We start from the raw sequence: 103,888 nt of genomic DNA, 5'->3' as shown, positions 1-103,888 counted from the left end.
TCACCCTATCAACTTCAGAGTGTCATGACCAGTAGCTTTGATAGGTTATCCACTGAGGGGACTCGCACATCACCGATAAGCCCGGAGAGCCTCAGTGACGATAGAGATATAGCAGCCTTCAAAACTCTTGGCTAGTAAAATTAATTGACATCTAAACTTCAAAAATCACCCATGTTAATGATATTTGGTTATGCAACGAATCATTATCATACACAAAAATAATAATTTTAGACAGATGCACACAGTTTAAAAGGAGCATTTGTCCCATATTCTCTCCTGTTGCATTACAAATACATTTTGTCTCAACTATTACTTGGTCTTTACTTGGTTTACTTTGTTACTTTGCTAATTTGGCTATTTAGAAGTATCATAAAATATATAAATGCTATTTCTTTGTTTACACTTAGTTAGATTTATTAATGTCTTCAGTGTTACTCTACAATGTAGAAAGTAACAAAAGTAACCGAAATAATTTGTGCAACTTTTAAAGTCAGTTGTTCTTTCAACTTTTTCACCTTCTTTTTTACACAGATGCTGAAAAATCTGAAGCTTTCCCGAAGGCAGCTTCAATCCGATCATCTTAAAATAATGAAATTTGCACTCACTTAGACTAAGGTATGACTGTTGCTACACCTTGCGATACCCTGCCGACGCACATGGAGCAGAGAGGAAGGGAGTGGAGGAATCATGGGAGGAAATGGTTTCATGGCTGAGCTGACTGTTTGAATTAGTGTATCTGAAATGGGCATCGTCTGCTAGCACTCTGACATGGTGTTGCTCTCGCCTTTGGCATGCATCCATCCCTTCAGACTGACACACATGCACACATGCACGTAGTCACACATACAGCCATACACAGACACGCACACACACACACACACAGATACACACACACACACACACACACAGATACACAGATACACACATAGTGCATTTAGCTTGCCTTCCTCTAACCTCCCCGCTGTGTCTGACACAGCACCCATGATCCTTTGCCTCGCGGGCTCTGAGCTGTCAGAGTGACAGGGCATGAGGAGGTTGACATGTGACACTGTGAGACAGGATCAAATGTGTCATCATCTCCTCAAATAAAGAAACAAAGAGATCAGGAACTCGAAGGAACTCTAATTTTTCTCAGTAATATCACAGCCGGGTTTAAGTTTTTTATCTAATTTAATTCTGTCAGTTTCAACTATGATTTAACTCTTTTAATCTTTCGATGGATGTAACGGAGGGTATGTTATTTTATTTTTCATTTATTTTTTACTGCTTGGATTTCAAAAAGATATGGCTGAGCCAAAGGAATGAACAGAGTATCATTCGATAAATATTAAAGACTGGAGACATTCACAATAAATATTTTCAATTTGTCCATCTTTGCAAATGTTACATCATATGCCCTTTTCTAGGTCACAGTTTTCAAAAGACCTGAATATAAGCAAATGGTTTTGTCGGTGAAACCAAAGAAAAACTATTCAATAGGTCAAAACGAGAACTTAAGCTCAACTTTTATCCGATCTGAGCATGGTGAGGTGTTAAATAAATTTAGACTGGGCTAAAACCATATAAGATTACTGCAGTAATCCTCTACTATACTCTCTTGTGTCTGACAAGCTGTCGTCAGGTAGAGCACATACAGTGTGAACAAACACACATACTCCTACACACAAAGCTGTCCAGGTCTCACTAGCTTAGTCAATCTGTCCTGGGCTGTCCAGGCCTCTGCTGTGCTTGTAGACCACACATCCACACATCAGCCCTTTATTGTTCCTTCCACTGTGGTAATGGAAACAGAGTCAATGTGGCACGGAGGGGGAGGAAGTGGTGGCCAAGGGCTGTGGGGGCCTGGGCCCTGCATGGCCCCTCCATGGTTGGCATCTTTTTACTCAGACACACACACACTCATTTACACATACACATTACTGCACACAACCTGTGTTTCTCTCGCTCTCTGGATTTGACACACACATATACACCATTATGAGGGAGCTCGGCAAGCCGCACCGTAGTGAAAACACACACCGCCCCTGCATCCCTTCAAATGGTAGGAAATCCTGGACATGGCGAGCACATTTAGAAAAATACTTGAGGTTTTGGAGAAATTGGGATCACCTCATCTCGGAGTAACGTGATGCTGGTTATATTAAAAAATGAAGGGGTGCCCATATGGAAGCCATCGTAGACTTCGTGCATGCACGTACAAATCAAAGGAACTCCATCCCAGCTGCTAATGAGGGTGACCGTGACGTTTTTATGTTGTTATCCTACTGTGTGGCTTAGGTAATGGCTGTATAGGATGGGAGGTTTCATCCACATACGCACAGGGGGGTCCGGGCGGTATTGTTACAGCCTAAACACATTTTTATGGTCTTTTTAGCCTTTGAATTATCGTATCAGCTCTACACATGGCAGGTAGGGTTTAGTGGTTGGTTAGCATGCTGGATTTATTTACTTTAAATGTCTCACAGCAGCCAAACTGACACAGAAGGACTGGTGCTCTGTTAACAGTGAAACAGCAAGCTGGTGCTTGTTTGGGTTCATCTGACCAAAGCAGAACAGAATAGAATAGAAGAGAGGCTTTAATTTGCATGCTGCACAGGCCTTGTTAAATAAAAACAGAACTTTTGTATCCCTCTAATGCTCCAGTGTGGCTTTCACATTTTCTAATTGATCTGTGTGAACAAAGAGATGTTAGATGCTGTGGTATTAATCATCTGAGTGCTGCCCCTTGTTGCTGTTAGTACGCGCGTGTGTGTGTGTGTGTGTGTGAAAGATATCGTGCATGCACGCTTGAGTCTGTATATTTGTGCATCTGTGTGTGTACTTGCATGCTCATGTGCTATCAGTCTTGGTCAGGTCCCCGCCTGGGTGTGTTAAGGTTTGTCTCCCTGTGTTGTTGCAGCCTGTGTAATCATGGTATTAATTATTAGCTGTTTGCTCTCCATCATTCCCCTCCCCTGGGGCGGGCACCGTGCCTGGGCTGCCAAGGGCTGGCTCTGGGTGTCTCATCCACTATAAATCTGCACAGTTAAACATCACAATCATTGGAGCAGCAGCGCGAAGCACCGAGTTTTTGTACATGTCTTATTGCAGAGGGTAAAAAATGTGAATAGGTTAGGTTAGTTGCATTTTTTATTTGCATTTACACAAACGTTTTTCTTTGTTATTGTTGTGATAAGTTTTTTTTTGCAGCTACATAAAAAAAGATGTTTCTTTCTGCGCATCAAAGCCACGCTCATAGCCTGAAATCATGTAGTTCAGCCAAGAAATAAACAATGTGTCCCCATGGGCTTAGCCTAAATGGTGTGAGAAAAGATGTCTCACTTTATCCTGCTTAATGTCCTCAGGCCAGGCTGTGAATTAGTCTCAACTCTATCTGATCTCATATGTGTCCTTTTCACGCACTGCCGCCGGCATATCCCCATCACTCACTAACACACACACGCACACACACACTTATGTACATTTGTCTCCCTCAAATGCCACCATCGGCATCGCTCCTTCAGAGGTACTTGTGAACTGAATTGTCTGAGAGAAAGTCACAGCATCTGGCAGTGATTGTGGTGCCACAGGCAGTGTGTGTGAAACCCAGAGCGTGTGTGTGTGTGTCACCAGGAGGACAGGGGCTTTTACCCCTGCTAGTCTTTAGTTTAAGGGACAGCTCACCCCATTACTGGCCACCAGGACCTTATTTACCGTATGTTTACATGTTGACTGGTGACTCCAGAAAATAATTTAGTCTTCAGTTTGAGGTCATGATTTACTTTGACAATATTTCACGATTCTTCATATAATTTTTACCATTATCAAAAATATGAAAATGTGTACATGCACAAGCCATCCAAAACATTTAAAGTAATTTACTGGATTGAAAGCAATTTAGAAAATCTTAAGATTAAACCTTATTATCCACCATTTATCTTGGCCAATTTTTCTTTAGTTGCCTTTCAGCGGTCACCGCAGCCTCTGTCATGTTTCCCATTTATTTCAAATTCAATGATAGTCATAAAGACCAGAAAAGATCATTTTAGCAAAACACATTTTACGTCAATTTACTGAATGGAAACATAAATGATCGGTATGGACAAAAATCCAATAAACCTAACCCAGAGAGAAAGATATTTCTTCTGGAACCACAGCAGAGTTAATAAAAATCACTTATGGTTTTCAGAGAAACAACAGCATTTCATTGTCCAGGATAACGTTTTGAAGATGAGGTAACAGATTTGGACGTGCCTGTTGCTAAATTCAAAGCATGATATATATTTTTTTTTCATCTCAGGAATCAGGAAAATAAAGCATTTGTACAGAGTTTGTTGCATTAATTAACAACTACCAATGTTCCCCTGTGGTTTCCAACCACTTTGAAGATTCCTTCACAATAGACTGAGAGACTTAACCATTTACGAACTGAAGGAGAAAAAAATCTCTCTGATTGGATCACAATGCCACATGTTGGCTGATTGCAAGCGCAGGAATTGTATCGTAAAAAGCAAAAACCGCCTCTTGGGAATCATGTCAGGAAAAATCCCGGAGAGGAAATGCTGCCAACTGGTCTTCACCAATGACTGGTAAAAGGAGATTTTTTTTTAAATCCATTTTTACTTTTTTTGCTTCAAGACAGAGAGATGTACTAATCCTCTGTTCATTGTTAGGGTTGTGTGGGACTGGCCGAGGGAAATAGCTTTTTGATGGCAATGGAGGGGAAAGGGAGCTTTGCCAAAGAGGGCTTCAGAAGTTAATGGGCCGGTTTCTATGCTGACAGTAAAATCTTGGCTGGAGCCATCAGGAGCTTCCGAGGCGTTATCTTCTTCAGCGGTTTTGAAGATTATCTTTAAAGGAAAAACAGAAAATGACAATGTCAAGAACAAGAGAGATGTCTAAAAGCAAAGGTTTAATCAAGACTTACACCAGATGGAATTATCTCCGAGCTAAAGCTGATTTATGTTGAAGAAGCATAATAGTTGAGAGAAATTCTTCCCAGATAACAGTTGTAGCCTTGAGATCGTCTTGCAAGCAAACAGCATCAGTGGTGGATTCAAATTGTGATACACTAAGGGTTGCAATTGAGTTTCTATTGCCGGTGGGTAATGTTTGATCCAATGGATGAAATATTGCCTGTGGTAACTGTTGCCCCTGCAAAACAAAGACTGCAAAACAAAAATGAGACCCATTTTCTCAGCGAGTGCTCTTACAGACAGGTGCTTACAAATGCTGATCTTTATTTCAGCAAGGGAAGAAGAAAAACAGGAGCTTCTTAAGTATTTTAAGAACAACACTGCATGCCTGAGCGCTGCCAAACCTTTACGAAGCAGAGCACTGTGAGTTTCATAGCACTTTGGAGTGGGGAAGATCCAAATGGGCAGTCCTTTGGCACAAATATTGGTAAGGTACCCTGAAGCCTTGAGGACAGATGGGGTGATCCTGGCCTTCATGTTTCCCTTTTGCAGAACAATGAGCCAAAAAGAAAACAACTCCCATTCGCTCACACTTGCACACAGGTGCTTGCAGCTACGCTAAAGAAGGGAGGCTGAACACGGAGTTATGAGACTGCTGTGGTAAGACTTTTGTCTCTTGTAAACTGACACCTCTCCCAAACACATAATTAATCACAAAAAGTTGCAGCAAACTATTAGTTAGACGATGACAGGCAGGGGTTGAGGAGTGGCAAGGAGAAGGAGGTTGCTTCCGAAACGGGGGCTTAGAATAGTGGGCGTCTGCGGTTGTGTGTTTCACGTGTGCATGTGTGCATACATTGTTGTGCATCTGCGCTTATCCTCCCCTCCATGTATCTCTTTGGCAGAATCTGCTTCTGAGCAGAAACCCAGCCAATAAGCCACAAGCCATCAGCAGCCAGGTCAGATTAGGTGTCTGTCGTTGGCCTTTGTGCTGATAACACTACAATGAGTGGCACTTCCCTACCGCCACTTCACCTCGGCCGTCCCACACTTGTCAGTCCTCCACCGGTCAGATAGAGTCTGTCAGTTAAATAAGAGATAAAGGGAAAGCCAGGGGGAGCGAAGAGGGGTCTTGTATGTTAGTTTATCACCCCAGTTGAAGGGTTTTTGTTACTGATGAGGGTCACAGAAGGAAGGAACAGCCTTAAGACAAAGGGGAAGGGGAAGGGAAAGTTGACTGGCACATTAGCCTGGTGTCTCCCTATCACTCTGCTTAATCTGAAGAGACAAGGGATCTCTTGAGTTGTGGGGATGACCATGGGAACGGGGATATGGCAAAGCGAGAGAAGGGGGGGACACAACTGTCGAGACCAATTTGCTTTCACATTCTCTGAGCACAGATGTCCTCTCCTTCTCAATTTAAGTCTCACTCTATGGCTGTGCTATCTGTCTCATGCACACCAATGTAAAATTATATACATGAGTGTTCAAAGATTAATGTAAAGTTTTCCCTCTTTTCTTCTTGTGTAACTTAAATTAAGTCTCTTTTTTTTTCAATCTCTCAATCTTGCTCATTTGGGCTTTCACGGTCTTCTCCTTGCAACCCAATTAGTATTTCATAAGAGGCTCATCACCTTTTCACACATATCACTGATGATTAGCCTTCTGGGATAACCTCAACAGAATAGTCTCCTGGATAGATTTAGTCAGTCTGTCAACAGGCATCAGTTCAGGCAGGATGAGACCCATGTCAAACATTACCTCTCTATTTCAGAACAGGGGCGCGTCTGCCAACACACTGTTATTGAACTGGCATTACAAGAGCGTAACCTAGCCCCCCCCCTTCCCCCCCATAAATATTAAAGGTGTATGGTTAAGAAATATTAATGTCATATTCAATCAATCATTATTATTACCCTAGGGGAAAATCCTGTTTGAGGTGTAGCAGCATTAGCAATTTTTAGCTTTGGAAATGTCTAGATATCCCACTTCTAAAACGTGTGCAATAATGAGCCTCTTCTCTGCTTGTCAAAATATTTTTGCCTTTTGTCCTGAGGAATCTGTTCATTTCAGTGAGACTTCTCTCAATAAGGTTGTCACTGACAAATTGGAAAAGGCAATGTCTCCACCTATGGGTGCAAATAAAGGACTACAAGTCACAACTTTTTTTTTTTCCTTCAGCAATGCATAAGAGAAATACAGTATGTTATTGAAATCAAGTTTACTCATAAAAAAAAGTTCTGCTGAAGATCTAATGATTTATTCTCATCAAATAATTAATGTTTTCTTAAATGAGACAAATGTGTAATCACTTGTCCATGATTACTTCACTGTTAGTTATAAGTTTTGTGTGTCTGTGACAATGTCATCTCTGTGTTATGAATGTATTTATGTATTATATGTATTTATATGTACTTTTCATTTGCATTATTTAAAAGTAGCCAATATCTTATTTATCATTTATTTTGTACAACCTAAGAATCCCTACAAAATCTCTGAGAAAGGCTGTGCTTCCCTTAAAATGAAGAAAACTAATTTTTCTTTTAGCGTTATTATAAATTTAAAACACACCCATGAACATGACAACACATTAGCAATGCAATAATGTGGAAACTGTGAAGAATAACACAGGAGACAAACATTTTCAAGCAGTTTGAGTTTGTAGATGCTATATATTTGTCAGTTTGGAGTAAATACAAAGAACATACATACCACCAAACAAGCATACAACATACAAACGTACAAGCCAAGTATAGAAAAAGAGAAGATCTTTGACTTTTTTTTATACATTCTTATATACACTGTAGAGTATTAAGATATTACAGAAGATTAAAATTGGAAAGATGTTTTTTTTCATGTGATCTCTGTGTTGACATAAGACTTTAAATTCTCAAAATTAAGATGAGACATAATCACAAAATGTATGGAAGGACATCACCATGTGAACAAGACATGGCCCATCCTAAAGAGATGATAGAGAAATACATGTGTCAATACAGTGCCTTTTTTCCTCTGCTTGTTTCTCTTTTTGTTATGCTGCTGTTCTGGTTTGGATAATTAAAATGTGCTGTGAGACTCAGTCAGTAACAAATACAGTGCTACTAAATAATTCAGGAAATACAGGAAGGTGATTATAAGATGATGTCTGATACATACATACATATCTTGATTATATATATACCAGTCAAGAGCAGTAAATTCTTTTTTTTCTTTTTTTTTAGCAATGTAACACACAAAGCAAACGGTGAGCAGAATGGAATGCTTGTTATATGTGTGGATCAAAAAGACGACTATACACTATAAAAAAAAAATCTGTTTGTGTTTCGTACAAGAAAAGCAGGTTTGTGATCATTTGTCACAGTTGATCTGATCCCTTCCACCAACATTCCTGCTGTATCTCATAGGGAAATAAGTTATTTTGGTCCAGAAAAAAAAAGGTCTCTGCTATTTTATCCAAGAAGACGAGGCTGGGTAATTTCTGCATACATGTAAGAATATTTAGTTTTTCACGCTTTTCTTTATGCTTTCTACAAAATAGAGAGTACAAAGTTTCAGTGGGAGGATTAAGGTAAAAACATGAACAAACGTGAGGGGAGATGGTGTCCCTGAGTGTGTGTGTGTACTGTATGTGTGTATCTGTGTATGTGTGGTAGTGCGTCTCTGCCTTCCTATATGGTCTCCACATAATTGGCAGGGAACAAGCCTTGACGGCCGTCTTTGCTCCACCCCCTCCACCAGGCTTTGTCCACCGTTTCCACGTCCTTGATGATGTCACCGGGTTCAAAGGAGATCTCAGATTCATCCTCTGTGGGAACCGCAAGATAACATGGTGAAGACCCACTAATCACAGTGTAATTACTGTAAAGTGGAGGCACTTTATGTGCACATGCGTGGCGATTATCCTCTAAATGGCAGCTTACCTGCTTGGTAGTCATACAGAGCTCGGACGCACATTTGTCGTTCGGCTAAAACCTGAAGTGGAAGGAAAAATGGAGTCAAAGAAAGGCAGCAATCATGAAGCGCACAATGTGTACGATTAAGATTCACAAAAGAGAAAACTGAAATACTCTCACGGAAATCTTCATATGCAATTTATTTTTAAAAGACTAAAACCATCAACGAACTGATCTTATTAACCAAAGCCTAATATATCTTATTCCTTTGTGCCATAAACCTCAGTTGTTGTCCAAATAACAAATCACTGAGCAATGCCTTTACCCCGAGGTACATGCTCTTCCATTAAGATAAACAAGGGTATTGTTGTAAATAGTCAGTAGTAAACCAAATGTCTATTAATCCACAGGAGAAAATAGTCCCTAGCAAATGCATGACAAACATCTATTTGATTAACATTTTTTGAAAACTACAGTACCCAGAAAATTAGATTATGATAAATTCAGAGAATTAATGAGCCTTTTTTAAAATAAAACATGTGTTTCTGACCCATTTTTAAAGATCTACATCTTTATTATGAACCAGTGGACTGAGTGCAGACAGACAGGGCAGGGGAGTATTGAAAGACACACTGCTGGTTTTGGTAAATATTTTAATTTAGAACAGATTTTAATTTAGAACAGATTTCCAGTTTTGGACTAACATGCTTTGTAGAAGACACTGCACAAGTGCAATATGTGTTTGTCTGATACAGTACCTCTTGTCCATTTTCTGAGATCTCCTGTTCCTCATCCTCAATGTCTTCATCCTCTTCTGCCTTGCCATGAAGATCGTAGCACCCAGTCATCTCCAGCGAGCTGACGTCTGTGTCAGATGGACTCAAAGATCGCTCTGACGAAGAAAAACATTCATCATCACAGTCCAACCGGCATAAAAAATGAATGCATTGATGTAAAATCACTGAGTAATCCTACATTGTATATAATATAATAACTGTTACTGATCTGTTGCCAAACCTATGCCGTTCTGTTCCTGTGTGTCCTCTCCATTTGTGATGCCATTGGTTGACGGGATGACACTCTCATGTTTGATTTCTTGACAAATTGGTTCGGTATCTGAAACAATGATTTGGTTATAATCTTTTGTCGTTGTGTGCCATATTATTTTTATTATCTTGTATTATTATAATGTCATTTTGAGAAGTATGTTAATTAAAATTAATTAATTAAAATGGTGATACAGTGTATAAAAAGAACAAGAGAGCTACCTATGACTGCCACTTCAACAGGCTCAGCAGGGGCCAGACTGTCTTCTGATTGGTCATTCTCCTCTTCATCTTCCTTTTCCTCTTCTTCCTCCTCCACCACCTCCACTGGCTCCTCTAGTGATGCTGGCTCATTGTCCTGTTTTAATTCCTCCTCCTTCTCCTCCTCCTCCTCTTCCTCCTCCTTCTCTTCCTCCTTGTCCATCTCTTGCCCTTCATTCTCCCCTTTCTTGTCCTCCTCTTCCTCTTCCTCTTCCTCCTTGTCCATCACCTGCACCTCAATCTCCTCCTTTTTGCCCTCCTCCTCTTCCTCTTTTCCCTTCTCCTGCTCCACCTTCGCCTTCTTCTCGTCCCTCTCCTCTTCCTCCTCCTCTTCCACCTTGTCCTGCTCCTTCTCCTCCTTCACTTCCTCCACCTCCTCCTCATCTCGTCCCTGCTCCTCTTCCTCAGTCTGAACTAGTTCTGCAGCAACAGCACAAAGCTGTGGTTGCGTCTCTGCCACATCTTCCTCGTGCTCCTCCACTTCTTCCTCTTCATCCTCCTCCACCAGTACAGCCTGTACTTTGTGGCCAATGTCTGAGACCAGCTCAGTGTGCACATGAGTGGCTGTGTTGAGGTCTGTTGATTGAGAAAACGATATAATTAAAAACACAACTGCGTAATTGATGAGCTTAAATGTTGTTAAAGTGCAGATGAAGGCCGTGTGTGTGTCTCGGGTAGAAAAACGAAACTATGCAAGAGCCAGGTTCTCTGGGTGCACATTACAGTTAAGCCTGGCATGACGAAGAGTATTTGCGGTTACTATAGGAATATTTAATTGTGACTGGACTGTAAAAATATTCTAAGCTCTTTCATTTCAACAGGCTACTGATTCATAGTCTCTGGCCTGCTTTACACAGTCTGGAGTGTTTAGAGTAGCGTTTGGCAAAAGGATCTAAGGCACTTTAGTCGGTAATAACATTTTTAACAACCAATATTTAATGACAAACCATTAATGTCTTCGGTGAAAGAAATGAGTAATAGGCAGAGTAATATGCACCCCTTCACATTGCATCATCACCCTTTATGGACATTTTGTTGTGACCTTCTCCAGATATCACTTCATAAAGGAAAACACAACAACACTGTATAAACAGATGCCGACATAATTCCTCGTGTCTTGTTCCACCCTACCTGTGTTTGGCTGTGGTCTCTCTGGAAGAGGAGCTGTTGGAGCCTGTGGGGCTAAAACAGGCTCAAAGCAGAAACTTAAGTCCTCTGGCTGTGTTGGGGTATTTGCGGGCGAGGCAGGTGGGGCCTCTGGATATGACTGAGAGGGGTTGTTTTTTATTAAATTGGCGGACAAGGAAGCCAAGAGACTAGGGGAGGCTGGAGGGGCAGAAGGTTCTGTGGGTGATGGGGGTTTGGGCTCAACAACGGCCTGAACAGGGTTGTTAGTTTGTGGAATGCTGGGCAGGACTGAGACCGGAGGGGAAGGGCGTAAAGGTGATGTGGGCGGTGACATGGGGGCTTTGGGCCTTTGTGGAGAGGTGACAGGGCGGAAATCAGGGCTCGTGGGGGGAGACGTGGCACGGTAGATAGGGGAGGTAGGAGACCGAAAGAAGGGGGAGACTAAGGGAGAACTGCGAGGGGAAGTCGCCGTGTTCTCTTCTGCTTTGGAAAAGATGAAGGCCGTGTCTGTCAGGCTGCGCTGGTATCGTCTCAATGGTTTGCCTGGAGAGAAAGAAAACAGTTTTTGAGTCGATTAAAAACTGAAAGAATACACACTTCAAATCAAAAAAAACTTTAGACTTCAAGCTCATCTGGATCTTCAAAGAAAGATATGGTAGCATCACTGTTCCTACCAGTGCGGGAGGATCCAGGGCTGGTGGGACTTTGTGACGATGATGATGACAGCTGCCTGAAGAACTCCCTAGGGTTCATGGAGCGCTGGGACACTAAGGCTGCTGCCTCCTACAGGTTAAACAGTATAATTAAGAAATGATTAAACAGGAGCAGATTTGAGCAATATGAAGTTATGTTAGCTGGTATAGGTTTGCAGTAGTCTAAGATTCACTTACTGCTGCTTTCTCTATGGATTCACTCCTTCTTAGACGAGCCCTCATTTGTTCCTCATGCTCTCTCTGCTGCTGCTCCTGTCAGTGCAGAAACACAGCAGCGATCATATTTACACGCTCACATGTATTTTAATGCTTTTATAATCAGTTTTAAAAACTATTTCAAAAAGTAGACGACATAACACTTGAGAAACTAGTGAGACTAGTGAGTATTTTGACCTTTAGTTAATTATACAGAAATCAGCACCCACTCTGAATACGGCAACCACCAGTAACTGCTGACATGAAGCAATACCTTGCAAGTACATTTTACTTATTCTCTTCGACATCTGCAAACTGCTCACGACACACACAAACTTACCCTCACCTGTCACTAATATAAACATACTGTCCGCACTCTGAGACAGGCTCAAGTTAAACCTAGTGAGAAATGTCTCCAAACCATGATCTTATATACAGCCCACCTCCTAAACAGAAGTTTTTCTCTCTTACTATTGTCATGCACAGTTTGAACATGTGCATTCAGCCTATGGTCATATAGTCAAAATGTTAAGAAGTTTGTCATGTCTTGCTATTTTAGGCATGTTATATGGGTTACACAGTGTGTGATAAGGATTCACTGACAGGTTTTTGACTTTTGCATGTCAGCAGATGTTGTGAACCACAACGGTTGCCATAAACTGGATTAAAGGATCCGTTATAATGCCTGAAGAAGCAATTTACAGTTTTATAATCAAGGCAAGTCGATGTCCTGGCAAGTTTAATCGAACTCCTAAGCCAAAGAGTCAGTTTTGCCACTGGGCAAAGCTCAGGTATAGATCTTTTTTACTCACCCATCTAAATTTCTCCTGTCTCCGCAACTGTTCTTCTTGCTCTGCCTGTTTTCTTCTACGAGACAGAAAAGCAAATATCCTCTTATTACCTCTTACCAAAATACAGTGCCTTCACTGTGTAAGTGAATCCACTTTGTCCTTCTGATCTATAAATCATACAGCCACTGGAGGGCACTATTGACAGCAAACACACATTGCTCTGACCTCTGCTCCTCAATCATCTGTAGCTTCTCGTTCATCTTTCTGTCTCTCTCTTCTGCATCCCTCCGTTCCTTTAAAACTCTCTCTTTTTCAAGGCGGCGTCTCTCCTCCGTTGTTCGTCTCCTCTCCTCTTCTTTCCTCTCTTCCTCTTCACGCTGACACACACCACGGGAAACAATGTGAGAATGTATCACACTCTGCATTTAACTTTCAAATCAAGACATAGCCCCCTTCAGTAGTTTCCCAAATGGCAGTAACATCTACCTCTGCACGTGCCCAGAAGGAGTCTCTGTTTATTAGTCTCATCTCCATTGCAGCGTTGGTTTTTCTGTAGTTGGTACCCTATAAGAAAAGCAAAGAAGTAAAAACAAAGCTTCCTAAACTATCCAATACATACCCAGGCATGCATTTTATGTATTATATTGTATCATTTTCAGTAACGTAGAACCTTTTCAAATGCCACATTATTTTATTACTCTTGTGAGCATGACTGAATAAAGTTTAAGGTGCGCAAAGCCAAATTTCTCGTGTCACAAAACATGAATATAGAAGTCTCTGTCTCCATCTGATGGGTAGATGCAGTATTGCAGGAGACTCACCACTAACTCCTCTTTGTCCGTAGACCTGGAGCTCCTTCTCACCCACTGTGTAGGAGCTTGGGCCTGTACCTTACTGAGCTCTGCTCTTATCCTCTCCTCTGTCACATCTTCTACCTTCTCTGCACCAATGAACACATGTGCTTCCTGAAACATGGAGGGCAGGGGATAAAAAAACAAAGAAAGAGAGAGAGATGGCAAGTTGAGTAAAACAGATGTGAATTTAAACCAACCTTACATGCTCTACTGTAGTCACATACACACACACAACCACAGGCACACAAAAGTTAGATATCCATACACAAGAACACACAGTTCTTCCAGTGGTTTTCTCTTGGTCTGACTTGGAGTTATGCAAACTTGGAGCCAAACAGTTGTGCAACTGCTTCGGTTATAAGGACTACGAGAGAACAAAAATACTCGCTGGCTTTAGTGTGAGGACAGGAATGCGTTAGTTTTGGATGGTCGGGGGGAGATGGGAGAAAATGTAAAAGAGGGGGGCAGAAAAACAGGGTGTGAAAACAAGTGGGGTTTTTTTTTTTGCAAAATGGTAGAAAAAGCAACAGTTGCCCAATACCTGGAAATCAAGCTCAAGGGAGATTCAGAGATATGAAAAAAGACAGCTCACATTCAACAACCCCAGAGCTAAATGCAGTGTTCCTGCTCTTTCTATGGTACAAACAGGTGTTAAACATGGGCCGAACCCATGTATGTATACTGTGCTGCTATTTGTATGCGGCCGGGACCTCAGCATAATTTCTATGGAGAGTAAGTCCAGGCTCGTTGATGGAGGGCCAGGTCTGTCAGCCTCCAACAGGAAACCACAGCTTTATCTGAGTGACAACACCGACACTGACACTGAACAGAGCATTCAGTGTGCCCTATAATACATGTCAGCGCGGTGTATAATCCATATCACTCTAGCTGTCACTGCCAACAGTGCGTACACAGGCCAGACAAGCAGTCCACAGTGCTGCCAGGGGATGCTGGGAAAATCATGGAAATAGACAGAACCACAATCTACAGAAAAAGCTCTCAGTAGCATAGTTGCCCAATACTGACGCCAACCCTGCATCCTCATGCGGTGGAATTCATTCAATTACAGGAGGTACAGAAACTGCCAGGGTTACTGATGGTATCACTCATACTCAAAAGAAATGTGCTCACAGTGTTGCAACAGTTTGCTCTCAGATCAGAACTCTTTTTACAAGACAACATATCTGGGAATCATTCAACAGCATTTAAATAAAGCCCCTACACTCCTCCCAGTCTCTCACCTTCCCCTCATTGTTCTTTCCCCTGTTATTTTCACCCCATAATGCTTTGTTGTACATGTAACGAATTGTAAATGCCATTCAGATAGCTTCAGCATTTTACTCATTACTGCCTTGGCATTGAGTATTTAGGCACATGCGTCATAATCACCCCTACCCATGCCTTAGATATTTTCATAATGGCCAAGTGGGATGTTGCATGTGAACCAAGCATCTTTTTAGTATTCCCGGTATTGGTGGCCTTGGCTATGAAAACTTGCTATGCCTATGGGAATATAACCTCTCTGGGAGGAAAAAGAGCCCAAGGTGATGTGACAGGTTGAGAGTTACCAGCTCGACATAATTGTGCTCAACTCTGCCCAAACTGTCTGCTGTGGAACCAAACTGCTTCACACTGTCTTTCTCTCTGTTTCCCGGGGAGTTGTTCAAACTGTGAGAGGCAGTAGGTGGATGTGGGGATACTCAAGTGTCCCCAGTCGAAGTTTGACCCAGTTGACTGATGGGTCACTTATGATAGATGTTGTTATTAGCATAAAGAAATCTGAATTTTGATTTTTATTGCACTCTTAGCCAAATCACATTACATTAAATATAAAAAAAACATTATTATAAACAGTAGAATGAGATTCTTGTCGCATTCATTTTTGTTACATTTGCATATCATGTCCCTAAGAGCTTATTCCACTTCCATTTGTAATGAGAGCTCCTCGGTTGAAACAAGACAGAAGGAGAAATAGAGGGCTTGGCTGATTGACATGAAACTAAAGCCTCTGCTCTCAAGTGTGTGTCAGGGCAAGATGACAGATTTGAATCATCTAAAGTGCTTTAGGGTTTATTGCCTTCACCCAAACCTCGCTTTATTCCTTATTTACAAAGAGGCTCTGTTCTTTGTTGCAACCCAAATCTCCTGCCCCACCTTAAAAGACACCTGGACTGGTGCCAAGGGGCCAAATATGATAGTTTATAATATGTTTGATCAGTTAAAGATGTGTTTTAAAAAACCTCGACTTCCATGTCTTGCTCATGTCTAAGATCTGAGATCTGTATATTACATACTCTACCATCTTTTGTACAGTGTATTGTTAACAGTATCAACATCTAATGCCCCTACACACACAAACACACACACACACACACGCACACTGCTATTATTTCAGTAAAAATATAGAACAATGGAAACATCTGCACCCTATTCATATTTTAGCTTTCATTACATAACGCCACACTGGAGTACAGTATGTAACATACCCAAATCCGCTGCTGCAGACTCGCCTTGACAAAACCCGCTCAACTGCCAGCTGGGACATGCAGCATAGCAAGTCAGAAAGACAGAGACAAAGTGAAAAAAAAAAAAAAAAAAGTAGGAAAGAGAAAAGCGAATAACAAACTAATAAAGTGCCAAGGGAAATTCTGTATCCGAGGCCATGAAAGCCAACATCATGAGAAAACAAGCAAATTGAGCCCCGAGTTATTATCATCACGGCGTAGGTAGTAGTTTTGTTTCCCAGTCATCGTAAGGTCAAGTTGGAGTTTAGCTGTAAATCAGGATTGTTTAGCACGGCGGCATCTGCTCTGTTTCTGCTAAATGTGGACAACAGTAAAATATTACCTTGACTTGCACGGCTGTGGGTGGTAAAGGTAATATCAGCAACTACGCTATGACGCCTCTAAAATAATTTCTGGGAACCTATGAATGCATTGAACGGCATTTATTTGAGTTTGTTTAAGATGTTTGTTTCTATATTCTTTACTTATTGCAAAATCCATTAAAAGTAGAAGCCCCAGATTTGTTTGATTTGGATGTTGTACGTTCTCCAGAAATACAAACACTAGTATGAGTTGGTATAAATACTAAGTTTTATACAAAGGCACATCTTGAACTGCTCTTTGGCTGTGAAATGCTACACTCCTGAGCAACTAGAGATAGATGGAAACTATAAAACAAACCGGTTTGAGTAATCATTTTTAAAGAATTTATCACACACCAACCCCAGATGATTTCCCAGACAGAGGTATGACGCAGACTGTTGTGCTGTTTTACAAGCTCCTCATGATGTCTAAATAAGTCTTTGCCAGCATATGAAGTAAGCTTTTTCTTCATGAACATCATACGTGGCTGGAGAGGCGATTACGTGGCCTTTACCGAGCGTGAAAAATGTCACGTTACTGGCAAAGTTAGAATAAACAGAAGACAGGATAGCACAGTTTCGAATCATCACCACAGTTCTTAGGTCAGGATATTGCTGCAAATGCAGTCCATATGCTTGGCTATTATGTCCATGATGCAAGGTGATACACTATGTTCTCTTTTGGCCTGTATTACCTTGAACTGCTGAGTAATGGAAAATTTAATTAACTTGCTCTTTCTGACACATTTTAAACTCACAAACACACACAATAGACTGTTTCTGTTCCCCGTTCTGTTGAATTTACAGAGAAGTGTAACGGCCACAGCTCTGAGCATTACTGTATATGTATACGTGTGTGATTGCTAAAGTTAGAGGTCACAATTCTCCCACAACAGACAGTATATTTTCACTCCATGCCATATTGACCATGTAATTATTTCTCTGCCATTTTTAAATCCCACATGAAAACGTATGGAGGCCCAAAGGAACTGAGTTAGCTGTCATAAGTACACACACAGTCTCACAGAGGGCACAGGGGCTTTCATACAGTCGCTCACAAAATCCCAAAATGCCAGAAGAAGTAAAAAAAAAAAAACAACAACAAACATTCCACAGATGCTTCTGCAGTTGACTTGGTGATGCCTTTATATGGAAACTAGTAAACCGAGGGGTCAGCTGAAGCTCTCCTAGTCAGATTGAAACTAAATAAATATAGTTTGAGGAGCACGGATGAAGAGGAGAAGTTGCAGCTAAAACGGTGATGGACGGAGTCACACATATGCACCTGTATCATAAAAATATACAGAAGTTCTCTGTCCTCTATTCTATTCCTGTCTCTCCTCTCACCACTTGAATTTGCGATATGACTTTGAGTTGCGCCACAAACAATGGAGCTTTCAACCCAAAAGTCAGCTGCCCACTCCCACCGCTGGTAGCGACAAGACAGATAGACCAATCTAACACAGGGCCAACACTGCAACAGAACAGGAAGTGGACAGGAAAGTCTCAAAACAATACAAAGTAAACTACCGTGTGTAAATATAGAGTTTGTGAGCACAAAGTCCAGGGATAAAGAAAACAGAACAGGACACAACTTTTTGACCATAGAAGGGGGGAAAATAAAGAGTACCAGGTATTACATCAACAATGTTTGTGCACATCAGTTCCAAAGGTTAGTGATAAGCGATTAAGCACTTTTTGATTTACTGCACCTTGAAGAAGTTTTTGATGGCTGGAATGTGGCTGGCACATTCTGTCCTTCGGTACTCCTCCACATTTTGGCCGACCTGTGGACAAACACAGGATGTAGACACTTGCATTCATATCATACCTCTCTCCAGGGAGACTAAAAAAAGAGGAAGGGGAAGAGAGGCTGAGGAACAATAGGATTCACATTGCTGTAGTTAAGTCTAATCTGTGTTTCATTTACGTAGATGACTCACTGAAAACATAAAAGCTTCATTATGAAGTCCATGGAGGCACATGAATGCAACATTATCTTGCGCATGTGAAAAACCTCATATGCAAAGAGTTCATGCGTCTTTCTTTGTCATTCAAGTTCAAGTTAGGACCATGGCTTTGCACGCTGCCACCACCAGTGCCGACCAGCAACACGGTAAACCTTTTTTCAAACAGTTAGAGGCAGTAGCAACCTGCCTGTTAAACAACTCCATGTAAAATAAACATTCTGAGTAATTTAAGCGTCCCACAACTGTATAAATATCAAACATGAAACTCATATGAGGAGAGCTGCCCGTTCTGCATGGCTTGCCCAGTGATTCATTCGCTTTCGTACTTCGGTGACGTAATTCTCACACATTCTCACACCATTTTCCCACATGTCAGATGCCAAATAAGTCTGTGTCAAAACAGGACCATACAATGTGAATAAGCCAAGAAGCTTAGGGATTTTACGGATTAATAAGTGCATAGATTTTTCTGTTTGTGACCACTTAAGATGTTAAACCCATTACCTTTTACTGCTAAATGACTTTTTCTGTATCTAAGTAAGCGTGTGTGTGTCTGTAACTGCTACTGTCATATGAATGTGCAAAGTGAACATTATTTGTGCTGGTATGTGTGTCCCCATGAACCTGCTTGCCACTCACCCAGCTGATCATAGCAATCCGTGGGCCTCCTGTCTCCATACTTCCCACTTTGCACAGTCCGTACTGAGGCTTGGAGATGTGAAACTTCCCTGCCAGCTCTGCCATACCGCCCGCTGTTGTAAAAGAGACAGACATAGGGCTACGTTAGAGGGAACAAAAGGAGAAAGGATACTGATGGAGAGTTTGACAACAAAACTGCTACTTTTCTTTCAACAAGAAAATATAGGAGACATTTCAGGGTGTGCATTACCTCCTGAGTCAGCCAGTTTGAGCATGTTGGTGAGTCCATCATATGCGAATATTGCCCTGTGGACATACAGACACACAAGCAGGTCAGCTGCTGAGAAATGCAAGTGATAAAGACATGATAGACATACTTGTATTGTTGTCGAGTGTCAACAAAAGAATTGAATTTTTGAGACTAAACAACGTTTGATTTCTGTATGCCCAAGAGTAAAAAGGCTGATCAAAACTTTCTTAATTAAGCATGAGCATGTGGACAGATGGGTACACCATGTGTTTCTTTCATAGTGCACAGAGGACACACACAGAGGCACCCACACATGCACAGCCAGATGTTTCACGGCATATACTTTGTCTAAACCATAAAAGCTTCCCCACAGTGTAAAGCATCTCTACAATGCGCCAACAAAACTCGATTCTCTTTAACAGTGACACATGCACTTGTTCACTTCTTTCCTTCCTATCTCCTGTCCTGCCCTGCCGTATGTGTAAAACAGGAAGGCACTCAGTACAATAACATTCATTCATGGTGATTGCCTCAGAGACAGATTGCTCCTGAATGTGAAATAAATGCAGTTCACAGCTACAGGCTTTTTGACATTTTGCAGGTGAAAACCTGTCCTACCGCACCCTTCAGTCAGTCAAACTGCAGGTCATTGTGACAACTCAACAACTCATGAGAGGTTTCCATGGAACCAGTGAGATACAACTCCACGACTGAACAAACTTCAAAGTGCAGCATGAATGTTTAGAGTGGGCATACTTCAGTGAATGTCTGTATATGTGGTATCTTTGTTTCAGTGATCTTCATAGTGAGCCAAAATGAAACAGACCAAAAGACAGATGGGATCCTTACTATGTAATCTATTCCACTAGTTATAAATGATACCCATATGCTATTTGACATAACATGCTTCTAACATAATCCTGATTCATGTGTGTGTTTGAGGCACAGCTGGGGGTAAATGTGTGTGTGAGTTTAAGTGACTTTATGAGGTGACATGCAGAGAGAAGCATTGTCAAAGCTTTATAGGACTGTGTGTGTGAGTCTGTGTGTATGTGTGTGTGTGCACAAGCATGTGCACGTGTCTGTGTCTGACTGTGTGTCTGTATAAATTTCTCCCTGTAGGACTCCTGGGGGTGGGTCAATAACATCTGGAGCAGGGAAGCGAGAGCGTAAAGGCCATGAGCAGCTATTACAGCAGGCCAAAGGTGAATGGTCTGTGTTGTGGATGTGTGTCTGGAGGAGGGAGTTACAGAGATATAGAGGAGAAGGAAAAAAATAGTGTTCATTTAAAAAGCTTTGGCCTCCTTTACCAAAAATAAAGTTTGTCATACAAGCTGACAACCGGCCAGCTAACTCAGTTAGTATTTTTTCCTGATACAACAAGTCTCTGTCTTTCCAAAGAACAATGACTGACAAGCATCAATAAGTGTGTGTGTGTGGGTGAATGTGCTGAGGACACAATAACCATATTGTGCACCCTGTTGAGCAAGCTGCATGTTGGCCCGACATGTGTGGCGAAGTAGGCTGTTTGTGTATCCATTATCAAACAAAAACCACAAAATAATAAAAAAGATTTTGCCAAGTTATAATGCAATTAGTGGAAACAATTGGTTGCAGCTGGTTCTCCAGGGCTCCCTTTGTGTCACCTGGATCATTCACATCTTATCTCTTCAGGGAATATTCCCGGAACAATAACAACACACTCCGCTCCCTCATTAGCCTTACCAGCATCCAGAGTTTAGACACTGATCCATATTTACTGATCCCTGGTCCTCATGACATTCCTAAAGGTCAGCATTCACGAGTCAGTCAAGGTCAAAGTTCACTGTGCCTCTGAAGGAGTCTTAATTGCATGTGCAAATTCTCCACCCACATGGAACAAGCTTGCACAAGGATATGCTGTGATGTGGGGGACTCTTTGTTCTGCCAGAGCTTTCATTTAGACAGAGTTTGCAAAGATTTCTCATCAGGATTTTATTTAATCCCTGTCTTGGATGCTAACAAGGTCAATGGGTTTACATGTGATTTTTCAAAAGCAACCATAATAAGAAATGGCCGAAATCGATGAAATCTGATTTAGAAAAAGTATGAATGAGGCTGCAACCTGATCCTTTTATTAAACTTTATTAGAAAAAGATTCATCTCTCTTCTCTTGTCTGCCTCGAGGAAGCAAACATATTTCTGAAATGCGCTGGCACGGTAAAGTTTATTGAAGGGATCAAAATACCATCCTGAACATTTTTCTACTTTTTTCTGAGAGTCTCATTTTTAAGGACTGTTGATCCCTGTGATGGTTTTATCAAAAGATTATCTGCATGGTTGAAATTTAAATGAAATTTGCTATTACAGTATTTCTTTGGTTCAGTGAATTTACCAAAGGATGTAAGAGATCCTTGAAATGATTGGATTATCTTTGACGAGAAGGCCTGCAAAAGTTCACAGTTCTGGATATTACATGTTTTGAAAACTCTGCTTCTACTACACTGCCATTTACTGTAACAGGGCCTAATGTTAAAGCCTGTGGTGAACCACTGATTGATAATCTGGAAATGCCAGGAGTGTGGTGTAGTGAGTGTGGAGGGACAGTTCTCCCTCTATACTCATTGCACACACAGTTGCAGTAGGGTTCACTTTCACATTACAAGTGTATTCCCTGCTGAAGTGCCACAGAGCAAGACAGTGAATCCAAAAGCAGTTTTCTGTAGCCGAACGATGCTATGTCACATGCAAGTAAGCCAACTGTGTTGTTACTGTGCAGTGCAGTTGTAGTAGCAGCAGTATAGTAGAAGAATATTTCCTAACAGAGCAGATAGACCCCCATTCCTTCACACAAGTAGGTTTCTTAAGAGCAACACTGACTGATGAGAAAAACAGACTCTCTTATGTCTGTACTCCAGCCCACCTCCAAACTCAGCCAGCTATGACCTCAGCTCTGAAAGAAGAGAGAGGGAGGGACAGAGGGTGGAGAAGAGAAGAGAAGAGAAGAGAAGAGAAGAGAAGAGAAGAGAAGAGACATTTCTAAACGTAAGGAAAGAGGCCATCATTTCGGGGAGTGAGGAGCATGAAAAGGGGAGAGGTAAAGAGAAGAAGAAGAAAAAACAAAACAATGACGGCATAATTTGAAACAACTTTTTTTTTCTAACAATGAGAAATCTGTGCGTCATTACCACAACGTTACTACACTCGGTGCAGCTATCAAACAACGATTCATCTCAGAGTATACAAAGACAAAGGCATACATACAGTGCATAAACAGAATCATACACATACACGAGCATATGCACACACAGTATACTATACGCTCGAGCCAGTAACAATAGGGATGGTTTGTTTTGGACTACCACAGCCCCTGTAATACCTCCAAACATGCTGCGCCTCTACCATTTCAAGATGAACATAACAGAAGCAGATGGTGAGCAGCGTCGGAGAAGGCCTTGTTTTCACTAGGCCTTCCACTACTCCAGGCTGAACTGTGAACCATTTCAGATAATGTGCAGGAAATACTTGAGCACAATGTACACACTTCTCTTGTATTGTAATTTCTAAAGGGACTTAGGGAGATTTTTTCCATTGTACTCTCTCTCTCATTTTTCTTTTGATGCTCTCAGGGAATGTATTTCATTGTACTTGCACATTATTACACAAGAAAGAGCAAACTGAACCTATGAGAATATATTTTGTGGCCCCAAAACCAATAACAATTTCTCATATTCCTTGTTCACTTCACCGTCTCTACACTCTTCATATATTCTGGTGATATCTCACCATCATTACTACTCTGAATTCATTATTCTGACCCCAGTCTCCTACAACACATATTTCTTTCCCTCCTACTTTAAATCCTGTAGTACAACATACCTCTTTCACAAACTGAAGCAATATCTCACCCCTCATCTTTCCCCCCCCACCCCGCCCTCGACTCCCCACTTCCTACCCTCTGTGTCTCGCTGACAGGAAGATCTTGTGGGCTCATAGGTCATTTATTCATTCCATCTTTGCCAGTGGGGGGGAGATATGAGAGATTTTCCTCTTATGCGCGCTTGTTGCGATATGATAAACTGCGCATGAAGAGAAAGATATGAGAAAATGGATGAGAAGCTGGGGGCTCCTGTGAGATTTCACTGCCCAGATTAAGCTCTCCGTCAGATCATTCTTCCGCTCCTTTTTTTTCCCTCTTTGCTCGTCCACATATTGCACATACATCCCCCAGTAGTCCCGCCAACTCTCATGAAACGTATGTCAAGACCTGTGATTTTAACAGTGCAGTCTGAATGCTTATTTCATGCTCTACCCTCTATCAGATTTGTATTTTCATTACCCATCATTCCACATGCTTCTTTCTATTCATTTAGTTTTACATCATATGTTTTTTTTTCCTCTTAGCCCCCTCGACTTCTTACTCTTGGCTCTAAGCTGACCTGGGCTTCCAGTGCTATTTTTAGCCTGTCTCTCTGTCTACCTCTCTGTCTGTGTTGGAGGTGCGGAGGGGGGCTCAAGAGACATCCCCACAGCACACAGCACTCATTTCCTCTCGCCAAACATGGGCAGAAAAAGTCCAGCCAGACTCCACTGCTGAAAAAGTCATTTCCCCCCTCCTTGTCCAGCATGTTACTCATATAGTGTCCATGCAGCGACCCCAGTGGCACATTCCTCCATCCGTCTGGACTGCAGAGACATGTGGAGCTTTATGGGTAGAGACTAAGAAATGTGAGTAAGAGAAAGGAAGTGACGGAACGAGAGGCTGATAGAGCATTAATGACAAAGGGAAAAAGAGAGACTAGAGCTAGATTTGTCTGGCTTGTAGAGGTCCTACAGGGTGGCACAATGTGCTCATGCATCACTGTAAACACCATGCAGTGGTATGGTAAACCACAGGCGCATTTGAACTGTTGTGTGGTGAAAGATGTCGCTAGGGGGAATGCACACTTGAGGGAAAGTTTTATTGTTCTGCTTAAAAAAACAAAAAACGACTGTCCAACATCATCCACAACCTCCATTACTTAAAACTGCAGTGGCCCAACCAATGTTTTTCTCTTTGGCCCCTCATTAAGTGATGAAACATGGATGTCAGAATGATATAGACTGCTGCTGATGGATGGATGTTTATGTGAACACCTCTCTGTGCTTATTCCCACAACAGAGTTGAACCAGATCGTCTCAGAGAGAGAGAAAGAGTGCCAGAAAGCACAACAGAGAAAGAGTTAGGATGGAGCGAGGGAGTGAAAGGATGTGACAGTGTCTGTAGAAAAAAGCAGATATGGAAAGAGGAAAGTTGCAAAGAAAACAGAGAGAGAAAAAGCATGCAACAAAAAAAAACATGCTCCTCACACTCATGGCTTGGTGGAGAGGATTCAGTCAGGTGCCCTGCTGAGTGGGCTGTAACCACTATAATCCCCACAGACCAAGCAACAGGGCCCCTTAATAAGAGCTGCTTCACAGGAGGGGGCAGAAACACGGCACCAAAGACCCCCAGGGGGCAACTTAAAATTATGTTAGTGAAATAATATGTCACCAATTATTAATTAAATAAAGAAATGTAATTTGCTTGGTAAGTTAAAAGACAGTGAGCAGACAGAAACCAAGACAATGGCTGAAGGATTGATGATTGTGGGGTGAAGTCACATATAAACAAACCAAACATCCTCAAGCTGTATGTGGTTTATGAAGTAAGGTGTAATATCCCTTAGCTGTCATTTCAACTAAAGACAATACTTAACTTGCCCCTCTCCTGCCGAGCTGGGATACAACTAATGCTCCATGAGAAAGGCAGTGTATAACAAAATCAATATTTGTGCAGGAATAATAAGCAGAAGCATATTTTTATCATCAAACATATGCTGTCTAACCTCGGTCTACCATATCGTGTCTGGTCTATTCCACATGTATTATTGTGTCAGAAGAAAAGCTGGCTCGATGAAAGGCCTTATGTAAACCTCTGGCGGAGGATTTACTTTGTGTTAGGATGTGATGGTAGTGCCTAGCATAGAAACCTTGATCCAATTACAAAACCATGCCAAGTCCCAATCAACAGCATTTACACTGACCAAACACACTGTCAGGGCATCCTACTGGACACAGCACAAAGACTTTGGTGCAGTCAATGCTTCACATTCAGTCAAGCCGAGAGTTGGGTTGAAGAAATCATAGCAGTGGTAGCTGTAGATGAAAGGTGTATATTCTGTGAGAATAAACAGTCAAGTTTTAATAGCGCCGATGATACAACATAAGAAACAATCCATCTGTAAAAACCCACAGTGATATTTCACCAGACTGAATGAGACCACATTAATACTTTTGAATTCCTAAAACTGATATGTAACACCACATGACACTGGTTCATTGATACTCCCTGAAGCTATAACTGTATTACTCATAGTCTCCTGTATTGTCATTAACTTCCAACATGTATTTTTTATTTTAACTTTCTGTAAACTGCATCAATAGAAAACAACTAAACTTGACTCCAGAGCAAACAAAGCAATGGCAAAACCGCCTCTTGTTTTGCATGCCTCAAATACTTACTAAAACTCAGGGCTGCAGGATGTTGAGACATGCTGTGGTGGAAATGTGACCTCATGTTAGGCCGAAGTCACAACCGATTTGTTGTGTCATATCTCATCTTGTTTTGGCTCATGCAAAAACTAATTAAGGAATATGGGCAGCTTAAAGAAAAGCTGTGCTTTGTCAAGATTCAAATATTTCTTTGTTGTTTTTGATGATGATGATGGACTAATACCGATGACAAATCATGTTTAATGACAAGTCAAGTCAATTTGATGAATAAGTCGACTAACTACGTGACGCACATGAGTGCTTGCTCGGATCCACCTACTGAGTAACACTGACTGGTATTTGACTGGGTGGAGGACATAACAGCTTCCCCTGGAGACTATTACAGACCACTGAAGCTATTTGGCCTGGAGAGAATGGTGAAATGAAAGAGGTGATGAAGAAGAAAATTACAAGAAAGAACACAAAGTTAAACCTGGGTAAAAGTAAGTGAATCAATGCAGAGAGAGAGAGTGCATACAATATTAGTCTGTGAGGGGGCAGAGGGGGAGACTAGATGGAATGCTGGCAGGAGGAGGGGAGGGAGAAAAAAATTTCAGTTCTCAGCAAAACACGGAGCCAGAGAAGTTTAGAATATGACAAACTAAACAAATAAGTAATTAAATCACTGCCAAGGACCAGTGAGAGAAAACAGCCCTCTGTGTGCTGAGGCAGATGGAAAAGAGCGGGGGATGGACAAAGAGAGAAAGAGAGACAAGAAAGTATGCTGCTGTAAAGACGACGTGAATTCAAACTGTCCCCGAACGACGATCGACATCATCAGCAGTTAACACGCGGCTGATCAATAGTGAATGCAGTGTTGTTCGGGGGATGAACTGTGAGGCTGGGCATGTAGCGGTGGATTGCATGGACAACAGTTGGTCTCGTGTTACAACCATGACTTAATCCACTGATAGCATTAGCCAGTCAGTGTGTAAATAGAGCTGCACATGTACTAATTACTTGGACGCTACTTTTCTCTCTTGTAATATAATCCACGCCGTCAAGAAAGGCAAGTGTGTGTCAGTTTAGGTGTGCGTGCATGTGTGTGTGTGTGCGTGTGCCTTTTTTCTGTCTCAAGACAGATTGTGAGAGATTTCTTACCGTACAATAACGTGTCAAAACTATTTTTTACACCCCGCTTTGAGCAGCTCAGTCTTGCTGCTTTAAAAGAGAGTCACAGAATCAAAGCTATATGACATTTTCTGATAGCCAGAGGAAACAGTCTAGACATCCCTATTGTGTGTTACATATGATAACAGAGAGGATGCAGGTAGGTTTAGTCTCAAAGGAAACTCAGGTAACTCAGCTCCAACTCAACTCTGTACTAAATTCAGCAGCATTCTCTTCAGCGTGGAGTTGTTGCTGCATGTATTCGCGAAATATAAGCAAAAGGATTTTCAGGCTTGCCTAATTTTCATCGACGGCGGCGCTTGGGTCTAAAAGTTAAGTGGTGACTTAGTGATTTAGGGTTTATTTATACGATGGGTAACATGAAGTTCAATGTCATGCGCGCACGTGCTTACATGTAAGAATGATGGGGCGCACGGAGAGGGCACACCAAAGGGAGGGACATACTCAGGCTAAAGGAAAGTCACTTAATGATGGGCTTCACGCTGGGGAAAACGATGAAAAGCACCAGGGGATGGAGATAGGTATAAACGGGTAGGCTAAGAGGGGCATATTTAACAATGGTACACAATGGGAAATAGCCAGAGTCTATGGGAGGTTTCCAAGGGGGCAGAAGAGTATGCACTTAGTGTCTTATAGAAGGAAATGTTGTGGGTCTCTATGGGGTAAATTGTTATGAGGAGAGGAGAGGAGAGGAGAGGAGAGGAGAGGAGAGGAGAGGAGAGGAGTGATGATAGACCTAGATCGTGATCCGCTGGGATCACTCTGGCATTTCCTGTGCACACTGTCCCACACTGCTACACATGCAGGAATGTCGTCCTGTTTCTATATTGCAGTTATCAGAGGACCATTAAAACGTGATGGCATCTTATCTTCATCCATTTCCTTCAGCTAAACCGAGCAGAGTTCCTCCACGTATCACGTCCACTCAGACCTCATTTGGCCGCTTGCTTTGTTCTCTTTCTCGTTCCTCTTCAACCCTCCACCTGTCTTCTCATCTTTCCCTTTTCTTCGCTCTGTCACTCATCCAATTTCCTTCACCGTTCGCTCATTCCGCTTTTCAGCAACCTCTTGTCAAGACCACCCCGCTGAACTTGTCTTCACTCACTGCAATTCTTCCTCATCTTGTTATTTCTCTATATTTCTTACCTAGTGTCCTTGCCTATTCATTTGTGCCCCCTTCCCAGCCTCCCCCAGTCCCTCTCCACTCATCTCCCCCACTTCATTCAGTCTCTCTTAACAAACAACCAAGCTTTCCCACCAGGGTCGTCAGGACAACAGAGTCCCCCCCTCACCCACCCACCACCCAATCCCACCACCAGCAAGTGAACAAACAAGTGAGGGTAAAAAAAAAAAAGGAAAGTGGAGTTCCCAGTCAAGGCCCTGCATCCAGTGTGACTTTGCTACAAGATGCTAATAGGTAATCCTCAGACTGCCATGATTACAACCATGGTGCTTCTTTGTAACCATGGCGAAAAGGGAGAAGCAACTCTGTAAACACAGCTGATAATACCTCAAAGTCATCTGTGGGAATGAGAGAGGAAGGCGCCCTTACAGGATTGGCCCAGTTTCTGTCTGTGTGTATGGTGTGTGTGTGTGTGTGTGTGTGTGTGTGTGTGTGTGTGTGTGTGTTTCCATGTGTCATCGCACACTGGAAGTGTCAGTGCCTGTGTCAGATAATCTCACAACTGCGTAATTAAGAGGAAAATAACAATAAATACATTATAGTCTGTCAAAAGATTTGTGGCTGTCAGACACCGCTGTGTGTTGTACTTGGCACGCTCACAAAGACGAGCCACAGCAACGCAGAACATGACGTGACGCTTTGAGATGTATTTTCTTTTCACAGCATTCATTCAGACTCCAGCTAGAGATGGGGCTTTAGGATACATCCTTCATTTTTTAAAGAAGTAGAGCATTTTTCTACCCGTCATTTTTTTTTCTTTTTTCTGTAAATATGGCAAAACGACGCACCTGTTATCTCTGCAACAAGAATCGTTAAGAGATCTGGCCTGATTCTAAGACCTTCCGAAGAGTTAATTCTTTCGCAATTAAACAGCTGTGTGGGAGCTACTCTGGAGAATGTGGAAGCAACACGAGGGAACACAGTGTCTCAATATCTCCTGCTTCAGCACTTTGCAATCCAAGCATGGCAACAACATTAAGATAGGTAGGTCACAATGATATATGCCCTACTAATATATGACTTTCAACAAACTTGGGCGCCAAAGTCTTGGTTTCACTGATTATATCTTTGGCAAACTCTCAGACATCAGCAAAAGAATCTATTTCTGTGGTATCATATTGTTGCTCAGACTTCCCCTCAAAGTGCTTCATCTGGGCTAAGGACACACACACACACACACACACACACACGCACGCACACACACACACGCACACACACACACTGTATTCATCTTCTTGCCAGTGTTTGAAGAAACACTAAAATACAGATGTTTTTAGACAGCTATCTGACACACCCTTGGAAATCACACACTGTCTGCTGCACTCAAGGCCCATTAGTTAGATTAAACAAACAATTCATCTCAATCCAGCTCCTATTTTTCATGGCATTCGCCTAAAAATATTCATCTGGTTCCACAAAGATTCAACAGCCTTGGATTTTGAACTGCAAAGGGAAACAATAACATATTTGTTGTGTTTACTGCTGTAGGCATAAAAAAGAAAAAGGAGATTTCCAGTGGAAACAATGCGCAGAGGGCATCTGGTTAAGGTCAGCTGTGCTGGGGCACTTGAATGAACAAAAGGAGGATTTGACAGAAAGGTCAGTTGTGAGGACAAAATATTTTGGGAGTTTGTTGTTTGTGACGATCCATATTGATAAAAATGTTCTACGATAAAAACAGAGAAAGCCACACCTGCTGGATACAATGACTTTTTAATGTTAGCTGCTCTTTTGTATGTGCAAATCTTTAAGTTATTTTGTTCCCAACAGACAATTGACACAGGAGAATAACTGCACTGCAGTGCCACCTCGTCATGAAACATTAACGACCAGCCTTTTACATCTTCTGTGGGGCGATTACAAGTCACACTTCAACGCGGTGTCAGTTTGTGGTCTGTGGCACCCAGCAGCTTGCAGGCTAAGAAACCCAAACATACAGAGACACACACACACACACAATACACACATAGAGTCTAACCTTCTGCAGTCATGTCTCTTCATGCATGATACCTACTATTACGCTGCCGCTTCATCTTAGACCCCAGATGAATCTAAACAATGTTTAAGGCAGTAGTAAGCAGTTGTTTAGTGATTACTGTTAGAATCATTCTCTAAGTTCAGCTAAACAGAGATACATATAACAGCCATTACAGCCAGCATTGTCATCATCTCCCAACATGCCACCCACAGACATGCTCACACAAGCAGTTAAGTACGCTGAGAGCACAACCAACACAGTGCCGTTGTCAGGTGTGAACCGCGTATTTTTAAAATAGATACTATATTGATGGTGTGCAATAGCATTTTAGAAACTTTTATTAAACCCGGATATGTTTGTGCCCTAATGGGACACTTGCATGCTTATCTTTTGCCCTAATGTCACATCAGAAATACTCTGGTCAGGCAAGTTAGCACCCAGTAGTCAGGCCAGGTTCTCGTCTTGCGAGTTCTTGTGAATGTAGTGTGGCAATCTCAGGGCAAAGTTACTCATAGCCCTCAATCTTTTGTCATTTTCACTGCACCTCTGTGTGGTATGAAATGAAGCCCTGGTATTTGATTTTAGGTGAAAATACACCAATACCTGTGGTTGAAAGGTTTTCACAGAAACAGTATTGTGATAGGTGAGAGAATGCACACTTCTTTGGAAACCAAAGTTTATACAGGAAGCAGAGAAAGAAAAACAGATAAGGCAACAAAGAGAGAGATAGAGCTAGAGACAGATTGGCTGGGAATTGATCCAGTGTAACCGTCCTTCAACTTTCCATTTACAGTCTATCGCTATTTATATCAACAATCAATCGGGCATGTGTTTTGTTATCATCCAGACGGATGATAACACTGTGTGCAGCCTCTGGAGCTCTGTCCTGAACAACAAGATAAAACCAAACAGACTGCTTCTTTCCTTCCACAGTCAAGTGACCAGAAGGATTTGTTTCAAAATCTACAGAACAGCTCATGTGTCGACCGTTTACTATTTGACAGTTAAGTTTTTGTGGATGATTAAGGAACTGAATAAAAAGCAGAACCTGTGCAAGGAAGTTCAGGCAGTGAGTAATGTCTCGATAACAGTGTAATGATAATGATTGTTTATCTTCACAAACAAGATAGCTGACTTACTGTGCTCGCACATATAATCTCCCTCTGCAGCCAGGAAATACTGTGAGCACAAGTACTTAAGCATGTGCATCCACACACAAATGGCAGCCCTGCGTTATACCTTCCTACCTCCTGTCCTCTCCCTGCACCCACAGGTGTATTCCATGTAACGCGTAACTCTAGAACTTTTTAGGTCTCGGTTAATCATGCATGAGCCTGTGGAAATTCTGGCAAGAAGTAACAACACAAGCACCCCGGGCCTATGCTGAAATAAAGGCTCCTCCATTTATCATCAACAGGAGAGTCCCTTCTCAAGAGATCAGAGGCTTGGAGAGGAGAGGGTAGTGTGTTGGTTCTTAAAAGAAAATGGGTAAGATTGATTACTAAAGTTTCCCAAAACTAACTAAGACAAATAAAAGTAAAAATAAGAAGAAACAATCCGTATTCAGATTATTAATGAATTGAGTGACTGGTGACTGGTGGAATTTTTTTAAAAAGTAATTGTTGTTAGAGGTGAGTTTCTATTTCAAAACTGAAATTTAATATTTGTAATTCCATGACCATTACCATCTGGTGACAGATCGCTTTGCAGCTCTGCCAAAAAAGGTCACAAGTGAAGGATTTACGCCATTAGTAAGTTCCTCTTAAAACACACTCTAAAAGTTGTGAAAGTTCCTTTGTGCAATCCAGGGCGAATTATATTATAGTATATTCCACCTCCATCATATAAAAATATATTGTGTAAAGTCACTTCCTAAGGAAATATCTGGAAATATAGCTACAGAACATGTGTCATTGACCTATGCGAATGAAATATCTGATCCAAATCTCAACTTTTGACTTTCAAGCCACAATGAATAAAAAGAAGATTGATGGTTCTCTGAACACACTGAATCACTCTGTTACTACGGTGAAGTCAGATATTTTCTTTATGCGTCACTGCCTGTTGACTATCACGATCCCTGCAAAGGAAACATAGTGAAGCACAAAGTTTGGACTGCAAGAAAGAAGTCTAATGAAGAAGGTGTGTTCAAAGTCACCAGGGCCCACAGATGTCTAGATTGAGCCCACACCCAACTCTGATGAATAGAGGTCAAACTGCTCCACGGTGCAATAGGAATTCCCATCTGATATGCTTTGTGAGGCTGAAACAATGCAATGCAAAATGTAAACATTTCTTTCTAAAGTGATTTCTCCCCTCTTTTACATGCTTGGCAAAGCTGGTGTTGCACTCTATTTGATACTTGGCAGAAAGACACCTCTGGAAAGGCACGCTGCTTTGGAAAATTGCTCTTATTTACACTGTCTCGTTGGTTGGAGTAGAAAATGTGTGAAATGTGCAGAGCAAACCACTGACTGAGGTATTTTATTGAACTGTAAAAATAACAAGACAGGGAAATTTTTGGAGTTTGTGAAGGAATGAAAGGGCTCACATGAAAGATGTCAGCACGGTTGCCTACAAACATTTCCCCTTGTGGATGGCTGCGTTAGCAGCAGTGACCTCAACTAAAATGACATTTGTTCTGGTGTAAGCTGGACATAAATCACGATTTCTGCAGCCAAGAATTACAAGTATTTCCTGTTCAGAGGATTAGAAAACGTCCTTGCCAACATTCATTTTTGCTGTTTCACTGTCTTTCTGTCTCTTAAAACATACACAAACACAAAACACATGCAGACAGTGTAAGTTTCCAGGCTACAAGTGGGACACTTTGTAGTCCTCAATGGTCTGGGAGGCTGAGGAGAGACCTCCAAGGCTGTATGTTGAGCAGAGAGGTCTGAATGAAGGATGCATTGAAATTGCTCCTTTTTTCTTCAGAGTCTCACCCACAAAGGGTCTGTTTCCCATTCAGGACACAGGGTCATTAGATAATACACACAGGGACCTCAAGGCCACACAGTGGGGGCGGGATCGTTCAACAAAAAACAGCCTCCTACCCCCCTCTCAACGCCCGAGACTCACTTTAATAGTCTCTGCAGGATGAATATGCACATCCAGAAACAAAAACATTCACATGCAAACCCGCATGCACGCACATAAAATCCCTTTGACACACACACACAGGCACACATGCGCGAGGTGGGTGTCTTGTTCCTGTGGTTTGACAGTGGGAATCATGACATCATCGTGTCCCCCTCCGACCTCCACCCATTAGCCTTCTAAAGTGGGACCAGTGAATAATGGGGGATTGCTCTGTCTCGTTCTCTTGTAAGCACAACCAAACACGTGTGTTGTAGATAGATGCATCTGTAGTGTGTGTGTGTGTGTGTGTTATGAGTGACTGTGACACAATCCAGATCTGTTCTACATTGAAACTTTAGGGGAATGCTCTCCAACAGGTTCCTTATAGTGAGTTGTTGCCATGGGACCCAAACCTCCATAGTGCTACTGAACATGGAAACTTTTTTGAGTTTTCCAAATGCAAGAAAGAACGGAAAATAAGTATGTTCTGCCTGGATGGGGAAGTTCTTTCCACCCCATTCATGAAAATCATAGTGTTATGAAGTCTGCATGGCGTTTTGAAAAGCCGGGCAGAAGGTAGGAAGAACGTGGGCAAAGGGAAATGTGAGGCAGAGGAAGATGAAACAGAGACGCAGTCCTCTACTTCCACATGAGAACACGTGGAATTGGGCCTTGGTCTACTTGGTATAACTTCATCAAAGTGAGTGGATGCAGATAAATAGTGGAGTCATTGTATCTAATTTGATTTGTGCATTTGCTGAGTATAGCCAGTGATAATAATAGCACACACACACAACAGAAAAAGAAACTGGAGAAAGAGGATGAGACAGGCAAACAGAGTTGGAAGTATTGTTTGGAAAAGATGGAGAGGTCACCTTAGCAACAGACCAGCCAAACCCTATGCCAAAAGAAATGTGAGCCAAGTGTCAGGTGGTCAGGTTTCAGGATGACTTGATCTCACATATGTCAGAAATAAATTATTACAACTTTTGATGTGTTAAAGAATCATCCAGAGGTGAGAAAAACAATTCCTCCTGTGTTTGCTCATACTTAAACACTGGTGCTATATTCATGTTTCAAGAGCGTGTGTTTATATTACACATATTAGTCACTGCTCAACACTATAATCATTATTATTGGTTAGGTGTGTGGATGGTACTTATGCATGCGTGCTAGAGCTGTCTGTCAAATTAAAGAGGCTCTCCCTGAAAGGCAACCCCTGTCAGAGATCAGCATATAAGCAGAAACATGATCCGCACCACTAAGACTGAAGCCTTACAGCTCCTGAGGGGAGAATAGCAAAGTCATAGAGCGCAAAGCCCGGGTGAGGTTAACGGGCCGCCGGCCAGGTGCTGCGCTCTGAGCCACACCAGCCGCCTGGCGTGCGTAATGGGCGGCAAATCTCGCCTCACATCAGCAGTCCGAGAGGAAGGGAGATCAAATACAGCCCTGTACTGGTAAACCAGCCTGCATTGCTGGTGCAGGCTGTGTGCTGCCCCTGTCCTGGCCACCTCCATACCCTTCATTGGATTAATTGAAATCAAGCCACTGATTACGCAACAGCCAACTTGATTATGCGTAAACGGCTACGACTCACTCAGTAAAACAAGATGGAGAACATGAAAGTTTCATGAAAGTTACCGAGTCTACTCTCACTCTAATTAGGCAGAATCATAAAGTTGACATTTGATCTTTGATGTTATGATGCACACAAACAAGATTCAGCTTTGGCAGGCAGATGGAATTTTTTGTTCAAGAGCACTATGCATTACCAGTTGGTGGAGGAGCGGGGGTTGAGGATGTCCTCTTTGGCCGTGAGCAGCGACAGGCTGTAGGTATCAAGGTTGACCGTTCGCGTGCTCATGATGGCAAAAGTTTCCAGACCACTCCCGCAGCTTCTCTCTTCACTGGTCCCGACGGTTTTCGGGGTCGGTGTATCTGCTGGAAAACAGCCACAGCGGAACACCGAGGGTCGTTCACGGCCGAGAAAACAGCAGTAAAAGTATGAAGGTTCATGCAAAGTGGGCTTAAAAGTTCCAAACTGGAGCGATCTGTGCAGGCGCTGCGCACTCACAGCGTGGAGGAGACTGCGACTGCACACTGGTCTGGTCTTTGTGCAGCGGGGCAGAATAAGTTTTCACTAAAAAGCCACACCTCCCGTTGAGAGAGTGGAAAGCATAATGACTTCACTAGCTGGGTCACTTGGAAGAAACGCAACCACTCAACAACACGTACAGATCACAACTGTCTCATGCATCCTCCATATGATTTTCATTGCCCTTCACATGCCTCACATTAATTTAACAGATATATTTGTTGTGTTAAAACACTGGAGATACTGCACCATACCAATACTTCTAGCAAATAAATGATAGCAGAGGGTTAACAGCATGGAACAATCCAATAAAAGTATTTCTTTTGTGCGTTATTGTTATTTTTTCTTCTTCAAATAAATGTGATGGATAAGCTTTGGTTTGAGCAATCCACAATAGGAATTGTTGATGTGGTTTATAGGGGGTACAGGGGCAGAGCGGCAGCTTTGGATCTGTCAGTCTCTCTTTGTCTCTTTTTTGTTTTTGAATTGGCCCCCACTGGCCCTTGGCAGACTCCAGAGAAAGCATTTACAGTGTAGTGCAAACTGAACGAGCCAAAGAAGAGCCAATTTCATGGGAACTGAGTCTGAAGCAGGCAGCACATAAAAAAAAAGAGCAGGGGAGGCTGTTTCAGTGTTTAAGAGCGGCTGGGGGTCTGTTCAATTGCTGCCCAACAGTGACACACACATAAACTGACCACACAATCACACACACACACACACTCTGGAGCTGCTATGCACTGATGCATAGGCTCACACTCATAAGCACACAAGCTGTGAACTCTGGACAAACTCCCCCAGACATGCAAACACACAGTGTCACACATACACACTCATGCACTGGTCTTTGACTATGGGTCAGTGGCATGGGGGGTTTAGGATCTCGGATTATGGGAATGTTCCTGAGCTCTGTAATTTACTTAGCAGCCGTTCTTAATCCAGGACAGATGTAAAGGATAAAAGTCACAGTTTTTTAAAAATGTCTTGATGTGTCAGGCTCAGGCTCATGAAATGTAACATTTAATACGCCATGCCGTGCTTTTCACTGATAAGACTTGATCAGGACACAGTCCACAGCGGCTGAGTAACCCTCTATTGAATACTGGATTGACACAGTCACAGCAATTACCTGCGAAAAAACACAAAACCCTTCCTTTTAAGGCAACAAGTTCCCATTAGCATCTATAGGTACACTTTCACAGTTATTTAAACCACGTTGCAATGATGCCAGAGTCAGAGAAATAATTAATAGGTCTACCCTGCAAATGAAAAGCAGTTTTTTAAATAATTGAACACCTTCAGTGTTCAGATTAGATGGTGAGCCACTGTGAAATAAGAGATATCTCCTGTTTAAAATACATTGGCATAATTAAAAGAAGCAGTAAAAGTATCTGGCATGATACTTTTGAACATTTCTTCCCAAAAAGCCCACATCCGGTAAATCCTTACTATAAATTCTGTGAAAAATGTTGCATCCATTGTGTAGGCAAGCATGCAGCTCACACAAACTCGGCTGTTTTGGCCAAAGCTTACATGCCAGAGGGACAGGGGGCATGACATCCCCATGCCGCTATTATTCTTACAACTTCCTGCTATTAGAGGCTCTCCTGCCCTTCCAGCCTCTTAGCCCTTCACTGTGGATGTGATCTGCAGTGCTGTTATGCTCCACTTCAGAGGACTTTGGCATTTCCTCTGCTGGGGTGCGGTGGCAGCTGTTGTTTGGGATGGGGTCTAAATGTGGGAATGATTGTGTGTCCAGTGGGGATTTGGATGTGTGCGTGCATGCGTGTGTGTGTGTGCAAATTGGGATTTTCTCCACACTTACTGAAACTCCTTCTCTAATTGTCACATGCTTTTTGTTCAGCTTCCTGCCTTCCTGACATAGTCTAAACTTACCGAGTGTGGGTGACAGAGTGTTGAGTGGTCCAGTCACATGCAACATCCTCTCCTAGTCTCTCAGAGAAGTCCTAAAATTTTAATTATAAACAAGTCTCTCAATAATTCATACCTTTTAAAGTTTAAAGTCTTTATACATGTAACCACCATCAGGTACTGTTGCGAAACCCACACAAAGCATGATCTCTATCTGAACTGACAAAATAAACTTCTGCCACCAAACAACCCACTTCCTTGTGGACATGGATTAGTCTAAATCTTGTTTTCCTGGGGCGTACTGAGGCTTGCGTGGCAGGTTTAGACCTGATGTGCCAGAGATGTGCTTAGGTTCAGGGGTCACATCTTGAACTTTGTCCTCCTCATGTCCTACACTACACACTTTGAGAGGCCAGGATCTACTTACCGCCTTCTGTGTGAAGCATGTGCTCACATATTCTCGTGTGTATGAACAGTTAGAATGGTTGTAATCTTCTGTTCAGGTTGTCATAAATATATCCTTTCAAAGCCATAATCCTATTGTCTTGTGAATTTACTGTTTTACGGTATGAGCGGCTGGAATGTGCCCAACCTTTTCAGACTAAGTGCCATTTGAGCCAGATGTATTTCAAACTAGTCAAAGCGTGCTGTACTTTCTGCTTTTTTTTTATCATCCCATGGAAATCATCAAGCTCTGTAGCTGTGTACACCAAACCAAGTGAAACAAGCAGATTTAATGGTCTCCCTGAAGAGAAAAGATTTTAGATTGAAGATCAAATGTTTTATGTTTTTATGTTTTATTTCTCATTATCTGATTACTTAAACTGTCACTTATTCCTGCTTTTGTGGGAGAATGATTTTTTTTAAATAAATAAGCTGTTTTTTAAGGCAAGGGAATATTTTTTAGAGGGCACATTTGGACAAATGTTTCAAAACTGCAACAGGATGTTTTCGGTGTCTGTTTTTGGTAGCAAATGCCTCGAGCCAAATTGCTGTATTATTTGTTGTTACAGTGATGGAATACATGTGTTTTTCACTTCAGCAGGCTGAAGATACTTTGGCATCTCTGTCTCACCTCCTCCTGTCATGATAATGCTGAGCTCGGTGGAGGAGTCATGTTTTTGCTTTCCTGGAGGTCGATAATGAGGTGGATGTAGGAGAGGCACACCAGTGGTGATGATACAACTGAGTGGAAGTTAGTCACAAGTGATATGCCCAGTGGTGTACACACATTTATCTGACAGTGAAATCCACAAATATGTCAGCAGCGATGTCTTTTATGGCTTATCCTTGAAAGACAATTGAGTTCAAATAAGGTGCCAGACAGGCGTGATAAGAGGAGGAAACAGAGAGATATGTGGCAAAGGTGGAAACAAAAGGCAAAAGAGAAAGAACAACAAGAGACTGAGTGCACACATGCGCATGCTGATCAAACATACCCTTTGTGTGTGTGTGTGTGTGTGTGTGTGTGTGTGTGTGTGTGTGTGTGTGTGTGTGTGTGTGTGTGTGTGTGTGTGTGTGTGTGTGTGAGAGAGAGAGAGAGGTCTACTGTGAATCGGTGTCTTCTCATCAGGCCTCCAGGTGAGGTCACTGCTCAGCTATGCGCCTTCACAACAACCCTGACATATCTTCCCCTTGAGCCTCGGTGTGTGCATGAGTGTGTGTGTGTGTGTGTGTGTGTGTGTGTGTGCATGAGTGTGTGTGTGTGTGTGTTTGTGTTTGTGTGTGTGGGTCTGTGTGCATCTGTGTGCTGTGTGCAATTATAAATCGCCTTCTTACCTCTGCAAACACAAACACAAAGCACTGAAAAACACATTTTCCAAATTGCCACTTTTTTTTTTTCTCATTCAAACTGCATAAACATAAGCTTTTTGTCTTCCTCGTCCTTTCGAGGTTGCTTTGCTCCAGTGAAATATGACAAGCATAAACAAATGGCGAGGGTTACGCGGAAATAGACGGAAGGACTGCAAATCTCGGTTTTAAAAAGGAGCTCCATGTCTGCTTTCCCATACAAAATAGCCCTTAAATTAGACCACAGTGTCAGGATGATAAAGTATTCATAAACTTTGCTTTGAGAGGCCCTGATTTAGAGGTGTATGCATGTGTGCGTGTGGAGGGGGCAGACAGTTTTGTTTATGGAGCAGACCTTGGGGAGGTCTGGACCAACAACATGTAGATGAGACACTTGGAGGAGGGTGACATAAACAGAAGAATGTGCTGTCACTTCACAAGAAATGGACTTCCTTGTATTTTTGACATTTCTAGTTGGTCCACTTCTTTAGAAAAAAGTCATTGTGTGTGTGTGTGTGTTGTTGTATCCTTGAAAGCTTTGAAGCTCTGAATATAAATTCCTGTTTGATCAAGTCACACGAAAGCTTCTTCCGTCATATTCTTCATGCATCAGCAAGATTAATCCAGCAAATTATTTTAACCTCATATCATATCATGATCATATGAGAGTCTCAACACACTTGTCTTGTTCGATTCTCAACTGTAAGACAGTTGTTTTGTCTTTTGCTCTCATATTCAGATCTTCTTATCTGCTCCCGAGGGAACCCTGCAAGGAAAATGAGAGCCAGATGTGGTGATGTCAGTGCGTGTCTCTGACTCTCAACATGTGTTCTACGAGGCTGCGGTGCGAGAACGGGGGCAAGGTTGGTGGGAAATTTGAACACAGCCCACGGATCAAGTAGCTGACGCAGCATAAAGGTCTGTAATCAGTCTTCTAACCAATGCTATGGATGACGCTGAGGTCTCCGCTGCAACAAACGCACACTAGTAAATTCCTCCATTTACTAGAGAATGAAAGGAAAACTGACGTACGTCACTGGCAGTTAAGTTAAGTTAAGAAGCTTGTTGGAAGGCAGTTTGACTGCTGTGTTTTCCTGGAAAAGTCTGATTGTAACACACACACACACACACGCAACACGGCATATGGACACAAATATTCCACCACCCACAACCGCCACCTTCCCTCGTCACTCTTCTAAAGTTACCCATCATCAGCCACATCACTAAACATCACCATAGCAACACTCTGCCCTCTCCCCACCCCCCCCATGTTTCTGTGGCTTTCTGTGATCCCTCACCAGACTTATTCTATTAAAAGTCTCGGCTCGCAGCATGTTGATCTTGATGATGCATGTTCTCAGGGAGTCACTCGGTGAGAGTTGTCTCTCTCTTTCGTCCAAAGTTTCAAGAAAATGTCAAAAGGATATACGCACATAAGAGGGCAGCGGCTTGGTGATTTGAAAGACACCAAAGTCTGAACAAGTAAAGCATTAATATTGAGGAAATTCAAGTATATAGTGTGTTTTCTATTAGTGTCAATGGTCAACACTTACATATCTAATACATTTCAGTAAAATAGTCCTGAAATAATCTGGGCCTATAATGTTCAATTCTTTTTTTTACTTCAACTTCAGCGTAATATTATATTGCTGTGTATGAAGTTTAAGGTTTGCTGGGATTACATTTTTTGACAGATCCAGTGCATGTAAATCTCAGTGCACTACTCACCAGGAGTTAGTGTAGAGACCTCCTGACAAGAAGCTCAGTCGAAGCCCCGAAACAGTAAATATCTATGATCCCTGGATTATCCTAGGACCCCCAACCGAACTCTTGGTCTCGTGAATCCCTCAAAGTGTAAAGAGGTGCTGGATCCAGGGTTGCAATACTTATCTTCCATTACGTGTGATATGTCTTGTCTTGTATTTTAATCATAAAAACAAAATAAAATATGTGAAAGAACCTGAAAGAGGTGCCTAAAATGCTTTGATTCACACAAACACATAGAAATAAGAGTACAGCCTATTCCATCTAGAGATACTTTTTTCTGTGTTTTACACAGCAAGGCTGCACAGTTGTTGTTTTTCCACTAGGTGGCACAGCGGAATCAAACTTGCAGTGTGTGTGAGCTTGAATACATTACATGTGAAACAAAGGGTTGAGAAAGACAAAAGAAAAAGTTGTTCCACTTTTCATTCGTCGAGGATTAAATATACTGACTTTTTCCAGTATAGTGAGTCCTCTGGTGTACAAATGGAATATAGATATTTTGTGAGTATATTATCATGCAAATGTATCTGTGGATACTGATTTCATATTGGAGGACCATCGGTTTGCATTTCAAAGGCAGTGAAATGAGTGCAGTGTCAGTTGTACCTCATTTGATCAGAATATGTGAAGCTGGGGAGTTTAAGGAGGTAACTCATCTTAAAACTGCTGATTCCAATAATATGACTGAATAATGATCGAATTAAATAAATCAGCGGAAAATCAACTAAATAGTATTGTAATGTGCATTTGGCAGTTTTATCGTTTTACTTACAGATGTCTGTTTTTGTATTGCACAATGTACAATTTCGTATTTAGGACTTCTTACCGTTAAGTACTGTTAGTTCATAGTGTTACACTAATTCTCGTGTGCTTGTTTGTCCTCATAGTACTACTTAAAGTGTATACTTTCAGAGACAATGATGATACTTGTCTTTAAAAACTCTAAATACAAGCTAGCAGCAGAGTTCTTCCACCTTTGGTGATTCATATCATCTGGCATTGTGTCTTGAAATTGAGCAACATTAAGTGGAACAAAGGACATACTTGATTATCAGAAAAGTCTAATAAAACCACAACACAATAAACATGTGAGACACGTTCAAAAGATTAACAGTTTTAATAAAATCCATGTCAAACATCAAAATACTGAAATGGCAAAAAAAAAAGAAAAAAAATCTACTTTTGTTTGTTTCTTTTTTTTCCTTTTCTTTTTTTTATTTTTGTACAAATCACAGTGGTTCAAAAATATTACAAATTTTTTTAGTTTCAAAACTTTTTTTTTTTTTTTTTTGCAACAGCAGCAAAACATTCTGATTGTTGTATATTTTCTTGAAAGCCCTTAATGGTGAGTGTGGTGTGCTCTTTCTTTCGCCTTTCTATTTTAATACACACAATAACATGAGCAGTAAATGTTAATGTTAAGAGACATACGAGTCCATGGAAACAAAAGTGCATGACAATACTATACAGGATATACGATCCACTTAAAAATTACAGTTTAGACCAGGGGTTAATCACACGATGTCTGTCTATATAAACACTCCCTCTCCCGGGTCTCTCTGTGCATACAGTCCTATGCTTAGTAAATACATACAGTGTGCTGAGCAGTTATAAGGTGATTAATTCCAGCCAGGTCTCATATAAAATTCACAACACTGTATTGTAGTTTGGATAACAACTATCTCCAATAAAGCATACTGTATATATAGTTGTCACAGCTAATATCTGCCTTTAATCCAACCAGTAGTTCACAGATGCTGTTCCCCAACCTAGAATATACTGACTTTATGCACGATTGCAACATAGTAAATTGCAGCTAAATAGTGGAAGTAATAGAGCATACTGTTGAATTTGAGTAAGAGATCATTAGAAAGTGAAAAAAGTAATACGATATTTAAATTCTGATCAAGAAAACTGGTAAATATAAAGTCTTACAAAAAAGTTGTAATAGGCTACATAATAGAAAGTGCAGGCACCTGAAAGAGTGCGAAAACATTTTAAAACTGCTGGTTTGCTGGGTTTCTTGGTCATATCATCATTACGTGTTGCGTAGCTTTAGCATAGTTGATATCACACACTTGTAAAGCTCCTTAATTATAATTGGAAGCTATCATTATGACCCCCAATAGCCAGTAACTATGCTGAGATTACTGTACATTAAAGAAAGCTGCCTACTTTTCTTTCTGTGCTCACATGTGTGTATTTCTTGGCTTTAATCTACTTTATTGTGAGCCCAGAAGTCTAACAGGTGCATCGTGTGCACGTCAGCCTGTACTGAGCCAAAAGAGCGAGATTTCACTGAAGGCACAGGAGAGGAGACACCAAAGACTACCAAAAACAAGGTGTTCTCTCAATCACTAGGCCTCACAGTTAAAAAAAAAAAAAAAAGGAGGATCAGGCCTGCTAGGAAGCAAGAAAACCTCCGACCCAAAAACAAATGTGGAGAATGTGACAGTAAAAAGGATGAGCCAGAACAAGACAATCGAAATGAGTGTAACTTTGGCCTGCAGGGGTCAGTGTGGAGCAAATATTGAAGGCTGAATAAAGCTAACAAGGTTTAAAAATTCTGCATCTCAATCTTTCCTTCTCTATATATCAGAGTTTCTCAACCTTATCTGACCCCGTTCCCACAATTCTTAATTTCCTCCCCAATAATTAGAGTCCAAATATCCAAATGCAAAATTATAATGATTATGACATTTCAAACGTACAGTATTTAATTGATTTTATATTATTTTAATTTATTCGAAATTTCCCGCAACCCTATATGTGTACCAAGTGACACCAGATAGGGTCGCGACCCCAAGGTTAAAAAACTCTGATGCAAGCTTATGCCAATCTCCAAAAACATGCATCATGCTTTATCCAATTCCTCTGTCATTACATGCAGGCTAGACTCAAACATTGCACTTGGCTTTTAGCCATTTAGAACATTCTTAAAATATGTGCATCAGAATACTCGTTTTCAGTTAAAATTTAGCTTTTTTATGTTTATCGGTTTTATGCCATCTACCTACTACGAACAGCATAAAAGGGAAAGCTGTAGCACTGCACAGCAGCAACAGATCCTCTGCATTAGTTTTCCAAACGAATGTCCCAGCATCTTATTTAAAGTTGTATGTTTAGTGATGCTACCTTAAGCCGACTGTGCTGAGCTAATTTAGTAAAAACTGAGTTGTGCATAAAGCCACATAGCAAGAAAGAGAGCTACTGTGTGGGTTCAGTGCCAGCTAGACCTTAAACAAGAAGCTGGACAAGTCAGGGGAAATTTGAAAGACTTAAGGGGAAATATCGTGCTACAATCATCATGTTCAAAAAACAATCTTACATAATGAACTATTCATGCTAAGCACAGAAAGGTATAGTTCGAGACAAATAAAGAAGAAAGTGCATTCCAACGCCAAGTGTCATTATGATGACAAAGTTAGGCCACCATGCAAATTAACCACATTCCAAAAGTGGTTGCACCCTCACAGCACACAGGCCAGCTAGTGCTCATTCAAAAAGCTTACACTACAGGAATCAACCTGTTAGTCGTTTTTTAAACCCACCTCTTCAAATCACCTGCTCAGTGAAGATTTCAAACCACGACGCGAGTTCTTCACCATCTAAACTACACAGCTAGAAAACATACTACTACGCTATAAGAAGAGTTTAATTCAACACCATTTGTCTGCATAAAACAAGCAGTATACCTAAAGAGTTTCCACAGGCTAAAAAAAAATCCCCTCCAGTAAGGATAAAGGCTGAGAGTGCATAAAGCAACACCACAATCTTTTTTTACAAGTGTAACATTATGGTGGTCAGTGTCTACTGTATCCATCAGGTCAATCACTGCAGAATCTGTCTGCAGGTTTTCAACTAAGGTGTTGCAAAAATCCCAAACTAGTTTTTTACTTTTGTCCAACTATAAGGCACATGGACCAAGAGAAGAGGCTTAATGGGTCATACCAAACATTAATAAGACAAATCTAATAGCCATTCCTTCTATGGGGAGCTAAAAAGAGGCCATAGAAGTCCATCAAAAAACAGCCAACCAACTGTCTCCTCTTTAGGTCTCATCTTTAAATTCCCAAAACCCTGCAGTGGGATGAGCTGAAATATCCGTGGAGAGATTCTAAAATATGTAGGCTGCATGTAATACTGACTGAGACTTGTTCACTTTTACTCCACTTTCACTCTTTTTCAGAGAGGAATCAGCTCAATTCTCACTTGGGTCTCGTGAGATTCTATCTAGACTTCTATTTCGGTGCCTGACAATGACTTTAACACGCCTCCCATGGACAACGGCAGAACGCACCACATGTTTCACACAATCTATCTATCTCCTACAGTTGCCTGGGCAAAGCTGAGGGGCGCAAAAAAAACCCACAAATAGAACGACGTGCTAATAGAAACTCATCACCACAAAGTCTCGTTTTCACATTCAGTCCTAAAGCCCAAAGAAATTAGCACCCTTAACAAGAAAATCTAATTTGCTCTCATACGCAGATAATATCAAGCCGTTTGAGACGCTCACGACTGCAATCTTAAGTATTATTATTTTCCTGGTTAAAAAGGAAGCAAAACATCCCTATGTTAGTGAATACAAAAGCAGCAAAAGACATTACATTGTAACCACTGTATGTAAAAATCAGAAATCTACACATTCTAAAAGCAGTGACCTATTATGACGTCTTACAAACTATCAGCATATGCAGAAGAAAAAATGAGTTTGAAAAAAAAAAAAAAAGCTCATGTGTCAAATTTGAATACCATTATTACATTTCTGCACGTTCATCACAGGTAAACACTAAACAGCTAGACAGACACTTAGAACGTGAACATATAATCGCGTGTGTGTCTGTGTGTTCATGTGGACACTGTCTTGTTGTGTCTGAAGCACCATTTTCGATTCCAGCAAGAGGAATGGAAGGCAATGTCCAGCAGTGACACTTTTTCTCCTGACACCACAGACTGAAAACACCACTGCGAGGAGGGATTTGATTATTCTCTGAAGTCATTTTCTTCTCCATTCCCTCTTGCCACTAAAGGAAGCAGGGACCCAGGGATGGAGTGAGGAAGAAAGAGATAAATAATATATATATATAAAAAAGAAAAAAAAAATCACAGCTTTGGTATTCAAAATTAGGTGAAAATCAATAGTCAGGTTTTAAATGCACTGATAATACTGTGAATGTGCTTTAGCTTTCTTTCTAACACTTTGCAATAATTGAAGTTATACTGATGACAGGCATAAAAAAACTCCTGTTAGTTAGTGTGAGGGTTAGTGCCAGGGTCCTGAGCAGTGCTGCCCCTAATGGTGTAGGGCTGTAAAGGCAGGCTGGCTGAGCTTCAACGCAACCTAGTGGTCATGGACGTTACAAGTGGATTAGTATAATACTGTGTCCATCAGTCCTCCATGGCAGAGGTATCAAGTAAGGCTAGCCCTATTTACCCCCGTCATTGCTATAGAGTGGTCACTTTGAATGTCTCTGAAGTGCAGTTTGGTGAATCCAACTCATTTTGCTTTTTGTTTTTTGCACATGCAGTGTGCAGGAGGAGGGAGGTACAGGGGGAGATGATGGGACCACATCAGGCTAATAGCTATGATCAAGCCTCCTTACTGGAGCATCCTAACTTGCCAATGGTTTTAAGGTTGCCCTTACACTCAAACCTGGGGATAAGACTCCCATCTCTGCGGTTCCAATGGCAATCAAGGTCCTCAACACTTCCTGGGAGTAGTGTACGCCGTTAACCCTGATAAGAGTGTCCTAGAAGGCGCAAAAATAATAATATCAAAATAATTACATTGTAAGTGTCAGTTCCTGGGAATCCAGTGCTGGTTTTAGAGGGATGGATCTTTCGCACGGGTCTGTGTGTGCAAGCTAACAGTCTGCGTAGAAGTGAAGGCAGAGGTAAGCTCCACGAGAGGAGCCGTGGTGGTCAATGTGTAATAGTCATTAAGGTCAATGTGAAGGATGGAGACTGAGAGAGATAGAGAGCCCTTGCTCCCAGTCCAATCACTCAAAGGCTGGGGACACTGTTGAGTGCTGGTGGAGGAACAGAGCTCATGTGGAGGGGGACAAGGGGCTGCACTGCAATGCCGCAGGCCCTTATACATCAGGACGTCTGGGAAGCACTCAAGTCGGAAGCATCACTCAATCATCAATCGCAAACATACACCCACACATCCGCACACAGGTCTACAAGCATTCCAAAATGCACTCATGAAGTCACCCACAATTATAAAGAGGCACATACATTCCCCCAAACATGCTGACGTTCAGGCATAGTAGCACTGAGAGTCATTTCTTGACTGATAGAGGGTTCAAAGCCGACCTCCTCTATAAGCGGAACAGGGGGGTTAGTTATCCTGGGTGGGATGACCCAGGCAAGGACGAAGAAGTCAGTGGAGGAAACCCTTTTAGGAGACGTGGGGAGAAGAGGACGGGTGTCTCCAGAAACACCAGCCCCGTTTGGTGTGTTGCTTGCGCAAGATCTCCTCCTCACGTTCGCGCTCCTTCTGAGAGCGCAGATAGCGGTCCTCCTCCTTTAGGAACCACACGGGAGGCCAGCGCTGCTTCTCAAAGTGCCTCTGGTTTTCTGCAGAGAGGAAGACAAAGATATGTACAGAAAAGATCACAACCTGCTATTTATGAAGAATTGTATAAAATGTATTGACACAAAAGATGATGATTGATGTTGCTCTTCATCTACCTGATGCAAGACATCATTTTAATTTGTTTTACCAAAATAAAACATGATAGACTAATGTTTTTCTCCTACTATTATTTTATTTTTAGCTTTCCACTCCTACCAAATGTTTGCTGTGAACACAGCATGCTATAATTGTTCAAACTAGCAGAGCAAAGCAACATTTGTACTAAGGGGGAAAGCAGCATGTGCGAAAAGAAGCTTGGGAGATGATCAGGGCCAAGAGAGACGAGGTGCCTGTACCTGGAGACATGGCCTTCATGTCTTTGGGAAACTTGCGGCAGATGCTGTTATAATTAGTGCAGATGTGATGGAGACACCAAGCTGATAGTTGCTTAGCATTGTGGAACTGAAAAAAAGAAAAAAAAAACAAAGTGAGAAGATAATTAAAGCTGTGAAATAATAGGTGAGATAAATGTTGAAAGTTGAGATAAGAGACAAAATTTGAGTAGATTAAAATGAATCAATGATGAATTACTATTATATCATATCACAAAATACAACTTAGAAATAATCACAAATAAATATTCATTTCATTTCAATTCATTGTTATTTCAAGGACAGAGACAATTTTGCAAGGACAGACCTGTGCAAGCTCAAGATAAGCCAACACCTGTCCATCAATGTCACCCCCTTTCACTGCCAACTGGAGAAGCTCATCCACAGCATGCTGTTCTGAAGATGCACAAAACATAATCATGTCAATATTTACTGTCTAAATGCACCACTGGCATGGGCCTGCATTTTTATCTCCCAGTCATAAATACTTCTGAAGTCAGACCTCTCTGCATCTACAAGCTTTTACTGAGTAAAATGATGAAAGGCGGCTTGTGTACAGATTAAACAGTATTCTGCCACATATATTTCAGTACAAGACATTCGAGTAAAGAGGTAGTTCTCTATGCAACATTTCTACCTGTGAGGGCAACAAGGCGTGGCAAACAGAGACGGTTGGCCAGAACAATTAGTTCCATGGGCTCCAGACCAGGACAGGGCGTCAGCAGGCCGCAGTACAGGAACTCCAGCACCCCACGCATACAGGCTGTACTGGTGTTAGGAATAGGTACCTGGAAAATGACCAGATCAAGTCAGTGGAGTCAGAAAACAGACTGAATTTTCATTAAAAATTTGTAATGTTTTGAAAATGCTCATGAGTATCTACACACTCTTGTGTTAAGATGCAGAATAATATGTTGGCAAATTAGTTTGTGGTACATAAAGTGTAATGGCTGGAGGAGGATGAACAGCGATATCAATGAAAGCAGTGCGGTGGATATTTTGGAGGTAAAGGGCAGACACAGTCACATTCCCCTTGATCTAGGCTCAGATGAAAGCACTGTTTGTGGGCTAGTGATGTGAGAAATATGGCTAGTGCTAAAGAACCCTGTTATGCTGAGCACAGTGAGACGTAAGCCCAGCCTCAATGTGCATTAAAGCCACTATCAAATCCAGGCCCTCAGGCAGAGATCAGTATCCAAAGAGATAGACAGTGTATTAGATTATGCACATTATTCTTGTGTAACGAGACAGAATGCTCTGTAAACATATGAGCCACTACAGACATGCACAGTTAAATGTGTTTAACATTTGGCTGAGTGTTTTACTATGGGGCAAAAGTTCAACTTTACTGACACACATAAGTACCCCATAAAAAACAGTCACCTGCAGTGACCTCTAGGTGTCGCCATACCACCAATTAGATCTTAGCTACACCAAAGGCATTTGATTATGCTGCTTCCACTTTGGGTTGTTAAATAAACAAATGCATACAAATGAGCAAGACCTTTTAATTGGCCTAATTACTGTTGTTGGACAGACCAACAGTATTTCAGTGGCAGGTAATGCAATCTAAGCCCAGGAAGGATGGAAAGAAGGTAAATGATGATGAGAGTGATGGCCTGACCCCTGCAGGAGTGTACCCACTGAGGCGCTCTTCAACCTCCTCTCCCATAACCAATTAGGAGAATGTCAGCTTGGTGCGACCTCTCGTTATGACTAAAATGTCACAACACCAAGACTCTAGAGCTTAAAGCTCCAGCTGGGGCCAGGAAGCATTAATGAGTGGACACATTCAGTGTGACAGGACTGACAGGTGTTCCTTTGCCCCCTCGGTCTGCCGTCCTAGAGGTTAATTAGAAGTTTAGTGCAAGTTTATTTTGTTTGCAAACCCATAAAGCTTAGGGTCAGAGTGAAAACAATGCGATGAGTAAAGGGTGGTAATGAGATTTCTATCCCAGAAGGACCTCAAGGAAACTCCAAATACCGTGTGGGTTATGAAAAAGTCACATAGTCCCCACCATAAATAAGATCCAAAGTTTAAGAGAAAGAGTAAGGACACTGAGGTTCATCTACAGTGCAAAAAGTTGGTCTATTGCAGAGAAGAGCTCCTGTTAAATATGCAGTGAGACAGGCTCTCACATTTGACAAGCTCGGCTTGCATAGAACATAATTCAGGGGTGCACCGTAACTATAACTGATGATCAACACTACAAACAATAATAATAATGACACTGATAAATCGGTTTGAAACAGATACCCTAATATAAAACTAGAATAGTCATGTTATCACACCACAGCATGAACACTAAAATGAGCATAAAATGTCTAAAAATACTGAGAAGGAAGTGTGACATGAGCATGAAAATAGCACTCGCTAATCACATGCTACTCTCACAGTTATAGTTACAGGTTCTGCTATGCAGTTTTAGACAAACCCAAACCCAAGAGATCAGTTGAAATATAAAAATATGATGGTATAGTCTGTTCGGGGTTCATATAAAAATATATATAAATATATAAACATCGCTTTTAGAAGTTTATTTTGAACAGATATGGGAATATTACCCCAAATCCCTGATTCGACAGGGTAAGACAGAGTAAGATCTGTCTTCACTGTAATTGACTTGGTTTTTCAAATTTCAAATAAAAATTTTATTTGTATAGCCCAAAGTCACAAAGTACATTTGCCTCAGAGGGCTTTACAATCTATAGTAAGGAAAAACTTGCCCACAAAAAAACCTTTAACAGGGAAAAAAAGGTGGAAGAAACCTCAGGAAGAGGCACAGAGGAGGGATCCCTCTCCCAGGACAAATCAACACAAACATACTGTACAATTACAATGACTGATAAAATGACAATAAATTACAATGAATGATAAAATGATAAAATTTTTGTGGCTCGAACACATAGCCTTCAAATAAGTGTAGAACCACTACAGTATATCATCAAGATATGATTCCCCTGGAGGCTCCTGAAGCACAATATTTAATTATCACACAGATTTACCAGATCACCCCCTGTCATTGTTAGATTTTCATTTTTCTTTGTAAATCCCCAACATCAACATGTCTTAATACTTTCTCCAGTATTGATTCGCCTTTAGAGTAAACTGAATATAGACCTGTGTCAAGGTTGTGTAATTGGGTTAATGTGTCTTGCTCTAAAAGCTCTGCTTCTGTTGAAAGGACGATGTTAAGTGTTTTAACAAAGCATTTCTGCTCCCTTCTGCTGACACTGCTTTCAAATGAGCATTTATCCATGATAATGTCTGCTTCAAAGTGAATTCAGAAAGCAAATCCGTACATTAACAACACTGGCTGCCCAAGGACGAGAAACGCCAGCAGTCAATCCAGTAACTGCAGATTCCGGTTAACGTCCAAAATCAAATTCTCTATTAAGCACTGTAACTCTTTAGCCAAAGAAATCAGGTACATTTATATGCAAACATAAATACACTCATAAACATAAATGCTGACAGCTTCATTGTGCAGTCAGTCTTTGAGTCTTTGTCTCCGGGGCACCTGCCTTCTATGCTGTGCCAGCTTCATGCCATAAACAATAGTGCCACAATAGTCACTAACATGAGCCATTTAGAGTAACCATAGACACCGGCAGCCCACCAGCAGCAAACACTGTGCCCCCTCAGTGATGCTGATGTCCTGTTTTCACCACCATCCACAATAGCTGCAGAGGCTTTTTTCACACCCACTCTCATGGTGTGTTCTGGAATAAAATCCAGGCTATCCAAGTGGAAACAGACGAAACAAAATGGTTTTATTTCCCAAGTCTACCTGTGTTTTCCTCTGACCCGCCTTCTGTAACTTTGCACTTATACCTGAAGTCAGTATACAACATTTTTATTCCTTCCTCTGTCTCTTTCTATTTGATTCTTTCCAATCCTTCCAAAGGCCTGGATATACGTAACCTAACCCCCCTGACCTTGAAAGTAACCATACCCCAGGGGATCTAGTTCTGCAACACAGTCCGGGGAGTGTCGACTTAAAGACTGCCAAAGACGTGAACTTCCTCTCTGGTTAGGTCAGGTCCGGTGCACAGGCAATGCCCCTGGAGGAGCACCAAGCAACCAGAAGCTGAGCCTCAGGAGAGGGCACACCCGCGGTAACCAGACCCACCACATGGGGAATGCTGACCTCGAAAGAGTGACTCCTCTGAGCTTGTGATGAGGTAGTGAAACATCCTCATTTCACTACCGCAGGCTGTGTGTTTGCAGAGCCACATCCTCAAGGATTCTGAGCAGCAACTCTTCACGTACAGGATGCACACAGGTTGCACAATGTCATGAAGTTAACTAATCTCCAAAGTAATAAACCTTATCAAAGTAACCCATTTACCTTCACCTCATATGTTGATTCTTTTATCAGACTGCTGTTGTTTACACACAAGCGTGTGATTAAGTGAAATGTTAAATTTCGATGGATTCTGGACGCGAGAACTTAATCTTATCCAATCTAATCTCTCCTCAAGTGTTAAAGGTAACTCCATCCTAAAGCTCGTCCCATTATCTCTGAACTTACCTCTTCAGTGTAACTTTCCATGAAAGAGCCACGAAACATGGCAGCCATCCAGCTGCAGCTGGAGATGAGCAGGGGCTTGTGGGCCGGAAGGCAGCCATCGTCCAGGCGGAACACCACATCTAAAACCGGGGTGGGAAAAGAGCATTCATCTCGTGGAGTGCCACAGAATCCCAAGCTACAGAGGGGGAAAGACAGACAAGGCAGACATCCAGACATACACACAGGCAGACAGAAGGCCAGACAGACACACACAGAGACATAGACACAGGTAGACAGACAGAGAGATAAATTGACAGAAGGACAGAACAGCTTCTGACACAGAGTAAGGGAAGGAGAGCAGACGCAGGGTAGTAGATCATGTGGTAAATCCTGGACTCTGGACTAGAGCTTTGGTAGAGAAAGTGTTGAAAACAGCAAATATGTGTAATAGTGTTGTAATGGGCTGAAAGCTAAAGATTTAATCTACCGTGAATTCAATCCTTGAATAATAAAAAGGATAAGGCATCTGTTTATACAATTGAGCCGATAGCTTCATTTATCAAAAGAATGTTTTATAAGCATTTTAAAGAAAGATTCGCATTGTTCAAATCATAAAGACAACAGGGAAAGTATAGAAAGAAAGTGAATGTGACACAGACTTTGTTCGGAGACAGCACATGTCAGGCACTGGCTGCAAATGTTGTGGCAACATGCATACATAACAGCTTAGGGGACAGACAACACAAGACACAGGAAGCACACAAGAGCGAACACAAGACAACCAAGCAGACTGAAACGCGCCATCAAGTCACTTGATGGCTTTAAAAAGGGACTTCAGAAAACAGATAAACCAGAAACATACAAAATGCATTTCATATCAAATACTGAATGGCAGATAGATGATCAAATGTACACACGGGGTACATTTGAAAAGACTGAAAGAGAATGCTGGAAATTAGCAAAAGTCTTTCTCATACTTTCTCCTCGTCAACTTTTCATAATCCTCTACTCCTCCCACTCTCACATACACCCACACACACACATGCACACACTTGCAGACAAACACCTACTGATGCATACATGGAAAACACATCTACAATGAGACCAGTGCTACTGAAAGTACTGAATGGCTTTGAATGGTTGGCACAGTGGTTTACCAGCAAAGGTCCCTTTACTGAGACACTCCTTGATGCGATTGGCTCTGCGGACATGGAAGGCCTTGGTGATCTCCTGGTTCATGAAGCTCTCTCTGTTGAGAACATTGGCCACCATCATCCTCAAGTCAAACACCTCCAGTAGCTCTGCGATGGTAGCCACCTGCATCAGATCCCCTCTGGCCTCATCCAGACTGCCTGTGTACAGGTACTGAAGCACCGCCTGCAACCAGATCAAATCGAGAGGTCAAACATACACTATGAAAACACCAAAGAGCTCTGTTCAAATGACACTAAGATTGTAGCCTGCAGTAATAATACAGAATATTTCCATCACCTTGAATGGTTCTTCCTGTATAAGTGCATCCATGGCTACAACAGTCATGAGTCGTGGTCGTCCAGTCATGGGATCATCAACGTGCTCCAGGCACACGCTCAGAAACCCCCTTCCCCATCCTGAAAGTGCTCGACCAGTGCCTAGTGCACCCAGGGTGTACAGAGCTCGAGATGGAAGTGCGTTATCACTCTGGGAAGTCCTCAAAGAGCCTTGTTGGAGTAGCTGGGGTCGATTCAGGCCCCGCACCCCTCCATCAACCCCGTCTTTATCAATGTCCAGGCTCTTAGTGCGCCCAGCTTGCTCCTTGGCTCCTCTCCTGCTTTGCTCATCTTCCTCTCCACTCTCCAAGTTTTCCTTGTTCTCCTGTTCATCCCCCTTTGGTCCCATACATGATCCACCAAGATCAAGGGTGAAGAGGTCATAGAACTTTGAGCAGGAAGTAGCCAGATAGATTTTGTGTGCTAAGACGCGAGTGGCACCACCCTGCAGAAGGAAAAGCACATCTGCACATAGTGGATGACAGAAAAGGGAATCAGGGCCCTCGCCGTCTGCGGGAGGGGGGTCTGGGATGCCCACAATGGGGCGAGGCGGGCGAGGGGGCAGGAATGGCGCCTGGAGAAGGGGCCTCTGGACCTTTTTCAGGTGGGACTTCCAGAACTGCAGGTGACGACGAGAGATGAGAGCGGCCCGGATGGCATTGTCAAAAACATCTTTGACTCCAAATTGGGCAACAATGCTGGTCTCATAGTAGGGAATCCCAAGTTCCTTTGCCACCTCATGGCCTCTCTCTGGGGGAAGGATATCTGTAGGTTTGATTGGTCTGTGGGACATAACGCAGTAATGATGAGAGACACTGAAGTAAAAAAGAAAGCTTAATATCTCAACAATATTAGAAATTTACCCAAGACTGTAATGTCATCATCTCATACTCATTTTAACAGCATTTACAGCAACATCAATCAGTGACAAGAAATGCTTGTTGTGTCTTATTTGCAGTGATTCAGTTACTGCTACATTACCAATCATTTATCAGTTAAAGCATGTTCTATCTGTATTTGTCTGTTAATGCCTGATGAGGTTGGCAGGCTCACTTGGCTAAGGGTCGTCTTGCACGGTTAACTGCATCCAGGTCAGCATAGCGCAGATCCAGCTGGCAGCCAACTAGAATGATGGGTGTCCGGGGACAAAAGTGCTTGATCTCCGGGAACCACATGGTGCGTACATGGCGCAGGGAATTGGGATTAGCCAGAGAGAAGCAAAGCACCACTACGTCAGACCTGAGGGGAAAGAAGGGAAAGAAAAAAAGTCTTCATTTTATGTATTTACAACATTACAAAAGAGATCATAGATAAGATTGGGCAAATATGGCAGAGGAGAGCTGATTTGCTGTGTCACGAGCAAGGAATGTCAGCAGAGAGAAGACATGCAGTCTGTGAAGGAGTGACGGGGACAGGGAAGAGAGAAGGGGGTCAGTACTGAGTCACTGAACAACTTGTCAGTTTATATTAAAACGTGTGATATGTGTATGGGAGAACCTTGTTCAACAGCTGCAAGGCATTGTGGGAGCATGGACAAGCGCCATCGAGAAAGCTGGGATGGTGTGGGTGTGTCTGTGTGTGTGTGTGTGTGTGAGTCTGGGCTGGTGATCTGTGTGGCCCATCTCTTTCTCTCTTACGTAAATCTCCATAAGCCCTCCAAGGCTACATGGACCACAAAGAGAAGGCTAAGAATAGCTCACACACACACACACACACACACACACACACAAATTTCCTCAACCGATGTGTTTGAGCAAGCAGACAGCGATCCTTACAGTTGTTCTCTGTGGCATATTTGTGCATGTGTGTGTCTGTTTCCATGGTGAATTGAACTCTGTTTTAAGTGAGACGGATCATTTAGTATCAGCAAGATGCTGACGGTGCAAGAATCTACAACTCCTAAATGATCTACCTCTTAAAACAACAACAGCACGGGGCTTTCAGGCCCCAGCAGCAATAAGACCAGGCTTACTTTGCATTTGAATCAATTCTGGTAACTTGCGGCTACGTTAAGCATCATCGATGTAGTATTCACCAGAAGATGTGTGGCACTAAACCACATCCTGAACACGAGAGGAGCACTACTCACCACTAAAACACTTCTCTTATTTCCCTAGGGTAAAATACCAGTGGTACAACAAACACAACCCATTTACCAAGAAAACAAAGACTTTACTGTAGAAAACATTCAATCTTATCTATGTCTTTATCTGGTACTTAACCTTAAGGTCTGACTTTACTCTTAAATAAAGAGGCCGGCAAAGACAGGTAATTCCACCTGTTTCGAATGAACTTCAAACAGTTTCAAGTGTTTGAAAACTTAAAAAAAAAAGAGGAAGCAACCTTGAAAAGGTCCTGTGAGTTATCAGTTCAATCACTTGTGAAGGCACAAAGAATCAAATCAAATGACTTTATCCATAGGCTATCTTTACTTACACTAATGTAATCTCTTAAAAGCTTTCACTCTAGAGAACATAATATACACTAGCAACATATTACATCACACACATAGGAATTCCCATTAACACTTTGTCAAAGGATCATTACCATAGCTTAGTCTGTTTGAGGTCATGTTATGCGTACGTGCCTATGCACTCGTGGTTTTTTTTTTTTTTTTTTACAACCTAAGCCTTACGCCGATAGATTGGTATCTCAGTGTACCACTGACAATGTAGATACCGAGCGGATGTACTTTGCAGGAAACATATGAGTCCCACCTGTCCAATCTTGAGCTGTCTTTCAAAAAGGTGGCTATTAGAAAGTCTGAGAGTGAAGGCGAATGTTAAAAATTAGTACTTGAACAGTCCATTAGTGCTGCTGCATTGTTCACTGCAGAGTTATTTTGAGGTTCAACCTGTAGGTGAACCCAGATGACCTACATAAAGTATTCATGTGTATGCTGTAGTTCTGTTTATAATGGGATACTAGTGCCAAAGAGATGTCGTACAAAATGAGAAGTCATGCAGACAACCTAAACTGAAAGGAAAGACAGTGCACAGAGGTGAAATCTCTGTCCTTTGTGTCATGGATAGCAAAATGTTAGAAGAAAAGTACACTGTTACTAAGAATAGCTTCAGTGGTGACTGGTTATTTAATGCTTTTTTTAGTGTGTTTTTGTGCGTGTGTGGTTGTGTGTGTGTGTGTGTGTATGTGGTGGAAAAAAAACACAAAGGTCATCAGCTGCCAGATTATGTAAGAAGAGACACACATATGCACACAGGTGCTCACACCCACATAAACACAGCGGACATGTCCTATAAATAATATAAATAATAAAGATTGTTTTGCCGTGATAAACAAATTAATGGGTCTCACGCAGGCGTATGCAATCACACAGCTTGGCATGACACCCCTCACCGGTCATTAAGTCTGTCACAACAGCATTGTAAAAGTCGATAACGTGCTACTAAAACTGCTTCCAGGAATAATGCTTACAAATGAAGTATGACATTGTTTTGCTGATTTTTAAATTAATTTCCACTGAGAAAAATTAAGTTGACTCAGGTTAAGTTTGGCTTAGCCTATTTCCAGGCTGAGATTGTTTTCCCAACCCGAATGTTCCTCTCCCTATAAAGCATGTGACGTTCTGGGTATTGTCTGACAATGTGATGTTTTGAGTTTTGATATCAGCAAAAGGCTACAGACGGTGAAGGAGCAGTAAAGTGTCAAGGTCAAAGAGGAGGTAATGATGGGAGTTGAGTAATGGAAAAATGAGGGAGATGGGGGAGAGGGGAGGTGAGGTGAGGTGAGGAGAGAGGAGGGGAGTAGAGCAGGTTGACTCCTGGTGCTGCAGAAGCCAGGGAGGCAGACAAGCAGAAAACAGCTGAGCTGGCACCATGTCTTTATCAGCTGACTGCAGGCTGACAAAGCATACAGGACACGTGGACACCAAAACACAGACACAAACAAAGGCAGATCACTATGCAAACATACAGACAGCGAGAGAGTCGGAGAGGAGCCACAATCTGAACTACATGCAACCCAGAAATGCCACAAATGTCACGCAGATAACATGTGTGAAAAGGTCACAAGACCACATGCTACATCAAGTGCATCCACCCATTAAGATGTCCCACAGATTGCATTGTATGATGCATGCATGCATCTGTGTGTGGATGTTTGTGAAGTCGAACTTTTGGTCTCTATAGCTACTTTCCCCATTTAAACATATGTACTGTGGGTTAATTTTTATATAACTCACCAATTCAAATTATACTAAGGATTAAAGTTATGCATAATTAAGAGCGTGGTCACTGTTATTTACAGCCGATTGCCGTCACAGGTGGCTTGTTTGAGCAACCAGGCTTCACTCAGCCCGCCTCAGCTCCACCCACGCTCCACATCTTTGCCCATTTTTGGATTAGTGGGGGCCGGCGGCCAGAGCCACCACCCTCTGAGACATGTTATGTTATACGACGTCCATGTTTTGAACAGTCTATGGTCATGGCTTATGACTATAAGAGACACGTTCATTGTGGATTCATAATAAAATGTCTACACAGTACTCATTACATGGTTTATCTTCACTTCTCTGTGTGACTGTCATGTGGTCATGTTTGGTCGACGTCATTAGAATTGGTATTTGTGGATTTTGCCTTGGCAATAAGTACTTTTGCATTTCATGCCAATAAAGCAGCTTTGATAGAGGGACGGAGAGTAAGAGGATCGAGTGATGATCCAATCATGTCTGGTGGAGGAAGGATGTAACAGCTTGAAGGCTCAGTTCAACTAAAAAAGTGTGGCAACTGGATTACACAGAAAACAACTTTTAGGTAAGTAAATGTTATGTAGGCATGTCAATGTTTGCATGACAGATTAGTTCTCATTGTAAGTTGCAATGAGACCAAGGAAACTGTGCCAATGCCTTTCATATTCTACAGCCAAGACAAAGCTGCACCAGTTAGAAAATGGATCATGTTGCAAGGTGGTTAACCTTTCTTTAACCCCCTTTTTTTATTGCAACCCCTTTTTATCTTTGTAACAAAATGTGCTCTATAAATAACGCTGCCTTGTCTTGTGGTCAGCCAGCAATTGTGTTATTGGGTCAGTAACTAGGCTCTGGCTCCTGCAGCGTCTGGAACTGTGTGTGTGTGTGTTTGTGTGTGCACTTGTCTCTGCTCACCTGCCATAGGCAAATCGTCTGTCTTTGTGATGATCCCCGAATGTGTCCCATAGCCTCAGGGACACACTGACCTCATCCACTACATCACGAGATCTCTCTAACACCTGCAACACAGACACATATCCCTGTAATCAGGTCAAAAGGTCTTATGTTCATTGTGATGTTTGTGTTTTTAGTGAAATTGAAGGATTATGCAATCACTAGGATAGAAAGAGGGGGGGGTGGGGATCATGCACAATGTCAAAGTGCATGCTCAACATTTTTGTGTTTTTTATAGGCCCAGTAAAGAGATGTATGTGACAAATGCACATTAATATTTAGCTTCAGTATATGTCCAAAAAAAGTACCCGTGTTTGTCTATATGTGTCTCTTTCCATAATGTGTGTGCATGTGTGTGTGCCCACCTCCTGGCATACACGGTACTGGTCGATGGCCCAGACGGTTGGCACGTGGGTGGCAAGCAGCTGATACTGTGTGAGGGTGGCATTGCAGGCCCGGGCACAGATTAGCCTGGTCTTGCCTACTGCATTATCCCCTACCACCACACATTTAATGGTTTCCACATTGGGCCGCTCATAGTCTGTGTCTATATCCATGGAGAGGGCCCTGGAGGGTAGGAAAGCCACAGAGAGAGAGAGAGAAAGAGAGAGAGAGAGTGGGGAAGAGAAGAGGTTAATGCAATATTCATGAATTCATTGATAAAGAATCCCAGGAGGAGTGACAATGCATTTTGACATGGAAAACAACTGGCATCAAGTGCAGTCGCCTCTAACTGTTGCACAGTCCAGCATGGGGAAGCTTTGTTTAGGCTCTAAGCCCCCGTAGCTGTACTGACCAGTGTACAGAGGCTTCTGCCAAACTCCTCAACAGAACACATGGTTCGCAGGCTGAGGAAGACAGGGACCGCAGAGCTATTTCTGTAACAGCACAGAGAGAGAGAGACAGAGAGAGACAAAAAGAGACTTCCCTTGAGCTAACTGTCCCTTTCTCCCCTTGTCTGTATTTCCTCTGTACCTGTTCCCCTTTTGATGCACTGATAGCACCTTAGCTGCACAGAAAAGATAATGCAAAGTTACGAAACATCACACAGCAAAAGACTATAAAATCCACGATACATGCATTTGTAATTAACTTTTTAGGTCAATCGGGAGCCCATGGGGAACTGTGCATTGTGTTTTGCGGTCAAACTTATTTACTGTAGGTTTTGCACAGAGAGAAGAAACTGTGGTAACATGTTTGACCACCTTTCAACTGCAGCCCAAACACAAGACGGAGGTGGTTATGTACACAGCTCAACTGACTGACTTCCCCTTTTTTAAAAACAAACACATCACTGTGAAAAGCTTATGAGCTTATCAGCTACCCATTAACTGCTTACAGACATTTCATGACCTGTCAAAACACATGTCAATACTTTATTTTTAAACATTCCTGGAAGAATCTGCTACATTACATAATCATCTCCCACACACACACACACACAGTTAGACCTGTAGTCAGCTAATCAGTCCATCCGTCCTTGCAACTAGTTCAAAGAGCCACCCCAAGGCCCCATAAATAGAGCATCTGAAACATTCATAAAGGCCTTCACTTGTTATTCCATTGACGTGGATGCTAGTGCAACACTTCAGTCCAGCACTGACAGACACCAGCAGCTAAAAATGGCATCTATTCATCAGACACATGAGCCATGTGTGCATCCTGCTATTCATCCATGACCTGCTCTCCATGTCCTCATACACGTCCAATCTGCTCATAATACCGCTGTGGATACAAAGAACTCATTTCTTCCCACGAGACCTCATTGATTTCTGTTGTCAATAGAAACAAAACATATTTCCTGTCAAACGGAGCCACAGTCACGTCAGTCAGGAAGTACAGCACAGTACAGAGTGCATACCTTTGTCTGTATGAAGCTGAGGAAAAGAGTCCGTTAAAGACGATGTTTCCTGAATGGCCCATATGGAGCAGATAACTGTGCCTTTCGTGGTTATAAATACTCTTTTTTCCCCAGTGCCACCTGTCTGGCTGCAACACCGTAAGAGACACGTACTACAGGTCGAGGAAAGAGATAGAAGAAGCAATAAAAATTAAACACAACCCTGCACTTATCTAACAGCTATCTGTTTAATGGCCGTGGCAGCTGCCAATACAGCAGTCCTCTTAGTGTTGTATTAGGAAAAGAGGGATGAAGGAGTGCGAAGCATGCAATACTAAACAAGTGGTTCTGTAACGTCCTCAATATTTCCCCAAAGGACATTTGAGCAGAACAAAACAAGAAACAGGCACTGACTGACAGAGAGACAGCAAAATAGGATGCATAGTAATGATAATTCCCGGCATTTCCAATGCAAAAGTAGATAAGCAAAAAGGGATTGCAAGAGAGACAAGGCGTGGAGGGGATTATTAGAGTCTTAGAGAGAAAGAGAGAGACTGTCAGCCCAGCATTAGAATCAGTCAGTCATGCCAAGGGGGTCAAAGGGGCAAGACCAACAATAACCAAGGCTGCTCAGGGGAACAAATCACAGCTTTTCCTGCTGATGCTTCTCTCTACTGTGAAATGGTTCTCTAAGAGAGAAGGACAGATAAGATAAGTAAAGATCCAGTTCTACTGGCCCTTGGGAGTCTGGAAGTCAGTGTGTTTATGTGCGTGTGAGTGTGTCTGCAGGCATGTATGTGCGTGTGGTAATGAGCTTAGGGCTGGTCTGTGAGGCATGGAAAGATGCGAGCGGTGATGTAACCAGGAGGCAGAATTGGTGATGGTGTGGACAGTTTCTCAGGGGGATCAGGAGTACCCGGCGTCCAGATATCGTCCTCCATCTGAGGCTCTGCATCGGGCTGAGAGCAGCTGAGAGTCTGGTCATGTGTCAGTCAACACACATTACACACATTACTCACACATCACTGCACTTCGTAGATAAAGCACCTGCTCTCAGGGTTTATGTGTGAACCTCATGAGCTTTGACAAACTTCAACCATTATTTTTAATTGCATGACTGCAGGATGAGCAGAAGCCGGAGACTGTGAGAGCAGAGCGGTGTGGCTCAGGGAAGAGGAAAGAGAAGCTGTAAAGCTCAGGTTTCATTTTTAGACAACGACCTATAGTGAACTGTACACAGACGTCTAGACTTCATCTGCTGGCCAGTGTCATCTTCCCAACAAGGCAGAAAAGGAGGCTGGGAAGACAAAGAATTGTTGGAATGTGTGTGTAAAAGAGAGATCCTGTCCCAGTTTTCACGCGTGTGCATGTATTTCTGACTCTTATAGTGACATATTGACGGGTGCAGGCAAGACTACAGTGATAGGAACACTGTGACAGGAACTCAAACGCCCACTCAACACACAAACACCGACCTTCTGGTTTACTCTGGAATGTCATGGATTGAGTCTGTGTGCATGTTCGGTGCAGGAGGACCAGACAGACAAAGAAGCTCATGCATAATTTGGACAGTGTGTGTCTCAGTATGGCTTTGCTTTAAGGCCAGAGGGGGTTTCATAAGGAGATGGATTACAGCTCTATCTCTCTTCAGAGTTCCTGGCATCTTTACCTCGTTTTTTTTTTTTTTTTTTTGTACACACCCGTTGCTTCCTTTCTAAATCCCTTCATTTATCCTTCAGTCTGTCTGCTTTGTTCCCAGCTGTGCCCACTCAACCAAACCTATTGACCCGCTGACAAACTCTCTTTTCCATTCTGCGTTTATTCTCCAAATGTAATGCTCCAGCTCACAGTTTTTCCGTCCTTCACTTCTCTCAACGTCTCTTCACCAACCCTCCGCCTTGTCCTCTCCCTGTTTTCTCTCTCACATTCAGCGTCATGCTCCCTCCGCCTGTTTTCTTAGAGGTCATCTGCCTTCCCATCTATGACCTCACACTTTTCTGGATAGCAATCAGGCATGGATAGCATACAGCCCTCCCAATCCCAGTCTGCTTCCCCCCCCTGTCTGTCTCCATCTCTCTGTTATGTAATACCATTAGAGATCCACTGGCAGCAACTGCTTATCCCAAAAACCCTCCATAGCCTTTATCACCAATTTTCTTGCCCATCGCTGGTTCTCAGTGGTAGTACACATTGTCTTTGTTGGTTGGGTTGGTTAGGTTTAGGCATGAAGAGTGGGGGAGGAGTAGGGCAGGTCCTCCGTCATCCTAAGAAAAGAAATATCAAGCCTGTTCCTTGGGACTACAGTTCACCCCAACACCATAAGCAAGCAATCTGCCTCTCCTACCTCAACTGAACCTTGCAAAAAAAATAAAAAATGACCCCAATAACCACCCACTTTATACTTGTGCACTCATACAGACCTACAGGGTTTAAACCATCAGAGGCTTGACTGCACAGTCGTGTCCAAGTGTCCATGTGTAATTGTTGGAAGAAATTATGGCTGCACGTGCAATCGCGCATGCAACCCAATTCTTTCACTATTTTTTGACAACGGTTTGCTCTCGCGGGAGGAAATATCTACTCATTCGTATTTGTGTGTACTTCTCAGGTGTGTGTGCTCCTGTCTGTGCAGGAAAAGTATGCATGTGTGTGATATGTGGGTGTTTGAGACAGTGACTGCCACAGGCGCAGCTGGCACAGACTGGTTACATAACCTGGTCTGTAGCCTCTGTTTGAATCCCTGGATGGCTGACAGTAGACCTCAGAATCACACACATTAGCACAGACATGCACACACACACATGTGCATGTCGGCACGTACTTGCCTCACCCACCACAGATGGTACTGGTATTATTGCATGGCCCGTGGCAGACGGTGATATGTATGCATCTATCCTAATGAACGAGAGGGTCTTTGGGAGCAGCATGTCTGTCTGCTTGAGAAATCCTTCCTCCGCTCTTCTCTCTGCTGCATAATACTTTGTAAACACAGGAAGGCTCCTCTTGATGCCCTCATTTCCTTTATCGCTCCTCCTCCTCCCTTTTTCTCCTCTTCCTCCTCCACCCCTGTCTGTATTTTCCACCTACTCTTTCTCTCCGTCTCTCTCGCCTAACTAGTTTCTCTTTCTCTTTGTCTCTTTCTAGTCCACGTCTTTATACTTTACTGTAAATGGTCAACGGACTTGTATTCACATAGTGCCATTCTGTGGTCTACCGACCACTTAAAGCTCTTTTCACGCTTGTCACATTCACCCATCCACACACACATTCATACACTGATGGCAGAGGCTGCCATGCAAGGTGCCAGCTACTCATCGGGAGCGATGCAGCGCTTCCCGTTCAAAGTTATCTCAAATGATAATAAGCTCACCCATACACACACTGACGCCACAGCCATCAGGAGCCATTCAGTATCTCACTCATGCACACTTTGACTGGACTGGAGGAGCCGGGAATCAAACCAAGATTGCTCTAACACCTGAGCTGCCCCAGTATCCACTGGAAAATAAGAAGCATAGCATTTTGTGATCTTCTTTGGAATCGAGTCAAAGCAACTATGAATTGCTACACCGTTTAGCCCAAGGACTCAGTCAGTGACCTAAATATTAATGCAACTTTGTTGATGAGAAGGTGGATCAAGTTGGAAGTCTGGAAGTCTAGAAGAAGATATTCCAGGCCACATCTCTCCTTTGGGAGTGTAACAGGGGATTTAAACATAATGTGAAATACCCCAAAAAAATGGGCCAGAATATAGAACCATGAGCTCAATTATCAAAATATAATACACAATATAGCTTACAAACATACCAACGGTGCTAAACGTAGTCCACCAAAGCTCTATGGTCCATGTTTTAGCAAATTAGAATTGAAACCAAAGAGGACACACAGATAAAGTATAAAACATAAAGTCTGTTTCCTCTGCATACCTTCCACTACAGCCTGTTGCAGGGGTCAGAACATTCAAGCGAGCCTTATAATGCTGGCTGACTCTTCCATGTGGGTCTGTCAGTGCTGCACTGCATGTTATCTCAAAGCTGTTGACACAGTCAAAGCGTTGGGCATTGTGCCTAACCAGGACAATAAGTAGCTCTGTCCCAGATCCATCTGACGCTATACATAATGATGACAGCCCGGATCACTGATTTAGTAACAGCAGCAGAGATAGGAGGGCTAAAACCAAAGCCAAAAAAATATATTTGACCAGGACGTAGAGAACGAAATGGATAAACAGAACATGCAGTGATAAAATAAACAGTTGGTGTTTCCACAAAAGGATGAGCCACACTCACAGGATGGCCATAAATACACATCTACCCAGGAGGAAAACATACCAGCCAAAAGACAAAAGATTGCACAATGTGGTAGTGTGCCAAACTGTTTACGCAACCACATCTTGCAGATATGATTGACTGCTGATGACTGGAAGTGATAATGACATTTTAAAAAAACAAACAACTTCTTATGTAGAAAATTCTTTTTTTATTCGTGTCCAGGTAAAAGAGAGAGTCGTCTTCACCAGCCCCGCTGCTACCTGCGTAACACAATCCCTCTGATTACGTCATAGCCACGGGATCAGCATTACGGTGTGTGTGTGTGTGTATCTGCGTGCGTGCGTGTGTGTGTACGTGGGTCTATCCGTGCGCGTGCACGTGCGGTTTTTATGAACTGAGATTATCTGCGGTCACAGTTTTGATCCGCATGCTGTTCCAGTAAATACTGCGGTGTGGCATCACTACACTCATCAATGAAAAGCACCTCGTGTGCTCCCTCTCCCCGCAGCCATTCATAACCACCTGGCTCATTCATATTTTTTTTTTAGGAAACCGATTCAATAAACCAGGCAATCTGCTGTACTGTCATCCACGTCTGAGGCACACACCGCATTCAGGGCGGTGGTAAGATGTCTTGGGTGTTGTAAAAGGGAGGTGGATATCAGCCTACATCCCCAAATGATGCGCTGATAAGTCTTGCGTAATGTGCCAAGCCCATCCGCTGCACTACAATCCAAATGATCCGGGCAAGCACGTGTGGGATTAAACAAAAAAAATAACAATAATCTTCCAATATAAGTATGTGTGTGAAATATGAGAGCGTGTGGGACAATTATAGAGACACTAAAGGAGATTAAACATCCATTAAGTACAATAAGGTCAGCATGATATGAATGGAGAACAGCTGAAGATTCTTTAGAGTGAACGCTATTGCAAGCGCTGTGTGGATTGCTTTGTGCACAACAAGCATTGCACTGGAAGCATGTGACCCAGTATCCCTGCAGGAGGGGTCCCTACCTTCCGACGGTTCCGGAATTGACCCACATGCCACTCTGCTGCCGGTTCAGCCGGTCACTCAAACCGGTCAAAGACGCACGGAGAGGGTGGTGTCGGTGGTCCGGTTGTTTGTCAAAGAGCACACATATAAACTACGGACGTCGCACAGGACCTCTGCCCTGTCACATCCTCCTCCCTTCTTTCACTAACCCTCGCTGCGTCTCACAGTCCTCAACAAGTACCGACTGGCTGCTGCAGACCTGATATCACTCTGCTGGCATATGAACCGGACGCTTGTTAGGAATGAAATCTAAACATAACTGCTATAAAGATTTTCCTGGTGTGAGCCACCCCCCTTCTCTGTTGTTGTTTCCCCAGCTGATTTCATCGGAGACACGCCTCCACGAGTGCGCGTCACGGCACAAATCGCCCATCCAACGTGTGCTGCGTTCAGGTGCTGTCAGAGAAAAAGAGCTATTCGGCGCCTCAGAGCGATCTCCACTATAATCAATGCTCCAGCTGCACGACCAAGACATGGACTGGAAGGTATAGAGGGACTTAATGGCAAAGAAAATTAATATTATGCAACGTTTTGCTTGTGCATGAATTAAAAACACCAAGTTAAACCATTGGTGATGCAATTATTTCTTATATGTTCAGTTGTCCTGTGTGGAAACATTAAAAACAGTCATCAGATGGCTTTCTTCACTCACAAAAGAGTATGCACGCTCCAAACAAGTGTATTTAAGACTGAAGTTGTTGGATGTCGGAGCTGAAGATGAACACCTTAAGGTGTCATCAGCGATAAGAACACAAGAGCCAATCACATCCTGCAGCATTTATAGTAGCTCCGCCCCGAAACTGCTCCTTCTCATCCTGTTAACTCAAAGCATCCCGCAAAGCATCCCGCAAAGCACGCTGCCTTTTGTTAGTGGAGCACTCACATGCACCAGCCACAGTGCTGGGTGTGCACTGTGTCATTATTACTCAGATACAAAGAATAGAGCTTTTAAAAACATTTACTAAAATGAATCAAACATATTAAATGTGCAAAATGATGAATATCAATCTAATTCTGGCTTGATTTCTCCTTTAATCCTCGCCCACACCCCCCTGTTAAAAGTAACATCCAGGTAAATGATGCAACGATGTAGTTATTACTCATGTGCAATGGAGAGAATTTGTCTTCTATGGTTATTCTGGGAGTTCAGGCATAGCAACTAGCTGCCACATAGCAACACTTGTGTATTGCTACTAAAGCCAATAAATGAGCCAAGAAGAAAAAAATAAAAAAAAGAGAGACAGATCTTGGATTGCTGTGGAAAATACCCAGCCTTTTAACCTCATATTTTTCCAAGATCTCCATGTCTGGGAATTCATTTCTGGAATGTTAAGCTGTACCAAGGGGGGGAGAAATGCTGCTATGTCGCCAAGAGACAAACACTTTAATGCACAAGAGACAAAAACTTTAATGCCAGCAAAACTATTTTTAAATTACACTTAAATTGCTTCGTAAATGTGAAAAAAGACTTTGCCCAGACATGTTTTTCAAAGAGGAACCTACTTTTTTTGTGTATCTGCCTTTAGTTATGCCTGCAAATGGAAATAAGAGGTAAAAGTTTAATTTGTATTTGATTACTTTTTATCTAAAAATCATTTTAAACATTTTGCAGTGTTTAGTCTGTGGACAGTCTGATCTACCAACTTTCTTTCATGACCTAGAAGACTGAAGACAGACATCTACTGGTGCAATTTGGTACTGACCTCTCTGAAACAAAGGAGGTGTAATCTCTCTGGTACGTTATGTCAGTGCTGTCACTCGAGGCCACTGCACTGAGAGACAACAGTGTCGAGAAGCAGTGGCTGTCAGACTGAGAGTGGAATAATTTAATTAATCATGCTATAGCAAACCACGCATCTATTTCATGACCCCTGTGCCCCTCAGTCTATCCCTGCAGACGCGTAAAGGATGTGTGTTTACATGCGCATTCCTGCACACATCATGCAAAAAAGCACCACAATTAAGTGAAGTTCAGTGTGCTGACTAATAAGGTCTGTTTTTATATCCATTTGTCCAGATTTGTCTTGAAGCCCTGAGAAAACACTGCCCCATGACCTGGCTGGCATGGCCAGAATGAAACAGCATGAAAGATGGGCTGGAATGCTGCAGGAGAAAGCAGGGGTTCAACAGCCCCGGCACTGAGAGGGCTTAGAAATGTGGAGAGGCAGCCCCTTTGTTGGAGAGGTGTGCATGTGGGAGAACTCTCAAGCAGCACAGGCTGAGGTGATGTCTGGACTTTTCAGCTACAGTAGTACGAAAAAGGACTGTGTGGCTTTGTTTAAAAGCTTTATCACTCTTTTTATTGAGTGTGTGGGAAGTCTGCTCCCATAGCTTTTACACTTTGGTGAGATTAAAGTTGGGAGAATGAGCTGAGATCATTCTTTGGCATGACTGCTTTAACTAGGAGTGTCCTGCTCTATGGACAAATACTCAGCTTAGTCTGCTGTATTTTCAATTCCATCCAATGTTCCTTAATGTGTTTTGATGAAAAACCTTTTGTTTAGGTTCAGCGGAAATTACAATTTCTATGCAATATGGCTCAGTTAACAAGTAAAGTATTGTTAGTATTATATGAACAAGTATGCAGGCTGTGATTATTCAGAAGAAAAACAAGACGTTTTATTGTATCATTTGGGTTCCTGCGGCATCATTTTCCCTTCTCTTACCTCACTTTTCATCAGACATTAAGAAGGGACTTCAACAAAATGTGGCACCTGTTCTTGTGAAGTGACTGGATAGTGCGAGTGAAGACTATAAAGCTGAGATGGATTGATTTTAGGTGACATCATGAGTTTATTTTATATTAAGCAATGAATATCAGGTATCATTTTTATGGCCCATGGAACAGTTTGCAATGAAACTCTTCTTCTCATCTAATCCCCTCCTGTCCACTCCTCCACTGACCCCATTCTCACCTCTACAGCTCGCCCGAATGTCCAACAGGCCCGCACATGCACCCCCTGCCCAGCACTGTACTGGAACTGTTCTAAAGCTGTCAAAACACCCAGCTTCTCACACTCCCCGCATCCACAGAGAGTTTGCCTCAAACACACACCGTCCCAAGCTCTAATAAACACACACACACACACACTGAATGAAAAACACGCAGCCACATACACTGACACAAGTAGGTCAGAGCTGCAGTGGGTCTTCCAAACAGTCTTCCAGCACCATGGAACTGATAACAGTATCAAAGATTAAATTCTACCTTCAGCCCCGACACACACATACACACACACACACACATGAACAAACATTACACACCACATGTTCATATGTGGGTCTGCAGTAGGAGATCATTAGCTTGTTTGTTTGGATGGATGATTTTGGCATGAATTTTTGTTTTGCAGAGGGACAAGAAAAAAGAAATGCAGCAACACAGGAATTCAAATTTGTTCCTCTGGGAAGAAAATTCAGAGGTCAAAGGTGAAGGGTTGAGAATGGAGTCTAAAGTGAAAGGAGCTTGTGGGAAACTGGCATCTCTAAATGATCAATGGCAGAAAAACAGTGAAAAACAAATGCACAGAAATGCACGTACGTCTCTGATGTGAACCTCTTTTTCACACACACACACACGCATACTTTGACATGTAGAGGTGGCTGAGATGTGTTGCCAGAGCCGGCACCTTGGCATGAAACGGAGTGTGTTTTGTAACAGCCGGCCTATTTGGTGATGGGTAACGGGCATGTTAGCAGAGTGTGACTTTAAGTGAAAAACATTCAACGCTAGATAAGGCCTGAGAGAAAGAACAGAAAGAGACAGCATGCGAGAGAGAGAGGAAGGCCGGGAACATTGTTTACTCGCCGAGTTATCAGTAGATTGTCTTATCTACAGTCTGTTGGAAAACTCCATGTGCATGTCCAGCTGTTGTTACCTCATTATATTCTAATGAAGACCAACACTATAATGGAGTAAAAGGCTACAGCGCTTATTTCTTAAATGCTATTTTGTTCTAGGGAGACATGATTGAAAAAATAACCAATTAGTCATTTTTTAATAAAAAATAATAATAATAATGAGTTTTTTTTTGTACTTATTTGAATCAAATGACCATTAAACCAACATCTAATTCCATTTTCTGGAAAATGGAAGTAAAATGTGAATTTGACCTTAAACTTGAGTATGTACAGAGGTCATTTATTGTATTGTACTTCAATTGTCTCGTACAAATAATATTTATAAGCTGCTGTCAAAAAAACTTTAAAATGTCATGCATTAAATTAAGGTATGATTAAGTTTTCTGAGCTATTTAACTGTGTCCAAGGTTTAAGATACGACATAAAACAATTTCTGTTGTCTGTAGGTATTATTGCCTCATTGCCATAGAATGTGGAGCCTAAGCCTCCGCCGGCAGATAAGTGTTCGCTGACCCAAATACTGATATATGATCAGGTCAAGTCTGCGTCGGTGATGATGGGCCGTGATGGTGGAATATGTCTGGAATGTAAAGTGGTTTAAGGTCCTGGGGCAAAGGCTGGATAGAGGTGAGAACGGCTGAACAGAAGGGAAGGATGGAGGGCGGGATGAGCGTGGGGTAGGTGGAGGGGGGGAGAGGGGGGATTCGTGTTTTACTGCCTGCTGTCCGCCCGAGAATAAACAGACCTCTGATTATGATATTAATGCCAACTTAAATGTTTCACAGTGAGGTGCCTGGCTTTCGCAAAGTGGTGGGATGAACAAGAACACAGCGCTGCATTTTCCTCACCCTCTCTAAGACTGCCAAAACGGCCTATTTAGAGTCGTGAGGCATCTGGCAGACCAAGCCAGCAACACCGACAGCACATCTGCCACCATCAGTGTATATCCATGTCAAGTTAGTTAGGCTGGGTATGGTTTCCTTGGTAGCAGTGGTTATAACGTATGAAAGTAGAAACACTTTAGAGACAAATTCCAGTGATTCCCCGGATTTTTTTGTTTGTTCAGCTGTTTTCTTGTTGGTTTTAAATCCTTGCCTGTAATTTTAAGCCTTACACCTTAAGACAGGAGACAGCCTGGGGATGTCAAGGTGAGGGTTTGGAGAGGCTGAACGTTTGAGTGGATGCTCTAAATTTTTGAGTGGCACAAATCTTCCATGATAAAGACAAACGGTGCATAGCAGAGATAGTCTGGGCTTGAGGTGAGGGGACTGAGGCATGTTTTGTTTGTCTTGCTATGTCCGAGTTCATGTATAGACACGTAAATATATGCACACAGAACTTGATGATTTTTGCATCAAATCAAACATACAGGAGGAAATGAACAGGCTCTTCAACTACAACAAACATAATATTAAAATCAGCTACACACAAACAAACACACGCTCTGCTGGATGGAGACACACAGGTCAGGAGAGGTGCCTCTTAAGCTGTGGCTGTCAAGTGGCAGGGCTAATCTTATTAAGGCTCACTTCAGCTGCTAACTCTTAAAGCGATAGTTCACACTGCTGGAAAATTCATATCGTATTACATATAGTAAATGTATGGCTTTCACACTCTGATAGGTCCTCCAAAAGTGGAAGAAAATGATTCAAAGGCATTCTGTGTAAACCACAGTGTCTGTCTGACTAATAAGGAGACATGTGTACCAAATAGTGTAGTAGATGCCCTAGTAAAGTGAAAGATCACTTTAATTAACTTGGAAAGTGAGTGCTGGGCCAGTCAGGGGCTTGGTGTATTCATTCATTGTCCAAGTGTGGAGGAATTATAGGGATGAAGACGAGCTAGGTGCTTAGGTCAAGAGCCTGGCTGGAGATGACGTCAAAGTGAATCAGGTTGAGGAATGAGAGCGATTGGAAATGAGGATGAAGATCAGGGAGAAAGTGAATATAGGGCCAGAGCAAGTGTAAAGCCAAGAAGCAGGTCTTTAGTTTATAAGGCTTAAAAGGACATGGACCGCAGAAGCAACTAGAGACTATGCCTAAAGAAAGAAAACAGACAGAGTGATAGTTTGATGTGAGATTGTAGGCAGACCAGTTGTCTAAAATCCCAGTGGAAAATATGAAAGCTATCTGCTTATGCAATGCATCAGCAATGCTACCCAGACTAAGCATGTAAATACCAAAGTAAACAACTTTAGAACATCCAATATCTCTAGATTCTGACTAGACTACACATCTGAAATGTAAAAAAAAAACAAACCCAAAACTGGAGACTGACACTGACAGCTTCATCTGAGACTGAAGAATAACCTTAAGCGAACAGACCCAGGATGATTGTGGGCTTCTCACACACAAAAGTCATAACAATGTCAAACATATCTGCTGTATCGCGTCTTGAACAAGTTTAACAAGTGTGTAATCCACTGAAAATGCTCCCTGTGCTGCAGCCGGTTGGATTTATAACACTTGCTTCTCAGATGATCCCTCAGTGTCACTTTGAAATTGATTTAATCCACCAAGTATATTCCCTAATAACTTCTTAACACGTCCCTCGGGAAATCCATCAGCAGAGATAAGGGAGAAGCTCATCATCGACTACCTGCAAAGTGTCTTAAATGAGACATTTTGCTCTCATTAACATGGCGACAGATAAGGTACATGCATTGGATATTAGAATGGCTTTTTAGTCTGTGTAAAAGAGGAAAACCCCACATGTTTGACTAAAACAAGGTGGTGTGCAACACAGCTTATCAATCGCCTACAGTTATATGATAATATGCCACCAAACAACATAAATACAAGATAACTGCTGTTTGTTTTGATGGTATTTAATACTGTATGATGTGTTTAGGGGGAATATTTCCTCTCTAATTGACCCAACGGATGCATCACTTCTGTTTCAGTGCAGATTGGTTACCATTATAGCTATAGAGCACTGTATACTTCAAGGTACTTGTAAGAGCATTATTGACTGCTCCTTTAATGGCATATCGATGGGTGGCCAACACAACAAAGTACTGTAATTTGTAACGTGCCAGAATGTCTTCACAGACAACGATACAGGCATTGGCACCTCTCTGCTACCTGTGGTGATGTTGGGAATGTTGGTAACCTCTCTGAACCTCAGGCCGGCCTGCAGTCACTCTCACACTCTGGTGTGGATGTATCAGAGTAAACTTTGGACTGGAGTTCAGATCAGACAACAAACAGGAAAAAGGTGAGGGAGGCCAAATGGAGCTTGGATTCCTCTCAAGTACAGGACAGAGTTGTAGTTCAAAGTTTAAGTTGCAATATTGGGCATCTGGTGAAACATTAACATACTGCTAGATTTATAATTCTTTAAAAAATGCATGAAATTGAATTAAAAAAAAAAAACTGTGAGGAGAGGCGGGAGCAAAGGCAAAATGCTCGATTTGTGAGGAGAGAGATGCATTTGGCCTCAGCACAGGTCAGTCAGTATTCCAGAAACAGCCTGATCAAACAGAGAGCCAAGCCAAGCCAAACACCCCTGGACTTCAGTCTGGCACAGAGACACAGAGCTGTAGCCCTGCCGGGATCACACTGCACACAGTCAGTACATCAGCCCAGCACACTCTGCAAAGTACTGTATCACAGAGGTTCTCAACCTTCTTTGAATTGTGACCTCTTCAGATGAAGAAAAGTCCACCGGTGGTGACCAGTTAAATGATTACTGTATATGTTGCTGGATATGGAAATGAAATTGTAGTATGCAACAGTATGAAACCGATTATCCTGTTATCCTTGTGCAACATAACTAATCCTAAACATTTATATTGGTATCAGGCTAAGAAATCCAGTATCAGTCTGCCTCTATTTAAAACACACTGTTGCTCACAGATACAGAAATAGAGAGGAGGAAATAGAGGGGAGGGGAAGAACAGGAGTGTAAAAAGCAAAAATCACAGCCAGACTGAGACACAGACAGACAAATAAACCACATTACAGAGAGCTGAGGCATAACAGGAAGGTCCTCTGTTGTGTTTACTTCAAATAGCCTTCGCGTTGTTTATCTATTTGTGCTGCTCTGTTAGTCAGAGTTCCTCATATTGTATTGCATTTGCACAAACAAAACCTGTTTCGAGGTGAAAACCTTCCATCTCAGAGGAACAGTAATGCATTTATCTCAATGGTAATGCAGTTTTGATTTTATCCAATAGGACTTTGAGAGGTCAAAGCATTTTTCTCAGGCGTCAGAGGAGCCGTGGAATCATTCGGCTGACCTGAAAACACACAAAAAAACCCACTACCAAAAATAGCCATATGATTTTCACCTGACAGCAGTGGAATGCAATACCCTACATACCGCTGGAATCTGGGGGAAACGGAACTCAACATGTATCTCCGATTGCAGGAATGTCTTTTAAACAAGACGCAACATGCATGCACACACACATGCACAGCTGATACACCATGCGCCGTGCACGTCCTAAAATAGTGTGATGGAAAAATCTATACTGGTGTCCGATTATTTCCGCACTGCCCCGCCGTGGCCTGGTGACACAACCAGCATACAATAGTCAGCGCACACTGTGACCACATGTCATTCACTCGCCAAGCTGCAGCACTGTCGCACAGGCTTTAATCATTAAAATAAGGGCAAGGGGCAACGGGGTGGAAGCTCTTTTGGATGGTGCATTGCTGTTGATCCCAGCTAATCCTAAACACTTGTGAACAGAGGTTACTCAGACCAGAGAAACGTTCAGAGATACAAAATGTAACATCTCAAACAGACCTGTACAACTCTTTTAACCATTTAGTTGGTCCCTACTGTGTTATTGATCATTGTGTCGAGGTGGAAGTAAAAGGCAATTTAACAGTAAACCATAACATAATGGAGCATCACAACACTCAGAAAGTCAATATGTCTGTATGACCTCTGTTGAGAAATGCACCGGTATTAAGTAGCACGATATTAAATACGGATGATATTGATGATATTGATTAAATATTTATGTTGAAATCAGAGTGACGTATTCTATCGAGAGACACAAAGAGAGAGATTATTTTCATTGGACCGTTTAAAAATTGTTTATCGGCAGATGACGACTGAATTCCAAAGTGATTATTATCGAGATTTATTTAAAGTAGAGTTATAACTGAAGCAAAATTTCGCCAGGTTGTACTGATTTACATTTAGAAATATGGTTGGTTCACATACCATGCTTACTCGCTTACACAAAAATAATAAAAATGCACAACAAAAGCAAAGAAGCAACATGACTTTTAAGTTTTATTAAGTTTTTCCCTTAAGTATGCAACCACTAAAAATAGATCCAAGCTGAAAATGGCTCACCAAACCACATAATGACTAGTGAGTCAATTTCAGATTTTAATAGAAGAGCAAACCACAGAGACTGGAGTCAGACAAGCACTGACTGGGATGATGACAGAGCTCTCATCTGCAACTTGCTACCCTCAGTTATTGAAGCAGATTCATCCATTCTGGTGGGTGTGTGTGTGCACGCGTGGAAACTCGCATGTATGAGAGAAACAGACTAGAGTGTCAGTCAGGTTGCATCAGCCTCCTGAAACGGCAAAAAATAAGGCAGCCCTCCTTCGAATCATCAAATGGCATGCGAGCAATTACGTGCGTATATCTAAAAATAGATGTGAAGGGAAACACCTTCACCTGTGGGCACGTACACTCACACGAGCACGCACACAGACACAATTACATATTGAAATCACTGTGGTTTCATGAGTGCTTTGGCCAACACTGAAACTGGTCTGATCCTGATTAGCAGGAATTACACCCTTGGGCGTTTCTCTCACTATAGATTAGTTTAAAGCCTCGGGTTGTTTCTAAAGAAGACAGAGACGCGTACACATGAAGGTGTTTGCAAACATAGGCTCGGGAGTTCATATGTTTGTCTGTGTCTCATCTGTTTCAGTGCATGTAATGTTTTTGGGCGTGTTAGATGATTTTTGGATGTATCTCTGTGTTAGGGTGTTGGCAGGAAGCAAGATGCACATGATATTAACACATGATATGAGGGCAAACGTCTGCGTGATATTGAGCATGCAGCAGCCCCTCCCAGAACTTATTTTTTTCCCACTTTCACTCTCTCATGAACTCTCACTCTCTTTCTTTCTCTCTCTCACGCAATCACTGTTCTTGCTGAAAGTGCTAATTGGGGTTTCTTAATTCTCGATTAATGAAAGCCACAGCTGCTGAGTAGTGTGTGTGATGGGATGTGAGTTGCTGTTATTACAGGAAGGCAGGTGGATAGACAGGCAGACGAGGAACGTGAAAACAAACAGGAAGATAGAGAGACAGCCAAGGCTCGCAGGCGTTGAAAATGAGAGACACTAGAGATTACCACTGTGTGTCAACAACACAGAAGCCAGACATATGGGGCTGCTTGGTCCCATACAGACATGGGAAGTAGTTAGAGCATGGGTCAGCCTCTTAAGTCCTGTAGGGGATGTAAGCACAACCACACCCATCTGACCATGCGTGTACCGCACAACACACACACAACTATCTATTCTAAAACCCTCAGACGACCTCCTGTGGTATGAAATGCAATCTGTGATTTGCAGCACACATGCACTTGAATACCTAGTTGGCATATCCTCAGTCATATGACTTTGGAGCCAATTCACCCAAGGGGATCGGCTTTCCGCCACAAATGAGAGGAGCAGATGCTAAAGAAAGAGACACCAAGGGATCAAATTGCATACAGAGCCACACGCATACAGAAATATGCATGCATAATCACACGTAGATAGACCGGAAGATATATTTGTTGCAGTGATACATCCACTCCACCGTGATACACAGAAGCGTACACACACAAACACAAAGAACATAAATAGAGAGGAGCTATAGCCAAGCATTCAAGCTGTGCCTCTCGGTGGCTGTGGCGTAACACGCTGTCTCTTTTTGAACACACATGCACGTACCCGCAAACATGCAGTCAGTAATAGATTTGATGAAGTGAACAGAGATCATGGCGGAAATATTCAGACGTAAGCGCTAATATATCATAAAAACTCAGAACCCCCCTCCAGTCAGACACTTTTTTAAAAATATCGATCCACCGGTCTTTAAAAGAACAGCCTTGTTCCTGTTCAGCAGGAATGCTAGCTGACCCTGACCCTGTCCTATCTCAGGCCTGTGGCAATCTGTCACTCTGAAGCCACACAGTGTGCAACATGTGACCAAGCAGAGTCTCCTAAAAGCAAAGAAACAACCACTGAAGTCTTTGAGGTGGATTTAAGAAACTGTTTTGACACACAGAAGGAAAACTGAGTGATTGTGTTACAATCCAAAAGCAAAGACTACCCCTGCAAATGAAAGAATTCTACTCGCATAAAACTCTTTCCCCATAGTCTGTCAACAGTGAGATTGTGTAATACACCTCCCTATCAGTGCAGCCATCCTGTATCTCTGTACACAACCTCATGTCAGACCCTGTCAGACCCCTGCCTCAGACCGGATGACGACATCCTCTCTGAAATGAACTGGCTCTCTTATCTCCTCTCGCCTTTCCTCGTCCGGCCCTGTCGTGTCCTGTCCTCACTGGGGACGGCAACACCTTCTTATCCAAGTTGCTCACCACACACACACACACACACATAAACAGCTCATTCCTTCACACATAGGCTGTCTGGCCTTGTAAAGGTGTGTTTTACCTCCTGCATACATGAAATCCTGTGACATAGGCATATAGGTATGAGGAGTATGTATCAAAACCATCGCAGTCCTTTAAATTTTCTATCAGTATTGTTTTTATTGTTTAGTGGAGCAGACTAATAATGACATTTATTTGTTCACTGTATTTCAAACCAGCTGCAGAGGCCTATAAAGCTAATTATACTCACTCACACACACACACAGTAAAAACAGAGAGAGTGGAACTGTTAGAGACGCAGCAGATTACCACATTAGAGGAAGTTCAGACAGATGTTCAAAGAAGTTTTTAAAGTAGAAGGAACAAAGCTTTTTCTGTACCCCTCTATAGATTTTTAATTCCTTCTATTAAAAACCTTTTGTCAGTTCAGAGAGGAAGATGTGAGGTCAGTGTTTTGCCCTCTGATTTGTCATGTTTACAGTCAAAGGCCATGTAGCGCCTGACATACTCTATCTCTCTTCCTCTCTCACTCCCTCTCTGCTCTAATTTCTCCTCAGCCAAAAACCCCTTCGTGTCCCTCTTCCTTAGGATCTGCACTCCCTTTTCCTTTATTGTATCCACAGCTCGACTTCTCTCTTATTCAATTCAATTTCAACAGTCCCCTTCTCTTCTCTTCTCTTCTCTTCTCTTCTCTTCTCTTCTCTTCTCTTCTCTTCTCTTCTCTTCTCTTCTCTTCTGTCAACACCCCCAAGGCCCACGTCCCTTAACTTTTCCCCTTGCCGTCTCGCTCTGCTTTCTGCTCTTGCATACACATTCTTTGCTCACTGACACCCTGTTTAAAAAACAGCCAAAGAGGCAGCCAGTAAGAGAGAAACAAACTGTACAGTTGCCATCACTAGCACAATCACTTGCTTCTCTCTCTCTTTTTTCTCTCTCTCTCTCTCTCTCTCTCTCTCTCTCTCTTTCTCTCTCTCTTTTGCTCCCCCCACCACCACATTTTCTCTCTTTCCAAACTTAAGAGGAAAACATCATGTGGTGCTGCTAAGAGAAGAAGACGCTGTTGTATGGAGTTTTTTTTTTCTTTTTTTAATGTGTGAATGCCTGTGTTGGCGTCCAAGGAGGTGTGTATGTGTGTGTCTCTCTCTATCAGGATCACTTTAGTGCTTTAATGACTACTCCATCCTTTCATATATACATGCATACATGCATTCACACATAAACTCCAGTCATCCTGGATCCAGTTGGTTAGAGGTGTGTGCTCTGTTATGTGCACGTGACCAAATGTGTGTGTGTGTGTGATATCGCTCAGCTTCACACAAAGACACAGTTTCTTATATGACTCCCAGCTGTGTGGACTTGGCCCACTGTTCGACCATCCAGCAGCCAGGAATGTTTTGTGTGCAAACCCTACTGGAAAGCCCCAGTTGTTACCCACACACACTCACACACTCACAGCCTACTGTGGATTCAAACTACTCCTCTGAGCAGGGGCAGACAGAGGGACGGGCCTCACCCCAAAGGAAGAATGGTTCAAATTCCACAGCTGATAGAAAAACACAGAGGAGTGGGACAGAGTGGAGGAACTGATGTCAACTCTATCAAACCCACCCCTCGACACACACACACACACACACACACACACACACACACACACCACACACCCACCATCTGTTCTCTGCTCACAGTGTAGGAAACATTGAAGAAAAAATTGGAAATATTCAACTCTCGTGGGCATTTTTCGGCGAGCTGATAGCTGGATGGTGGTTTGGCTGTTTGTCAGAGATACTAAGTTTGCCTTCCATACTTTGGCCTTAAAGCAGCCACTGACACTGAGTGAGTGAGTCCACTTCTCAGCTACGCCTTCAAGCTGAACTCATCCAGCCTGCAGGTGGTAGAGATATCTGATTGTGTATTTAACCAAGCAAATTCAATATTTGCAATGCAAAGTCTGACTCACTGATTGATTACTCTATCAGTCATAGAAAGGCAGATTAAAGTACTATAAAGTATTCTCACAGCAGGAGGGTGTGTGAGGGGCTACTGGTGAGATGATATTAAGACTGATGAAATTTAAATATGTATTTATATATGTCATTGCTCTAAAAGCACCACTATGATATTGATTGCATACTGCACCGTTTATTTTAGTTAAAATGTCTAAAAATGTAATTACTGTCATTCCTTACTGTAACACTGATAACTCTTCATAATAATATACCAGAAAGTAAACGCTGACTCGTCCCCTTCAGGGCAGAAGTCACATGACTTTTATCAGTTTTGCGCAAATTTTCTGTGGATCTGAATTAAGTCACACGCCCACATTCAGTTTTTTTTTTAGAAACGTCAGTTTTTTTATCTCGGTCAGAGCATTACACATAAAAAAAACAAGCTTCGCAACTTCATACACTTTTTCAAATTTAGATTTAAGATGCTTGAAGACACACGCAGATGTTGAAGTTTGTCGATAAGTGCAAAACTGTGCACAACCCAAAACTAACTGAACCCGTTATGCAACCGCTTGCATATCTGTCCACATGTGGTCCTGCACTGTTGACCGCTTTGTAGAGAGCGTTTACAGTTTGCATCACAAGTTAAAACACACACACACACACACACACACACACACACACACACACACACACACACACACACAGAGAGAGTGTGTATGCTGTCTCCTACCTTGGAAAGACATTCACCTCTGGAATCAGTTCAGGTCTCTTCTTCTTTTTTCGCCTCGACGTCCACTTTTCCAGTTCACACCTCTCTCAGCTGCTCTCTTCCCCTCTTCAGTTTATTCTGGGCTCTGCGCTCGTCTCTCGCTTCTCCCCATTAAACTGCAAGGCATAAAAAAAAAACACATGCGATCACTTGAGAGGATTCTTCTGGATGAAAACATTTCATCATAACTCACATGTTTTTTTGTTTTTTTTTTGTTTAACACTTGCTCCGTGTCAGCCTGGAACTTGAACGCCCTCAAATGATCGGCTTGTTTGGTGAAGATCTGCCAGAACTGACAGAAGAAAAAAAAAACACTCCCGACTGTTGCAGCCGAGAGACGCCAGGAGGAATGTAATTACACGAAGACTGCTGCATATTGCAAAACCTGCAGACATGCTCTCGTTTGCAGGCTCCCCCCCATCCCATCCCACACCCACACCCCCACTCCGACTATTGTGCTCTGCGATCTGTCTGGGCTGTTGTCCGCCTGTGGTCCTGATGCGAGTTTTTTCCACGTTCCCTTTGTTGTTTCTGTCACACCTACAAGGAGGGAAGCACATGGAGGAGGAGGAGGGGGGGACCCTTTGCCTCGACTTTCTTTTGTCTTGTCTGTTTGTTTCTAACGCAGGATCAGACTTCACATCACAGATGCATCCACGGTTTTACATCAGCTCGCATGCATTTCACATCTGTCTGTTCATTTATTTGATTCTTTTACATCCCACATAAAAAAAATAAAAGTCTACCGCGCCCTTGTTATTTTTTATTTATTTATACAAGTCTCCTATCTCACCAAATTTCCAGAAGTTTAGTCCTCGCAGGAGAGTGGGCTGACACCGCTGCCTCTGTCTGTCTGCTTCCCTCTCTCTTTCTCTTTCTCTCTCTCTCTCTTCTCCTCTCCTCCCCTTTCCTCCTCTGCTTGTCTCGCCCAGGCTGTGGCAGAGCCCAGTTATGTTTCACTCTAGACCAGCCTTCACCCACAGCGCGCCGGCCAACGTCTATCAGCGAGCGCGGTGACGACAGCCTCATTGCTAGTCACCAGTGCCACACCCATCCATTCATAAAGTGGAGAGAGAGAGAGAGACAGCCAGCCTCCAGGCCTGGACACTGAGCATGGTGATGAAGAGGTAGTAAAAAAATGTCATCGTATCATATTCCTGTGGAGACTGATGAAATGACTGATATTCCTTTAGGGATTTATGTGCGTCTGAAATAGATAAAAGTGGAATTTATAGTAAGTTTTTAGTATTTTATGGCAAGTTTATTGTAATGTTTGACTATCTTTAGACACTCATCATTTTTCACAAAGATGTGGTAAAAGTTTAGTTCTTTATCATTTAATTTGAGTATCAGTATTAAAATATCAAATGCCCTAAACTTCACTTGTTTTCATAGTCTGTGGATGCCATGCTTTCATTTTATGTATTCATCATTTTTTATTGCCAATTTGAGAAGATAACCTCAAAAAATGAAGAGAACTTTCACAACTTTCTCTGGTTCCTACAACTGGCTGGCATTGCAAGGTAGCAGCTGGATACATGCAATGTCACTGGGCTGCGGGTGGCTGGTTAACCACAGCTTGCAAAATATTGACTGAATGTTTGTAAAAGCTTGCCTAATTACTTCACCAGCTAACCTGATCCATGATACTTTACTGTATTACATACAGTGTTCAATTTAGCCAACGATAAATACTGTAATGGTACAAAGCAAATTCTTATTCAAATTTAAATCTAGCGATTGCTTTCTGCTGTGAATTGGTGAATGAAGTCCATCTTATCGTATCATGTCTTATTTTAGCCAAGAGCAAAGCAAGGCAGGGACCAACTAGCCAAGTATAATCAAAGCTGGCTGTGGGTCAGGCAATGGTTGATGGTGTAATTTGCAAACGTAATGCTGGTTAGCATCATGGAGCCAATGGTCCAAATAAAATTATTAACGCTATTCTAAATACAATTGTAATATATTTTCCAGCATTCAGTCTCGTGTATGCCACTTTTGGTCGATGCCCATAATGATGCTTGCATGCACGAGTGCAAATCCAAGAAACAGGATGCTGACTGCAGTTCACTTAATGTTGATAATGGTGGTAACAACACCTATATATAAAAGTTAATATGATGTGAAAAGTCACAGGAAGATGTTCGGTCTTGTGCTGTTGCTTACCACCTCACACCTTCTTAGAAACAGGTCCTCCTTGCTGAGTCGGTCACATTGTCTTCATCATGTCCACCTGCTGAACCAAAACTTGTACAAGGTTACATACCATTACACAATTAACAGAGTGTATTTAGTTGAATGCATTTTTACATTGTTGTTTTCATTCATACAAGTATTTGGGTGGATGCTCAAGTCTACTAAAACGCTATTGTGTTGTACAGTAGGTCGCCGCCCTCAGGGAGGATGCTGCCTACAGCCATTGTTCAGTACAGATACTGCAGTGCACAGTAGCTCTTAGTAGAAACTATTAATCACTCAGTCAATCATCTGCACAATCCAGCTTCTTCAAACAACCACAGTGCTGACATGGTGCTACCTTTGTTCTACGCCCATCTTAAGTGCATCTTAAGTGACTTGGATTAAACTTGGTACTGTGATTCATCATTTGGGAGCATACCAACAGCACAACATCCTCTGTATCGGTTTCCTTTGGGTACCTTTGTATGGAGGGATGTCAGACAACTTGTATGAAGCTGAGAAACTAATCTAATCATCTTACAAAGTATTAAACTTCAACTGAGAAACAAGCAGGGACAGGATAGTAATGTATAAAAGACACAACAAGAAAAAGCAGAAGTCTAATTCAGTCTTCAGTGTCGACTTTTTTATTCAAGCTGTCAGGAAAGTATTTCACCACCAGCCTTCATCAGCATTTCTTAAAAAAGAAATGCAAGTCTCTGTGTGTGTGAGTTGAACTTGGCAAAAACGTAAATGTCAAGCAACTGGGGGGCTGTGAGAACCCCCCCATCCCCCCGTCTCTCACAGATTCTCCTGCTCAGCCAGGCATTTGAAACAGCCATTGTCCTGTGAAGGGAACGGAGCGACCTGCCCAGGCTTGCTCCTCTCTCAGCGTGCATGCAAGTCCTAGGCAACCGTCCTCAGACTGTGGCCAGCAGGCACGAATGCATACACGCCAGTACAGATGGGGTGATGGAACATCATGCTGTAGCCATGACATGGATACCGTGGGGATGAACTACTACTGTCAATGCTAAAATATGCCTCATTTCTATTCTGCATATATTATTTCCTGAGTTCTGCTGACACAAACTGAAGGTCATATGACTGTGCGTGTATTCAGTCAGTCTATAGTCCGCAGGTGTACTGAACCTTTATCTCAAAGTGTCTTGTGCAGCACTTTTCAATGCCAATGGAGCACTACTGATGCAGCTACATGGGCACAATAGGGGCATAATGGGGGTGTCCACATGGTTCACCCCACTCTCTGTCAGTCTCTAAGTGGGGGCTGAACTGCTGATCCCACGGGTGTGAAAGGCCTGCGTTGGCTGGATTTCTACGAACAAATACAACACGCAGCGGCCAACACGTACACATACACAAATACACATACAAACACATGCACGCACATAAACAAACAATACAAAACCAACACACACACAAAAATGGTGATCTTTGTCCCATTCAGATCGATTTCACCCAGCAACTGTGCACCTCCACCATGCCATGTCAGGAGCCACAATGGCCTTTGACACCAGCCATCGAACAACCACAATGTCACCTAACTCTGGGCGCTGACCAACCACAAAGGGCCTCTCTTCGCTTCAGAGTCTCTGCTATTCTTTTGCCTGATCTCTCGGACAAAGCAGTGTTACAGGAGCACAAATTGAGCTTGAACAATCGCTCACAAAGGAGGCACTGACTTGGTTTTTCCAACCCTTTTGCCAACTGTACCACATTCTAGCCAGTGTGGTGTGAAGGTAAATTGGCATCACATGCAGCAGTGCTTAGAGAGATGATTAGAGCGGCTTTGTTGCACAGTTATTGATTTGTACACAATTATTTCCTTTTGTCAGACTCAGGTTTTGTTTGCTAGGAGATTATATTAATGATATCAAACACCCCAAAAATGATCAGAAAAATGTATCTTAAACATCAGTTCTTTACAGTACAATTCATTCAGAATACTTGTGATGTGATGTCAAAGATTGATTGAGTTATTCCAGGGGATTTCAACATACTTACTGTTCTTTTTTTCTTTTTGAGTGACTATAGCATTATTTTTTGTCTGCTCTGACATGAGGACGGATGTTAAAGTTTGAATGACAAAAGACAAGAACATGTAGAAGACAGGCACCTTTGTTGATTGAATGATTTTCAAGCAAACATCCCAGAACAACACAGGAAACATGACTAAGATTAAGTAGTGATGACTGTTAGTCCACGTCAGAGAAACCACACGAGAATTCGGCGGCTCCAGGAAATGGTGGTTCTCTAGATTTCTGTTTATTACTCATCTACAGGTCCCTAATCTGATCTTCAGTTCAGTAATTGGTCTGGGAAAAAAATAAATAAATACCGGTACTGGTGCTGTGCATTTTTATCGTTGTTCCTCTTACACATATGTTTTCTTTATCATATTTTTATATCTGGTGTATTTACAGTATGCTGTGCATTTGTTTGTTTTGCATCTATTCCCCTCAAATAAAGCTGATGAACTAAGGTGCATCTAAATGATACATGACCCCTCATGACCCCATCAGGTTTGTGTTTTCACACTTTGTCCGTGTGCATTTTTAGAGAGCTGGAAAAAGCCAGGATTCGTGGAATGCTTTGTGATGACTGAGAGCCCAGGTGTCACTTTGTGAGTGTGGTCAGAGATCAGAAAAAGGATGACATAACCCTCACCATGAGTTCATCTCTCAATCTCTCCATGCATCTATCCATCTCCATCAAGGGGTGCCAGTCCAGTCCTGGGTCAGCACCCACCTAATTTAGGGCGCCTGGCCTCTTTGGCCTACACGCTCGGTCTGTCTGTGCCCTCACTTAGGTGCTATGAATAGATACTGGCGTATGCTCGGTGCTGTCAGCTGGGCATTGGCACGTGTGGCTCATGTCAGCACGGCCGCAGCGTAATGCTCCCAACTGGCGTCACTGCACCGACAGCACATTCGGGTCGCCATGGAAACAAGGACGAGCACAGCTACCTCTGCCCTGACATCCATTGGATGTGTTTTCCAGACAAACTCTGATCTCTTTCAATCTCTTTATTTCTGCCTGTCTTTCTTTCCCCATCCCTCCCCTGCTCCTCTTCTCCTCTTTTCTTTTGCTTTCTGTCTTGTCTACGTGACTTATGACGTGCAGCGGGGAGCTGGAGGTTTGGGATTCTATCCAGAGGGCTTCAAATTCGTGAGCTGTTCAAATCTTTGCCATTGTTCTAAGGAAAAATACAGGAATACACTCATGAGCTGATCATATGTGTATTTAAACAAGGTCTGAGCCTTCAAGTTTCCTTTAATAGGGTGTAAATGTGTGTGTGGGATGATTTCCTCACCAGTGAGTAACAGTGGGCAACATTCAAACCAGGAATTTCTTAAGTTCTTCCTAGTACATGGGGATTGTCACGTCTCTCTCCCCCTCTGAATTTTCTTCTCCCATAGCCACAATTCTCTTTCTTTTCTTCTCCCTCCATCCACACAGGCATGCGGTGTGGGAGTGACTGGCCTTAATGGAGGGTTGTGTGGGTCACACCATTTTTTCACGGAGGTCAGACAGCTTTCTCAGGAAAACTGTGCAGATTGCAGTGTTTGTATTTCTGCTCCATTTACCACTTTGTGTTTAATCACGTATCATTTACTGTGTCCTGACGGGCAAGCCGGAGGCCAGGTGGGTGTAGGGGACACACACTAAGTTAATAAAACAAAACTAAAAGACAGGAGTGTGTTTCTGTGTTACTGTGGTTCTGAATCTTCCGAGCCAGAGATCCCTGACACAGATCCCCGGTTTCAGTTTTGGGCTGGTTTATATCAAAACAATGATAATCCACCTCTTCCTCCATTGTTTCCTGTTCTTCTTAGGCCATCATCTGTCCATTCTCTATCTGTAACCGCTTATCCTCATCAGGGCCACAGGGAGCTGGAGCCTATCCCAGCTGACTTAGGGTGAGAGGCGGTGTATACCCTGGACAAGTTACCAGCACATAGAGACAACAATTCACACTGACATTAACACCTACGGGCAATTTAGAATCAACAATTACCCAATTAAGTGCATGTCTTTGGACTGTGGGAGGAAGCCAAGACACAGGGAGAACATGGAAGCTGCACACAGACTTGCTGTGCCACCCTGAAATGTCATCGTGTTTAAATATATTTTACAAAAATATTGTCACATCTCCATCATACAGTAACCTGTCTGAGAGATTTGGCATTTCAAACATTGTTATTATCTGTCCAAAGAAGAGTTGAGTCCATCTGTAGAGTTATTCACTGTAATCAAAGGACGATGCAGAAAAGAAAAGTTCAGTCTGAACTAGAGGCAAGACTCACACTTTGTCTCTTTTTTCAGCCTTTCTCTCTTGTACTGATACATGATACTATGACGCACACTTTTCAAAGGGGTCATTTATATCTTTGTCATGGGAAACTTGAATTCATGTCCAGTGAGTTTAGCAAGAAACGAAGTCAGAGCCAGTCAGTTAAAGTTTAAACCACTCTGACGCTAACTTTATGGGTCATTGTCTGTATAAGGTTATGAGGATATGACTGTGTGAGGAAACTTTTAATAATGCATCTGTGGTGCCTGCACATTAATGCTGAGTTACAGACCAGCTGGAGAACATGTTGGGTATATGGGATCAGTGGGGATAACTCCAACTCGGCTTTTCTTATGTGAAAAAATGTGTGTATTCTTTTCTAAGGTCTGCTATTATTCTAGGTATGCTAGAAAATATGGACTTCAGATTGAAAAATAACAGGTGAATATTTATTTTAGATACTTCATAACCTGTTTACAATGCAAAATACTGGCAATAGAAGCATTAAAATGATTTCATTGTCCAACTAAAGACTCACAGGAGAAGAAACCATTATGAGTCACTAAAAAATGTAGCTTTATGAGATTGTTACGGATTATAGAACATGTGTAAACCACAGACCGCTCATACTGGGATGCATTGGGAATGAGTAAACGTGCTAAGTTACCCCTGGCATTGAAAAGGTTACTCAAACAATGATGAATGAAAAGCATGCACGGAGCTTCCCTGACCCTGGTGATGACAAAAGTTACACTGTCTCTGAAGAATTTGACATTTTAAGAAGATACATTTTGCCTCGCCCTTGTACTGTACTTTCATAGAGCTTCGCTTAACTCGTCAGAACAAACGCTGCCTTGATGAATCCGACTACCCCCCAACACACCCATGCACACCAGAGCTGAACTGAAGACCCTCTGTTGAAACAAAGCAGGTGCTACATGAAACTGCCCTCTCTGTGGCGGTACTGTTAGGGCAACATTAAAAAAATCCACCTTTCAGTTTTGATTTACCTACATTTAAAACATGAATATAATCATACATAATATGTGTGAAATACACTCGGCTGCTCTTGACACTCAGATGATTAAAAACGACAATTTGTTTTGGATCTGTTTTCCATTGGTGCAACAGATAACCTCTGTATGACGTCTCTGCACTGTTAGTTTGCCCTGGACTTTCTCCATGGCTGCCAATTAGGAATGGTGTGTGTGTGTGCACTGAGGTGAATGCCAAGTTGGTCCACTCATGAAGCGTGCATTTCTCTCTCTCTCTGCTTCTTCCTCTTTCTTATTTTTCGGTCTAAAACACACATTCACACCTACGCGCTCACACAGAGAAACACTTGACCCGACATTTGACGGAAATGTTTATGTATTATGAATTCAGGTTGTGTCCTCAAGACGCCCATTCATCTCTTTCATATTAACCCTATTAGCAGCCTCACTGACAGAGCACAATGATATGGGTTGCCAGGATATTGCTGTTATTATTGCTGTGACTCTATTTTCAGACTCAATAACTCTCTCACCCACACACTAGAGGTAATGAGAAGAGTGTTTATTTGTGTAAAAGGAGTGTTTGGGAATTAAAAGCAACCAAATATTGCTTAGTTTAACACAAAGGATGTCTCAAATGTACCATCTTTAGGAGAATCTGTTCCATTTACCCATAACGGAATAAACAGAAAGCATGACGGTGTTTGCGCGTCTATTATTTTATTTTTTTTATTCAGATTTTTTAGGATAAAATCTGAATTACTGAAAATAATGTGTTAGAGTAATCATTGATTATATCTGCCAAAAAGAATCTGTGACAAGACGGACTTTGTTTGGAAAACTGTCTGGAAAATGAATCCATCATTGTTTGAATGCTGCCATCTGCACATATGGCCACATACACACCAAAGCATAAACACACAGAAACACACTAACACACACTCCAACGTCAGCACATCGACGTCAGACAATCCAAACAGTGCCCAGTGCTAGGCAACCATGCCATCCCAGTGCAGATGGCGGGGTCTGATCATGTTTATTTTACTCTAATCTAATGCACTTAAATCCCATTGCCTACCCATGCCTTCTAAATGACACTGGGGAGTTACAAGTAGCTGTGTATGCATGCGTGAGTGTGTGCGTGTGTCTGTTCAGCACAATGGTGCTACACTTCTAAAGTTTGCAGCTTTCTCCAGCTCTCATCTGAAGATGCTGGTGCACAGTTAGAAGTAAAACTCTCTCTGGCTCCTCCACCCCTGTTCTCATATCAGGAGCATAACTGAAATGATTTGCTAAGGACCTTTTTTTACTTCTGATGAGGCAATACAGTTTAAACTGTAAAAGTAGTAGGCCTCCCACCTCAGCATGATTAATGGAGGTAACTACTGGACATCCATGGATTGTGTCTCTTTTGGATTGTAGTGTATCTAGATTCCCTTTGGTGACCATGTGTTTGAATTTTTAAGGGGTTGAAAGGGATTCACAAAACACTCTTGGCTGAGGCAGTTGTGGGACCCTGAATGGGATGTTATATAAGGTCAATCGGGCACAGTTGCAAGTAAAGTGGTCAGCAGAGTGCGTTATAGGCCCATTTGTGCTCCGAGAACAAAGGTTACAGTGTGTAACCCAATGTGGCAAGTGTGAATGCAAACACTTCTAAAGAAGATGTTCAGTCTATGTCCCTACAGAAGAAGACTTGTTTAATGATACCTTTTTATTTATAGATCAGCAAACAGTAAATCTCAATTCTGAAAGATTGGGATGTAAGAAAATTCTGCAGTTCCTGAATGTTTGTGTCTGAATACTTGTTGTGTGTTAAGATGAATAACTGATCAAAAGCAACACATTTAAACTTGTTTGAAACCTAAAAATTAAAAATGAAATGTTGAAACTTTTAATGAGACTTTCAACAGCCTTTTTAATTCAGAATAACGAGTGTGACAGCAGGTAGATGTACCCGTATCTTTCTTTCATCAGTGTGGAGTCTCGACTTGTCTCCTCATGAGTTGTGGTTTCCAGAGATCTGGGCTACAGTGAGTCAGTTGGTACTGTATGTGGAGACATTTCTCCCAAATCAGAGGCACACATTGGCAAGAAGGGTGGATTATCTTGGCATGACATGTGCGGGTGTGGCTTTCCGTGGAGCAGTCTAATGATGCACAGGAGCTGCGGCTGCGGAGGTGGGTGGATTGCCGTGGCTTAAATATAATCTATCTCGTAGCAGTAAAACAGATCTACCCTGCTACACCGCCATCCACCCAAATGCGTGTTTGCAGAATGGACAAGGTGTCCAAGGACACTTTAGTCACTCCACATTCCAATTGTTATAATCAGCGTGATTAAATCACACCCTTTCTCTTTTCTTCTTAACATGTTGCACCTGCCATCTACTGTACATGGAGCATATTTGAATATCGTGCTGCATACCATTTGACCATGTAATTCACATAGGTAAAGTAGGTAAGTAAGTAAAGTAAATAAATGTAATGTAACTGCTCCAAATATTACACCACAATGCATATTAATTCAATACTAGTAGTTGTAGTTGTAAAAATTGGACATTAGCTTTCCACAGTTACCAGTTCAGTATATGAGGATCAATACATCCATCAATGTAATAAAGTAAATTGTTCTATTTCAAACAGTCCAATAAAACAATATTTTATAACAAAATTAAATAACAGTGTCAGTACAATCATACAATGTGGAAGAAGGTGCTTATTGTGATGAAACTACAGACAATTATCACCTGAACCTGCAGCTCCCCTCGGCTTTACAGTTTTCAGCTGTCAGACATCAACTTTATTGTTTAGTACCAGACAGACACAAATGTATGTACACTGTACATATTTATAGAAGAAAACAAGACTAAGTTCCAGCTTTTCAATTCAAAAATGCTAAGAATACCCAGCATTACTTATGCATATTGTGTAAGTTTGAGTACTGCACATCTTGTTCAAATCAGTCTAATTAGCATCAGCATTTAAAAGCAAAGTTTACATAACTGCAATCATGACATTTATCAGGTCACAGGCACAGTCACCCTGAAATAATATATATAGGGTGATAATAATAATAATTCAAGAACAAATGGACACATTTGTTCTGCCCATTTGCAAATGCTTCTGACCTAGTTTGCACCACACTTTTTGTTTGCACTTCTGTATTTGTCTCAATGCCATATCTGCATCATCTACATGTCTGTCAGTCAGCTGTGGCAGGTTTTCAGGTCTGTCAGTGTGTAATACCCCTTTCCCATTTCAGTGCATTTTAAATGGAAGATCTATTTATACAGCGTGTCTGTGGGAACGGGTTTCGTGGTTGCTTCGTCAGAGAGCTGGTCTGTCTGTGGCAGCAGGCTGGAGGGGCTTTAGGATCTTCATCCCCCTTGGTGAGGACCTATCCCAGCAGGCTTAGTGACACAGGCCTAGGCAGCCGCCACAAAGCTGGATGGGCATTGGATAAATTGCTCTTTCTCCACCAGAATAATGAAGAAGCACACAAACAAACAGAACACAAATACATACCACACCCACTAACACGAAAGGTTACAGCTGATGGATGAACTTGTATTGTGGCATGGTTTATGATAATCCAGGCTTGGTCGATAGCCATGTACAATGTGGGCTGTGCACTGAACTAACTTGTCTTGTTGGTTATTCACTTAATAAGAATGTGAGACTTTGACACATCCCTTAACAGCTGGACAGCTAAATTAAAGTCAGTGTTTTGGTCTGATTTTATTAAAGTCACACATCAGACTCAATCTGTCTTTGTGTTGACACCCTCATTAATAAACACTGTATAAGGTATCTAACATGAGAATGCTGCTCTAATATCATTATAATTTGATACGCAGTCGACGTAGTTTCACATTTATATCTGAGAACAGTTCATGCTGAGGTCTGATCTCCCCCCAACATTGTGTGCTCAGCTGTGTGTAACACCTAAGAGCCCACTATTGACAAGTATTGTAGCAGTACACAGCATGAGTGGCCCCAGGGCTGTGTACGGGACTGGAGCGTCGCACAGAACTATTGACTTAGTTAACAAGAAATAAATGACTGCTGGTGTTTGTCTGCACATGTTTTTCTCAGAAAAGTGATGTCATATTTTCCTTTTCATTTTCTACTTTCAGCCCTGTCTTTTGCAAGCTCCTGTACCTCCACTGCTCTTTCAATCTTTTGCCTTTTTCACTGATCACTTTTGACCAACCTTTCCCTCCCTCTGTACTGTTCCAGTCAGTTATGTAATATCAGTGTCCGTGTCATTTGGGTAGCCTAATATCGACAGCTTAGTCCTCTAATAACCCTCCCCAGCCAGCATACTTTGCCACCCCAGGCAGCTGGGAAGCATGACACCAAATTATTGATTGCATAAAAAACTGTGTGCGTTGATGTCACTTCAGTGCATGTTCATGCCTTACATTTGACCTGTCCATCAGCATTTACATGACCGCAAGTTGGTACCTACCAAATTTAAGTTACATAATGTGCCGTGTGTGTGCGTTCAAAACAGTCTCGTCAGTTGATGTTATATGACCAGTGTGAACCGAAAAAGACTAGAACTCTGGGATTTTAGGCTGACAGTTCCTCACTGACCTAATTCTTCTTATCTTGTCATGATAACGTAGGTGGGATTGATACCCGGTTGCCTAACATGAACTAAAAAAAAACCTCAGGTGACGAGTGATGAATAAGATCAGATCTAACAATACAGCTGAGCTGGCAAGATTTGATTTCAGTAAAGCCATTTTCAGCTTGTCTCAATAAATCCTAGAAAATAAAATATCTGTCGGACTTTATGTAATTTTCTAGGAAACAATAAGACCTTCTACACCGGAGCCCTTTATCAAATTGAAATGCCTGTTAACTAGAAGGGTAACTAAAACAACATGGACGGCTGAAGTTATAAAAATAACACACTAGCATCAAATGTAGATGTCCTGGACTGGAAAAGAAATGCATAATATATAAATAAATAAAAGTAAAAATCGGGCATATGTTAGACAGTGCACATGGCTGGAAGAGAAGAAATGATGATCTGTTTTCAGTCCATAACCTTCTAGGCAATAGCACGGTGCCCTCTAGTGAACTCTGTTTGCACTACATGATCATCACCCTGCTCAAAAATAATTAACCAACAGCCCCACCTACTGGTACATGTGAGAAGTGTCATTTAAAACCCAAACAACAACTTTCTTTATAGAAATGTTTACTTGTACAGTTGATATGTCAGAAGAATGACCACGATGATTATGTCAGAAAGAATAACAGAATACTTTATTACTTTTAAAAAGCTACATTCACGTACATATAAATATTTGTACTTAAAATATTTATAGAAATTTTAGCGCGTTACTTTACATTATGCTGTTATATGCTAATCTCCTTCTACCCTTTGCAGATATGGAGACAGACATGCCATGAAACGTTGCTTCTCCCATATTATAAGATTACATTAAATATCCCATGTTTTTGCAGAATCTCAACCTGATCCTAACCTGGCTCCTTTTTTTCCTCTCTCTGGGTCATCATACCTTTCCAGACATATTCAGATTTCACAATTAAAAACTTGGCCTCAATGAAAGTAGAGTCCTACGTCTGTGTGTAACGGATAATCTCACTCAGGTCGTAGCCCGTCACTGCGAAGGCATAACCGTCGCCGTCACAGAACTTGGCGCCACAGATTTGTGTGTCTGTCACACACTCGTTGTGCAAATGGGCAATCTAAGAAGAAGTGAGAGAAAAAAAACACAGTTAGGGTTTTGTTGAGAGCAAGAGAATGTGTTCTCATATAAAAAATGCTGGAAACTGACATATATTCTGACATAATTTTGGACAAGTTACCTCCACATTGTTCGTCTCTGGGGTCATTGTCAAGTGCCACACCCTGACTAGAGAGTCCTCAGCAGCAGATAAAAGCTAGAGCAGAGAAGCAGGTGGTCACTTAAACAAATCCAGTGGTATCCAGTAGAGTAATGCCCCAAAAAACATTGGCCATTAGAGTTACTTTATTGTTCACTCTTAATCATATTTGACTAAAGCTATGTTTGACACTTCAAATGATAATAAACTGTCAATCTTATCCGATCCATTTGCTTTATACAACTCACCAGTCCAGAAAAAGGAGCAATGTCCAGTGAGTAAATCCAGCGAGCGTGGGCGTTGACTTCAGCATGCAGAATTCCCGTCACTGCCTCATACAGACGGATCTGGCCTGTGCCGTAACCTGCCACCACTGTGCCTTTCCACAACTTGACAGATGAGCAGCTCATACTGAGCAGATGGAGGAAGATGGAGGATCATTGCCACCAGGGAACAAAGGGAAAAAAACATAATGGACATTAGATTAGAGCGAGGAGGGGAAATGAAGAAGAAACAAAGGACAGCGGAAAGGAACATGAAGTAGATTAGATGAGTACCACAATGTATAATGAAGGGATATATATAGAGGAGAGGAAAGTAAGAGGAGAGTAGGTCACTCATCACACTAGTTGGCTGTTGTTGTAGCTCAGTTTTTGACTATTAAACTACAATACGATTGACTTCTTACTCAAAGCCAGGGATCTTGTTGAGCAGCTGAAATTCCTCCCCAGACTTCCAAACACACAGGTTGCCCCCATCGTCTGCACTGACCAGATCAGCTATGCACTCCTGAAAGAGGGAGACAACAACAGAGTGGAAGGGATTATGGAAATCACAAAGAAATAGTATTACTGTATAATGCAGTCATTTATTTAGGTGGAAAGGTTAGAGCTATCCTGTGTTAGCAAAGGCTTCAGATTGACAGCACAGACAATACACACACTAAACAGGCACACACACACGCCATACCTGGCTGCCAGAGCACTCCGAGGCCATGTCAGTGATGGACTCCTTGTGTTCCTCCAGCACCTCAGACAGCGTGATATTGCTGCCTTTACTGGGAACATCAAATACTAGAATAGCACCAGATGAAACACCTAGAGATCGAGATAGAGACAGTGGACTGTAGAGTTTTGCCTGTATTTTGTATATATGTATAATGTCTCTCAGTACTTACCCACGCATATATAATTTTCCCACACTGCTGATATCCCCCGAGCAAACACGGCCTGAGCTGGGACACAAATAAGTTCAAGTGAGTGCACTAGATTTGGTATAAAACTCTGGATTAATACTTTTCCCTTAAACACAGATGTGCGATTGGTCAAATATGCATATATGAACGTGTAAATAAATGCACAGGCAATATTTATGAAGTATTTAGGACTGCGTAGATATGATAAAGTAGGTGTAGATGCTGGAAAATTGTTTATTTAATTCTAATAATCAGCTTGTTTTTAATTATGTTTCAGCTGTGAGGATGGATCGAGTGCACTGACACACTTCCAGCAACAACATAAATTTGATATAATTTATATACGTATGTTTACCTGTAGGTGTTTCAGGAGTATCAAGTGCATGCCAGTACACCATGATGGACCCATCGGATTCATACATCTGAAACAAAGGACACTTCGGTCTGTACTGTCATAACACACAACCGCAGCCACAACATGTGGTGAGTGCTGGTGACAGAGAGATGAGCAAACTCACCTGGATGCCTTTCTGAGAGGTCACCACCAGCAGATCACGAGAGGGCAGAACGCAAAACGCAGCCTGAAGTCACAGGAAGAACATTGCAACGTTAAAAGTGGTTAAGTGGGTTCATATACACAAGGAAGACCTTTTGATACAACAAGTTCATATCAGGTCATAATCTACAGTCACTGCACATTTCTCCTTTCTTACTTTGCACTAAATCAAACCCTGCCAATTTACTGTATATACTTTTGTACAATATATTTTATTTACTATTGCTATTCTGATATTTTATTATGCATACTTTGATCTTTATATTTTTATTCTTAAGTTGTCTATCGTCACTGTGTGTAATGCTGCTGCTGCACTGTCATTTACCAGCTTGGGATAAATGAAGTATATCTATCTATCTATCTATCTATCTATCTATCTATCTATCTATCTATCTGCCCTGCTGCAATATCCTAAACATAGATAGATAGACAGACAGACAGACAGACAGACAGATAGACAGATAGATAGATAGATAGATAGACAGATAGATAGATAATGATCCTACATATACAATCAAGACGATCAATAACTTTATATGGACAGTTTTGCCCTCATACAGCATCACCAAGGACGATAAATGCATGTTAGGGGGCCACAGATATCCTGTCCCCACCTGCTGCTCTCACTGTGTAAACAGTCTGTACCTGTGTGTGTGTGTGTGTGTGTGTGTGTGTGTGTGTGTGTGTGTGTGTGTGTGTGTGTGTTACTCACCTGCATGATGAGCGATGTGCTCGTGGCAACATTTGGCTCCTTGGACTGCAGCTGACGGTGGGAATAGTTGAGGCCGTCCCACGAGGCGCTGACCATGTTGACCACGTTGGCGTGGACCACCGTGAAGTAGGTGAGGCGCCGCGGGGCGATGCGCAGCACGCCGAGGTTGTTGTACAGCGCCGAGGCGCTGTTTTTGATCTGGATGCTCTTTTCTTTGTGATACATCGAGCTGTCTTTCTCTGCGCAGGAATCACGGCGGTTGATGAGAAGAAGCACAGTTAATAATCTGGTTACGTCAGATTATTTGGCAGGAAACGTCAACATTAGCAGCAGGCTAGGCGCGTTAGCTAGAACCGCAACAAGGTGAATAAAAGAGGACTCCTTTCCTTCTGTGAGATAAACTGTGCACACGGTTGCTTCACATCACATAACAATTACATTAACCTCTATAGGCGCCCGTTTTATGTCAAATTAAGGCGGACGAAGCGCTGCTCCGGCTCTCGTTAGCAACGGGATTTACCTCCGCGTCCTCCGCAGCCATAGAGACAACGCCAGCTTTACGTACCGCGTCATCAGCCCCTGCGTGCTCGGTTGCTTGGCAACCGCAGACAGAAAACTAGAAGCCAGAGGAGCGAAAGAGACTTTAGTGAGTGTTTAAAGGTAAGTTTGAGGATTTAGACTATTTTAACTGTGTATAATTACCTAAAATGAACACGCAGCCTACTGTATGAGCAGGATACTCATTTCTTGTGCTGTAAAGTTTCACACAATCTCATATTCTCGTTGTCTTGTGGTGTTAATGCGGGTGATATGTTCAGTTATGAAAATTAGGAGTATACCGGGGTGCAGATGTTTTAACTCTTTGTCTTTTGCATGTCTCGCCCAATCCCCTCATCTAGCTTGTGTTTACTGAGGCTGGTAGGGAGAGATAATTAATGTCATCATCGTTGTCCTGCACATCCCTCCCTCTGCAAACCTTACATCTGCCTGCAGCACCATACACACCATCATCTTCACCAACATGGTCAATCACTTTCTGCAGTTTTTGCACATTATTTAACTGTGAACTTGTGAATATATATATTGTTCTTAATAGATGGTTACTTGTTTACATGTGTTGTTTTGTTTGTTTGTATACCTGGAGTAACCTTGGAGTTTTGTAACAAAAATAAGGTCCCCCTGGGATTATTAAGGTATTTCTGATTCTGGTTCTGAGAAATGCATGTGTCAAGTTTGATCACATCCACCAGAGTGTGCTAATGTGCACCACATGACACTCATGCCAACTGTTAGGTACTGATTTTATTGTTTTAGTATTTGCCCAGTAAGTATCACAAACACATGTGTTGACATGCAGTATATATATCATGACAAAACGTCTTTTGATTCAATTAATTCATGTTTCATTCATCATTTGTTCCAGATTTCAAACCAGCCTCCTGAGCCAAGATGCCCCGCTCTGCAGCCAAGTCCCGCGCTGACAAGACTAAGCGTAGGTCACCTGTCCCGGTGGTCGCACCCCCTACGCAGGAATTGGAAGAGGAATATATTATCTCTGGTCGCTTCACTAAGACCCAGTGGATGGACATGTTGAACCAGGAGGAAGCAGATGAGGCAGTTGGGGAGATCATGGATGAACTGATGAGCAGGGTCATGGAAGGCTGTTTAAAGGTGCACATTGAAAGACAGGTAAAAGTGAAAAGCCATATACACTTTTATTTTGACTTCAGTTAAAGTTTGAATATCATCTTACTGATTGACACTTGTAGAGAGGCCAATAAAATCTTACTTTCATCCATTTCAACTGCACATAATACATGTACATATGACATCCCTGTTGCTTGTCTTTGCCCTTAAGCTTCCAGCGTACACTGCATCCTGGGCCAAGAGTTACCTCACACAGATACTGGAGCAGAGAGTTATGTGCCTAGATGAAGGAGATGGACCAGAGGAAGGATCCAGAACAGAAGACTCAGAGCCTATTCCATCACCTTCACATGCTTGGGCTCCAGGATGTGTGCCTGTTGTAAATCCTACCCCTCCACCACACCCCATCTCCAAAGAGGTACTCTTGGTATGTCTCTCCTGTAAATATTCTCTTCAAATTTCAACCGAGAGGTTACGTGTATCCATGACTACTGTCTATATATGTCTCTATATTTGTTTTTAACAGCAGGTTGACACTGGCCAGGTCCCAGTACAAACAAAGCCAAGAGTCAACCAGCAATGTAATGTCATGGCCCAAACAAACAGCTCTCCAAAGCAGTCTGAGAAGGAAACAGGTCCCAGAAGGCCTGTCAGGGACAGGCATTATAAAGTACTTAGTCCTTGCCCTTCACCAAAAATTGATCAAAAGAAAAAGCAGCAGATTAATTTAGCTCCCAAGCCTGTTCCAAGCAAACTACTGCCACCCCTATCCGGTTCAGCAGAAAAAAGGAATGTGAGGGTAGAGGCTAAACCTAGCACCAAGAAACCAAGCGAACTACCCAAAGTAGGACCAAGGTATAGCAAGCAGCAAACTGAGCAGACAGTAACCTCCCTGAAGCCAGTGACCAGCTCCAAGGATCAGCCAGAGGACTTTAGGAGGAGAAACGAAGCAGATCTCAGGTTGAAGAAATTGTCTCCTTCTATACATCCAAAGTACCAATCCATACCAAAGCTTGATCCCTCTTGCCTGCCTCGACACTGCATCCCAATTCAGTATGAGATTTTGGATAACGACACCAAACCCAGACACAAGAAACCAAGTGGACTATCCAAACTAGAGCCAAGTTATAGCAAGCAGCAAACGGAGAAGACAGTAACCTCCCTGAAGCCAGTGACCAGCTCCAAGGATCCGCCAGAGGACTTTAGGAGGAGAAACGAAGCAGATCTCGGGTTGAAGAAAATGTCTCCTTTCAGACATCCAAAAGAAGAAATGATGTACTCTGGGCCTCTGAGGCTGGATACAATGAAGTTGGCCAAGGGTGTTTCTCTCCTGGAACCCCAAGCAGTTGACATAAACCCTCCTCGTCAGTCTAACAACCTGAAGCCAATACGAAGTAAACCATCTGTGCCACTGTATTCAGTTGAAGAGCTTACCTCAGGTCCATCACCTCGAGTCAGACCATCGTATCAGTCCGAGAGCATCAACACTTGATTCTAAAAAAATGTGATGATACGTGTCTGTAGCCATATTTAGAGCAGAATGAACTATATGTTATTGAAATAAAAGGTTCTGTGGTAGCTGGCAATGTGTAAATAAAATATATGTATAATATAATACAATATATATGTATTTCCATTCCTTTGATATTAAAATATAAATGCAGTCTACATAAACAGTTATGTGTCTGATCAATGACTCCCACATAATACAGCAACGATAGAAACAGAGGCACGTCATTTAAATTGTGAAACAATGAAACAGGATTATCATTATAGGGAAAGGGGAAGATCAGCAATAAATGTGAGAATAAATTATGTTTTTATCAGCTGTTAACTGAAACTCAGTCAATTGATTGAGTTATAAGCAACCTGTATGATTTTTGTCTGCACACATAAGTATGTGCATGTCTCTGTATATTCTGCCAATTAATTTTACGTGCCTTTATATACACTCAGTTTGTAGGTTATTTGGAACAACTAGCTAAAACTAATGCAGTCTAATACAAAAGTCCTTCATGAAGGATAGAATTTAGAGTTTAGCAAGGTGTTGACTGCATAATCCAATACAATTTAAGATAAGATAATACTTTATAATATAACAGCTTTCTCCAAAAAAATTTAAGATTATAACCTTTATGATTCATGAGGGTAGGTTTAGGACTGTTGTACTGGAGCACTGGTTCCCGACCTTGGGGTCCTGAGCCCCATTAGAGATTGCAAAGCTTCGTGGGGCATTGTGAGACTCACATGATTTAAAAAGGTATATGCGTATGAAGAAAAGCTAAACAACCTTGTCCTGCAACTAAAGAGAGGGAGAGAGTCAGATAGAAGAAACACTGAATGTACTGTTGTTTAAATAAGTATAATACAAAGAAAGATGTGAAAAGTTGAATATAATGTGAAATATACATAAAATATGTAACTGTCAGGGGGGGCAAATGAGTACATGCACCTGACATGCACACCAATCATAATCATCAGTCATAACAGTTGTTTTAATGAAACATGATAATTATGATTATATTAAATGTCTATGTTAAATATCTTTATTTTTTTTTACACAAGTGTGTTCACAGCATGTGCTTTTTTATGTTGAATGCATTAAAATGTAAGAACCTTGTCCCTGACTCATCAGTGCCTCTAGAGCAGTGGTTCTTAACCTGGGTTCGATCGAACCCTAGGGGTTCGGTGAGTCGGTCTCAGGGGTTCGGTGGAGCCTCAGCCCTGGAATTTTTTATACCATTTGTTACAACATATCTTTGTAAGCAATCGTTTTCGATAAAAACTAAGAAAAGGAACAGACTTTGCTGTGAAAATGACATGAGGCTGGCAGTTGCCAAGGTGAAGCCACGCATATCTGAACTGGTCTCTCTTACTGAGGTAAGGTTGTTGTGAGTTCATGCACTGTGTTGGTTTTGTTATTTGAACAAGGTGATGTTAATGCACGGTTCATTTTGTGCATCAGTAAAAAAATCATATTTTATTTTTTACTAAAGAAGGATTCGGTGAATGAGCATATGAAACTGGTGGGGTTCGGTACCTCCAACAAGGTTAAGAACCACTGCTCTAGAGCAAAAGTTTTTTTTTTTTTTTTAAGAGGGCCAGATTTGACAATGTCCCTATGGACTGAGCTTCTGCCGTCCCCTTATCGTTAAAGGTTCAAATGCTTCGTTATGTCAAAAAACAAAGACAAATCTTACAGCCATACAGTATCTGACAATCTTAGCAGGCCATAAATAAGATATTATAAAAATGAAGCTTCGGGCCGCATGAAATCTAACCGCGGGCCATGTTTGGCCCCCGGGCCGTACTTTGGACACCACTCCACCAACACGCACCGGACCGGGAGACTCGTGCTCGTGCAACCTATCTTATCTACGGAACGCCTCCTCGAGCAGCGGGACCAATCACCATTCAGCCCCGCAGCTTCCGCACCAATCCGGAGAGTGTTTTGCGAGGCAGCACGTTCGTCTAACCCGCTGCACATGTGGGAGCGAGATGAAGGGAGAGCAGTAGAGTTTGGAAACATCTGAATTATTATAAAGTTCTGGAAGCAAAAGCGGACATGAAGAAGAAGCAGCCGGTTGTGGAGGACACAGGAGAGGTAAGACTGGCGACATGTGGCGTGGATCCAGCTGCTTTACCTGCATGCTTCACGTTACTTAGATCTACGAGTTTAAGTCGAATAACATCAGTTTAGTTCTGGATTTATGGTTTATTATTCTGGTTCCTTGCAGATTAAAAGTTGTTATTGTTATTTTCCAGATGATTCCCTCTCATGAGGAGGAGGATGAAGCTCCAGTTAAAGCCAAAAGGAGCAAACATGAGCAGGCAGGAGGAGGAGGGGAGGAGGAGATGGTCTATCACCCGGTGAAGCTGTCCCGAAGTGATCTGTACAGACCTCCTTCAGCTGAGGAGCTGAACCAGCTGAAGGAGGCGGAGAGCCTGTTTCACTGCAGCCTGCTCAAGATGCAGGTGAGACCTCTGATTTTTTTTCCTTTTCCACATTGTGCCCATGTGAAGAGTAACCACTGCAGGCTTTCACACACTCCTCACTCCTGTCACCGATAACAGATGGAAGAGCTGCTGAAAGAGGTCGCCCTGAGTGAGCGTAGGAAACAGCAGATCGACTCCTTCATCCAGACGGTTACCGAGCTGCTTCAGGCTGTGCCGGATTCACCAGAAGTTGAGGTACAACAGAGGCTTGGTTTCATTCTGCAGATTCCCACCCTGAAAGCCATAACCACGTCTTTGACTCCATCTCTCTCTCCGTGTTCAGGTTAGTGACCTGTCATGGCTGTCGGGTGCAGTTAAGGTCCCGTTCCTCCTGGTGCCCAAAACCACAAAGGGCAAGTTCCACATGGCGCCTCCTGCTTCTGTCGATCTGATCGGCAGCTATCCCCTCGGCACCTGCACCAAACCACGCGTCACGGTGGACCTGGCGGTCACGATCCCTGCTGTGAGTCAGCAACATGCTGTCGTTAATGCAGTAATCAGAATACAGACATTAGAGTATAAGTGACGCTGGTGTCGTCTGTCCGCTCATCTTTCTGTTTATTAGGATGTCCTCCACCCAAAGGACGTTGTGAACCAGAGGTATCCGAGAAAAAGGGCTCTCTACCTGGCGGGCCTGGCCCAGCATCTGACATCCTCTTCCGACATCGGAGCCATGAGTTATTCCTGTCTCCATGGGAATCGACTCCGACCTGTCCTGCTTCTGACCCCTCCGGGTATTGAGTTTTTAATTTCCAGCATACTAACAGAAATACTAACATTTATCAAGAGCACTGGATCTAGTTTGCATTGTACGGAGTTTACAAGCATTTAATTGTCTCAGCATATTTGTGTTTTTTGCAGTGTTTCCATTGTACAGCACCTTCCAATAAACTGCAGCTTTAAAGGGCATTTTATAAACAATTAATTATTATTTTGTCTCATCTTTCTTTCAGGCAAGGAGTCTTCCAGCTTCACTGTACGTGTTCATGCCTGTCCGCCTCCTGGATTCTTCAAGCCCAGCCGCTTCCACCCCCAGAGGAATAACGTCAGGACAGAGTGGTACACCGGATTGCAGACCTCCATGTCCGGTAAGATAGTCCATTCATACAGCTCAGACGATGATATGTATATATTTTTGTTTTTCAGCAGCAGTTTCATCACAACCATCTTTTTTTCTTTCTTGTTTCTACAGAGGGCAGCGAACCTCCCACTCCTCATTACAATAGCTCTGTTCTGGGGGATTTATTGCCCAGAGCTCACCTCCAGTTTCTTTCTGCTGTCAGCTCCCAGTGCTCAGCGTTTGCTGACGGGGTGGCTTTGCTCAAAGTCTGGCTTCGTCAAAGAGAGCTCGACCAGGTTGGAGGCTTGTTGCACTGAGCTTGCTTACCTTTTAAAAAAAAAAAGTTTTCTGTTCATCTCACCTCACCTCTGGTCTGCTCTCTTTATGTCTTATAGGGCACTGGTTGTTTTAATGGCTTCCTGGCTTCGATGCTGTTGACTTATCTGCTGACCACTCACAGAATCAGTAACACCATGACAGCCTATCAGCTGCTTCGAAACAGCCTGAACTTTCTGGGTAAGACCATTTAAAATCTACTTTTTTATACTGTGATAAACTGTATTTGTACTTAATGTAATAACTTAAAATACACCTTAAATACACCTCTCATTCTAACCCTCAGCAACTACAGACCTGACAGTGAATGGAATCAGCCTAGCCAGAGATCCTGACTGCACAGCTGTGAGTGATCTAGTTCAACTAGACATGTGCATATAGATTACTCATGCTCTTGTTCATCTCCTAAATGAATCATTATTGTCTCGTCTTTTTTTTTTTCTTTTCTTTGCAGCCAGCACTGGCTGAGTTCCACAGCGCTTTCCAGGTCGTGTTTGTCGACCCTTCGGGGCATCTCAACATGTGTGCCGACATGACGGCTTGTACCTACAAACAGGTAAATA

At 42.2% G+C, this 103,888-nt stretch overlaps 5 protein-coding genes across 10 annotated transcripts in view; 2 read left to right on the top strand and 3 right to left on the bottom strand.

Annotated features, from left to right (window-relative positions):
- Positions 1-7,547: 7,547 nt before the first annotated feature.
- Positions 7,548-35,546, bottom strand: si:dkey-40c11.2 (drebrin). Its single transcript, XM_027277856.1, has 16 exons — positions 35,199-35,546; positions 19,502-19,557; positions 19,252-19,364; positions 18,355-18,429; positions 13,744-13,887; positions 13,409-13,486; positions 13,148-13,299; positions 12,944-12,998; positions 12,114-12,188; positions 11,898-12,006; positions 11,227-11,766; positions 10,057-10,671; positions 9,806-9,904; positions 9,547-9,680; positions 8,816-8,867; positions 7,548-8,700 (listed from the first exon to the last, which is right to left on the bottom strand). Exons 1-16 carry the CDS (start codon positions 35,288-35,290, stop codon positions 8,564-8,566), a joined length of 2,526 nt encoding a protein of 841 aa, XP_027133657.1. The 5' UTR covers positions 35,291-35,546; the 3' UTR covers positions 7,548-8,563.
- Positions 35,547-42,050: 6,504 nt separating this feature from the next.
- rhobtb4 (Rho related BTB domain containing 4) lies at positions 42,051-81,472 on the bottom strand. Of its 4 annotated transcripts, XM_027275767.1 has the most exons (13): positions 81,262-81,471; positions 80,662-80,789; positions 80,430-80,584; positions 59,493-59,694; positions 59,089-59,192; positions 55,020-55,205; positions 53,929-54,748; positions 53,595-53,814; positions 52,459-52,577; positions 48,561-48,711; positions 48,231-48,319; positions 47,888-47,993; positions 47,355-47,533 (listed from the first exon to the last, which is right to left on the bottom strand). In XM_027275767.1, exons 4-13 carry the CDS (start codon positions 59,682-59,684, stop codon positions 47,355-47,357), a joined length of 2,166 nt encoding a protein of 721 aa, XP_027131568.1. In that variant the 5' UTR covers positions 59,685-59,694; positions 80,430-80,584; positions 80,662-80,789; positions 81,262-81,471. The 4 variants fall into 4 exon arrangements, with proteins under 4 accessions (XP_027131558.1, XP_027131568.1, XP_027131576.1 ...); XM_027275775.1 differs by lacking the exon at positions 80,662-80,789 and having other exon boundaries at positions 80,447-80,584; positions 81,262-81,472; XM_027275762.1 differs by lacking the exon at positions 80,662-80,789.
- An 11,728-nt stretch (positions 81,473-93,200) lies between these two features.
- wdr54 (WD repeat domain 54) lies at positions 93,201-96,855 on the bottom strand. The gene is made up of 10 exons (XM_027272973.1): positions 96,807-96,855; positions 96,287-96,525; positions 95,537-95,599; positions 95,374-95,440; positions 95,001-95,057; positions 94,793-94,920; positions 94,512-94,612; positions 94,072-94,234; positions 93,806-93,880; positions 93,201-93,685 (listed from the first exon to the last, which is right to left on the bottom strand). The coding sequence occupies exons 2-10, from the start codon at positions 96,509-96,511 to the stop codon at positions 93,554-93,556; spliced, it is 1,011 nt and encodes a 336-aa protein (XP_027128774.1). The 5' UTR covers positions 96,512-96,525; positions 96,807-96,855; the 3' UTR covers positions 93,201-93,553.
- c20h2orf81 (chromosome 20 C2orf81 homolog) lies at positions 96,834-99,596 on the top strand. Of its 3 annotated transcripts, none has more exons than XM_019275936.2 (4): positions 96,834-96,946; positions 97,710-97,975; positions 98,145-98,351; positions 98,460-99,596. In XM_019275936.2, the coding sequence occupies exons 2-4, from the start codon at positions 97,736-97,738 to the stop codon at positions 99,423-99,425; spliced, it is 1,413 nt and encodes a 470-aa protein (XP_019131481.2). In that variant the 5' UTR covers positions 96,834-96,946; positions 97,710-97,735; the 3' UTR covers positions 99,426-99,596. The 3 variants fall into 3 exon arrangements, with proteins under 3 accessions (XP_019131481.2, XP_019131480.2, XP_027128762.1); XM_019275935.2 differs by having other exon boundaries at positions 98,145-98,360; XM_027272961.1 differs by having other exon boundaries at positions 96,842-96,946; positions 97,722-97,975; positions 98,145-98,360.
- A 1,774-nt stretch (positions 99,597-101,370) lies between these two features.
- The window catches only part of nol6 (nucleolar protein 6 (RNA-associated)), a 14,416-nt gene continuing 11,898 nt past the window's right edge, over positions 101,371-103,888 (top strand). The window contains exons 1-10 of the mRNA XM_019276000.2: positions 101,371-101,537; positions 101,699-101,908; positions 102,008-102,124; positions 102,213-102,392; positions 102,495-102,663; positions 102,883-103,017; positions 103,122-103,285; positions 103,385-103,505; positions 103,612-103,670; positions 103,780-103,881. Of these exons, the coding sequence (XP_019131545.2) occupies positions 101,499-101,537; positions 101,699-101,908; positions 102,008-102,124; positions 102,213-102,392; positions 102,495-102,663; positions 102,883-103,017; positions 103,122-103,285; positions 103,385-103,505; positions 103,612-103,670; positions 103,780-103,881 (1,296 nt within the window). The 5' untranslated portion in view covers positions 101,371-101,498. The remainder of the gene's footprint in view (positions 101,538-101,698; positions 101,909-102,007; positions 102,125-102,212; positions 102,393-102,494; positions 102,664-102,882; positions 103,018-103,121; positions 103,286-103,384; positions 103,506-103,611; positions 103,671-103,779; positions 103,882-103,888) is intronic.

Source organism: Larimichthys crocea, chromosome III, assembly GCF_000972845.2.
Source record: "Larimichthys crocea isolate SSNF chromosome III, L_crocea_2.0, whole genome shotgun sequence".
NCBI lineage: Eukaryota > Metazoa > Chordata > Actinopteri > Sciaenidae > Larimichthys > Larimichthys crocea.
This window is presented reverse-complemented; position numbering and strand designations above follow the sequence as displayed.

Coding starts and splice junctions, on each gene's coding strand:
- si:dkey-40c11.2 (XM_027277856.1), bottom strand. CDS start 35,290: ATGAGCACGCGAACGGTCAACCTTGATACCTACAGCCTGTCGCTGCTC. Junction 13,888..18,354: donor CCATCAAAAACTTCTTCAAG/GTGCAGTAAATC, acceptor TCCATGTTTCAG/GAAGCACATGTGTTCATTGG. Junction 9,905..10,056: donor TGTTGAAGTGGCAGTCATAG/GTAGCTCTCTTG, acceptor TCATTGTTTCAG/ATACCGAACCAATTTGTCAA.
- rhobtb4 (XM_027275757.1), bottom strand. CDS start 66,284: ATGTGGGTCAATTCCGGAACCGTCGGAAG. Junction 55,206..59,088: donor AGACGATTTGCCTATGGCAG/GTGAGCAGAGAC, acceptor CTTTCCCCTCAG/GTCTGACGTAGTGGTGCTTT. Junction 53,815..53,928: donor TACAGGAAGAACCATTCAAG/GTGATGGAAATA, acceptor ATCTGGTTGCAG/GCGGTGCTTCAGTACCTGTA.
- wdr54 (XM_027272973.1), bottom strand. CDS start 96,511: ATGTATCACAAAGAAAAGAGCATCCAGATCAAAAACAGCGCCTCGGCG. Junction 94,235..94,511: donor AACAAGATCCCTGGCTTTGA/GTAAGAAGTCAA, acceptor CCATCTGCTCAG/TATGAGCTGCTCATCTGTCA. Junction 93,881..94,071: donor TTGCTCCTTTTTCTGGACTG/GTGAGTTGTATA, acceptor TCTCTGCTCTAG/CTTTTATCTGCTGCTGAGGA.
- c20h2orf81 (XM_019275935.2), top strand. CDS start 97,736: ATGCCCCGCTCTGCAGCCAAGTCCCGCGCTGACAAGACTAAGCGTAGG. Junction 97,976..98,144: donor AGGTGCACATTGAAAGACAG/GTAAAAGTGAAA, acceptor TTTGCCCTTAAG/CTTCCAGCGTACACTGCATC. Junction 98,361..98,459: donor TCTCCAAAGAGGTACTCTTG/GTATGTCTCTCC, acceptor TGTTTTTAACAG/CAGGTTGACACTGGCCAGGT.